This window comes from Emys orbicularis, chromosome 24, assembly GCF_028017835.1.
Source record: "Emys orbicularis isolate rEmyOrb1 chromosome 24, rEmyOrb1.hap1, whole genome shotgun sequence".
Lineage (NCBI taxonomy): Eukaryota > Metazoa > Chordata > Testudines > Emydidae > Emys > Emys orbicularis.
In genome coordinates, this window is record NC_088706.1 from 12,112,366 (window position 1) to 12,253,017 (window position 140,652).

At 52.3% G+C, this 140,652-nt stretch overlaps 3 protein-coding genes across 3 annotated transcripts; 2 read left to right on the plus strand and 1 right to left on the minus strand.

Annotated features, from left to right (window-relative positions):
- The first annotated feature begins 6,513 nt into the window (after positions 1 to 6,513).
- Positions 6,514 to 80,021, plus strand: STK11 (serine/threonine kinase 11). Its single transcript, XM_065422186.1, has 10 exons — positions 6,514 to 7,650; positions 29,900 to 29,983; positions 36,251 to 36,340; positions 38,601 to 38,733; positions 39,528 to 39,664; positions 40,167 to 40,294; positions 52,716 to 52,773; positions 63,703 to 63,896; positions 75,991 to 76,225; positions 79,954 to 80,021. Exons 1-9 carry the CDS (start codon positions 7,361 to 7,363, stop codon positions 76,197 to 76,199), a joined length of 1,323 nt encoding a protein of 440 aa, XP_065278258.1. The 5' UTR covers positions 6,514 to 7,360; the 3' UTR covers positions 76,200 to 76,225; positions 79,954 to 80,021.
- Positions 80,022 to 84,892: 4,871 nt separating this feature from the next.
- On the minus strand, positions 84,893 to 99,652 carry CBARP (CACN subunit beta associated regulatory protein). The gene is made up of 9 exons (XM_065422384.1): positions 99,605 to 99,652; positions 95,001 to 95,146; positions 93,202 to 93,263; positions 92,272 to 92,437; positions 90,294 to 90,468; positions 89,745 to 89,897; positions 88,432 to 88,639; positions 87,594 to 87,777; positions 84,893 to 86,021 (listed from the first exon to the last, which is right to left on the minus strand). The coding sequence occupies exons 1-9, from the start codon at positions 99,650 to 99,652 to the stop codon at positions 84,893 to 84,895; spliced, it is 2,271 nt and encodes a 756-aa protein (XP_065278456.1).
- Positions 99,653 to 124,439: 24,787 nt separating this feature from the next.
- Positions 124,440 to 130,914, plus strand: ATP5F1D (ATP synthase F1 subunit delta). Its single transcript, XM_065422236.1, has 5 exons — positions 124,440 to 124,589; positions 127,594 to 127,747; positions 128,482 to 128,570; positions 129,653 to 129,780; positions 130,793 to 130,914. Exons 1-4 carry the CDS (start codon positions 124,440 to 124,442, stop codon positions 129,773 to 129,775), a joined length of 516 nt encoding a protein of 171 aa, XP_065278308.1. The 3' UTR covers positions 129,776 to 129,780; positions 130,793 to 130,914.
- The last annotated feature ends 9,738 nt before the right edge of the window (positions 130,915 to 140,652 follow it).

A 140,652-nucleotide genomic window follows, 5' to 3' on the forward strand; every position in this document is an offset into this window, starting at 1 on the left:
GAAAAGTAAATGTGATTCTTTAAAATGTCTGTATAAATAAGCGCAGTGTTATTAGTAACATGGCTAATAACTGCGTTTGTCTCCACAAATCCCTTTCACCTACAATGATGGCAGGTTGTCAATTACAACAGAAAGAAGAAAATCCACACATTTGAAGATCCTGCTGAATAAGAGATTTTCTTAGTGAAGCGGCACTCAGTGGGACTCAAAAATATTGGAATAATGGTAGCTGTAAATAATCTTAAAGCAAAATCCATGTATCTTCTACATGATATAACTTCGAATCCATGTCTCGAGATGGTAAGTTAACATCATTTCAGATTCTCTCTGCATTTTGCAGCTGTTAGATGTGTGAAATGTAGTTTCATAGTCATTGTCCAGACTGGACTCCAAAAACATTGATCCACACTGACCCAAATAGAAATAGCTAAGGAGATCCCAACGACATCCGAGCTGATGCCCCTGTATTAAAAGCAGCTAATCAATATCAAAGAGATACTGACAATCCCTTGGAATTTCCCAAGGCAGCCTTCAGATGACAGTAACTTTTGATCACTGCTGTTAGGGCTGGAGTTGAAGTAGTGACTTAGAGGTGAAGTGCTCTGTAGCCTAGTATCCGCATTCTTGAGCCATCCGATCCCCCACCACCAGTCTCTTCTGATTGCTAAATAAGGTCCATCACTTGGCATCAGTCTCTGAGCCAGGGTTAATCCAGATGTTCATTGTTGTGGACATCAGGATAAAGATAAGGAAGTAAGTGCTTTGTTTTCCATATGCAGGGCTTTTGTCTTACATTATTGTGGTAACATGGCCCAAGACCCCAGCGCGCTAGGTGCTGTTCAGGCACAGAACAGAAAGGTGGTCCTTTCCCCAAAGAGCTTACAACCAAAGGTCTTTATAAAGTAGTGGCACTTTAAGCAGTCATCTTGCTCCTGGCCCATCATCCCAGCCCTACAATGATACTGAGGGCTCTAAAGATCACCCAATTCCAGCAGCTAACGGCTTTAAGAAAAACCCCAAAAATTGTGCGATTCATGGTAAAAATCATGCAAGTTGGCTGGCTCTTTGTGCTGCCCCGTGACCCTCAAACTTTCCTAACAAAACTAGCCCACCCACCAGAGCCAGCAGAGGTAACACCATGTGTTGAGATCATTACAGCTCTCCCATGCTGAGAAGGGTCAGGCCAGGACAGTCTGAAGACAGGAGACCTCCACGGATTAAAGAAGGTGCTGTAGGAAGTGGTGTGGGGGATGCAGCCTGGGACGCTCTTCCCGCTGTCTGTGCTGAATCAATGCTACTGTACAGGGCTAGGAGGCGCTTGGTTTTGAATGAAATGTAAAACCAAGGTCCCAAGCATGTGAAGGTAATAAAGATCACCAGAAGATTTTAGGAACTGTAAGGTTATGATTCATGAGCTCTCGTGTCCCGGGGTAGTTTCCAACTTAGGTAACTAACTTCTGCTGACCTAAATCCTTCCCTATTTGCATTTAAAATCAGATACAGAATTCTTCTTCACTTCCTGTTGTGTAGCATCATATGCTGTTAACAAGCTGCTGCCTTCTACCGCAAACGTGGCTGCATTTCAGACGCTGACGAAGTATTCCCTGCGTGCATGCAATCTATGGAGGGCGTTGTGTCGAAAGGTGTTGCGCTGTTGTCATTATTATTATTATACTTTAATTATTTACCATCCAAGATTATCCCGAAGGGGGAAGGGAGACAGTTAGACGCTGTGAAAAGACAGTGCCCTGAGCAAAATACTAGGCTGAGTGAGCTGCAACTGAAGCAGCCACATCAGGAGTATTTGGCAGAGAGTAGAGACAGCAGAGTACAGGGAATGGGCGGAGGTGTGAAGTGAAGCAGGGAGAGACGGAAAAGAGGGATCAAGCTGGTGAAAAGCAGAAAGACGAGGACAGGCCAGGAATTAGAAAGAAGAGGAGGGAAAGTGTATCCTGCTTGAGTGAGCCGCTGTAACCAGATCCCCTGCATGCATTGCTGAGGTTTTACACAGGTTAAATTTAGTACCAAACGTACAGCTCAGCAGAACAGGTTCCTGGGGAAGATGTAGCTGGACTCGAGGGAGTTTGCATCATGCTTAAAACAGGCAGTGCCAAGCCGCTAGCCATTCCTAACAGGGGTGGGGTTGGGGGAGCAGCCTTCTCACCTGCTTTTCCCTTCTAGGGTGTTGGAAGAGCTGGACCCCGCACCCCGGAGGGCAGCTTCCCTGCAGGCGGATGGGCCGAGGACCAACCAGTACAATGCCTCAGGAAGGAAGGGAAGGGAAGTGGGCCAGGCGATACCCCAGCGCTGAGAACTACCAACTGGTGCTGAACAAGGAAACTGCCACATCAGGACACGCTAATGGTCCTTCTAGCTGGGACTCGTGTGGTGTGGCTGATGCCAACTGCTCCTGAACAGAGCCATGCGATGTCTGCCAGGAGAGGGTATTTTTGTGTGCGTAATACTGTCAATGACCACAGGCAAAGAAAAGAGAGGGGCAGGGGTGCCTTGGGGTGGGCAGAGTTAGGATGGTTTTGGCTGTTTGAGTGGGGAGGAGGGAGGTGAGATCCCTCTTCACCAGGGAGGGGGTAAAAGAGGGGTTGGCAAAGGAAAAGGATTAGAGGGGTTTGTCAGTGGGAGAAAGAGTACGGGGAGGGCATTTCAACGTTTTCCTTCTCTCACCCCGATTCTGTACTTACCTGGTCAGATGTTCTTACTTGAATGCCTGGTAGCTAGAGGATGTACTGATGGACTCCATGGAGGCTGGGGTGCTGGTCGCACTATGAAATCTGGAGTCAGAGTCAAATCTGCCCTGTCTGAAGATGATCTTCCTCCGCCCTCCTGCTGCCTGTATAAAACCCTCACCTCAGCATGCCTGTCCCTCACCTGGGAGCACTGGAGGAGCTCTTCCTGCTCCTCAGCAGCCAGCAAGTGATGTTTTCCGAGCAACGCAAAGCACCCTTCCACCCCAGATGACTCAGTACCAGCGCTCTCGCCCTCCCCACCTTCTCCTAGCTCGTGAAGCCAGAGTGCCTGGCTCTCCCTCTTGGCAAGGCATAGACCAATCTACAGGCCACTGAGCCAGGGCACAGCAGTCAGAAGAGCGGAGGTCCCTAGGTTGTCCGTGGAGGGGTTCTGGTCTACAGCGCCAGTCTATTATTTTAATTACATGTGCATCTATAAATCAGGCACATGATAAAGGACAAAAATCCCAGCAGCACCATGCATTTTATTGGCTGAATCCTAAGGGCCTGATTCCCCTGTCATGCCAATGTAATTCTACTGACTTCACTGGAGTTACTCCTAACCTACAGCAGCGTGAGAGCAGAATCAGGCCTTTAGTCCTTACTTAAACAAAGCTCTCCCTGAGCCGAAGGCCACAAGGCTTTCAGCCCTGGCCTGAGAGTACCAACACTGACTGTGCTACTGAAAGACTTGCTGGCTGGCTGGTCGGCCATCCTATTTACACACTATACCTTGATGTCATCGCATTGGTCCCAAAGACATTTTAGGATGTTTATAGGACAACATTTTAAAAATAAAGTACCTTACAAGTGTGTTCCATTGTGCACCTATGTTCATATGCATAATTACCGCAACAGCATATGGGGTGTTTCAGATGGTGAGATCTGCAGAGGAGAAGGCTCTCACGCCAACAGTGGCCAGATTGTTTGGAGGAATAGATGAGTTCAATCTTAGCCAGCCAGCAGGAAAAGGGGAGGAAATATAGAGAGACAACCTTCGTAAGGTTGGCTGGAGCAACTCCGTGGAGGGTTTTAAAAACAAGTAAGGCACTAAGTGCTGCAGTGATCCCAGTAGAGTTGGCTTGAGTTTGGGGATGATGGAATTATTGTTTTTGGTGCATCCAAGAAGGTAAGATGTAGCATCCTGCATAGCCTGGGAAGCTACAACTCAGGGAGACCATAGAGGATGGAGTCACAGGAGAGTAGTCAGGATAAGAAGAGAACGATGTTCATCTATAGCATGGAGGCAATGCACATCCCAGCAGGAAGGGCTATATCTTCAGTATTGCAATCCCAAGTGTTAAAAAATCATCAGCTAGGCCTGAAAAATAGAGATTTTGTAAATTAACAATTGTGGGGTTCTTGTTATTTTTCTTCTGGTGTCGTAGCCTTTAGGGGTCATGTTGTCAGACTTTTTCTGGCTACAAACTTACTTTAAAAAAATGAAAGCTGAGATTCTCATGTAATCATAGGACTCCTGGAGCAGGGGCTTTGAGAAAAGCACCCAAATGCCAAGAGTTGGTAACTCTGTATCTTGTTCTGTGCAGATGCTACATTTCATGCTGGGACCTGTTGTCCCCTCTGTATCAAAGTTGAGGTTGGCTACTGACACATTCTTTATTTAACGGGGATTAAGGTGTGGCTTCCAGACTCCTGCCAAATGGATGTACATATCCAAGTGCCTTACGCAGTCCACAGGAATGCCCTTAGACAGGCTATCTATTCTACATAGGTTCTCATACCACCTTCATCACCATAGTACCTGAGCACTTTTTAGTCATGCATTAAGCGATATGACTAATATCTGACGTGCGAGTTGTTCTTGCTCTTTTCTCAGTGAGACAACTGTGTGTGCAATCCAGGGTTTTGTTTTGGTAGGGGTTTGATTTTTTTTAACATACGCACTGCTCTGGGTTTATGTTCAAGAAGGCAGGTTGGAAAAGTGCACTTTGCCCTTGGAACAGAAGGTGGTGATGTTTGGGATGATTATTAATTCCTGGTGGAATTTGTTCTACAATTTAGTCTTGGATTGGGCCCTGAGAAAGCTTTGTCTCCTGCACAGACGTGCTTTACCCTTATTGTGGAAAGTTCCATTGTGCCACAGGAGCGGAGGTGTTACCATGGTTTTCACTCCAGAGCTTTAGGCCCTTTTAACTACCCTGTGCCCAGACCATGGAGTGCCTTGAAGCTCACTCGATATTCTATAAGAAGCCAGCATAGAAAGCAGAGAACAAGTCTGATATGCTTGCAGTACCCCATGTTGATCAGATGTGCTGCAGTGTTTTGCACTAACCAGCAGTTCCTAAGGGCTTATAGCTTCATGCCAAGTGTTGTATTGCTATAGTCCAGAGCCAGACAGAGGTAGATGGGATACTAAAGGCCTGGTCATCATCCACCAGGCTGGGCCAGACCCTCCGAGCCGACTGAAGATGGTAGAAAGTGTTATGTGCAGATGCTGCTATGCGATAGGACAGCGGGGAATCCAGCAGCGCGCCTCGCCCAGGTGCTGAGTCTCCCAACTGAGGGTGTGCATCTTCAGAAGCCGCAAGTGCTTCCCTCTGCCCGCCAGCATCACCTCGGCCCTGCTTAGGTTCCGTCCCCGCACACAGAGCTGACCAGGCGAGCTGGCTGGATGTGGGGCAGGCCTGTGTGAGGCAGGATGGGGAGAGCCAGCAGCCCAAGGCCAGGGATCTAGCAAAGCCCAGCCCAGAGGCCTACAGGGCAGCTCCCTGGACAAGCGGCCCCCTAGGGAGGGCAGCCCACCTTTCTCTCTAGGTAATACCCAAATCCTTCTCCCCTTTGCCCTCTGACCCTTGCCCTCTGCGCTCTGTTATTTCACCTCCCCCGCCCCACAGGTCCACCACGCGAGCCCCACCCTACGGGTATGACTGAAGGCCTCTCCCAGCCTATTAAAACCCTCCGCTGCAGCCGGAGGCGGAGTGGGGAGCGAACGCTAAATGAAACGATCCAATCGGAAGCAAGGAAACCCGGTCGACCCGCACTGGCCAATCAGAGGAGGAGAGCGCGGAGGCGGGGCTGAGGGCGTAGCCAATGGGCGGGCACGTCGGTCGCTAGGGAGGCGTGAGGCCCTGGAGTGGGGAGGGGAGGCCGCGGGACGGGAGCTAGAGGGGGGGAGGGAGGTAAACAAAATGGCGGCGGCGTGTTAGCTGCGGCGGCTGGAGGAGGCGGGGGCGAGGCGGCCCGGAGCGCTTGGAAGTGAGGCGGGAGTGGGGAGAGCGGGGCCCCTCAACAGGGGAGAGGCGGCTGCGGGGTGCCCCCTGAGGGGGGTCCCCTTGGGCCGTGTAGGGGGATCGGGCCCCCCCGGCAGAGCTCCGGCTTGGGTAGGGGGAGCGGGGCCCCCTGTTCAGGGGAGGCCGTTGTGGGAGAGAACAAGTGACCGCAGCTTCTCTCTGATCTCTGGGTTAGGGTAGGGCCAGCTCCCCCTTTAACTGATCTCCTGCCGGGGGGGACGGTGCACTCCCCCCGACTGATCCCCTGTTAAGGGGGGAGGCTGGGTGCGTTTGGGAGGGGTAAGGGCCAGCTTCCTCTTGGGGTTGGCTGGGGGAGGTCAGCTCCCTTTGACTCCTGTTGGGTTGGGTATACTGGGGGAGTTCATTTTTTGCCCCTTTTTGGGCGTTTGCTGTGTGGTGACAGTGCGGGGGGGGGGGGGGGAGAGAAATTAGCTGGATCAGTTCTTCCTGATTGACACCTGTGGGGAGGCTTGGGGGGTTGTAAATGGGAAGAAAAGCCTCAGCAGCATTAGCATTTCCTGAGTGACCACTCACTAAGGGTGTGTTTCGGGGTCTTGTAAGGGGGAAAGAGCCCGCTCCTCCAATCACACTTTAAGGAGGGGTGGACAGGCTGGGTGAAGTTTTAGTAGGATTTGTGTTGTCTGCCTACCTGACACCTGGACCAGTGGTGGTGACACATCATGTGTCAGGCACAATCCAAGTGGTTGAAGGATGCCCCTGGGAGATATTGATAGGCGCACAAGGCCTCAAACTTTCATAGGGGGGGGAAGAGAAGAAATTAGAATAGGTGTTGAAATCACCTTCCAAGAAACTTCGTTCCAGCTACCCAACGGCTGAGAAAATCATCCGAGCTCATACCTGGGAGGTGAGGGTGGCAGGGGAGAGTAAATGACCCCGCAATTCGCAGTTTGGAATTGGGAACCATGATCTGCTAGTAATGGAAAGTCATGAAAAAGACTTGACCATCTTTTTGTTTATCTGTGGTTCTAAAGTCCTAGAGGATGACCTAGCACTTAAGAACCAATTTGCAGCCCAGTAGAAGGTCAAGCGAGAGCAAGCTGACCTGAAAGAACCCAAGTGGTGGGATCAGGTCAATAGTAAAACAAATCCCAAACTGAGACAGTACCTGGTGAGACTTTTTTTGTTTTTAGTAACGAGACATTGAGTTGTTGGAACCAGGCACTGGAATTTGTAGGACCCTCCTTGGCTGGAAGCAGCTCATAGTGTTTTTTTTTAAATTAACGTTCGTACAATCTTCTGGATAACTTTTATTTCAAGAAGGAGTAAAAGGGAGCGTTGGAAATTAAAGAACCGGATTAAAACCTTGAGCACTTAAGGAAAACAGGTTAAGGAACTTAATCCAGGATGGATGTGCAGGAACCGCAGGAGTTGAGTATGTTTGCAGAGAGTGAACTGATGTCTGTGGGGATGGACACGTTCATCCATCGCATTGACTCCACGGAAGTCATCTACCAGCCACGGCGCAAAAGGGCCAAGCTCATTGGCAAATACCTAATGGGGGACTTACTTGGAGAAGGGTCTTATGGCAAAGTCAAGGAGATGTTGGACTCTGAAACCCTCTGTAGGAGAGCTGTCAAAATCCTGAAGAAGAAGAAACTGCGCAGGATCCCCAATGGGGAGGCAAATGTTAAAAAGTGAGTATGAGATTCCTATAGGTAATAATCAAAAGGTTAACTTTGGTCAGTATTTTCCAGCTGGCATTCTGTATTTTGTACAACACTGTGTATAGTCTTACGTTTTGAAAGAGATTTACGAACTATATACATGCGAGAGTTGCTTCCCCTTAAAATGCAACCAACTCTGGGGTGAAGAGGGCTCTCAAATACCACACAACAGTGGGGAACAGGGAAAGAAAACTTCATCTCAGAGGCATGGTGAAGCAAATGTTTCTACTTGTGTAAAACTTGGCATGTTAGGGGTTCCCTAATGTCACAGAGCAGAAAGAACCTTAGTTTCTAAAGTCTTATACAAAAGAGGCACATGGCTAATTGCATTGTGCTCACTTGATCTAACCAAGGTTGTATAATTAAAACAAACTCTGCATAGTCATGTACATATGCAGTATTATCAGTGTGTGTTGCACTTAATAGCCCGTGCCCTAGGGATTGTGCATTCTAGGTACCTGTTATATAGGTGGCAGCATGATCCAGTGCATTTGCACCCAGTGTGCATCAGGAGACCTGGGGTCTAGTCCTGGATCTGGTATTCATAAGTATGACCTTGGGAAGTCACTTATCTCTCTGTCTCAGTCAGTTTCTCCATCTGTAAAATGGGGATGATACTTGCCCACTTTTTTTTTTTTTTTAAATGTCACTCAAGATTTATGGTTAAAGCACTTTAAGCAAGAGCGAAGTTATGTGTTGATAGATGTTTGTGCACAAACAGCTCAGTCCAGCAAAGTAGTTAAAGTATGTTGTAGGGATAAACCTGTTCTGTTTCATTAGCAAGCATTGTTCATTTTTCTTACCATTTCTTGATGTTACACTTAATGTGCAATGACCCTTCAGAGACCACTGCATTTTCTGCAACAAACTGCTCAGTATAGCCATGCAAGATATGATTGTTTATCTGGAGTGACCAGGACTCTTCTGCTGCCAAAAGCAATTAATTAATTCTAACAGCTTATCTTGAAGCAGGAGGAACACTTGCAAGATGTTTTAGAAGTCTCTTGTGATGTTTCTGGTGTTACGTCTGCAGCGGCTGCATGCTGTGTGTCGAGCCCTGACCTAGTGAACTCTTCATGTTTTGGTTTGGAGGGGTGTGTGTTTTGTGTTGTGTTTTTTAAGATTAGCTGGATGATACTTCATTGTGTATTAGGCCTTCTGTCAATTAGCTCTCCAGGTTTACCTTCTAACCTTGAGAGTACAGAGTGAACCGGCTCAGCTACAGCATAATAATGAAATCAAACAGGGGACTTTGTTGTGCTGGCTCCAGTTCATTATAAAAGTAAACTGCTGGTTAATGTGTAATAAAATGTTTCCTGCAGTGTGTTTCTTGTCCCCCCCCCAAGTTCTTCAGTTACATCAAGAACATCTCCAAAAGACCAGAAAGGCTGCCTTCTCCTTAATTAAAACTTATTTTAAAAGCTCCTCCCTCCAAGTTCATAAGAATTCCTTGAATTAACCTATCCGCTTAATGGGGTGGGGGGGACTGTGGAAGAGGTCTTGTTCTGAAAGGAACTTCGATGTAGAAATCTCTTGTGTTCTGTTTACTGTTTTTAGCTTCTCTGTGGATGTTTTTGTTCAGTTTCATCTAGCTGGTTTAGTTATCAGAGCAGTCTGGCCAGAAGAGATTTTAATTTCTGAGACCAGCGTGGGCTGTCTATTCAGTTGCAGCTGGCTATTACTAGCCATACTTCCAAAGCACTCTATCGGAGTCAGGCTTTCACTTCAGTCTTCTAGCAAGGGTCTATTTTAGCTCTATAACTGTACTAAAATGGCCTGTTTTTATCACCTTTTCTTCCCTCCCCCACTCGTTTATTTCATCGGCTTGTTGCATCTTGTCTTTTAGATCAAACTTTGAGTCAGTGGCATAGCTTTCCATGGGGCCCTGCCCTAGTGGAAGCTCCTAGGCGCTACTGCAATATAAGTGATAAGTCTCCACCAATTTAAACGTTGTGCTCAAGGCTTGTTGTGGCAGCATATAGAGATATGGGATGGTCTGGCTGGGCAGCATGGGTGGGGACCAAATCCCAGTAGTGACTTAACCCCAGATAGCACTGCATCTGAACACTGTTCTAATGTGGCTTGGTCCCAGTCATGCTGTCCAGCCAAACTCCATTAAAACTTCAATCTGCTGCAGTCAGATTTGAGCAGCCTTACTTAAATGTGATTTAAACTCATTACCCCAGTGAGCTGTTCACATGCTATAGAAAGTGGACTACTACCCATTCTGAACTAAAACTAACCTCTGACACGACCTGACAAGATTCCACTTCCTTACTCCAAGATTATCAGAATGAATGAGTCTGCTGTCTATAGTCTGAGTTGTAACTTTAAATATATTGGGGCCTACTCCTAATCCTGCACGGTTTACTTCAGTGGGAACACAATTGGCCCAGTGTTGTTGGCACACTTGCAGTTGTTTGCTCTGCAGACCCTTTGTGATTCAGCCCATAGTTAATAGTCAGGCTTCCCCCTTATTGCTCTGAGTTGAGGAGTAATTGTCCCTTTGGATATGTGCCAACAATGCTTAAAAAGGACTGAATCGCTCTGAGCAGTTAGCCTAGGATACAGAGCCTCTAACATCCTGATTAACAGTTTGCACGTGGTTCAGTTTGGTATGTCCTGAAACTTGCTGCTGCCTGACTGCTGCTCAGTGGCCGATTTGACCTAAGTTTGGTCTTGGCCTAATTCCCATTAGGCAGGCGTCCACATCACAAAAGTCATGTCTGTGACTAGCATTAGCTGATCTCCTTGGCCTCACCAGAGAGGCCCAAGATAGAATGGGCTACAGGGACTGAGCTCCCTTCTCCCTAGAGATATGGCGCCCTCCAGATGAGGTTGAGGCACATAACGGGGGGTGGGGGGGTGGGGAGGGAGGCTTGGAGTGCTCTCTCTTGTACTTTACCAGCTGTGGGGATAAATGTTGATCTCTCACCATTCACCAGCACAACAGTCATTAAAAAGTTAATACTTAAAATTCCTTGCAACTTTTTTTGTAATCAACCGATCCCAGTGGAGAGCACTGCCTCTCTTTGCATAGTGGATCAGATTCCCAAAATGTCAAAGGATATCAGAAATAGTCCTTAAACATCTGTTCTCAAAGGTGGCTGTAGTGTGTGACCCCATAAGATCAAGGAGATTGTGACTTGTTAATCCTGGGGGGGTCTAAAATTAACTTGCCTTGAGATTTCTTTTGTGTTCGTCATAATGAGAGACATGCGCTGTTCATAGAGTGCAGGGATTGTATTTCCAACCTTACCCCTACATCACTGCTTTCTATTTTGGGGAGGAGGGGTCAAAGGGTTGTGAATGGCTCGCAGATTTTATTGCGAATGTACATGGTGAGGTTCCTGATTTGTCTCCTTAACCATAGGGCAGTCTGCTGCTGGGCAAAAGTTTGATCTGGCTGTGACTTTAGTTATCTAACCTTAAAGCAGCCCGGTTGTTAGCTAATGCCATTTGCGAGCAAAATCTCTCTCTTTCTCTGCCATCAGGACCAGACCACCACACACTACTCTCTCCCTTTCCATTCCCCCAGTGGTGCATGCAGACAGGGCTCCTCCAAGCAAGATAAGGGTTGACATAGATGCATTACATTTAGCAGATAATATGGCCCTTTGCAACTGGACTTTCAAATTCAAGCATAGCTGAGTTTGGATGGCAAAGTAATAGCTGAGTGACACAAGCAGTAAGTTGGAGATTTAGAACTGTAGAAACCTTGCATTTGTCCATACATTCTTGTGTTTACTGGAGGTGAAGTGTCAATGAGTGTAGTGCTCCCAGTTGAATCTCTGCTGGGTGTTTGTCCCCAGCACAGAATCACTGCATGATGGCACAGTTATTGGTCTTTGCTCCAGCTAGAACAAGGGCTCTAAATGTATGATGTTGCGAGTGAGGGTGAAAGTGCCTTGGCATGGTGTCTGGGGACCTGGGGATCCTGTACAGAACACTCCTGCAGTACGGTTGACTTGTCAGTGCTAAGAGACCCTCACTTGCTTGAGTCTTAAGGGCCCATCTGTCCTACATATTCTGTCTGGGCACCAAGTTGCAATATAGGCACTGTCCTCACAGTGAAGAGTAAGCTGACCATGCTCCAGCCCTGATTTCTTGCTAGCCATAGCTCTGTCCTCTAATATGATGGGAGCCATGATACTCCTAATCAAACCATGTTATTATAGTTGGGCACAATTATATTGTAACCTGGTGCCCTAGCATGGCTGCAATTGGGGTGAAGTTAGAGCCATTTCTGAAATCCCATCATAAAACAATGATGCAGAGGGACCTGGTTACAACATGTGAGTCCCTGACTGTTAACACACAGTTTAATCCTGTCTACACCCTGTTTTGTTTTGTTTTTGGTTCCTGGCTAATGTCCAAGGCTGTAGCATGGTTAATACATGTTCCTGATTCATTTACGTGGCAAGAATAACTCTTTTTTTAATTTTGTCTCCTACCACAGGAGCTTCATGGGCCCAGAAGTTGTGACCTCAAATGTTGATTTGAGTCTTTTGAGCGATTTGCCCTTCCCCTGCTCTTGTTCATCATTCTGCTCATGGCAAATGATCTTTTAAGGTTCCTATAGATCCTGGTGGGGATCTTGAGGGTCTAAACTCCTCTGTGTGTAATGGTTGTCTCTCTGGGTAATAGTGGGCATCCCATTTTGTGTGGGGAAAGGTTTGGTGTGGCCTCTTCTGCCAGACAGTGTTGTGGTTAGCTGCTACCCCAGCTAATACAAAAGGTGAGCTTAGGAGGGATGCTAAAATAGGTGAAAGAAAACCAGATGCTTACTTGTCTCCAGCAGCACAAGTTTAATAAAACTAAATGTTAATAGTCTCTCACTTAATTAAGTGCTTGGGACTTTCTGTGCATATCCCAGGCGTCCTGTACGGTACTTACCATTCTCAGCAATCACATTCTGGTTTGAATACCTTGCTCGTTACAAACCCCTCGGGGTTTGAAATGGGTAGGTCAGCAAGCGATGTGACCAGTTGCTGCTTTGATTGACAAATCAAGAGCCTGTCAACCCTGTCTTGTGGGCAGCAGCCTATAATGGGGCTGGGCACCTGTTAGCGTCCTGCAGTAGGTCATGCATTTTGCGCTTAGTGGCTGTCTAAAGCTGGCTTGTAATGCACCGACAAATTGCAAGTTTCGTTCTTTAGGTAAGTCAGAAAAGGCTTTGGTGCCTGGCCTGCATGTGTTACTCTGTCAACCTGTGTGAAGCCAGATGCTTGGATTCAGCCGTGAAGTAGTGGGAACCTTTGGCTAGTGTGTCTATAGAAGAACTCATGGGGGTGGTTGCTCCATGAGCATGTGTCTGAAACATCAGACACTCAACACTGACAGAGGGTGTGGGGTGTGTCAGTGCCTGCAGCTAGTAAGGAAAAAGAATCCCACTGTCTTAACCCTTCTCTAGGATTCCTCCCAGAGATGCACACACAAGTTAGAACTGGGAGAAATCTGTCGAGCTCTGAATAGCTGATCTGTTTGTGCAGGCTTATGTGCTAGTGCGTTTCTGGTGCTTTAAACTTCTGGGAAGATGAGAGCTGTCGGGATCAGATCGCTGTGTTTAGCAGTGGCTGTCAGAACACTTCATACCTGTATTTCAGTGTTATCCCCTCAGAGGCCTCCAAATACAGCTCAGTACAGAGGCACAGAAACAGCCTTGGGTATTTCTTGATATCCCAGTTGAGGGTGGAGATGGTGGCAATGGCGCTATACGAACAACATGGCCTGGGCCGCTGGGGGAGAGGGAGCATGCGAGGGACTAAAGCTTGGGAAGAGGATATTGATCGTGCAATACAAAACAGTATCCCCCTATGCTAAATCTGTTCATATGAATAGAGCCTGTCCTATCCCCTCTCTCTCATGAGAACCTGTGTGATCAGGGTTTCCCTCTCCAAAAGGGGGCTAATCAGTCAAACCTATTCAACCAGAGCAAAGTTTTTTAGGTCAGCGGCGTTGTTCCTGAGCTGCCTCTTCTATTCTTTCCTCCTCCCAAAATGAATCCGCAGTTGTGCTGCAGTGTGGCCCGGGGCCTAGAAGGCCGACAGCTGCTTCTGAGGTCTCTGCAGCTTCAAACTGGTCATCGAGCAGGCGCTGATGTGCACTTCCTGAAGGATGAGGGCTTCTGTTTCTGCAGGCCTCTGAGCCCCCACTGTCACAGGCAGTAATATTCCTGCAGTTGTCCCCAAGCTTGGGCTCCTTGTATACTGAACTATCATGCCTTTGGGTCGGTCCTATCCAAATGTTAGAAGCATAAAAAATGGGCAGAAAAACAATAAAGCAAAGGGTGGTGAGCTGCAGTGATGAATTGGGGGGTTGGAAAAGAAGTCTCAAGGCTTCCTGCATTAACCACATCTGCAGCAACCAAAAAGGGGGGCTAATGCCAATCTCTGCAAGGCTTCGCTTTTCTCAGTGGTGAGGCTTTCACTGGGGATAGGTAAAAGCAGTTTGCTGCAGATATACTTTGCTTTGGTTGGAGGGGAAATCCTTCATGGTGTAACCGATTGTGTATGATGGTAACTGGTTTTTAAAAAAACGCTTTTGTGAAGTGACTGATCCTGCTCTGCTGATGGTGTGCAGCCTGGTTAGTCACATTGAATCTTGTCTGGAAGCTCCTGTAACAGGAGGGAAAATGTGTTCTTTTTTGTATTTATGATGTAAACACTTGCCAAATGGCTGTCTAGAAAGCAAACGTCCCAGGTCTCACGAACTATCTCCACAATTGTCATTAATTGTCCCCTCCACTCCTCTTGTTAGCGATTTTTGGGAGAAACCAAGGATTAATGAGTCTGAACTCTCCTCTCATTCACAGGCTCACCTTGAGATTAGGTTGAGGCATGCAGCTGGCAGTGTGAGAAAGTTTGCACTGCCCCCGTCAAGCTGTATTTCTTCCTCGGATAAATGGAGAATTTGAGTTTCTGAGGCTGACCTGTTTTTCTATCACTACGGTCACATGCAAAGCCATTCTAAATCTAGTGGAAATGTGTTCTGACCTGTCTAGATTACAAAAGTTGTATTGCATTCAAAAACATTTATTTCTGATCAAGAGAGAATGCGATGCTGAACATGATTTGTTCTGGTCTAAGCTGACCACTAACTGGATTGTTCACAGTCGTGTTCAAACACGATAAAATTTTTGAATGTAGATAGACCCTCAGTCTACCAAGCTCTACTGTGACCCTTCAGTATTGCTTGACTAAGATCAAGTGAAGTATCTGAATACATACCTTATCAGGATTTTACCTGCATTTTCAGGAATATGGACTTAGAGATCAGAAGTCTCTTGCATCTCTAATATGTATGATCCTCCACTCATCTTCTGCATAAGATTGTTCATGTTTGCTAAAAGTCCATTTCTTACTCAGCTGACAAGAAAAACTTAATAGTAGCCAGAAAAAATATAAAGGTAGATCTGTAAAGGAAAATGGAGACTAGATTAGAAATTTAGTTTTGGTTCTTTACTTGTTTTCATCTTTAATTTAAGAAATTATTCCTATATGTTTACATCTAGACACTTCTGGTTTAGTGCGGTCTGTCTTTTTTCCTGATTCTGAGGATGGTTTTGCAACTTTATGGAGCAATTCACTCTTTATTCCTCTAGGACATGGCAATGCTCAGTAATGCTTATGGGGGCCGATCCAAACTCCATTGACTTCAGTGGACTTTGGCTCAGGTGCCTAGTCTAAACTGTGGCTGCAGGGATGTTTCATATATTTGATTACCGTGTTTTAGCAGGTGTATGTTAATTCCAAGGGTAATACTGAAATAAAACTTCAAAGAGGAGGTCAAAAGAACCTTGAATCGTAACAATTATCAGCTTACGTTAGAATCTTTTCCTGTGCTCGGAAAACTCAATATTGATAGTACATCTATTTGGGAGGGGGAAAATGAAGCTTTGCACATTTGTAAATGTTCCACTCCCGTGTTTGCTGGCTGAAAGCTATAGCACTAGATTAGTGCATGAAAATTGAAAAGTGACTTTTGTTTTTAATCATATTAACACTGACCAGTCTATTATTGTCTCCACTGAGTGAAATGTTAAAATATATAATCTTCTTGTGTCCTTGCAGATAGATTTTAAAACCACAGCAACATCTTTTTTTTTACAAACTGATTTTAGTTAACTTTTGGGTTAGTTGCCAATAAACTTTAGTTTGTTTTGCCAAGAGGAAAAAGAAAAGTTAACTTGTACTTCAAAGCAAAATCTGCTGGGACCTCATTGGCTCACAAAAGCCATGTGGATAAATACCATCTGTAGCTGTGCACTCGTGGAAAAAAACAAATGTATGATTCATCATTCTCCATCAATACTGGCAACCCCTTACAACAAAATCCGAACAAGCTTAAACCTATTTATAAACTAACGGAAAGACCTTGTGGACCAGATAGCGGAAAGGCGTAATTTGCCTCTCTCCTGCTTTCTGTTATATCTGAAGGCAATGCTTGCCTGTAGCTCCAGCTTGATAAGCTAGTGTTAAACTGAGCAGCAGTGGCCTCCCACCTCTCTAGGGGCAAGCAAAAGAAGATAGTTGTCCGCTAGCAGCAGTCAAGTCAGTCTATATGTGGGCTCATTATCGCTTATTATGAATGATGTAGTATTGCAATGTGCTCTGTGTTGGCGTGCCCCTGAAGATCACCTAGAAATTGACCGAGTCAGCAGATAGTGCTAAGTGGTGGAGTACATCACACTGATATGCCACACTCTCTGTGGGCATCCCCATCCAACAGGTCCCTTTCAAGGTCCTGCCCCTTACCTTTAAAACCCTATATTGGGTAGGACCTAGTTATCTGGAAAACAGCACCTGTCCCTGTGTTCAGGGATGCCCAACAGAACTCATTAAGGGCAGGGCATCCTCAGTGGAAGGTCCTCATCTGTGGAATTTCATTACTTGGAGGTTAAGTTAAATTATACCCTAGAAGGTAGCAGGATTTGAATTCAAGACTTTCTGCAAACTTCTTCCTAAGAAGGTGGAATGGCCCTGGTTGCATTGGTAAACATTCCACCTAGATCGGTGTCTGCCTAGGACCTTGTCTATGCTGGGAAAATGTCATGTTTTTAAAGTGTTAAGCATGATTTTTGCTCTTGGTGTGATCAGGGATATTAGGGTTTAAAAACACATTAGCTGCTTGTGATTAACTGTAGAGTGGACCTTAACATCTCATGCTTAAAGGTTTATGCTGTTTACTAGCATGGGGTCAGGAAGGAATTTGCCCTTCCCACCACCTTCTTGCCCCTTCCCCTCCCATCATGTACACTAGACAATTAGCTAGCTGCATTACAGGGTTTTTCCCTTTGTCTGAAGTATCAAATACTTGCTACAGCTGGAAGCAAGATACTGGACAGCTGGGTCAGTGTTCTTATCCATTGGGGCAAGTCTAATAAGTCTGACTGGGGATAGCATAAACCTTCCCTTTAGAAGAGACAGTGTCTTTTCCCTTCCCTGGTTATATTCTGGCATGAACCCATATTCTTGCAGTCTGCCTTGTCATGGTGACAGTAAGCAGAGGTGACCCCCACATGAACTTGCTAGGTATAAGGATATTGCATGTGTAACTTCTTCAAAAACAAAGCAAATTCACAGCTTGAGGGACCTATCTCAAATCTACTGGTTTCAGGAAATCTGACACTAAAGAGGAAATTCTGTGGCATAAACCACTGTTCCCAGGCAGTAGTGATAAATAGGATGCATACAGAAGGGACCTCTGTATTATGATTTGAACAGAGCCCAGCCCCATTGATTGGTGTCCGGGGATGGAGGAAAAGGGGTGTGTAAATTCTTCTTAAGGTGGTCTGGTTATATCCTCATGCCTTTTTTTAAAAAAAAAATATGCCACTGGTTCAATCCAAAAGCAAAAATTCACCCTCTCTCTTCTTCATAAGCCTGGGTCAGATTGGCCTAGTTAGTATCCATAGAGGAGGGGAATCCCTCCCCACATGCACCTACTTCAGATAACATTGGTTATCTGGCCTCAACTTAAAACTTATGTGATGCATTTAAGTTGCATGTTAAAATATTTTTTTAATGGTAGCAAGTGAGGGAGACATGGAGCCAGAGCAACTGAAAGGGAAGCTTGGAAACTTTAAAACTAATGTAAAAGCACAAGGAGATCATAGAGTAGGGAACTCTGCTGCCCTGGCTGAGGGGCAGGACAGAATGAGCTATGCCCATCCTGTCGGTGGGAGTTCCAGGTACAGAGATCTTGCAGTTCCCTAAAGTTCTTTCCCATTGCCATTAACTGTTTCTATGAAGTGTGCAAGCATTGCTAGGATGGATCAAATGCCTTACTGACATTTCTCCCATGTGAAGTTTGGAAACAGAAGTGGATTTGGAGGTGATCAGAGTCTGGCAATTGTCTCTTCTTACTACTTTGGATCACACCACTAGCTAAATTTAAGAATAACTATTCCTCTGGGAAGTGGCCTGTTTGATTGGTCTCCACTCCAGAGGTGGCTGCATTTCAGTACCTTTTAAAGAAAATAGCTGCATAGACATTGCTGCTTGGGCTGGAACATAGGTTCTCAAGTCCACCCCTTCTCTCTCTCCCTCTCCACTTCCCTGCCTGAACCACAATGTCTCCATAGCTATTTTTAGAGCACTAGCTTGAGCCCCTCCAATACAAGTCTGTGGACCCAAGCTAGAAGAGACTCTCCCAGATGCAGTATAGCCATGCCCTTATTGTGCAGTTCATGGAGTGCTTCAGGCTGCAAGGCACTGTAGGAATGTACCATATTTATTAACCTGATCGAGGCAGACTTATTTAATACTTGTAGCAGTACTTGAAAGTATGAGAGAGTGAATCGCATGGGTCAGGCATTTAAGAGCCTCTTCAATATTGATAGTTTTCTCTAACCTTCCCAGCAAGCAGTCTTTTAAATGTGGCTTCACTCCCTCTTCTCCACTTGTTTATTCTAAGCTCTCAACCTGTCTCCCTTCATTATGAAGAAACTTGTTAGACCTACACTAATGCTGACTGCAGTTTCCATGCTAATTTAATCTACTTCAGCCTTTTGGTCATGACTATAATTAGAGCTGCTAAATCACTTTGCAAATCTATCTACATGTAAACTAAACAGACTCTTCTGAGCTTCACCTTATCATCTTGCGGTCATGGGTTAGTTTTTTTTTTTTTTTTTTTTAAAGTAGTGGTGGTAAAAGACAGAGGGCCCAGATGGAATTCCCATAACTGCCCTGAAATTGCAGGAAAATGTCTTGGTTAATTACATGATTTTGAGAAGAAGCACTGCTTAAGCAGAGCTGATTGCACGTCTGATTCTTAGGGTGTTTTGGAAAGATCTGTTAGGGGCAGTTATTGGTGTACCTTAATAGAATCTGAGTCATTAATAGGTCTAAGTGGTTCATTTGCACTGTAGATGGGTCATTGCTATTACTAGCTGGCTAATTGCAAATAAGGAGTGAGAGTGGCTGCCTAAGCTCTTGGTGAGTTATGTATTTTAGTGCAGGTGTAGTATTCAGGCAGAAGCTTATGGCTTTTGAGGTTGGTTGCTTGGGTACCTTACAATGCTGATCCTCAGAATCACGACACTTGAAATATAACCACATTTTTAACAGTTCCAGGTGGCTGGTGATGGGGAGAAACATACAACAGTTTGGTAGAGGCTACAGGAAGGGTACAGAAAGTATTTTGTATAGCTTTTTCCACAACAATCACAAAGTCTTTCCTGCCTTTGAATGACTTCTGTCAGAGGAGATCTGTGCTTTGCAAGCATTAACCAGACACCACCTCCCCGTGAGAAGGAGGAAAATGGGGGAACTGAGGAGAGACTCTGAAAGTTCACTAGGGCCTTGGCTGTTGCTTCTGATTTTTTTTATGTGGAAAATGCTCTCACACTACAGTCCTGGACAGCAGTATAAACCGTAAGATCGAAGCAAAAATGTGAAATCACTGTCGCAAGTAAGGGTGCATCATCACTGGGGACAGGGATGATGGTATGGGGGGTTATTTTTCCTCATGCTAGCTAATGCATGATAACTAACGTGAGGTAAAAACCTAGTGAAGCCAAGTGTAGTTTTAACAAGTCTTACCTTGTGTTTTTTACATCAACCTAAGAACAGACCTTTTCTCCCATTGAAGACGTGCCCTATGATACTTGACCTTGGTTTGCTCTTTGCAGTGCACACAATTTAAAAAAGTAGGTTACTGGATATACTGTTTTAGCAAAGCTAAATCTCAGAGCAACTGGAGTTGGGACGTGGCCTACAGCTCTGATCAACTCAAGCCTGGCCTAGACACTGCCCAGATAACAAAACCAGGGCTCTTTCTCATATCCAACCCCAAAATTTGAAGTGTAAGGCTAGCGTGTTCCCACTTCTTCTCAGCGAGTAGTACTGATGCACCTTTGTGTTCTTCATTGGAGTCTACCTAAGGCTTATACAGGCAAATTCTGACACTGGAAAATGATTAGGAAACCATTGCAACATTTTGATTTTTACAAATTACTCACTTTTCTAGTTTCAACAAAGCTACAGTACACAATGTTGCTCTGAAGATGCCTTTTCTCTGTAGCTGGCTTTGTAGCAAGCAATAGTCTGGTTGTATTGTGTCCCCAAAACAGGGCCCATTTACTGTAACCATGCACAGAAGTTTGGAAGGTGAGAGAGGATAAAATCTTAGGGCTTTTCTGCATGGGGAAATTGACTGATGTCACTGTAGCTGAATAACTATTGCACTGTAATTATTCCAGTATAATTCCCCCCCCTGTGAACACTATTTTGGAATAAAAGTGACTTATTTCAAAATATTCTGTTTGCAAGGTTCCTTGGTGTCTTTTTTTTAAAGACACAAACCACTCTTTAACCTGTGTTGCACGTTAGCCCAAGGTTAATGACTCGTAACTGAGGGGGTCGGTATAGGGGACGAAGTAACTACTGGCTACCAGTGCCCTCGCTTGTCCTTCTTGTGTTCTTGCTTAACACATCACTAGTAATCAACCCGAACGGAATGTGACTCCCAAGGTTTGCACTGCGATTACTTTATCGTGCTGAAGGACATCCAGGACAAGTCTCCTCCATTGTCGCACTGCTTGTCTGCATGGCAGCAGCATGGGCCCCAAGCTATGATCCTCCACTGTGCAGTTGTGCTTTTGGGGGGAGGGTGGGTGAGCCACTGCTAGACTCCTTTCGGGTATTGTGCGGTTGGGGTTTAAATTTGAGCAAAGAAAGTCTGCCCCCCGAGCTGTTGAAACTGCCTTGGCAATATCTCTCTCCATGCCTCTCTGCTGCTTTGTCTGGATCAGCGCAGCCATCTGAAGCAGAGTTCAAGTCTTCAGTGCTATTACCTGTCTTATCTGATGGAAGAAGAATAATTTTTTTCTTATTGGCTTTTGATCTCAGTGAGCAATCCCTAGGTGGCTGGAATGTAAAAAATGCAGCTGGCTCTGACGTTCTGCATTGCTCTCTGCATGCTTGCATCAGTCGGGCATCTTGCAATGTTTACATATTTTCCTGAAAGAGAGAATCTGAGGTCTGCTAGACACTGTGTGCTATAACCCTTTCAAGGTAAAAAACTGTCTTCCCTTTCTTAGCACCTTCCACGTGAGGATCTCCATGCACGTCATGCAACTCCGTTCTTGTGAACCCTTGGGGGAGTTTCAGGATTGTTCTGGGGCATTAGCATTGAGATTTTTATCTCTGGATAGCAGTAGGGAGGGGAAGGGGGTACTTTAGGTTTTCTTTCTAAGGGCTTGTCTACACTGGCACTTTACAGTGCTGCAACTTTCTTGCTCAGGGGTGTGAAAAAACACCCCCCTGAGCGCAGCAAGTCTCAGCGCTGTAAAGCACCAGTGTAGACAGTGCACCAGCGCTGGGAGCCACGCCCCTTGTGGAGGTGGTTTAACGTTGCCAGTATAGACTAGCCCTAAAGCCTGTCAGTTGCAGGTAACATACATTGGATTACTAGATGTTTTTTATGGAATATTAGTAGCTACTAGTCTTAACTTGACTTTAAGCATTAATACATTGACTGATAACCTGATTCTTTATCATCTTTATTATTATGTGGCTGTAGCTTTATATAAGTTAGGCAGTCTTTTGGCCATTGTACAGTATAAAGAAATAAAACTAGATGATAAACATGGCAAGTTAATGGATGCTGTAGAAAATAAAGGTTTGCAATTAACTTGCTAAGTCACTCAAAAGACTAGCTGTGGAGAACTTAATAGGGAGATCCGGAAGGCACTTCGCCCCCTGTTCCTGGAACTGTCCTGTCTGTCTTTTCAGATGCTGAGCCCAGGAAATGAGCAAGATCAGAAACCTACTGTGAACTCTAGAAGGGAGGGAAGCTACATAAATCAGGAAGACTTGTACTAATCTGAACCTGGCTTAAATGCACCCTGACAAAACATTTTGTATTAAACTTGTGTTAGGGGCCTGCGCTGCCAGCTTCCAAAGTTGTGGCAAATGTCATAAGAAGAACATAAGAATGAATAAATAAAAAACAGGTATATCTCCATATATTTATTTATCTCATAGAACTGGAAGGGACCCCGAAAGGTCATCGAGTCCAGCCCCCTGTCTTCACTAGCAGGACCAAGTACTGATTTTTGCCCCAGATTCCCTAAGTGGCCCCCTCAAGGATTGAACTCACAACCCTGGGTTTAGCAGGCCAATGCTCAAACCACTGAGCTATCCCACCCACTAAATGGCCGTACTGGGTCAGACCAAAGGTCCATCCAGCCCAGTATCCTGTCTACCGAGAGTGGCCAATGCCAGGTACCCCAGAGGGAGTGAACCAAACAGGTAATGATCAAGTGATCTCTCTCCTGCCATCCATCTCCACCCTCTGACAAACAGAGGCTAGGGACACCATTCCTTACCCATCCTGGCTAATAGCCATTAATGGATTTAACCTCCATGAATTTATCCAGTTCTCTTTCAAACCCTGTTATAGTCCTAGCCTTCACAACCTCCTCAGGTAAGGAGTTCCACAAGTTGACTGTGCGCTGTGTGAAGAAGAACTTCCTTTTATTTGTTTTAAACCGGCTGCCCATTAATTAAACCTGCTGTCATAGTAACTGTCCTTTAGCCACGTGTTGAATTCTGGGTTGTGCTGTCAATGAAAGAGCTGTGTTACAGCTAGGTTGGTCATGAAAAGGAAAACTTCTGTTCATAATCTTAACTCTATTGCTTTTCTGAAAAGATCCCAAAGCACTATACAGACTGATACAGAAACATAGAATTGCATCCTCTGCTAATGAAATGCAGTCACCGCTGGGGTGGTGGAACCCATTAGCTGTTTGACAGAGCACAGCAATTTAGAACAGGATATAAAGAATACTGTGTCCAAAAATCTCTTGGGGAATTTTAGGCGGGATGTAACTAGAAATGTTGGGATGTACACTGGGACTAATTTCTTTATTCTGTAGTGAGGAAAAGCACTTTATAAGAGCTAGCGGGTGGTGGTGGTGGTATTATTACTTTATTTTAAAAGTGCATTGGTGAGATATTCAGCCCAGAGTTTGCAAATGACTCCACAGAGACAGACCTCTGTACGGTTGCAGATTACAGTGATGGGTGATCAGGATCTGTGTTGTGCCTTATCCAAAAGGAGGTGGTGTTGACAGCGGTGGATTAGCCACTAAGCCAACAAGGCCCGTGCCTGGAGGCCCTGGGAAAATGGGCGACCCCACGCCCCGACCTGCTCCGTCTGCTTGGTGCTCCAGCTGGGGAGCAAGGCTGGGGCGCGGGGGCTTGTCCTGCTCTGCCTGCCTGGCACTCCAGCAAGCCCCTGTGCCCTGATCCCATTTACCCAGCAGGAGTGCTGGGGAGTGGAGGGGGCGGGGGCCCCCACTTGCTCTGGCCCAGGGGCCCCACAAAACCCTAATCCATCCCTGGGTGTTGAGTGCTAGTTACTGTTGAAAATAAGGCCACTTGTTTAGGCTCCCAGATTTTGATTTGGGTGCCTAACTTTGGACATGAGGGCCTGCAGATTTTTGGTTGGCGTATCTCTAAGCAGCATGGAGTCCCTTCCCACCTGTGTGCACACTCCCAGACCACCAGGCCAGGGTACTTCAGTGCTGAGAGTGAGTTGACAGCTATTAAGCACCTCCTGCAAATCCCTGTTTGTTCTTTGTTCTTGTTTATCCTCATCCAAATATTGATCTAGTCTTGCTTCACTTGGGACATTTGGCAGGGTCAAAGCACAGGGTGATTTAGCTGTAGGCCATGTTAATGGACAGATTGGGAATACTAGTATTGGAGTGGGGTGAAAGAGCTTGACTCTTAAATGAGGGAAGGGGGTGGTTGAGTTATAATTTCTAAATCATTGCATGGTGAAGACTTTTTAAATGTCTATTGACTCTACCCAATATCCCCTACAGCAAGTGAAATTAAATGTCCAGAGAAGTCTTAACTTGCTGATTTCCAAACTTTTAATAGGACTAAGGGCGATCTCATTTTACCATTACCATGTATAGACTTGGAAAGGTTAATGCAGACTACTTAAAGAAAATCCCCTGGATTGTCAACTTCTGTCTACAGCTTGAGGGCCATATTGTCTCTGTGACTTAGTTGGAGCTATTCAAGCAACTTGTCTAATGCATGGGAGGATAATGTCATCTTTGTGTCAGTTCCAATTTATTGCAGATTTGCCTTTCTTTTTAGAATTTGTGGCATATTGTGGGCCTTTGTGCAGGTTCATCAGAAATGTTCACTATCACATTGCAGCGGAATATCCAAAAATGGAAAAGCTTATTTTCTTCTAGAGAAGACAAACATCATTTTGCATAATTCTGTCATCCAGTTTGGGTGGAAAAACACAAATCAACTGCCCATGCTGTAGATTATTTGGAGCTTGAATTGTTACATTTAACTCATTGGCTTCATTGGATCACTCCAGAAGAGGCTCATTGACATTAGCTATACAGTTAGATTGGGTGGAACTTGTGGTACTTCTGTTCAGCTGGTAGTTCACCTCAACCATAAGTGGTCAAACTAAAACTTGCCCATTTAAAATAAGAGGCCATGGAAACCTGTGATATGACTATGGAGGTGTGGTCTGCAATGCCATATCCCAGCATGCAGTGCTGCGCTTGGCCAGAGTGGCGTTCCATTCTCTACTCCTCTCAGGCCGCACCTCTTTCCAGGGTGATGGTGGCTGCAAACTGTCACACTGCAGCTTAGATCTGGCTCTCTGCTTCCTAGCAAGTTGCCTGTGGAGCCCTTAGTCCAACTTTGGGTGTCCCCTTTGTAGTCCAGTGAAAACACCAGAAAGAAGTGGGCTGCTCCTCTTCTCAAAGTATTGGGTCTAGTTTAAATGGCATTTCCTGAATGGTACATTTGTGCTGAAAACAGGTTCAGTGTACAAATCCACATTGTGAACTGTAATAGCCCATGCACAGTGGAGACATGGGTGGCTGGCTCCCCCTGCCAGAGAAGATGCTCCATGAACCTGGGGAATGTGGAATAGAATAATAGCTTTAGTTCTACTTGTTAGCAGAACAAATGTTCTTTCCAGACAGAGTCCAGGCTAACCTTGAGGCCCTTTAGATAGGTTTCACTGTTCACTTTATTCCCCTACTTTCCATATGTCTGTTTCGCTTGTAACACCTTTTTTTCTGGGCCTGGGGCTGTTGTACCTTTTCAAAACTCTGTTAAAGCCACAGCTAATCTGCCAGCAGGTGTTGCTACTGAGTGATTGGAGGTTAAACCTTTTGCACAGGCAAGCTGCCTGCACAAAGCCCCCTCCCCCCTTGCTGGTTTTAGGGAGCAAAAGACTAGGGCTAGAAATGGGTGGAGGGGGTCATTGAGGCAGTCTCAGGATTCCATCTCTAAGTAGTATCCACTTGATAAGAGGGCAGGGGGAGGCACCCAAGGTTATTTTGCTGGTGCTACTGCTGTGGAGAGGAGGTGGATTATCTCCCACTTCTAAGAAATGTCTAGCCGTCCTCTGCAGATAGTTATGCAGTTCTGGAGCACCCAAAGCCTGTGGCTGTTGAGCATTTGCTATCTTAGCGTATTGCTTGTAATAAGAACTCTGCACATACTATAACTCTACAGCATAAAAGAAAAGAAACCCAAGGACTTGAAGTTGTATTTGCCTTCCCGGTTATGTTGACGACTTTATTTATTTATTTATTTATTTAAAATTCGTGCTTGGCGTACAAAAGCCCAGCCACATGGATTATGTTCTAACGTGGGGGAAATATTTGAATTGGAAGGGAGTGTCAGATTCTGCCTGAGGCTAAAAGTTCGACTTCCTGTCTAACCCTGTAGCTTGTGAAAACTGAACTTGAATGCAATCTTCTTGCTCCGTGTGTTTTTTAGACTTCTAAAAAAAATTCCCACATATTGACATAAAAAAAAAAAATTGTACATATCTTCTGTTGTGCTTCGCTTGCTGTGGCTACTGAAAATAGGCCAGTCAGATTCACTCTGTTTCTAGTTGGTTTCACTTTTCAGGCCCTCCTGTGTTAACACAATAGTTTCCTTGTGTGGGCTTCAAATGCTACCGGGGGGAGGAATATGTCTGAATGGAAACAAACCTACTTTAAAAAAAAGAACTTAGCCATTTTATGTTTTTGTAACAAATCTTTGTCTTCAGAAACTAAAATTAGGGCTTGAGATACCAGTGTCCTATTAAAATGCAATATTTTTTGCAAACACTTTAAACCCATCTGAATGGTTGCCATTAATTTGGAACGAATCGGAACTTCAGCCGAGGGCACTATGGAGCTGCCCAGATAGTTTTCTGTTGCATAAGAGGAATTTAGATTTTTATTCAGCATGATCCACCTGTACCTAATTCTTGAATCTGCAGTTTTAGTACATAGATAATAACAGGTGAAGGATGTGGTTCCAGTCCAGTGGAGACCTCTGGAACAACCTGAACCCTAAACAACTCTTGCTGGGCTGCTGCAATGATGTTGTGGTTCACCACTCCCCTGGCAGTCTGAGATGTCTGTCTTCCCTTTTATGGCTATGGATCCAATGCGCGGTGTGAGATGTAATGCACTTGGACAGTGACGATGTTGCTCAGTCTCAAGGCACCTTTGATAGCTAACTCTCCTGTGTTAAAGCAAGGGGGGAGATGGGGAATGAATTATGGTAATACAGGAAAACGATAGATTTCCTTCATAGACGCAGCCTTGATTACTTGTGTATCTCCTTGAATAACCACTCCAGGAAGAGCGGTAGCACGTGTAAGCTTTCTCTTTGCATAATTAACCTTCCTTGATTAATTCTCATATGGAATAGTAACCAAGAAAAGCTTGAGTTGAAGTAACAAGTCCTTGTCCCTTCCCCATCCCCATGTATTCCGTGCATGTGGATACCCATTGGCAGTGACTGAGAAGGGTGCTGTGGAGGTGCTGACACCTTGCTCTGAAGTATAGAATGTTTAATTGCAAACCGATTAACCTCATGTTGCACTCTTTACTGTTTAACTGTCTAATGGAGTATTCTTGTTTTGTCAGGACACCTTATGGGACACTCGGTAGTCATCCTTGCATTTTGAAATTTTGTTTTATTTACTATTCCAGTGATCTTAGCTGTTATCTCTCTCTCTCTCTCTCTCTCAGATTAGAGGGGGAAATATCTTACTCCAGTTTGATCTTGTGTTAGATAGGAGGTCAGAGTAGATGATCTAATTGGTCCTTTCTGGCCTTAAATTTTATGAGACTGAATTTCTTTAGTTGATTTTTGGCATCTGCCTGAAATCATGCAGTCAGTTGATTAGTTTCTTGTGTTTTGTGGAAGCCTTGTGTGAATGATGAACAAGGAAAGAGTAGTCTTAAAAGTGACTATAAAACAGCAATTGACCATAGGAATTAAGGTAAGGTGTAGTACTTAGAATTGGTTTTTTAACTCCTTTTGGAAAACACTAGATTTCAAGTTGATGCTCCCTTAAATGAGGAACATAAGAATTGTCCCCCTGAAACAGAATGATGGTCCATCTAGTCTATTATCCTGTTTGTTACAGTGCCTGATGTAGAATGCATCAAAAGGAGTAATGCACCTAATTATGCAATGTTGCCCTATGCTGTGACACAGCACAGTTCTATTTCTTGCTTCTCTTGCTGCTGATAAATGCATTGATAGCCCTAGCAATTTTATCCTAGCTCATGTAACCACAGATGATGGTGTTCATACATTCAGAATCATGAAGTGCAGAGAAAAAAGGTTTATTAGAACTGGGCATCCAAACAGTTTGGTAGATGTTCTGTACAATTCATGGTCCATCTCTAGAGGCTCAGATGCAGAGGCCAGCTGTGAATTCTAGCCTTCTAGCGTCTCTAGCAAGAGTGCTTGATCTGGGAAAAACTCATGAATCTGCTTCCTGCATATTATAAAATTCAGGGTAGTTTTGTGACTTCTACCCTGAACTATTGACTGGAAAGGATGCAGAGTCCATCTGTAGTCACTTGCTGGAGAAAGACATCTCCTGTAAAGGCAAGCAGTCTGCAGGGCATGGATGTCCCTGTGCGCTGTCTTCCTTTGCTAGCGAGCAGTGTTCTATCTGGATGACATGCCAGTGGAACCCTCTGGTCAGCTTCCTCTGTGGGGTGACATAGCATTAGATTGCTCTTCCTGTTATTGAGCTTGCAGTTGCTCAGCTGTTCCTTACTTGACACATGGGGAGGGGACCTCCCCCCCAGTGTTCCTCTATAAAACATTGAGTGAAATAAGCCTAGCCAAACTTGATGGATACCCTGGCTACCAGATGTACCCTGGAAAGAAAATTGCAATGAAAAACAAGCCTTTAGGTTGACAGATGCCGCAGTTCATCCCAACGCTGTGTGCCAGCACAACTGGATCTTGTGAACAATTCCACCGTTTCCTTACTCTCAATTAAACATCCTCTTGCTGTGTTGGGAGCCAAACACAACAGCATTGGACTAATGCATGTGATGCAAGAGAAACTGCCTAGAAACAATGCACGTACTTAGAGTTCTCTGTGTGTAAAACGCCGTCTGTAAATATTAAAGCACTCTATAAAGTATTATCTTTGTTTTTCAGAAGAGGGGCAGGAATAACTGAGGCCCAAACAGGTGGAGTGTCTTGCCCTCAGTCATGGCGATCTCCATCCTTGCGCATGATCCTGCCTAAGCGAGTTAACTTTTTTGCACTTTGCTATAGCTTTACAGCGTGCAGGAGTTACCTAGACCAAATTCTGGACTATGTGTGTGGAAATTGAAAGTTAATACACAACAATAGATGGTGAAAGTAAATGAGATTTAAAAAAAAATCATCTGTTTTAATGAACTCTGGTGTTTAGTAACACAAGCTTATTTTAAACCTAGGATTTATCTTGATAGTGCCCCTCCTCAGGTCAGAATTCCCTCCCTAGAAGCACCTGATTTATCTATTGTAAGATCTAGTAGCAGGGTGAAGTTGCGTGACTAGAGTTTTCTTAGACATCTAGCTTTCTTTGCAGATGTAAATCAGAATTGAATCAATCGTTTGACTTGTAACTGAAAGTTTTGGAATATGTAGGTACTGGGCAGGGTCAGCTCTTCAATGTATTACTTGTGTTGTTTCCCCAGGCTTTGTTTTAATTCCTCTCCAATGTTTGTGGAGGAAGTATGGGACTATGGGTGGTCAGGTGTATGTAATGTGGCTCTTTTTGCATGGGATGGGCGATGTGATGCAACATTTCTGGTGGTGGTGGTGAGTATCTATATTTTGAAAAACAGCCAAAGGTGGGGCTAAAACCTGGATTCCCAGCTTCTAACAAGTGACTGTGCTATCTAAATGTAGAAGAAAGCAGCATATAATCTGCAACTGACTGTTTTTTCTATAGCATTTACAGCTAAACAGGATTCTATTATTGGTGTTTTAATGCCATGCCAGGTCCAGCCACTACACTAGGCTTTGGAGCTTGCACTCATGTGGAGTTTCTGGATTTTGGTGCACCAGGGCAGCTGCAGTTGTTCCTTGGGAATAGTTCTGCCTTTGTGCCCTGGTGAACTAGAATGCCCGTACCAGGAGTATTGAGTGGCCAGGCAGCAGTAACTGAAAAGGACGCCTGCCTTTGATTCTAGTCAACTAACACACACGTTTTAAGGTTCTAACCCTGGGTTAACAAACCCAAAAAACAAGCTCAAAGCTCTCTGTCAAACAGAATTTATCGCTAATCTTGAGTGAAGCAGCTGGGATTAGCGTGGTCTAAAACTACTTTACAATTCAAGCAACTCTAGAAAAATATCATTTTCACTCAATAGTAGGGAAATACACTTATTTATTTTTCTTTCTTCCCCCAGGGAAATTCAGCTCCTGCGACGATTACGACACAAAAATGTCATCCAGCTGGTAGACGTGTTATATAATGAAGAGAAGCAGAAAATATATCCTTTTGATTTTCACTCAGGTGTTGATATGAAGGTTTTAATGCTTGTTACTTAGATTGTGCCGGTTCTAAATCCTCATAGCTTTGATGTTCTGTGTCTCTAAAGGATTCTGCTTTAGTTGGTTAACACCCATTTGAGTATTTCCTGGGCTTGAAATTATTCACTAGTGTTAACAAACATTCTGCAGCTCGGTAGCACTTTCCATCCAAGCACATTTCCTCAAGTTCTCCACATTTCCTGTCAAGTAGAAGTATTGTCTACAGATGGGGTACAAAGACTGGAACTTGTTGACGGTCACAAAGTAAATCAGAGCTGGAAATAGAACCTAGATGTCCTAGTTACCAACCTCCTGCCCTTACTACTAGCTAATAGTGCCTTCCTCTTTGAAAACAGATCCCTCACTGTGTGTGCAGCAAAATGGAGTAATTCCTTTTTGTAATGCTGTTCCCTCATGGCCTCAGGTGTGGTGTTCTTTCCTTTTTTTAAACCATCCAGTTGTTCTCTAGAGTACAGATGCCTGCCAGCACTTCTACCGTCTTTGTGCAGGAGTGTGTACTACTGAATTCTGGAGTCCTTCTCTAGAGGCAGTTTGCTGCTTGTTGTTCTTAACAGGTCAGAACTAGCTTCCAGACTGATTAAAACCACCTTGTATTTTTTGCAGATCCCTTCAACGTTCTTTGACGCTGCTTTAGGCTATGTCTCTGCACTGCACTTTTGTCGGTCAGGAGTGTGGGGGGAAAAAAAACCCCACTGACCAACAAAAGTTTTACCGGCAAAAAGCACCAGTGTGAACATCGCTTTGTCAGCGGGAGGCGCTCTCCCGCCAACAAAGCTACCGCGCCTCGTTGGAGATGGTTTTATTTTGTCGGCAGGACAGCTCTCCCCGACAAAGAGCAGCTACACTGCCTACCTTACAGTGGCACGGCTGGAGCTGCACAGCTGTGCCGCTGTAAGATGCGCAGTGTAGACATGGCTTTAAACAGACTAAACCTGATGATAGACACGAGAGATGGGAAGCGTACCACTCCCACGGAATTTGCAACCTGACTTTTCAAGACCAAACCGTTCTGGTTTTGAAACTGAGCCTTGGGTTGTGATTTCTGAAGAGAAACACCGAGACATCAAAATAATATTTGACACTTCTATGGCTTGCTGCATCCTCAAAGCACTGCACAAACGTTAACTAATTAATTCAATATACTGTTCTTTTACTTTGAAAAGGAGACCAAAACAAAGTGAGCAGCCAGACAGTTCCTAATGAGGCTGCTACACTCCAACAAAGTGCCTTTTGGCTTAAACCAATTTGACCTTATTGAGTCAAACCATTGTTGTCTTCCATGTTAAATGGTTGCTTTTATTTTCAACAATGGCTTCTACGTACGGAGTGCTCCCTTTACAGTACATCAGTGGCCAGCTAATTTAATCCTGCACTTAATTAGATCGAAGCCTTTGCAACCAAGTCATTAGTATTAAAAACTGCATCACAACTTTTGCCCTAATTTTTATCTCTTTGGTCAGTTACTATTGGATAATTCAATTACTGTCCATAGAAAGCTGCCATTTAATTTAATAAGCAGCTGAAATTCCGAATGAGAAGGGAAAAAGAGCCCAAGGGAGACCTCGTGTGTTTGTAAAAGGTGTTGACAGCTCATAGCTGTCATTCAGAAATGCTTGTGTCAATAAGCAAAGGCAGAGAGAGTGATTTTTTCCCCCCTTTGTTTTCCTTTTTCTCTGTACCCTAATAATCTTTGAAAACCTCTCTCCACCAGCACTATGCTCTTGGGTAACACTGGAATTGACTGTTTAATTTCCAAGCTCCAGCTGCCTTATTTTTGTTCAGTCCACTGGATTTGCTTTTCTCCCATTTCTAAATTCCTGTGAGGCTTCTGAGTTTATTCCCATGCCTGCTTACTCTCCATGTGTAGGCAGCTACATTGAGAGACTAAGCAAGGGCAGCCATTGGGCAAAGTTTTATGTTGCAGAAAGGGTCTTTACACTGGAGAAGTTATGTCTCCACTGACAAAGGCATGTGTTTATCACAGGATAATTAACATGGGTTAGCTATCCCACTGTTAAAACAGTGGAGAGAAAGCACTTTCGTTTTACTGGGGCATAAGCTAAGCAAGGTCAGCCATGGCTGGGGGTATAGTGCTAACCCCTCTCCTAGATACCTTGCAGTAAACAGTACATGTGCCTTATCTCTACTTAGGATTTTACTGTGAACTAACCAGATAAGTAGCTGAACTCATTTTAAAACCAGTTAGAAAATTTCCCCAGTGTAGACAGCCTCCAAAGGTCCACGTTATAGCAAGACCTACTAAGGCTCTGTCCACAAGGGAATTAGCATCATGACAGGTATGCTAGATCTGCTTTACAAATGCTGTAGTAGCATAGCTGCACGATACAGTGCAGATGTTTCCTACACTGGTGGGAGGGTTTTTTCTGTTGATGTAGTTAATCCACATCTCCAAGAGACAGTAGCTAGGTCAGTGGAAGAATTCTTTTATTGACTTATGCGTCTACATCGGGGGGTTCGGTTGACCTAACTCACGTGGTCAGAGAGCAAAGTTTTTCACAGTCCTGAGCGACCTAGCTAGGCTGATCTAATTTTTAAGCGTAGACCAGGTCATAGTCACATTTTATCCATGGCTGTTGCCAGCAGGGTTCTAGCATGGCTCTCTGACTGCAGTCAGATGGGGGAATCTCTCAGGTCAAGGAAATTGTTGTTCTAGCACAAACTGTCTGAACGTGGCGGTGGCTAAGCTCATGTGAACAAAGCCTCATCATGGATTTGGAGGTTTTGGGGAACTGGATTGAAGGGAGGGGAATGATTTAAGTTAGATGTGATGCCTACAAACATTATCCATCCGAATCATCCTTTTTAGTTTAGAATTTGAGCAACTCTTGGTGTCTCTTCCCTTCTTCCTCCCTCTCTCCCCCCCCCCCATTATAAAAGACCATCTTTGTCTCTTGAAGCGAAAGCTTTCGCTATTGAAAAGTGAGTTTCCAGAAGAGCAGCAGAGACCTATTTTGAACGTGTGCTCCACCATGGCTTTGCCAGTGTCACCCACCTTTGAGGTCACTAAGGTGGTAGAAGTGAAATGTACGCTTTAGCCATGCTTAAGCTTGGCAATGCACCAAGTTGCTTGGCTGGTCACAGGCTTCATTGATTTTTGGTACCGGGAAAGCTATGATGAATGGATTAAAAAAAGACTTTGGCATTTAACAGGCCATTGAGCAGATCTGCTGTTGATGGGAGGGCAGCACTGGAGATGAATGGAGGGCCTCATTCAAGCAGAAAATAAACCCAATTTAATAAGCAAACTCCTGGCTGGCACCCTCTCCTGATGGCTTCTATTATCAATAAATGCAACTGTGTGTGGGAGGAGAGCCCTACTGAGTGGAAGAAATGAGAGCTTCAGCCTTTTCATGGTTGCCTGTAATAGATATACTCAGTAAAACCTTCCACCTGAATTATGTCTGGGTTCTAATCTAGTTAGTCAGCCAGAGAAGGATCAGCGCCAGGTAAGGGGGAAGGAGGGAAAAGAAGGCACAGTCTGGCAGCTAGTTAAACTGGAAGTAGGTTGTCCTTTCTAAAAAGGAACAATAGCTGGAGTTCACTCTGGGAGACTCCCATGAAGTGAGAGCTAGCTTTGCATTGCTCGTTTGAAGGTGGGAAAGTTGCTGTCTTCCCACTTATTCCCTTCTTTGATGCAACCAGCCCAGTTTCTTCCTCAGTGGTTAGAACAAGAGAGTGAAACTTGAGAGATCTGGTTTCTCTTCCCACTTCTGCCACTGACTTGCTGTGTGGGTCAGTCACATATCTTCTTTACTTCAGTTTCCCTCTCTGGAAAAAAGCCCTGAATGAGATATGTAGTATTGCTGATTTCATAGGCTTGCAAAGTGCTTTGAGATCCTACGATGGAAAGTGCTACAGAAGTGCAACTTCTTCGTAAGGATCCCATTTAAAACAAGCAGTCTCTCCTGTGGCCGTCAGTAGCCCCAGAACAATTGTCATGGCATCTGTGGCGATCAGCAACTTGGTTTTTGGCCTAGGCCAAAAAACATCTGCCAGGAGTGATTAAAATGGGGAAACTAATGCTCTGCACTCCTAGAGCCCCTGTTCCCAGAGTCATGTTGCTTCCTTGTCTGCATCTCAAAGATGCTATGCCCTTGCATAGCCACCCGATGTCTCAGGCTATCTGTGGGTTTAATGCAAGCACCTATAGGGTTTTCTGTTTGCCTCTGAGAGTCCAGTGAGAGGAGAAAAGAAAAGGTGACTGTTGCTTTTGGCAGCCAAATTGCTTCAGTTGTTTATCCTCTAGGTAACTCACAAATGCAAAGCTAGTGCTGGAGAGAGGAACAAATGTCAGTGTCTGTGTGGCAAAAGCCACTTATAATGCCTGATGTTTTAGTATATAGAGGCTCCCAAAGCGGCTTTCTCCCACCCTGGAAATGCTACTACTTTTGTGGTAATAAGCTGCCGCTTTTAAACAGCACATGGCAACACCCTGTAAATTTGGGACAGGAAATGAAGAATACCACTCTTCGTTGCATAGCTGATTTTTATACACTGCTATTTCAAGCGGGAATATTGTCCAGGGCATTGGGAATAACCACTCCTAGACCTGTGAAAGGTGTCCTGGGATCTCTAGCTTCTTCAGCATAGTGAAGTCCACAGTGTTTGCATTGGGACTTCAGCCTGCTGGCAGATTTTTAGACCTGTCATTCACTGCTTTAGGGATACACACCTTCAGGTGAAGACCTGCCAGTTTTGTTCTGCCTCTGCAGCTGCAGACAGGGTGGACAGACCTCTTCACTGCAGAGCACCCGGGTGTTTGGTTCAAAAACTTTTCTAAACCAACACCTACAATGTGAAATTTCTAGTGTATTTTGGGCTTTAATTAGCCTGGATCTTTGACACTCGTTGGCTGGCTTTTGGGGCTGAGCCACTTGAATCTTGGCTTTTTTCCTCATGAGCGCTGCAGTGGCACATGTCCTGCTTGACCCTAACATGGCTAGTAGGCTGGTAGAGAGAACATGCGCATCCTGCAGCTCGTGCTCGAGAGTGAGATCTGCCCAGCACAAGAATAGAAAGCCAAGGCCCCCCTTTCCTGGGCCGGGGAAAGCTGAGCTAGCTGGATAGTGCCCTTCTCCCCGTACGGTGGGGAGCATGTCAAGCAGTGGTGTATGGGCAATTCCTCTCTAAGGCCATCCCCAGCCTTATTTCATTTATCACCCAAAAGCCCCAAACTTTTATTCCCCGTTGAAAGGGGCCGGGACCGTTGCTTCTCTCTGAGGACTTCCTACTAGCCGTTCCTGTCCATCAGGCCTTGGGTATTGGTGGGGTACTAGGTGGTGGAGACTGGTTCTCCCGTGGCAGCCCCTCTCCCTCTTACTAGCTAACCACAGTTCTCATTGATTCCCTGGGATTTGCCATTCTGGGCAGAAATTGCTGAAGAGGAACCCTGGCCCATATTAGCCTTATCTCCCCCAGCCCTGGCCTGTGAGTGCCCGGACCTGGAGATCAAAGGAGCAGTGGGACAAATGAAAGGAAAGATCATCCCACGGAAACCCAGACCTTGACTCTGGAAAAAATTCCTCAGCCCCATTTCTGATATCCCTGTCTCTATTGGGTTTGGACAAAAGCCATAAGGTGAAAGCAAAGCTGCTTGATTTCTTCCTAAAACAATGCCACCCCACCCCACCCCAAATTCCATGTCTCTTAATCTGAGCCCAGCTATCTTTCAGCATGGCCAAAGGTGCTCTAGGAATCATGGGGCCCCATCAAAAGTGCTGGTCTCAAAAGAGAGAGGCAAAAATCAGACATAGCCACCAATATTAGGGTTAGATGATGACACCTCCTCTTCCCTAGGATCAGAACTGGAGGGAGAGGACGAGGGAAATGAAGGAGAGGCCATTTCTTTGGGAATGCCTCAAGACCTAACTAAGGAATGTTACTGCTGCATGGAGCCGCCTCCACTGTGAGCCTTCCCTTTAAACAGGCAAGCAGCAAAAGGAGGAAATACTTTCCCCAGCTTCAAAATTGGACCCTGGCATCCTTTTAAACGCTCTCCTAATAAAGGCAGAATGGGAGGACCCAACAAAACGTGGGCTTTGTGGCACAATGAACTGTGCACGTACCATGCAAGGGTACCACCTGTACTGCTGCTCTCCAATAGCACAGAATCGGAACTGTGGTCGTCACACAGTGCTTGCCTGGGTGAGCATTTAACCTCGGTGCTTCCTTAACTCTGCCTTCACGTATATGGTGATGGAATATTGTGTGTGTGGGATGCAGGAGATGCTTGACAGTGTCCCAGAAAAAAGGTTTCCAGTCTTTCAGGCTCACGGGTAAGTGCAGCTTCAGTTCTTAACCCACGTTGTGTCCATCAATCTCTCCCACCCTTGCTATGGCTCTTGAATTCAAGTGGATGTTCTTCTGCTCTGTCACCTAGGCTGCTGGCTGCACTTTAAAGCAAAACTTGTTATGAGCAAAGAGTACATCAGGTACCATCCATGGAGAAAATTAAAAGCTGATGGGTGGGGCGGAGGGGGGGGGGGGGAGGTTCTGGGAAGCAAAAGCTCTTTTTCTATTGTGGGTTTTTGGTGCCTTAGCAGCCTGAGATGCCTCCTTAATCCCTTTTCTGAAGCTCTGCCTAGCGTGCGCCTTAGCAGCTACAAAGAGACGGTTGAGGCCGTGCTGGGTGCTGTCGAGCTGCACCTAGTGGAAGTCCCTGTTGCATCTCGGTGGCCTGACAGAGGTCGATTCCTTCAGAACACTTTCTGGTGTGATCAAGTTTTTCTCTGAAAATGAGATTCCAGTTTGGAGAAGGGAAATAAAAGTCCCATCGCTAATCAATTGGCACAGAACTAAACATAAAACTTGCTGATAAGTTAGATCCAGATTTTGCAGCAGGTAAAATGTATCCTCCTGCTGTTTCATGGTGATTTTGTTTTATTGGGGGGGCATGTTACGGGAGTATGACAGAAAATGGAGAGCAGCAGCAGTGCGACTCCTAATATCCTGCCCTGCACGACCTGAGTGGGGCATTTGGAACCTAAGCAAAATCCTTTCTTCTCAGGCTGCTCTGCCAAGTATGGAAAGACCTTTGGAGCCATTCAGCCAAGGACGAGGGAAACTGGGGCATTTTACTAATGAGACTTCAGTCTTCTGAACTGAGAAGGGAGATAGAGAGTTAAATACCAGAGAAGAAATTACTGATCTTTGCTGATGCTTAATCTGTCCAGTACCCAGTCTGATCTGCTGTTTTGTGTATTTTGGTAAAGGCACACTAAGGGTACATCTACGCTACCCGCCGGATCGGCGGGTAGCGATCGATCTATTGGGGATCGATTTATCGCGTTAGTGTAGATGCGGATAAATCGATCCCCGATCGCTCTGCCGTCGACTCCAGAACTCCTCCACGGCGAGAGGCGGAAGCGGAGTCGACGGGGGGAGCGGCGGCCGTCGATCCCGCGCCGCGAGGACGCGAAGTAAGTGATTCTAAGTCGATCTAAGATATGTCGACTTCAGCTACGCTATTCTCGTAGCTGAAGTTGCGTATCTTAGATCAACCACCCCCACCCCCCAGTGTAGACCAGGCCTAAGACTCCATGCTCCCTTGAAGCTCACAGCTAAGGAAACCTTAATACTTAATGGGTATTTAGTGCTTGTCTGCAGCTTGCCAGGTGCTGCTGCACCGTTAGCTATGGGGCGAAGTAGGGGTTGAAATGAGGCGCAATTCAGTTGCCCTAAACTCTCCTAAGGGCTCTCTCTTAACAGTCAATCCTATACTTCCCTTTCTTTCTCGTTCTGCTTCTGCCAAACCTTGTAGCTTCCAGCGAGTAATTCTGCCCCGTACCTTGACTTTAAACAAATTAGCGATGTGTTGAGAGAAGCCACCTCAGGTTTGTGCTTAGATGCAGAAGTGGACTGCCTTGGTGCAGCACTTACAGGTCAGAGTTCCTGCAGAGGTTGGATGTGCATTTTCCCCAGTGCACCCCAGCAGCAAAGGTGAATAGGCTCTGTCACTTTATATACTTTAAAGAGAGTTGACATCTGTGGATGTCAAATCAAAGGACACCTGCTTGTGTGCCCTGCTTTGGATAACCCACTGCATGAAAGTGCAAGGAACGCAATTCTGTGTCTCACTTTGAGACCCCATGAGGTGCAACCTGTAATGTCTACAGGGCGCTATTTGCTAAGAGTGATTGTAAGGAAGGTAGGAGTCCAGCACGGCTCGCACCACGTGGAACTCTGCGTGTTTAAACACCTGCTGAGCTGCCTCAAAGCAAAAAAAATTCTTGGCAACTATACTATGCTGCCAATCAGGTGAACTTGCAGCAATATACAGAATGGGAAGAGAGCTTTGCTCTAGAGCAGTGGGGGGGTGCCCTGATGCCTAAGTGCAGCAGGTAGTCACTTCTGTGCTAAACATACAATGGACCTAAATCTCTAGTTTTCCAGCAGCAAAGACTAATGTAGGCCCAACCTATGTGGTCCTGGAGCACTGCTCTTCTTCCTCACTATGCATATTGGCAATAGCGCATATGGAGCTTTAGTCACTTGAATCACTTACAGTATCTTTTTCCCCCCCCTGACTTTTTCTAGGTACTTTTGCCAGCTCATAGATGGCTTAGAATACTTGCACAGCCAAGGGATTGTCCACAAGGATATAAAACCTGGGAACCTCCTGCTAACAACCAATGGGACACTAAAAATATCCGATTTAGGAGTGGCAGAGGTATGTGAGAGTGGCTTGTGAACCCCATTCCTGTCTCCCTCTGTAGCGTACCAGCTGTAGACATACACACTGGAGACTTGGAGGGACACGAGCGTGTGTGTGTCCAAAAAAGGTACATCAAAAGAACTTTATGGTTGCAAAAGTCAAGCACTCAAAAGTTAGGAAATTCCAGAATTGAGGTTGCCTGTGCCACTTTAGTTCAACCCCTTGTGCTATGCATTATTAGTTCACCTATAGTTACAATAGACTTTCATTACATGATTGCATACTACTTTTCCCACATTAGACCAGGTGAAAACTGGGATTTTCAGAGTCTGATAATTGGCCTGAGTTTAGATGACTTTTCACAGGGACAGCAAAAGGCACATCCAAGAATCTAGGTACTAGAGTTTCTCAACAAAAGAGTTGTAAGAACATTTTTAACATGGGCAAAACAATCTCATTCTCTGAAATGGTTGAACTGTTTTACCTGAAACTTAAAAAATCAGACTGGGATAAACACACAGCATAGAAAACTTTGTTCCAAACGGTTAGTCGGGCAAGGTTATAAGCAACTGAAAATGTGCTCTTTAGTCTAGGAAGTGTTAGCCTATCTTAACTATAGGTGACCCTACCAGTTCTGCTTGTAATATATACTACTATTTGTGGTATATTGTAGTCAGACCCACAAGATGGACAAAGACTCGCCTGGAGTCTCACAAGGGTAAAGGTTTTATCGTGGATATAATCCTTGATCTCTGAAGAGTTTGTGATAGTAGCGTGAGAGTCACTAAAATGTCTGTCTCTTGCCACAGGCATTGCATCCGTTTGCAGAGGACGATACGTGCAGAACGAGCCAAGGGTCGCCAGCATTCCAGCCGCCAGAAATTGCCAATGGCCTTGATACCTTTTCAGGCTTTAAAGTGGACATCTGGTCAGCAGGGGTCACGTTGTAAGTACCTGCACAGGAACCCTGGGTGACTTGCTTCGGGCACCATGTTGTTCTGGGACTTGCAGCTGGGGGTGCTGTGTGAGCATTTGGGGCTACCGCTCCCTTTTGAATGGTGGGTAGATCCAGGAGCAAATGCCCAGAGTGCTGGAGAAATTGAGCCAGTCTCTCTGCTTGTAGTTCTATACCAGACATTTCTCAATCCCTGTCTGTCCAGGTGTGTTTGGGGCTCCTGTTGTTGCAGTATCTGAGCACCTCACAAGTATTTGCTTAAAAAAGCCTTTTCCTTTCCAGCTTGTAGGAAAAATAGCTTGGTAAGTTTCTGGTTCACGTGTATCTGTGTGAAGCTACGGAAAGAAAGCTGTCTCAAGAGAGAAGTTAGGAATGCATTCGGGTCAGCATCTGTCATCCAGTTTCTCTTGTTTTCCTGATTTATCTGCTTGTTGAAGAACTAGAACTTGTGTTCCATATATTCATCCTCACGCTGTTCTTTCTGCATTTACAGATACAACATTACAACGGGTCTTTATCCCTTTGAGGGGGATAATATCTATAAGTTATTTGAAAACATCGGGAAAGGGGACTACACGATTCCAGAGGATTGTGGTCCTCCGCTCTCCGACCTACTTAGAGGTGAGCGTCTCTTTCCAATGACCTGAAGGATAAGGGGTAAAACTGTGGATGCCACAAATACCCGGCAGATATCGTACCGATGGAGACGTGCCCCACTCAGAGCATTTGGTGACTGTAGAGAAGTCTGTTTATCAGCCTTTGCCCCTTTCAGAGTGTAAGAGAAGGGTTTGAATGTTCTGCGGCGCTATAGACTAATCCAGTGAAATGAACTGCAAGCATCTCCTTTATAGCAACAAGTCCTATACTATGACTCCAATTTCATGCGCTTTAGAGAGATTTGAAAACCGTGAGCGCAGACCCACCAAAGGGTGGATTTAAAGCAGCATCCGCGCTTTAATGCTAGTCTCTCTGAAGCAAGCTTATTCAGTGAAGATCCTTGCCCAAGCCTTATAGAGCAGGACATAAGCATAATGGTGCCCGTTGAGGACACAGCTTCTGCTCTCGCTTTCTTGTCAGCGTCTGCTCTGAACTTCCTCCCTTGGAGCCTGAGACAGGGTGTTAATGATACTGTCTTTTGTGGCTTGCCATATGAAATGCTTCACTTGGTATTAAGTGTACTAATTCGAAGGAGCTGCCTCCTGCTGTGCTCCTGACAGAGGGAGACTCCTCTAGGGTCTGCGTGGTGCTCAGCGTACAGGCCTGAAGAGTGAGTCTGCTCGTCCTTCTGCAGCTCAGCTTTTTGGAAGAACTTTGTGAGCAGTATAGTCATCAGCTGAGCTTCCCGTGATAGAGAGCACTGTTCAATGTATAGGAGACTTGACTGGGACGTAGGAGACCAGGGTTCCATTCCCAGCTCTGACACTGACCTGCTGGTTGACCTTGAGAAAGATATTTGCCTTCTGTGAGCTTCTGTTTCCCTTCCCACCCTTTGTCATCTGTTTAGACAGTAAGCTTTGTGGTCACAGATGGTCTCTTATTGTGTGTCCAGCGTCTTGCACAATGGGGCCCTGACCTTGTTTGTGGGTTCTGGCACTACTGTAGAACAAATAAAGTAACGGTGGGAATCAACTTTAAACAGTAGTTGTGTGCAGGCTTCAAATCCACTGACTTGTGGGATATTCCTGCTCTTAAAGCACTGCTTCTATGTAAAATAAATTCTGAGATTAATACTTTGACCTTCCGTTGTGGGGAGTATCTGTGCTTTGTGCAAAGCTTTTTCATCTTCTCCCTTCTGCCACTGATTAGCTGTGTGAATGTGAGCAAGTCCCTTTGCCTCTCTGGGCCTGTTTCCCCTTCAGGAAACAGGAGTAATGGTGGGGAAGCTGAGGCAGAACAACATGCCCATACTCACCGCAAATCAGTGGAAGAACTAGGAGCAGAACTCGGGAGTCCTAGTCTCACTGCTCCAACCATTTGATGCAAGAAGGTTGTTCTTCGAGTAGTGCCCCCTATGGGTGCCCCACTTCAGGTGCGCATGTGCCTCTTGAGCCCTTGATCGGAGATTTTCGGTAGCAGTGTCTGTTCGGCCCGCACATGCGCTCTGTGCAAACTAGTGCCACACACCAAGGCTATGTAGAGCTCTTCACTCTCCGCCTTCTTGAATTACCATGTGTTCTTCAAATCCAACAGGTATTAATTAGCTCTGTTAGGATTAATCTGGCTGTGATACTAGCATTTCATCCCCCACTAGAAGGGTTTTCAATATTTGCTCACTCTGTCCTCTAGACTTATTAAGGGTTTAGGGAACCTCCACTTCTGGGACCTCCATTTGAACCTATAGCCACTTGCTCCTTGCTTCATTTATCTGTGAATATGGCCTTTCAAATGCCTATCACGTTGGCTTGCAGGGTAGGGGAGATCGGAGCCTGGATGGCACCCCAATTTGCTGTATTTTTCGAGGACGGGGTCTCCTTACGGCCTCAGCTAAAATTCTTAGCTCAAGTGCTGTCGAATTTTCATCTTAACCAGCCCATTCATCTACCAATATTTATCTCCAAACTGCATCAATCTCAGCGTGAGACCTCCTTTCATACATTAAATGTATCACAGTCATTGGCCTTTTCTGTAGATAGGACTGAGCAATTTTGGAAATTGACTAGACTGTTTGTCTCCATCGTAGAGAGATCCCCGTCGTCCACGATCTCTACTCGGAGACTTCCGAGTTGGAGCTCTGGGTGTATCGTCGCTTGCTATGATGCAGCTGGTGCTCCGCTCCCCCAAAAGGATAATAGCGCTCTACCAGATCACAGGCAGCTGCCACAGCTCTAGTCAAGAACATTCCAGTGTCTGAGATATGCAAAGATACTATGTGGGCCTCTGCATATACTTTTTCTAGACACTATGCCTCAGTCCATGCCATCAGAGCTGATGCAGCACTTGGTGCTGCTGTACTGTCTTCAGTCTTAGACTCCATTCCAAAGCTTCCTCCTTCCGGTGGGGGATATTGCTTGGGAGTCACCTGAAGTGGAGCACCCATAGGGACTCGTAGAACAGGTCAGTAACTGTGGCTCTTTGAGATGTGTCCCCCTCTGGGTGTTCCACTACCTACCCTCCATCCACCCTGCTTTGGACTGTTCTTTGTTGGACATTTGGATAGAGAAGGAACTGAGGGCAGTGTGCCCATGCAGTTCAATAGCCCCTTGACATGTTCCACAAGGTTGTATAGAGCGCATCCGCAGGCCCAACAGACGCTGCTAAGAGAAAATCTCTGATCAAGAGCAGATGTGCACCTGAAATGGGGCACCCATCGGGGGGACATATTTTGAAGAACCACAGTTACTGCACTGTGTAACCTCTTCTTTTGAGGGTTGGGATGATCGTTGATATTTTTGCTCCTGCATAAAATAGGATGCCAACATGGAGAGCAGTTGCATGTTAATATAGCAGCTGAATCAGTGGTGTCTGCTTAGGAGCAGCGTGGCCTGTGCCTAGTGCTGGTCTGGCACTGGGGCTCTGGGTGCTACCACGATACAATGAGCAACGTCTCAGGACACCACTCACTCCATAGGATGGGCTTATTGTCGTCTCTTCTGTCTTACCGTACAAAAGACACTGATAGTAGTCAGTGACGGGAAAGACGCAGAATAACAGTGATCGAACCCCAGACACGACTCTGATCACGCTTGAACATCTGCGCTCCTCTGGCGCAAGCCCCAGAAGTAGCCTAGAAGGAAAGCATGGGTGGGTTAGTGGTTGAGCACTGCAAGCCTGCCCACACTACAAATACAGTACTGGGTTACAACACTGTTCCCCTCTGGCCTGGTTCCAACACTGTTGCAATTTGTAGTTAGATGGACTCTTAGCTGCCTTCTGAAGCACTTCATAATTGTGGTCATCAATGCTACAAATTGTAACCTGTCATGGGCCCCCACTGTGTTATAACCAGTTTCCCAGACTTGGTTGTGTCTGTGGTGTGGATAGGTCGTCTGCTGCAAGCGACAACTACAAAACAAACTTGAATCTCTTACATGATGGAGCATTCACCTTTCACGGGGCCTGAAAGTTCTAGTTCCAAACTCCCAAATAATCTTGTTGACATTTTTAGAGACCTAAGCGTACTGTTCTCAGCTGCATTTCCGTAGTAGTACAGTAGGTGGTGCTATCTGTATAGGTTGTAGCTTTTAATGCATTTTGAGGAGATGATTTTCCCCGTTGTTTCGAACAGCCCCTATTTATCTTCCTTTCTAGGATGTTGCTGACCCCCCCACCATCCAAGTAATCTGGAGACGATTTTAACTTCTCTGGCTCCATACTGATTGTGAAATAAGTTTTATTTCCCTGTATTTTGCAAAGCGTTAATCAGCTGTAATAGCTTCAGAAACAGTTATGTAAGGCATAGCTAGAGATTGCTCTCAGCGCAGCTGGCATCTTGGCTATGCTGCCGAGACTAATGTGGCGACTGTCTAAGGCTTGGAGCTAGTGACTGACGCATGTCTCGTGTCATGCTCACATGTGCTGGTGAGTGATGTCCAGATCTATACGTGGCATTTTGGTCGGCAAATGCCAACTCAGAAAAGCAGCCCCTCTCATAGGAGCATGAAAATTGACCAACTGGAGCAAACTCACTGGCCCATCTAGACTGGTGTCCGGTCTGATACCAGCTGGATCTCCAGTAACTGCTGGATGCTTGTGAGGTAGGCAGTAAGCCTCTCTAGTGCCCTGGGTATTGAACTCCAGTGTGGTGGGTGTGGCATTTTCTTCCTGAGTCCAGGTGCAGTCGCTTGTGCTCTGAAGCATGTGGCTTGAATAACTGCTAAATCTTTGTCCTAGCTTAGTTGCCTTTTCCTTTTAATGATCTGTTCTGTCGTTGCTCTTGGAGATCTCCTGCCTTTCTTTATGCGACTTTTAAACAGCAAAGGCATCTTCATCCCTGAGGTCCCATGACCTCAAAAGATTTTTTAGGTTGGCAGCCTGTTTTCTTTGCTCCCTTTGTCCTAGCTAATGTCTCTCCTGCTGCCTTCTGTTTTCAGTTACTGGCAACTGTACGCTACCTAATGGGCAACTGCTAAAGCAGATAAGCTTTCTGTGCAGGAGATGGCCCTGCCTGTCTGCACCAAGCATTCTTCCTGTGTCCCCTTGATGAAGTCCTGGGGACCTCTTCAATTTTCTTCCACCCCTCCCACTCCACATGCTTACTCCCTGCAGCAATAGGCTCGCTTCAGAGCTGGCTAGAGCCTCTCAACGTTGCTTTTGAGTTACTCTGAGCCCCTTCCATTTCCATAGGGATCAAGGTACCAAATAGATATGAGGTGATTTTCACTCTGTGGTGTCCCTTCCCACTTTTGCTGTGGGGATACCGTGGGCATCACAAACTGCAGTAGTAAGGCATGAAGTGTAACCCAGCTTGCAGGGATCCAAGAGTTCAGCATTGCCACATCCCCTCGTGGGTAGCACTGGTGACAAAGGCAGAGGATTTTTGCCACGGGCCCTTATTTTTCTATGCAGTACATCCCCATTTCCTGGTATGCTCCTGCATCTTCTGCAGCTGGTGAAATTGAACTCAAATGTGCTCTGTTTGCAGGCTTGCCAGTGCATGTCTGATAGCTTTTGGAATGAACAGCAGATACCCATAGCTTAGCGCACTCCCCCTTCCATTGCCTCAAGAGGACTCTTCTAGCACATAGCAGAGCCACGAGCACTCATCCTGCTTTCATCGTAAAGAAGGCTACAGTATGTTGCAAAGTGTTTGTTTCCCCTCTGGCTGGAAGTGCTGCATTGAGCGGGGTGCCAGCTTGGTTGGGAAGCAGATACAAGAAGATGCTTTTTAAAGCTTTGTTTTTCTGTTGACTACTTTTTTGCAGCTGCTCAAGCTGTTGTGTGGTTTTTCCCCTCACCCCTTGAGCTTGTCTTTACCAGCCTTTATCTTTCCAGAGAGAAAGCAAGATTGCTGAAGGCCAGGAGTTTCAGGGGCTTCTAGCCCCTTCACTGGCCTCTTTCAAACTCCTAGCAAGAGTAGTACTGTACTATTTTAGTACAGGTTAGTTGGGATGCTGCTTTTCAAGAGGGGAATGAATCTGTGGTACTTTCACTGATGGAAATTAGAGCGCTAGTAGGCCCCCATTGTCTGTGGGGGTAGCTCGTCAAGGTATAAGCCTCCCCAAGTGACCTTAAGCTCTGACATTACCATTGCATAACTTATGTGTCCCAATAAGATTCATTTCTGGGCAAGAAAAATGAGGTTTTAAAAATCTTCTGTGTGCCAAATCCTCTTTTGAAATATGCTTCTACAGCCAGGCTCCAAAGAAAGGTCGGCCCAATGGTTGGGGAACTGGCCTGGCACTTGGAAGACGTGGGTTCAATTCCTAGGTCAGCCATTGACTGCCTGTGTGATCTTGGGGTGAGTTTCTTTGTGCCTCAGTTCCCCCCTGTAAAAAGGACATGATCTTAACAAGGGTGATGAGAAGCTGAGGTGCTTGAATACTATAGAAATGTGAGCTATAAGAGTCCATAGTTGACCTACTGGTGTCTAGAAACTAGTCCAGTGTCACTTTGTATTAGATCCCTGTGTCTGTCATTTGGGAGACTCTGCTGGCCTCACAGTGTGCGGGAGGGGAGCCCAAGCTTGAGGAGGGGCGATTCTAGAGGTGTTCCCAGGAGGTGGAGGGAGCAGAGCTCTTCTCTTCATGCTCCCTCACAAAAAGGGCCCTTAAGCATTAATGGGTTAATACTTTTGCATGTACTGCAGAGGGCACCCTTTCAACCAGAATTGCATGTGTATTAACCCTTGCAATACCTCTGTGATAGATACTATTGTTCCCATTTTCGAGACGGAGGAATTGATGAGGGCGTTGACTCATCCAGGGTGTGGCACTGAGTCAGTGGCACTCCCAGCTAGAACCTCGGAGTCCTGAATTACAGCTGTTGCCTCCTTTGCCTATTAACATGTACCTGAAGAGGCTCCTGGCTGTCAGAAGTTACTCAACCACATCCTGCTGTGTCTTTGTGCTTGTCCAGGACTATATAAAGGTGCACTGGTGGTTGTCAGTGGCAAGGAAGCAGGACAGATTTAAGGTCTTATGTGCTCTGGTTGTCCTTGGCATTACTGGAAAGGGGATTCATGCTATCTGTAGTTCTGTATTTTGTGCTGGGCATAGGATCAGAGATATCTTGGGTATGGGCACGCTTAACCCATCTGAAATGCTGTGGGAGCGGAGGTCTGAGAGCTGGGCATCCATCCGAAGAATCTCACTGCTCCAGTGTTTCATCTCTCCTCCCAAATAAATGGAAATCTTTACCGTAAATGGTAGAGAATATCTGTGTGGTTATTGTGGGCAGACACTTTTAGATGATTTGACTGGTGAATAGTACATGATGTTTTGCCTTTATGGAGTCTCTCTCCGGTGCTGGGCTTTAGCCACACAACTGCTATATATGAGTACAGATTAATCCATGAGTTTTAATTTCCACTGATTAGATTTTCTTCTTCTAGCATTGCCCAAAATACGGTCCTTTCCCTTTAACTAAAGGCTTTTTGGCTCAAGTTACCTTCATTGCTCCTTTAATTTCTGTACCCTGTCTGAGAACAACGTATTGCACCACAGCTGCTTGTAACGAGTGCTATTAGTCCCCCTTTTTATAACCTATTTTAGACACTTCCTCTTTTGCCTGCCCACATCCTCTCCTGTACCTGTTCCATCTAGTAAAAGCTGTAAATCTCTTGGCAATTTCCAAGCAGTCTTTGAGTTGATGCTTGTGCATTATTCAGATCTGAGCAGGCTGGAATTGAAGATGCTTCCTCCCAAAAGCCACAGCACCCCAGCAAAATTGTCTCAGACCCGTAGCTGCTCTGAAAAAACACCGCAGCTTTGAGACAATCCCGCTGTCTCTGGGATCTTTGATGTGCTGTCCTGTGCAGTTTTGCATGGTTTGGCTTGCAGAAAATTCTGCTGAAATTGATGACAGACAGGTTTCCAGAAATGCCCTCCTGAAATGTGATGTTCTTTTTTTTAAAAAAGTCTCCACGATAGAGAGTCTTACCTGACCGTATCCCCTTCTGACTTAGGGTGACCAGACAGCAAATGCGAAAAATCGGGACGGGAGGTAGGGGGTACGAGGAGCCTATATAAGAGAGAGACCCAAAAATCGGGACTGTCCCTATAAAATCAGGACATCTGGTCACCCTATTCTGACTGCATTAAAAAAATAAGCCAGCCAGTATCAGATTTCAGTGTCTCTGGTCCTCACGTACAATCTCCCTTCATCCCAATCATCTTCTTTTTTTTTTTTTTTAAATAAAACAGCATGGGCAGTTCAGCTGTGAAGTGATCATCTAATAATCTTACTTAGGTGTGGGGTTTTTTAACTGCTTTTCCAATTACTACTTTTGTAAGATGAATAGGGAGGGAGAAAGCTGCTGGGCTGTAACATATGCATGTCTGATTATAGAAGAAAGGGGAAATACCCACCCGAAGAAGCTCCGGTTTGGCAAAAGAGTCCCCTGATCAAGTCTCTATCCAATATTGAGCTGATAACAGGTTTGACGGTAGCTAAGAAGCTGGAATTGTCTTCACATCATGGGGGAGCTGTTCTCTAGGAACAGCAGTGATAAGATGAAACAAGTGACCTGGTGACTTCCTGAGACACTGCTTCTTAAGGCACAGGAAGCCTGTGAATCTCTGGCACTGCCCCACGACAGCTTTAAAATGATCATGGGAAGTGACACAACTTAAAGATGTCAGCCCCAGGATATGGATTTATGGCTTATTACAAAATCTATAACCCACCAACAACACCCCCAGCTGCTTTTCCCCCCCATGACTGGAGGGGTGTTAATGGGCCGCTTCACCTTGAATGGTCCCTTGAAATGTCTGTTAACTACTTGTGCTAAACAATCTGTTCCACCTTGGGTTTAGGTGTGACACTCTGAGGGCTAGTCTACACTAGAATCGCGATAGCGGTGCAGCTGTATCGATGTAGCTGCACCGAGATATCACTTCCTAGTGCAGACACTCTATGCCAACAGGACAGAGCTCTCCCATCAGAATAATTACTCCACCTCCCCGCTGACATAGCGCTGTCCACACCGGCGCTTAAGTCGGTGTAACTTGTGTTGCTCAGGGGGGTGGCTTTTTCACACCCCTGAGCAACTTAAGTTATACCGAAATAAGTGCTAGTGTGTACAAGCCCTCAGTACGTTTCCCAGACCTGAAGAAGAGCTCTGTGGAGCTCGAAAGCTTGTCTCTGTCACCCACAGCAGTCGGTCCGATAATAGATATTACCTCACACTCCCTGTCTCTCTAATAATTTAAACATAGCTGATATCCCAATGGAGAAGGGAGGGGTAGGCATTATTAAGACTCTGGCTCTAATTTGGCAGCTAAGTTAATTGTGTCTGAGCCTAGTCAGACCCTCTAGGCCTGGAGAGGGAGAGCATGAGTGAGAATCACTACGCTAGTGCCCCAAGTGCATGAGCCAAACTCCTCCGTGATTTAGTGCCATTACACAAGGGATGAACCTAACTCAGTGAGGCTAAAAAGCCCATTGGACTGGTTCTGAATGGATTTTTCATCTTTGCCAGTAAAACCTACTTCTTTGCACGTACCACCGAAAGAAGGAATTGGTTAAATTTCCAGGAACTCTTCTGGAGAGAGGCAGAAATAATAGGCTAATGGAGCTTTGAAGGTATCGCCAAATTGAGCAAGGTGAGCCCTTCTCCTCAAAATGCGCTTGGGATTGGGGCGTGGCTTCAGCCTGTTTCTGACGGAAAATACCAGCTCTTAGGCCGGGGGTTCTCAGGACAGATTATTTGGTGGCCTCAGAGTGTGGCCACCAACTCTTGCTGGTGACCGCTCTCTCACTTTTTTCTAAAATACTTAATTACCTTTAGGAAAAACAAATAAATATGCACAACTATACATCCAAATCATTGTAACTTATTTATTGCTAGCTAGTAAGTCTGCTGTGAAAAGTGATATTAACAAACATACAAGTATCACTTTTCACAGCAGACTTACTCAGCCCTAGCAAGTCTGGGGACCAGTTAAGCCCTGATCGGGGGAGGCAGCAGGGGGTTTGTATGGGGAGGCAGTCGGGGGACAGAACCCAAAGCCATGTGGCCAGAGCCTGGGACTGGAGCCCAAAGCCCTGCAGCCAAAGCCTGCCGTCCATGCCACCCCTGGGCTGATGCCCAAAGCCTGAGCCCCACCACCCCTGGGAAGGTGGAACTCACCAGCTGCCTGCTCCTTCAGCATTGTTCCCCAGGTGTCTCCAGAGCGGGGCAGGGCCCAGCTGGAAACCCCAGCAGCCAACACCAAGGCTGTGCATCTAGGAGCACCAGGGAGCGGGATGGGCCACTGCTTTTCCCCCCAGCCCCCCACCCACACACACATCACAGCCCAGGAGGCTGCCACTGCAAGAAAAGCCCCTGGAGGCCACATGTGACCACGGTGGCTGCATTTGAGAAACACTGTCTTAGGCTGACACCTGCCCAGTAGAAACTGATCTGAGGTATCCATTCCAAGGGTGCATGCCCACATGCCGGGGGGCGATTAGCATAGCTTCCCCTCAGCCCTGCTCTGCTAACTGTAGGGGAGCCTACTACTGATCAGTGTTATTGTCTCAGCAGAGCAAATGAAAAATACTCATTCTGCTCCGCCTAGAGCCTTGAACCCTGATGGCATTAGCTGTAATTCATGGTTGTATTTTTTTTGTGGGGGAGGGGAAGTGGAGGAGGTGGCGCATAGGAGCACTTTTAATTATTGGGATCTCCCCCCCCATCTTTTTGGAATAAACTTTATGGCCGGGTGGCTCTGGCACGATGGTCACCCAATGCTACCTTGCAATTTCTGAGGGGAAAGTAAATTTAGGATCTCCCCCGCCCACCCGCTAGCTTGTCCTCTCTGCATAAAGTGCCCTTCTTGCTCAGAGAACCCGTTAGGCCTAGCAAAAACTGTAATGGGATTGGCCACCGTGTATACCTTGTTTAAAAATCTCATTGGCTGTGAAGCAGTGGATTAAGTTTTCATTGCATACTTTGCTAACCTTTCTCAGTGTTTCTAGAGGTAGGTGTTTTGGGGGGGCGGGGGCGGCTCCTGGGGCATTGATTACTTTCAGACTCAGAACAGAGATACCTCTTTCTTCTTTAAAGGCAAGTGCAAATGTGTGTCTCTCATGGCTGGACATTCTGTGGTTTCAAGTGCCTCTTCTAGGTGACCTTTGGTCTGGTTGCTGGAAAAATCTCTCTTCTTGGGTTAAGCCTCGCAAAAAAATGATTCCTACACACAGGACGTGTCTTATTTCTTTAAAAAAGTGTGTGTGTGTGTGTGTGAATCAACTGACATGCAAGTGACGGCTGAAGGCAGTTGTTGTGTCCCTTACTTGATACAAAAGAATATCCCTTGTCTGTTGTTGCCGACAACCAAACCATTCTCCCCGTTATCTAACCTGGCAGTAAAATCTGTCATTCGGGGCCCTCTCATTCTATGCTACATGTACATGCTGTTGCTGAGTCCTGTGTCTTGTCCTCCGTACCTAGTCACAAAAATCCATTCCTTTGTCCACCTGTACCACAGAAACCCATTTTCTAATCTAGGCCCTGGCAACCTCTTCTCTGGACTACAGCAGCCTCTTCTCTGGCTTGCCCAACTCCCCTGTAGTCAGCCCAGCAGTCTACTGCCAAAAGTGCTTTCTCTGCTGTTATTTTGACTATGTCCCTCCACTCTGACTCTCCCTTGCCTTCTGCATCAAGTTTATACCCTTTGTCCTGACCTTGGAGAGAAGACCAGAGCAGAACTTTCAGTCTCCTCTTACCCTTTCTGCTCTGCTTGTCTAACTCCCATCACTTCTTCCACTCTCATTTCAGAGCCTTCTCCCACCCTTTCCTTAATGCTTGAAGTCACTGCCCTCTGCAGTCCTTTCCTCCTTTCGAAATCCCTCCTCCCTGCCCTACTGCTGCAAGGTTCTCGGTGTTAACCCTCTGCTCTTTGAACTGTTACGATTCATTTGAAAACAGAACTGCTTGGAATTCCTCACTCCAAAAAGGCACAGTGCGGCAGCAGCTGCAGCCCCCACCATATGGTGCCTGGAACCCTATTTATCGTTCCCTTGGCTTCTGTTCCTAGACTATCATGTCCCTGTATTGTAATCTATGTACAGCACCAAGCATGTTGTTGGTGTTCAGAGGATTAGTAATTTAGTGGTGGTTTCCATGGGGAATGCCTGTATCTTGCATGCAGCTAATGGAGGTGCGGGGCTCTGGACTGGTTAATGCCTCATTGGCCAGTTTCCGGGGAGTGGTGTGAGAACTTTTTATTTCTCTTCCCCTTGAACTGTGATTCTTTTTAAAGAGTTTGAAGGGCAGAGGTTGCAATAAATGAGTCTCTGGGGATGGGGGGCAACCTGTGTCTGAAGGGAATCTATCCCCCTCTCTGCTGAATGGTTTGGGTGCGAGAGAATATATTGGCCAGCTCCTTTTCCCATGCCCACATCTCCTATAAGTGATAGCAGACTACAGGAGGTCTGGCGAGCAGGGAAGAGCCTTGTTCAAGAGTCCTCAATTAGAGGGGCTTCAGGGAGATCTGTGCCTAGAATGCAGCCTCTGGCTTGCTGCATAGTTGTGTATGCACCACTCCAAAGCCTTTGGCTCCTCTTGGGTAAAGTTTGACCAACGTTGTTGATCTGTAAAATTAGAGACCCTAACCCTTCACTGGCTGGGGATGGGAGAGAGAACTTGACCTCCGTCTTCACACTGCGAAGGAGGGAAGGGTTAGCCCCACTTTGAAGGTGGGGCACAGCCTTGCTCAGATCCGCACGGCAGTGGAGTTGGGGGTTAAACACTGACTTTCCTGACCCTCTCTCTATCCCATGCTGCTGTCTCTCATTTAAAGAGGAAGGCCTCACTCAACTCCCGTGGCCAGGGGGACTGGAAACCATGGGTGCTGTTGTGGGGGGAAAGGGAGGGGTGGGGCTTTGTGCTTCCTTCCTCTAAATTGGCTGAGAGCGCCTGTGAATCACACCTGGATTTTTTTTTTTTCCTCCTTTTCAGGGATGCTTGAATATGACCCAGCCAAGAGATTTTCAATACAGCAGATAAGGCAGCACAAGTGAGTGTTCAGCTTCTTCCTATTAGTCATTCTCTTTCTGCTTCTTATGCTAATGTACCTGTGCTATCGCTGTGAACTTATTTTTTCTTTTGACAGCACACCTGGAAGTCACTAGATATCCTTCCCCCAACTCTGCTGGAGCTCTGGCAACTTACATGTAAATCTAGTTGGCGTTCTTTTTTTCTTTAAGCGTCTTGCTGGAGCATTTCAGTTGTTAACTGGTAAATAATGAAGGTGTTTAAAATGTGTTTCTAGCACAAATAATGAGCTTCACGGGCCAGATAGTAGCAGCGTGGGCAGGGGAGGTGGGCTCGGGGGGATCCTTGAAGCTGAGGATATTGAAGTAGGGATTTGGATTAATGTTTTCTGTCTCTTTACGTCCAGGAGATGGAACAACTGGATTTCAGTGTAGTGGCAGAAGTGACCCTGAGCGGTGGTTGCTCAATATGGAATCCAGAGATTGAGGAAGGATTCCAGGACAGGGAATATTTTGTCTGCCCTTTTTAACAAATTGTTCAAACGTGCTGCCTCTGAGCAGAGATTTCCTGGCTGGATAAAAGTACAAGAACCAAAAGTGCTCTAAGGATGCTTCAGCGAGGAGGCAGTGAGAGCTTGTCTCCTGTTTGACTAGGAAGTGCTCCTGAGGGCTAGGATGCAGCTGCTCAGCAGAGCTCTTGCATATGAGCTTGCCCAAGAACACTTTTGGGAACCCTGTAAAGCCCAGGATCTGATCCTGCAAGGCGCTAGGCGTGGTCTGCTCCTATTGACTGTGGCCAGAAGCATGTGTCCCCTTGTCTTTCCTATGGAAAAGCTAAAGCTGTCGCTCAGATGCTGTCATTCGATCCCCTGGTGAATGTCACGAGGGAGTGTGGAGCAGGGGGCTTGCAGAAACCTTGGCTCAGAACCAGAGAGGGATTTGAACTTGTATTCTGTAGAGCTACATCAACCCAATGCCTAGAAAGAGCAAAAGTCTGAAGAGCAGCTGCCTTAAAGAGACAGCTGCCTGGTCAGTTAAAGGGTCAGTGTGCCTGTTAATTTAATAGCAGGGTAGACCGTCCCCTTTTTGAGACATGTGCATGCTGGTTGTCTGACTGGGCCTGAGATAGGAATGTGCACTTGCAGTGGAGGAGACTCGGGTTAGTCCTGGGCCATAGAGGGGACTGTTTTTGGGGTGACGGGTTTGAACTCTGCATGAGCAGGAAGCATCTGACTTTATGGTACCATGACTCTTGGGTCAGTGGTTCCTGCAAGTCCATGCTAGTTTATTTTTGCTGCACCCTAATATTGCCACCAGCCACTCTTCCCCTTTCCACCATTGACTCCTTCAGTGTCAAATGCTTTTGCTGTTCCCTTCTCAGGACCCCTCCCGTTCTTCTCTCTCGCTAGTTCATCACTGCTGGTGCTAGGCTCCTGCAGTCAGACCAGTGCCTTGTCAATGAGTGCTGCATTGAAGCATGTCTTGGGCTGTCTGTGAAATGGGCTAATAGAGGTTGAAGAGCATTAATGCACTGCTTGCCATTGTCCCTGCTACTTTGTACTGCAGGATTGTGGGGCCCTTCAAACGTGGGGCTGGGCCGCTGACTCCCATGTGTTGCTAGCTGCCAGGTATTTGAGCTGCTTAGCCGACTCTCTGTACACTTGAGTCCCTTGTGGCAAAGAGCTTTTGAGTCTGCCTCGCTAGGCTGCAAGCGAAGAGAGATTTCTCTAGAGACCCTGCAGATAGTCAGAGCAAGCAGGAGAGAGAAGTAAGTAGAGCAAGCTCTGGGCGCAAAGGGCCGTGGCAAACCTCACATGCTCGAATGGCAGTCTTCTCATCTAACTGGGCACAACTGCTGCTCTTGAGGCTTTTAACCCTTCCAGTACAGAGAGGAAGGGTAAAGAGCCTCTCTTCCTGCAAATACAGTAGCTGGTATTTCCAAGGATTAGTCTTAGTTTTCTGTTGGCTTAGCCAGTACCTCTTAACAGGCTTCCCAACACCCCTCTTCCCCCCCCCCATTAGTAAATGCCTCCCTGCTCCTGCTGTGAATCCCAATAATTACAACGGGCACCGCAAACTGACACCCTTGGGCCCAGGGCGGGTCTGTCCGTCGTCCTCTTGCGAATGCTGGCATGGCAGCAAAGAATGTGCTTGGAGAAGAATTCACGCCTCCTGGCTTTGTTTTAACAAATTAAATGGAAGGACTTAGTCCCAACTTCTAAATAAGCTGCAATCAAGTTAAATGCAATTGACCATAGCCAGTGGCGAGTCTGTGGGTGTTCATCCATATATTGATTGGCAGACAGCTTCTCTTCAAGTGCATTCCTAAAATAATCAGCTTTAATTCCCAGGGGCAGGGCTGGCCCTCTGTCTTCTCAGACCTTTAGAATAACACTTCGCCCTCTCCAACACCTTCCGTCACAATCAGTAACAGCTTGATATTTACACCTCCTCTCTCCGGCCCCTGGCCCACGAAGTTGATATTTATCCCCATGTTATATGTGGGAAACTGAGGCATCGAGCAATTGAAGTGACTTCCCGAAAGTCCCACAGCTGAGCTGGGAATAGATCCCAACTCAAGCCTGAGATAGCTGGCATCTCTCCTTATCCCTGGTACGCTGTTTCTAGAAGTTTGATCCTTTGGTTGAGATGCTGAACTGATGTCACTGGTGATTGCCCATGCGGAAGGTAAAGGTCCTTGGGCATTCCAGCAAGACTGCAGGAATAGCCTCTGGCGTCCAGGCCAGTGTTTTCTCCAGCTTGGAATTGGGCGGGTGTGAGCTAGAACAAGGCTCCCATCAGTGCGTGAGAGTGGAGAAGTGTTCCCTGAGTCATCCTTGTCCTCGTTCTGTTCTGTGCTCTGTGGTGCAGGAAGCTGCATGCTGTTAAGGGAACTAGCAATCTGGTTGAAACAGTCTTGGGAGTTGGGAGACCTGGGATCTGTTCCCAGCTCTTCAGCAGATATGCTGTTACTTTGGACAAGCCAATTCTCCTCTCTGGGACTGTTTCCCCAGCTCCAAAATGGCAGTTACTTGCCCCCTGGGTGCGGGCGGAGATGTGAGAACCAACGATGGATCGAATGAAGCACTGTGGAAGTGCCTGGTATTATTCTCTTAACACGGCAGAGCCGATGGAGGTAGAAAGGGCCTGGTAACACTTGGTGCAGACTTATTGTCCACCCTCTCAGCCACTGCCATTCCTCCACACTTTCTTCCCAAGGCTATTGCTTCCCTCCTTAACATGGCAGCTTCCTCGCACCACATGACCTGGAGTGGGTGAGTAGAGGCCTATGACATCTGTGAATGGGAACGGAGCCTGCCGTAGACTCTCTGGTTTCTGCCAGACGCCTTCCTCACCTTCCCCTCGTTCCCCCAAACTTAAATTAATTCTCTTGCATTACATTTGTATTTACAGTGTTGGGGTTTGTTTCGTCTGTAGTTCAACAGGGACATGCTAACCTTTCCCTGCCCTTTCCGCACTCCGGCAGCTCTCTCAAAACTAGCCGCTCTCCGTTGCAGTCTCATGAACCATCAACTGAACTGGAATGAATTAAAATTCTCCTAGCCCACCAGCCAGGGCAAATTATTCAGTCTGAGCTGACAATAGTCGACCCATGAGTAATAACGACAGAGCCTTGGAGCCTGCTGCCTCCAGGGCAGTGCTGGTTGGGGAAAACCAGCCTGGTAGTGCATCTTTATGAAATTTTTTTAAAACAGGCTTTGTTGTAAGCCTCTCAGACAAGTGCTGGTGTAGAAACATGGCCCAGTGCAGACATGCTGCACAGAGCCTCTGGTTCCCTGTGGATCGCTAACCCTCTGCCCTGCGCTGTTACTGAAGGGCTTAATGCTCATAAACTGCATTTGGTAACTTTAATTCAATGACCCTGCAGCAGCACTTACAAAGAAAATCGAAAGTGATGAAGTGGCTGCAGAATCCTACCTCTGCCCCTGGTTTCCAAGGCAACCATCTTGCCTTCTTCCCCAGAAGCGTCACGCTTAATTTGTTCAGCCATAGATATGATTGCAACGGTTCATAGCAAGCGAGAGGGAGCACTTGGCTCTTTATTGGTGGAAGTGGAAGCTGGCCTGTTACGCTAGTGCAGGGGCCTGTGACCTCGCAGAGGCTAGTGGGCCACCTCTTCTCTCACACACCAAAAAGTCCTCAGCAGCAGATGCAAAGGGGGTCTGTGGAAAGGCTTTCCTTGATGCTCGGATGCATGGACTAAAAGCCTAAGGAATCTGTTCTCATATTGCCACAGTACTGCCCTTCAAAGGCTCTGAGCATACTTGATAATGCATGTGCCTATATTCGAGGTATCCAGCGCTCGCTGGGCCATGGGCTTGAGGTCTAATAGGCCTTTCCCATCTGTGGTGGTGTGGGAGGATGCAAACCCCAAATTCTCCCCTGGATGCAAGGTACTGATGGGAAAGCACCTGCTCCTCTTCTCCTGCTCAGCCCTCTGGGTCTCGCTTATTTCTCAGTGTGTGGTGCAGAGGTGGGAATTTTTAATTCTTCTACCCACGCTCTGCAAATGAGTCTCTTAACGCGAGCGTGTTAAAGGCATTAACGCCTCCATCTGTGCTCTGAGCACCGTTCTTCCTCCTGCGCGTCTCTTGTGTTGGAGTCTGAAGTACGACCTCTGCGTCCAGTATCAGCTAGGGAAACGGCTCCCCTCTTCTTTTCTACTTACTTCCAGTGTTCACTGAACTGAGGCTGGAGAAACCAGGGTTTGCCCCCTACATCTTCCGGCTGTTAAGTAGGAGTAGCTAGTGCACCCCCATCAGAATACACATCTGATTAGCTTGCCATTCCTAGCAGAGAACTATTTTATGACTTCCTTCTCCATCCAGCTCCTGCATAATATCTGTGGGATGAAATCAGAATGCTGCTAGTAGCTCTGTGCGATGGTGCTGACCTTCTCGTAACCCAGTTTCTGTTCATGGCCCATATGACTAGAGGGTGGGGAAATGCAAGTAACCTACACTTTTGATAAGGGTTGAATAGCCTGCAGCTAGGCATCTGGTTGTCAGAGTCTCGTGGGTTGTAGCCCACGAAAGCTTATGCTCTAATAAATTTGTTAGTCTCTAAGGTGCCACAAGTACTCCTGTTATTTTTGCGGATACAGACTAACACGGCTGCTACTCTGAAACCTATCATAAATAAGCAAGTTTAAAATATTTGTGACCCAGAAGAAGTGTGTTAGCCAGGAAGCCCTTTCAGAGCTCCAGCCGTGCCTAACAAGTCTGGGTGCAAGCAAAGAGAAAATGTGACTTGAAAGGAGCAGAGAATCATGAGTCGGCTAAGAATGAGGCTTGGTTTAGAACGCCGATTGCAAGCCAGGCGTGCTCATTAAACACCAGTCTGCCTTCAGAGCCTTATTTTTCATTCCAGCCTTGATTCTCTGTCCTCAAGCTTTGCCCTCTTTAGCTCCCTGTAGATTACAGCAGCCCTGCTGAACGTCATTCCACATAACCGGCTTCTTTGTCACTAATGCTCCTCCCCCAGCAGGTTTGTGCTTCATGTATCCCCCCCCGCCCGCAAAATGGCCAGAAAGGGTCTCTTCCCCTTCCCCTTCCTGCTGCTGTACTTGGTTGCAAATTGTTGGAGGTGGGGAAGAGAAGCAACAGGTGAATCTGCCTCTCCCAGAGACTGTGCTTGCTGTGAGCGGTGCTTTTGAGACCTACAAAAGCTTTTCTCCTCCCCACCCGCATAATGGGAAGCAAGAAGGGAGGATGTGACTGTCACTGAAGCATCAATCTCTTAGCACTGAGTGAATTCATGCTTTTGTGTCCTGGTGCAGTCCCCCGACAAAGCAGCAGTAAAATGGTGGTTGGGATTAGGCAGTGAGATAAAGCCTGTTTCTCTTCTCAAAAGCTTTCGAATCCAGTCTCACGCTTCAGGGTGTCAGCTGATCAATGCAGGGTCAGGCAGGGATTTTTACCCCGCCTAGATTAGCACAGAATGAGTGGTTGCCTCGCGACAAAGCCGTGGCCAATAACGTCTCAAGCCAGGCTCAAACTCGATGGAGCAGTAGCCTGACCCGCAATAGAAAACCCTTTGCCCGCTACCAACGTACTGAGATATGCGGAAAACGCAGCGTGACAGGCGGAACCTCGAGCCGTGTCAGAGAATTGTCTCTGCCCAATCTGAAATACTGTCTGTTTCTTCATGTCAAATTACTTGAGGGGCTCTTTCCAACAGGTCTTTGGTTTCCTTTTGTTCTTCATTGAATCTCTCCTCTCACTTTACATTCCGATTAGCATAGATACATATGTAAATGTTTGAATTCATCTCCCAGAGGATGGAATCAGCATGACTACAGTACAGTGATTCAGGTTTCAGTTGTTGTTAAAACCTATTTTTACTCTCCTGGAAAGTAGGACAGGAGGCAGGAAAGAGGCAGAGCTGAAATACAGCAAAACAAACATCACTAGCTGCTAGAAATTTCTAGCCCTTCTTTCAGAATTCCTTCGTCGTTGGCAAACTTGAGCATCTTTCCACTTTCTCACTTCTGCCCCCTGTTCTCCATTCTCCCGAAGTGCCTAGCATTTATATCTTGGTTCCCTCTAGCCCCAATACCCACGGCAAAAATCAATGGCTCTGCAATAGCTCTGCTAGATGACCCTCACATATCAGCCCAGAGTGAAGTTGTATCTGTACAGTCGCTTCCTTGATGAGAGCAGTCTCCCACGGAAAGACAGTCCAGCAACCAAGTCAGTACAGGGTTTTGTGTGCCATGTACGTTGAAGAGACCCCATACCCAGAGCTAGGCATAACTGCTGACTAAAATGCAATTGGGGTGGACCTGCCCACTTCTGCTTTGGTGGCCCAGTACCCCGAAAGTCTCGCTGTTCATTTTAGCGGTGTTACAACCATTTGGCCCACTAAACATAATTGACAAACCAAAGTGGCGTTCGAATCCCTCCTTTTCCACCAAGCCTGCCACTCTTGTTCCACCTAAGGTAGAAATACCTGTAGACCTGCATCAGTACAAAATGAGAACACCTTAATCTTCCAGTCATCCAGGGCAGTTTGTGTCTGTATTGTGTGGCCTCTTCCACTCAGATAGCAAGCTTTGAGGGCAGGAATCCTATACCTTGCGTAGCACCGAGCAAGTCAACGCTCAACAAAAATAAGTCTGCCTGCGACACTTCAGGGAACAGGAAAGAGCCAGTGAATTTAAGTATCTTCTATTATTGGTGATGAGATTCTTCTTTGGGGGAGTGAGAGACTGATCTCAAACCTAAGAGCTCCACGCAGATAATGGGCAATATATTGAAGGAGTGTTTGCATTCCAGCTTCCCATATAACACTGGAAATCTGGAAACAATCTTCCTACTGTGCAAGAGGTCTGAAGGTTCACAAGAAGTGTGGGTTTCCCAGGCCGTTGTGAGATCTTGGAGCCTTTACTTCCGATACATGAGCATCTCTTCCACATTCCTCTCTAGTTTAGTCAGTATGTAGAATTCCAGAATGATGAAACCTGGGCTTTTCCCATCCACGATCGCCAAGAATTCTCCTTCAGCCTCTTTGGCGGCATTTGGTACTCCTATCTCATCTTTCCCACAATGCAGCGGCAGCATAGGCTGCTACTTAACTTTTCCAAGCAGCCAGTGCTGGTCTCCAATCCCCCTCAAGGTGCGGTTGGTTCAGAACTGCATGGAGCCCACACATGAAGCGCTGCTGGGAGGTCATGGAGCTGGTACCTCCTGCAGCGGAGTGCTGCTCACTTCGTTGCCCATCCGTGAAACCCCACATCTGCCATTGCTCCTCTGAGAACCATCTTCAAACTCTTGGCATGAAAAGCTGCCAGTGCGAATTACTTAAAATGCTGAACCAGTGCCCCAGACACTTCAGAGGCAATTTCCACGGTCTCCGATATAACTGCTTGTCTGCCTTGTCCACCCCCGCCCCAAAAAACAGGACTAGGAACTGATTCTACCATTGGATAAGAAGCGGTGGTACATACATATCAAATGTCATCTTCTCAGTTTAAAATGACAGCAGTCTTAGGAGCGAAAAGATCAAACACCTTTTTCATGGGGGGGGGGGGGGGAATCTTTCTAGACCGATCATATTAAAACTTGAATCCATTTCCCCTTCAGGCTGCTTCATAACTTTATTTTCAACCATGCTCACAAAGCTGGGTTTTGAACAAGGTTTGCTCCTCCTTTGAATACTGATTGGTCCGTCCCAGTAGAATGAGAGACGTGTGTGAAAATGTAATTAACTGCTTGTTTTCACTGGACAGGTTTGCTAAAACGTCACATTTTTTAGGCTTACTATCTAACCAGCTTAAGTCTTCAACACAATCATGATTTCATTTGTGTTGTGGAGGAGAGCTATGTCCCAACTTAATTCCAGGTTGGGGGGGCGATTTAAAACAAAACAGGATGGCATACGTTTCCAAGAGCCCATTCTGGAGCTCTCCCGTCCCCTTTGACCAGTTCAAATCTGTCCCAGGTTGGTAGTAGCCAAAACCTGTTTCTAATGTCTACATATGTGACCAAGTAGCTAAGCATTCATATTGCACCTGGTATTACTTGGGGCAGCAGCCAGGGGCGGCTCCAGGCACCAGCGCACCGAGCGCGTGCCAGGGGCGGCTCCAGGCACCAGCGCACCGAGCGCGTGCCAGGGGCGGCTCCAGGCACCAGCGCACCGAGCGCGTGCCAGGGGCGGCTCCAGGCACCAGCGCACCGAGCGCGTGCCAGGGGCGGCAAGCCGCGGGGGGCAGCCTGCCGGTCGCCGTGAGGGCAGCAGTCAGGCTGCCTTCAGTGGCATGCCTGCGGGAGGTCCGCTGGTCCCACGGCAATTCAGCGGCGGGAATGCCGAAGCCGTGGGACCGGCGGACCTCCCGCAGGCATGCCGCCGAATCCGTGTTACCAGCGAACCTCCCGCAGGCGCGCCGCCGAAAGCCGCCTGACTGCCGTGCTTGGGGCGGCAGAAAACATAGAGCCGCCCCTAGCAGCAGCCTCAGCAAAAAGACCAGAGCACTGACTGGGAGATGAAGGCAGAACTCATGGACCTTCCACATCAGGACTGAGGCACGTTGGTGGAAAATGGGGTGTAGCATGGAGGTGGGGGGGCTCGTGCTGCCCATTCTATACCCGTTCTGTGGGTAGAGAACATAGTCTCTGACTTAAAGCAGCACCTTTCATGAGCCCTAAAGTGAAGCTAATAGGCTGGAGGAGAAATCATATAGTTTCGTTAGACCAGATCCGCTTACGATGACAAATTGATTAAAGCGTCCTTTCACAGCAAGTGAGGGGCACCTCCCTGCTATTCTCGGGCAGCCCCTGATAAACAGCACAGTTGTCTTTACCAAGCTAGTGCTGGGAAGGATTGGCTTTCACGGATTAATTACCGTTCAGCCGATGGCACAAAAGCAGGGGTTTAATATTTAATGCTGGGATAGCAGCCCATCAGGGGACCCAGCTGCTGTACATCCGACACTCCTTGGGTGAGAATGCTTTGAACTCCCCTGTCACTTCCTGTGTGTGGGATCACCCTTCTGGGCAAAGCCCACAGAACTGCCTGTTGAAATGGGGAGGACGTGCTGCTCTGCATGCCAGATTTGAAGCCACCCAGCAGCATGATTCACATAGGATGTGGGAAGAAGCAATTGGATGACCAAAGCCTGACCTTCTGAATGTTTAATCCATAGGCATTGATCCTTCAGGCTGGTGGGGTCATCAGGGTGCATGATTGGGGGAACAGGCACTTGTTACAGAGAGCTGAATGTGTGAAGGCTGGGTAAGGCATGTCAGAGAAACCTGCATGCTGAAGACTCCATGAATTGTTATAGGCAAATGGTATTTGGAATGTAGTCGAGAACCCAAGTGCATTGGATTACTCTGTGCTGTAGATTAGGTGTACAGGGACTCCAATGGTACTTCTAGGAAATGTTTTTTTAACTCGGCTGCACAGCCCTGAGAGCTGTACAGGAGTATGTCTATTATAGGGCGGTGAAGAATGGGAAAGGCCACCCATCTGGCTCCTGAGATATTGACGTAATGCAAGACCGTTAGACTCTTGATCTGATTAATAATGGCATTTGGCGCTGAGATTCTTCTCTGGGCAGATGGCAAGTTAGAACAGCACTGTGGGTGATGGATTAAATGGTGGTAGAATTCCAACAAGACACGGGTGAGGTGGAAGGGTAAAATATTAAGTGACTTTGCCATGATCCCACTGAATATTGCCATGAAGGGGGAGATTGGGGTCAAGATCCATAGCCCTTAAACTCATAGGCTGCAAGTTCCCTTTTCTTCCTGTTATGCTGTTTTATGACTCTCTAAAGCTGGGAGAAAGTGCTTGATTCTCAGCACTAAAGACAAAAATCTCCTGTCTGTCCACAGATCAGGTACAGCTCAGAGAGCAGCAGTGAGTGCTGGCTTTCCTCACACTGCTCACTGCCACCCTTGCTGTTGAGGAGCCCCCTGTATATATGCAGTGGCAGTAATTCATTCTCCATGTTCATTCAGGCCAGGTTGGAATCGGTGAGCGAGAGGTGAAAGGCTCCATATCCTATTTCTGGTCCCCTGAGCCATCCTATTGTGGGTATTTGTCATGGTCATGTGTATCTAGCGGTGTATAGCCATTGCTGCAATAACGCAAGAGACGGTTTTGTAGATCCATCCGAGGTTCTCCTTAGCTCAATGGCAGTCAGTGGCCTGGATGCCCTCAGGAGTGGCGCGCTCACCTCGTACTTTATTTCCTGCCGCAGAGCAGCGGAGACAAGAGGCCCCAGGATTCACCTTTTTTTGCCACTGGCCTCCCCAGACTATGCCCTATGGTGAAGCCTACGAGGGGAAAAAAACAGTGCAAGATGTTTTCCATTAATTAAAAAAACCCACATAGCTCTGATATGATTGGTAGGGAGCACCTCAGACTCTTGGGGCTTCCTGTCGAAAGGGAGACCATTGAAACTCTGTGCCTTGGACTCTTTGCAGCTGGTTTCGTAAGAAACATACTCAGGCAGAGGCTCTGGTCCCCATACCTCCTAGCCCAGAGACAAAGGACAGGTGGAGGAGTATGACGGTGGTGCCTTATCTGGAAGATCTCCATGGCTACAATGAGGAAGAGGATGATGACTTGTATGACATTGAAGATGATATCATCTACACTCAGGACTTCACAGTACCAGGTAAGCAAGAGGAAGGTGATGGGATGGGGGAGGGGGAGGTAACGTTTCAGGCCAATTTTAAAACGTTCTGGAGAGAAAACATGGTTTGAATGGCCAAATGCTTTCAGTAGCTGAGAAGCCTGTTGATTATTAAATGATGCACGATCTTTGAGCCAGCCATAGTGATCCGGATGCATCGGTCCTTGATTTCTTAAATAGGATACCCTTTCCAATTTCCTTCATTGCATCCAGTAATAGCCTCTACCCGCTGGATTTTATTGTTCAGCATGCTTCATTCCACAGCCAATTTTACAAGACCATCTCAAAGTTATTCTGAAGCCCGGTATAATGACTCCGTATTCCTAGCAGATGGCGTACTTGTGGGTGGGGGAGGGGACGTTGAGAGAGTTATGCTTAACTTTCAGCTTTGTTGCGGCTTATTTTCCCCTGCCCCCGTCTCTGAAACTGTCTAGTTACAGAATTGCTTTACAGGAAAAAAATCTCAAATTCTAAAAATCGGTAAAGAGCTTGAGATCTTCAGAGCCAGATAGTCAATTTAACCATGCAACTCCCGCTGATCAGTGGGAATTGTGTAGCTGAATACCCCAGTTGGCTTTGAAAATGTCAGTGACTGGGTGCATATAAATCCTGGAACTTGGCTGGAGAGAGAGAAATTAAGGCTATGTTGAGAGCCGGCAGGCCAAGGCAACGGGAGGGCACAGTACAAAGACTTGGCTTGATCACTTTCATTCTTAACACCAGCAGCAATCAAATTAGTTGCTCAACCTCCTTGCTCCTATTTTACCTGCTTAATAGATTACAAACTATGTACCATAAATGTCTGTCAGTTGCCCCCTTGTCTTCATTCTGCTTCATCCAGGTATGGATGGTCTGATAGTCACTTTGCAAGGAGAGGGTACAGGAGATGACTTCTTCTACGACAAGGTGATCCTAAGTGTCTGAGGATAGGTCATCTCTGCTCTTGGGAAGACTTCCAGCTCCTGGGGTGTAGGATTGCCAGACTGAGCCAAATTCTCATGGACTTCAGTAGGGTCAGAGATGACCTGTGCCTGCTGATAGTGGGGGGACAAAGTGAGGGCAGCTGGCTTCAGCAGTGTTACTGAGCATGCTCAGTACAAGCCAAGCAGCAAACCGGGGGGCACATGACCCCACATGCGCCCCCTCCCACGTTGCCTCTGAGTAGGGTATGAATAAAGGTGAGATCGGTGTCCTCAATGCAGAAGCTAGACCTTAGGACAAATTGTGCCTCGGCTCCCTGATCAGATTGTGGGTCCTTCCTGACGGAGTGTGATCCGGGAACTCATCCCTGGGAGCTCAGAGTGCCGTGAAGGCAACCCGGGCAACTTTTAGCTTTGAGTGGCCTATGCATTTAAAGGCGTGGGGTAATAACCCAGCCCTAGGTTGACCTCTCAGGCAGCTACATGCCCAGAATTTTCCTTTGTTTGCTGCTGCCTTGGCAAGTGATCAAAGTGAGCTAAGCCAGCAGTGTCTTAGCTCCTTGTAAAATCCCCCCAGAGGAGTGTCCATGCAAACATCCAGTCAAGTGGACGTGTACTTGGGCAGGGTGGAGCCTGGCTTTCCAAGACTAAGGGAGTTTCATCAGAGTGAAATTTTCCAAGTGCTGGTTCCCCTGTGACAATCGGTCATTCCTAATAACTAGGGTTTCTAATAAGGACTTGTGTACCAGTACCAGCTGGGCAAACCGCAGAGCTCTCAACACCTTGGGAAGTTCTGATTAGTCTGAAGGCTGCATTCTCTCCCATTGTCCTCACGCTCCACCAGTACCATTGACCAATGTTTAGGGTCTAGAAAGGTGACCATTCACTAAGCCAGGGCTTCCTTGGGTATCTTCATGGAGGCTCTTTCAGTTCCATGTAAAAACTCGGTAGGCTCCTGAAACTGCCTCCTCTCTAGAGCCTTTCTAACAGCAGGCGCGGTGCGGAGGAGAGAAGAGAATTTGCCAGAATATTTCCTGTACTGTCTGGGACCTGGAACAGGGATTCTGCTGGCGCCTCCTCTGTTCCTTTGAGGGTCCTTATGAGGCTGCAGTCAGTGCTTTCAAACCTGGAAGCCTAAAGCTGGGTCCCTATAGCCATATTTAGATACCTACATGAGGGACCTGATTTTTTGAGACACACCCAGCAACTCCAACAGGAGCCTCACTTGAGGCAGCCAGGTTTGAAATTCTTGGCCAATATTTTCTTCCCCCTAACTCCTGCCTGTGTCTGATGGGGCCACATGCTCCCGTGGCAGCCCTTGGAGGACTAGAGCAGTGAATGGTGGGAATCGGAGCCCCCACTTTCCCCTCTTCCCACCCAGCTCTCTTCCTCCTCGTCAGAGAAGTTGAATCGTGTGAATTTATTCCCTAAATTAGCGTTTCTTCTCCCTGATGGATCTGTTGTACTTAACACCAGCCGAGCGAAGGGCCCACAGTGTCGAGCTCCTTGTCATCACTGCCCAGGGTCCAGTGTAGAGAATAAGCGTCTCTTTCTAACCACGGTCTGTTGCTTTCCTGTGCATTCCCCAGGTTCAGAGGAGAAAGCTGAGGCAGGGCTTAGAGAGGACAGAGCAGAGCAGATGAGGGATCTTGCCGAGCCAGTTGAAGAGGAAGCTGAGCTGCCAGCGGACGGGAACGTTGAAGAGGAATTCGAAGTTTAGCCTAGTTTTGCTACAGCTACCGGAGAGAACAGATAGTTGCGTTTATGCTTAAACTATAGTGTTGGCTTGGAATCTCCTAACTTCTCTGCGCCCCAGCAGGATCTTTCCCACCACTAACAGGGCACCGTTACTTTAAAAAAGCCACATATCTGTTCCGGGAGGGAGTCTGCTCCTTTTGTTAAACAAAGATTAGCCATAAGGTTCCAGAGTGCAGGTGACCTGAGAGAGAACCAGCATTGAAGGTCCCAATGGCATTTGCTGTGACTACTGCATACCCTAACCAGCCTTGCGCCCTCTTAGTTAGTTCTGTCGATAGGTTGCTACAGTGAAACGCTGCAGTTGTCTATTTTGAGTCTTATTTTTAATACAGAAGCTTTTTTTTTAAACAAAGTTTATCGGGAGTCGAGTACTGAAAGGTTTGTTTAATCCGGGTATCTGTTGCCACCGTGGGAGACCAAGCCCCTCGCTGACTGGCAGCTCCATCTTGTGCTGCTTTGATTGCTTTCTGTACAGCCCCCACGCCGCCCGGGCCCCCTGGCTCACTAATTCTTACTGCCTAACCCTGAAGTATTTCTGGGTCCCCCTCCCTGTTGTCACCCCAGCTGAGATACTGAAGAATTTCTCGTTGATTCTGTGCTGTTACGTTCCTGTACAGTTCAGTGCTGTAAAAGGTACAGCTCTGCGTACGTGTGCGGCGGTAGAGAGCGATCACACGTTAGCATGTTCACAGGGATGGCCCATGCTCCGGTTCCGGTCACGCACAAGTCTGCAGAACCTCCCTGAGCCAGGCTGGAGTGCTGAGTTCCTTTTATGTACAGAGGCAAGAGAGGTCATGGTCCTGTGGTTCCTTCTGTGGCGCACAGCAGGGCATGTAAGGTTGCCTCTGTTCAGTGCAAGTAAAGCCAAGCACTAGGCATAGGCTCTGCACTGAGTGGTGATAAGCCTCAAGCCCCCAAGTCTAGAATATGTCTGAGGAGACGCGGTCTTAAGTGCAGCCCCCTGTTAATGTGCCCCTTAGTTCTGCCGGTCCTCCTAGGCTTCCTACCTGCTGTTAGATAGGAGTTGCTTCGGGTACAACTGCACTGGCGCTGGAGGTGTAATTTCCAGCTCAAGCAGACATACGCGTGCTAGCTATGCTTGAGCTAGTGCACTAAAACTAGAAGTGTAGCCTGTGGCATGAGCAGCATGATGGGCTAGCCACCCAGAGGACAAGCCCTCCCAGGCCCCTAGGAATTTGCACAGGTAGCCCCAGCGTCCGCTTGCGCCACTACGGCTGCACTTCTGGTTTTAGCATGCTAGGTCAATCGGATCTAGGGTGCAGACATCAAGCTGGAGGTGTGCTTTCCATCTCTGGTAGAAGTGTAGATGTACACTTAGTGGCTGCCCAGCAGGGACTCAGGTCTGTGGTCCCCGTGCTCAGCACTCTTTACCTTGCACGTGCAGCACCCTGCGCTGGGCAGGGCTGCGCCTCCATCAGCGCTATCCTGACAGCAGCGTTCATCCGCTCATCTCAGCGGATGTTATGCTCTCGGCAGGCAGGTGCTTTGTAACAAGGGAAGATTGTAGCTGGAGCAGCCATCTCTGCTATTATGTGCTTCTGATGCAAACAGCATTTAAACCCAAATAAGAGCTGTCACTCAGCAAGCTGAGACGCAAATTACTGAAAGATGTTTGGAGTTCTCTTGCATGCTTTGTACCTCTTCAGAGGGATAGAGCGCTCTGGTTAATAGCAGCTGCACAGAGCAGCACTCACTGCAATTACCTGGGTGTGGTAACACATCTTTTGTTGTATTAAGACTTGGGTGTTGATGTTCCTAGAACCTCAGTTACCTAAAGAACAGTTGTACAGGGGTGATCAGATAGCTGGCGCAGGAAAGCGCTGTGTGAGCGACTGCCTGAAACGCCCCATCCCTGACTCTCTCAGCTATTGTAGAGTGCCCTTTATTTCAGCAGAGGCATCAGTTCCTTCCTGATTAATATGTTACAGACCCTTCTCAAGTCAAACAAATGAGCTATGGCTTGGCTCATCCTGTGTGTGTGACCTACAAAGGTTGGAAGGCAAAGTACATACAGACCCCCTCCGTGTGCCTGCCAGAAGCTGGTTTGATCCAAGTTTGGGTACATGACTAAAGAGACCTGCTGCCCACTTTATCCCATGGCTTCTGATCAGTCCCTCCGAGGGATGGTCAGTCCACAGGGCTCCCTAATAGCCATCCCTATTTGAAGGGTCTTAAGGCAATTATAATGGTACCAGTGAACTGGGATACGGTGAAACTGCATGTACAGGGAAGCCGCTTTAAAGGGTTGGATATTTGGTGTACGTTTTTAACAGTGAATAATTAACCATTGGAACAGTTCACCAGGGTCTCCATCACTGAGAATTTTTAAATCAAGATTGGGTGTTTTTTTTTCTAAATGATCTGCCCTAGGACTTATTTGGGGAAGTTCTGTGGCCTTTGTCAGACACAGGAGGTCAGACTAGATGATCACATTGGTCCCTTCCGGCCGTGGCATGTGTGAACTTGTAACATGCAGATTGCAGTTCCGGTGAGTGAAACCTTCCCTAGGAATGGATGTTTGGGGAGCAGGAGGGAGAGGACAAGCTGGACTCTGCTGTGTGTGTGTTCCCGAAATCAAGGGACAGCTTGCAAAGAGAACAGATTATCTTCCCTTCCCAGCCTCGTGAACTCCGCTCTGCTTTGCCAGCCTTCACTTTTTAAGAGTGAAATTCCATTAAAATAGAAAACTTGTAAATGACTCTGATCAATTGAGCTGTGGTTCCATCGGGCAGCAGAGCGAGCGAACAAGTGACTCATAGGCGGGGGTGGGAGCTCTGTTGGGGGAGGAGGGAGGGAGCCTCATTAAACCTTACATTGATCAGAGGAAGAAGGGGCTTTAACAATGTGCTGTATTTTTGAAGGGTTCTTTAAAGATTTATGCTGCTCTGCAGAGAGCCTTAAACATGGTGTCCCTCGCTCAATATCTGTTAAACGTCTCCTCGGAGGAAATTGCTGGAGAGAGTATGTTATGGTGTCTGGCACATCACAAACCATCACTTCCAGAGGTGTCCGCCTTTTTCAACTCCAAGGGCGACATTAAGTGAGGTTAGGGATCCTGCTTGCTGGCTTTGTCTCAAAACTTCAGGTTAAAAGGAATGCGCCCTTGCGTCCTCCATCCCCCATTGTTAACCCTCTTCAGTCTGAACTGCAATCTGTGGTTCATGCAGAGACAAATGGCCGCTGTAGTTATGTATGTTTGTTTTCACTCCCTGACATCCAGGAAGGGGCTGGAAAATGAAGCCGAGACTAGAGTCTAAAAATAAGTGTCAAGTGTTTGCAAAAGTGTATTTCTATCCTTTGTGTGCACGCGCGCAGCCGGTTCAAAAGTACTTTGCGAAAGAGGCGTTTTCATTTGCAACTGCTCTTGTGTCTGTGAGCTGGACCGAATGATTGGCAAGCCCGAAAGGTGGCAAGGACAAACACGCACGCTCTCCGTGGCTGTCATCTCTCTTTTTGTACCGCCGCTTTGCTGATAATGGGAAGGCAGAATAATGCGTGTTCTAACAGCCGCAGCACAGTGGGTCACAGGCTTCCGTGTGGGCGGAAAGATGCCGAACTCCATCAAGTGTTAAATTTTTAGTTTCATTGAGAGCCGCTGACGCTCAATTATTGAGGAAGGAGATAAAATTAGCTTTGGGGGATGTTCGTGTGTGTCCCACCCCCCAAAATCCAGAGACGCTTTCTGGAATCCTCCTTTGGGGGGCAAGGAGCCGTTGCACAAAAGACAGATGAACGAGTCCGATTTTTTTTCCGGTTGGAAGCGTTAATTGATTTGGCTCGAGTTCAGATGAACAGGGAAGAGTGGGAGCTTTAAATGCTCAGCTCTGCTTTGAGCAGGGTTATTTGAGGTGCTGCAGCCACATCATTGGGGTTTGGTGAGAAGTGAGTTAAAATCCTGAATTCTCTCCGTGGGGAGCTGTGGCTGTGATACGCTGTCTGTCAGGGTGGGCCAAGCCTATTTTTTGGGGGTCCCACCGTGACACATTTCTAAAAGGGCCTCATTTGCCAGAGGGGGATGGTGCCCAGCACTTTGTGTTGTGTGTCAGGCTGGGCCTCCCAGAATCACACGCTGCTTTTGGCACAAACCGTGACCTGGGACAGCTGGGTTTCACTGTCTTCCCTGTGTGCTCCTATGCAAGGCGCTTAAACCAATGTGATCCAAAATTGGCCTCTCGGGTTGGGTGCTCACCCTGAACCTCTGGGGGCTTGATTGTCACGGGGTGCTGAGCTGGTAGCTGGAGTCCCAGCGCTGGGCCCCAATGGCTGTCAAGTTGGGCACCCAAAAGTAGTGAATTATCCCTGAAAATGTCAACCTGGGCCTGAAACCGGACTCCCACAGCCAGCCCAGAATCGGAATGCAAAACAAAACCAACTTCCTGGGATGTTCTCCAGCAGGTAAGGCAGGGTATTGGGACAATGGCCTTGGATGTGAAACTGATGCAGGAAGGACCCCTTCAGACAGACAGTGGGCAAATGCTTGTCCAGAAATCACCCCGAGGTTAGGAGATCTCCCCCCACAGCACCAATCTTCAGTCTTAAATGGGCTGCTATAGAGAAGTGGGTCTCAATCTCTTCCAGAGCAGGACACCCGTGGCCCCCAAATCATATGTAGCCAAAATCTAGCCGGGAGCCACCACCCCATTGAACGATATGAGGAAAAGGGAGAGTGGTTGCAACCTCCTGACTGGCCCTGCTCTAGGGTATTTGTCTTGCTAAAAAATCAAGCTAATGAACTGCAGCAGGAGGAAGAGCAAAAACCATTTTGCTCTGAATGGTGTTACCCACTCTGTGCTCCCTCCGCAGAGACAACAAAGGGGCTAGTCCATGCTAGTGTGACTGGGGCCCTCCCTGCTTTACGTCCCTTCTAGAGCCATGGGCCGTGGTTTCCACATCACTCTCTCTGGCAGCTGCTATTGTGGCTCTGATAGCAAGGAGCTAAACCTGCTTCTGACAGCCGTAGATTTATAAGGCCATGATGCTGTTCTAGTCTGATCTCCGGCGAACGGAGCCCGGGGACCTTCACTCGGACATTCCTGCCTCAGGCCCATATCCTGGGGTTGAGCTCAAAGCGTCTCTCTTAGAAAGAAACGTCCAATCTTGATTTAAGGCTTCAAGGGATGGCGAATCCGCCATGTTCCCAGGTCAGATGTTCCAGTGGGTAATACCCCTCACTGTTAACACACACCTAATTTCTAGCCTGAATTTGGCTAGCTTGTGCTTCCAGCTCTTGGATCATGGCATGCTTTTGTATGCTATCACATTCCCTCTCCTGTGTCAGAGCCTCTGCGTGGGTTCTGCTATCCCTTGCCGTGTGGGCGCCCCCCCCCCCCCCCCATGCCGTGCCATGTGAAAGGCAAATGCTGGGGTTGGGGGAAGGCGGGCTGGATGCATTCCCTGCATGGCAGTGAGAGCGATACAGTGCAATGTGCAGGCCAGTGGCCGTTTCACTAGACTAATCTGCATGCACGTTCAAGGGAAAGAAAAGAATTCACTGGAAAAGTGTGTGTGTGTCGGAGCAAAGCGTCCCCTCCCCCGCTTCATGGCTTATTGCTACCAATGAATCCTCTGAGATCATAGAATCATAGAAGACTAGGGCAGGAAGAGACCTCAGGAGGTCATCTAGTCCAACCCCCTGCTCAAAGCAGGACCAACCCCAACTAAATCATCCCAGCCAGGGCTTTGTCAAGCCTGACCTTAAAAACCCCTAAAGATGAAGATTTCACCACCTCCCTAGGGAACCCATTCCAGTGCTTCACCACCCTCCTACTGAAATAGTGTTTCCTAATATCCAACCTAAACCTCCCCCACTGCAACTTGACACTATTGCTCCTTGTTCTTTCATCTACCACCATTGAGAACAGCTGAGCTCCGTCCTCTTTGGAACCCCCCTTCAGGTAGTTGAAGGTTGCTATCAAATCCTCCCTCATTCTTCTCTTCTGGAGACTAAATAACCCCAGTTCCCTCAGCCTCTCCTCACAAGTCATGTGCCCCAGCCTCCTAATCATTTTCGTTGCCCTCCACTGGACTCTCCAATTTATCCACGTCCTTTCTGTAGTGGGGGGCCCAAAACTGGATGCAATACTCCAGATGTGGCCTCACCAGGGGGGAAATCACTTCCCTCGATCTGCTGGCAATGCTCCTACTAATATGCCGTTAGCCTTTTTGGCAACAAGGGCACACTGCTGACTCATATCCAGCTTCTCGTCCACTGTAATCCCCAAGTCCTTTCCTGCAGAACTGCCGATTAGTCAGTCAGTCCCCAGCCTGTAGCAGTGGATGGGATTCTTCCGTCCTAAGTGCAGGACTCTGCACTTGTCCTTGTTGAACCTCATCAGATTTCTTTTAGCCCAATCCTCCAATTGGTTTGGTCACTCTGGACCCTATCCCTACCCTCCAGCGTATCTACCTCTCCCCCCAGTTTAGTGTCATCCGTGAACTTGCTGAGGGTGCAATCCATCCCATCATCCAGATCTTAAATGAGGATGTTGAACAAAACCACCCCCAGGACCGACCCTGGGGCACTCTGCTTGATACCAGCTGCCAACTAGACATCGAGCCGTTGTTCACTGCCTATTGAGCCCGATGATCTAGCCAGCTTTCTATCCACCTTATACGCCATTCATCCAATCCATACTTCTTTAACTTGCTGGCAAGAATATCATGGGAGACCGTATCAAAAACTTTGCTAAAGTCAAGATATATCACATCCACCGCTTTCCCCATATCCACAGAGCCAGTTATCTCATCACAGAAGGCAATCAGGTTGGTCAGGCATGTCTTGCCCTTGGTGAATCCATGTTGACTGTTCCTGATCACTTTCCTCTCCTCCAAGTGCTTCAAAATGGTTTCCTTGAGGACCTGCTTCATGATTTTTCCAGGGCCTGAGGTGAGGCTGACCGGTCTGTAGTTCCCCAGATTCTCCTTCTTCCCTTTTCTAAGGATGGGCGCTATATTTGCCTTTTTCCAATCGCCACGAGTTTTCAAAGATAATGGCCAACGGCTCTACAATCACATCAGCCAACTCCCTCCGCGCCCTCGCATGCATTAGATCCAGCCCCATGGACTTGTGCATGTCCAGCTTTTCTAAATGACTTTTTGCCACCTGCCATGAGGATTTGAAATGCCTAGCACTGGGGTACATGTTAAAGCCTGTGCAGTAATGGGGGGCAGGCAGGGGAGATCAGAGCGAAGCCAAGGGGGAGGGGGGGATTTGCAGACCTGTTGGGGGGGAGAGGCAACCTGCTCAGCAGGCTTATGAGGTAATATGCTGCCCTGTGGGAAATTTGGGGTGGGCACAGGCTGGACACATGCCCGGGTGTGGCAGAATGCACTGTGCTGCCCTTGGGCCAACCCTTTTCTCTGGGGCTTGGACGCTTTGGTGGGTGCCCTATGCCCGGCGTAGTAAAATCCCCGAGCTGTCCAGCCTGCCCCAGTGCGGGGACATGCAGCCTCGGACGGAGCTATAGCCAGGTGAGGACAGGGCCACCCCTTCTGGGAGGCGTGTGCATGCAGTGACCGGCGTTTGTGGTGCAGCGCCCCCTGTTGGAGAGTCGAAGCCATTCCAGATGAACCCCTTGAGATTCTTCCTCTTCCCCCCCCCCCTCCAGGAAACTACAGCTCCCTCCCATGTGTCACTCCCCCCCTACTGGGGGGCTCGGCAGAGGTGGGGTGATGGTTGGCGCAAGCATAGTGCTGACGTGACACGGCCTTGGCGGGGAGAGGATCTGCGCATCCTTTTAAAGAAAATTACACATAATCGCCTCCCAGCCTTCGCTTCCACTCAAACCTCTGAGTCATAACTGAAGGGCCCTGGAGCGTGACGCTCCTGCGAGATGGAAATTACCTTGGATGGGGCTGGTGGCGAGGCAGGGAGGGGGGAGAGACGAGCAATCTGACAACTCCTCTCCTCCCGAGCCCTGCGTCCGACGGGGGTAGCGTGAGCAGCGTGGCAGGCTAAGCCGGCGGGCATTGTACGCGCCTCAGCGCCCTGGGCCCCGCTGAGCTGGGTGGGTGTTTGCCGTTCTCGTTTAATGTCACTCCCCCAGTTCCCCGCCAAACACCCGTTACCTGAGCCGGAATGGGGCCAGGCTGTGAAATTGATTCCACTGGAAACGGTTTCTCTGCAGCGCTGAGTCACTCCTCTGAGCTGCTGCTGGGTCGCTCGGCCCTGGGGGAGGTGATCCACGATCGGGGTTCTGTAAGGCAGCTGGGGTGCAGTTCACGGCCGTGCAGAGGGGCCAGCACAAGCCCCGCCCGCCCTTGGGTCATAAGTGGCACAGAGGCCTCTGCGTGGGGGAGAATTGCAACCTTACTGAAGTAGCTCCTGCTTCGAGTTCGTGCTGCCTCTCCTGCTGCTTGGCTTAAACTGGCTTTCCCCCTGCGATCCTCTCCTGATCTGGGTTGCTCAGCCCCTTTTCCAGATGGGGAGCCAGCAGCTTCCCTCCCCGAGTCCCAGATGTCATGTTAGTGGCGCTCACTTTAGATGAAGGAACCCGCTGCGGGAGCTGTTAGTGCATCAACCCATCTGTCCCCTTCAGCAAGGTAGGGCTGCCTGGTTGTGCCTCGTACGCTTCCGGGATGTGGGGTTCGGCTCCTCTCAGACCCACCAGGGGACACACAGTGAAGGGAGTGTTCTTAGCTCCGAAATGCTGCTTCCAAAGGGAGCCGCTGCAGGATGTGAGGAACGTGTGAAAGCTGGTGAGGGAAGGGCATGGGGGTAACCCAGGTTCAGCGGCCACAGGAGATCACCCTGAGCCATCCAGGCTCAATGAGACCAGACTGCCGGGAACCCCTCCAGCTGGTAACAGCCTGAGCCTTGCTGTACATGCGCATTTCTCTCTTAGGCACCTTGGTTTAGCTTGTGCTGACCTGGAGTTACAAACATTATTCAGGGGAAAGTTTGTCGTGTTCCTGCCCCAAGGGGGCAGTGGGGACCAGGACCGGGCTCAAAGAAATCCCATGTGGTTCACTTGATTACCTGTTCATTCCCTCTGGGGCACCTGGCATTGGTCACTGTCAGAAGACAGGATGCTGGGCTAGATGGACCTTTGGGCTGACCCAGTATGGCTGCTCTTAGGAGGGTTAGAGGCACTGGTTGAGCTCCAGGTGTGTGCAAAAAAAGCCCACCACAATGTGAGTTTTGCAAACATCTGTCTCTTGGGAATCCCTTGCTCTAATGACCCCAGGCTTGGGCCACTACCCCTACCCTATGCCCCTGTGAGGAACAGCAGATGTCGAGAGAATCCCAGGAAGTGTGTGGATCTTAGCGCAACACCCATCCTGAACTAGAGCAGAGCTGGTGTTCAGCTAAGCACGCCACCTCCCCGCCTCTGGCCCCTCTCCCACCTGCCTGACCCTGGTTCCTGCTTCCCTTCCAGGACAGGTGCCTGACGAGGAGGCTGCGCCAAACGGGCAGAACCGCGGCAAAGGGCTGCCCAAGCCGGTGTGCATGAACGGGACGGAGCCGGGACAGCTAAGCACCAAATTGAAAGCGGAGCGGCGGGCGAGCGCCTCGTCCAACCCTTCGCGCAAGGCCTGCTCTGCCAGCAGCAAGATCCGCAAGCTCTCCACCTGCAAGCAGCAGTGAGCCCGACGCGTGCGCGCTCTTCGCAGGTACGCGGCCTGCGCCGCCCGTAGGCAATGGGGGGTGACCGGCAAACTCCCCCGCAGCCTCCCCCTCGTCCTCGGAGGGGAGGGAGGAGCTGTCTGAGTACGGCCAAGCCTGCTGGGGGTTACGAGCAGTGCAGCTCCTGGGGGGAGGAGGGAGCTGGCTGCTTTGCTTCCTCCCCCAATGGTGTGGGGGGGGGGCCCTCCATGCGGGTGTCTCCATCTGCCATGGCCAAGCTCTGAGGGAAGCAGCACCCCGGGCAGGGACACCCCAGCCCTGCCACTGCAGCTGTGTCCCGGCGGCCCAGGGCGCTGGGGGCTCTGCCCTTCGCGGGGCTGGTCGCAGCTGTTGGAAGCTAAAGGGAGGGGCAGCGTCCATTGCCCTTGGGGTGCGGCGGGCAGGGATGGTACCACTCCGCTCTCACTGTCGGCACCCGGGTCCCACAGTGATGGAACCGGGCTGAGAACCTGCCTCCATTTGCACCAGCCTCCCTGTCCTGCTCCCTCCTGCTGGCTCCTGGGCTAGGAGCAAAACACCCTCTCAGGTTCTCGTGACCTGAATCCCATCCACACGCACACCTCCAGCTGCCACCCCCCTTGCTTCCTGAGGAAGTGGCCAGTTCAGCTGCCTGCGGTTAGCAGGCCCAGGGTGAATGGGACTCAACAAGGCAACTGCAGAGCGGCGCTGCCCGAGGTGCACAGGAAACCCTGGGGGACAGTGGAAGGCCCATCGTATTCACCCCTGGAGAACCTCCACTGTCCCCACACCCTGTGTAGCCCTGGCATATGGGCAGTGCCCTCAGGATGCCAGGAGAACGGGCTGAGTCTGCCTGTTGCCTCCAGGACGTTCCCCTTCCAGGAAGGGGTTAAGTCAGTCCCCCTCCCTGTGGCTGGTGTAGCAAGGGGGCCCCGCTGAGTCCTCCTGGCCCAGAGCTCCATCCCCCAGCTGCTCCTCTGCTCAGGCAAGGTGGGTGATGGATCCCCTGCTTTCTGCAGCCCCACCACCTGCTGTAGAAGGGGACAGGGGCAGAATGCCAAAGAGACACGTGGTCCCCAACTCCCCTCGGCTTTCCGTGGGCCTTAAGCACCAAGCTGCCCTCTGGAAACCATGCCAAATGCACACGCCCCCGGCAGCGTCTGGCTGAGCCAAGAGGGGCTGCAGCTGCTGCCCTGTGGCTGTGGGGAGGGAGTGGGTGTTGCCCTGACCCTCAGCCCTCACCCCCATGGCCTTGCCTCTGTTCCGCAGGGCCGCTTCGGCAGAGCTGGTGCGTCAGAAGAAGGCTTGCCCTACTGCTGAGACGCCAGGCCAGAGCCGCTGGCATAAGCACAGAATTTGCCCCATGCCTCCCCCCTGGGCTCAGGTTAAGGTCCCACCATGCTAAACCCCCATCCCCACCCCAGGGCCAGCTCCCATTACCACATGCTCACACCCTAAGCCACAAGTTCCCATGTCGCTTCCTCTCCTGAATAGGATTTGAGGCAGTTCGAAGGGGTCAGGGGCAGAGTGGAGCACGACTTGCTTGAGCAAGGGGAGCTGGTGCTCCCCTGAAACGGCCGGGGCATGATGCCTCCGGGAAAGCGGCTTTAGTACCGGGGTTTGTATCTCTAATCCCAGGCGGTGGGCGCATGGGCCGGCGGCCGTGCCATCCCACTGCCCATCTCAGCCGGCTGACGTACATGGCTCTTGCTTCCTGGCTGTGGTCCTCGCAGAGCTGCGGAGCCCTGGCTGCCCTCCACCCCCTCCGGCAGCTCCAATACACAAGCGCAGGCAGCGCTGATTCATCCCTGGTCCCCGCTCGCTCTCGTCACACGCGCTCCATGGGGCCGGGCTGCTGGTATCTGGCTCCTGACCAGCTTTGGGGGGTGAAAAAAGCCAGGAATAAAAGCCCGTTCCTCCCCCTGCAGCTGGCAGGCCGACGTACCAGGCCCATGTGGCGACTTTAATGTTTAATTCATGGCTGGGAGTGAGTCACCTGGCGGGGAACTAGCACTGTGGAGATCTCGGCTGGCTTTCCTCTCCCTCCTGCCCAGCGCCTTAGTGCTGGAGCCTTTCCCTCCCTCCACCCCCGTGCTGGAGATTGACCCTCCAGCCTGGCTAGCTCCTTGCAGTCAGATCTCAAAGCATAATTCCCCAGGGTTAATCAAAGGGGCTCGGGCAGGTTACAATCACATTGGCTGCCACTGTCCTTCCCCTTCGGTTTACACCTGGAAACATTTAAAAACGAAACAAACCAACTTCATCTGTTCCTTGCCCTTAATGGAGCTTTTTGAACTCGTTTTCCTGCTGCTCATGTTGGAGAAGGAGACTAGAGCAGTGAGTTGGATCAGTGTGATTGGGGAGGGGCCTAGTGCCCCCTCCGAGATGGGGGCTCCTGGCGTGCCAGGCACTGCCCCTTCCCTGCCTATAATCTCCATAGACAAGGCAGCTAATGAGAGGAAGGAAGGTTGATTATCCCCATTGTGCAGCTGAGGCCAGAGAGGTGCCTGTGGTCACAGGGAGAGTTGGTGGCAGAATTGAACCGAGGGCTCCTTAACCACGTGGTTAGGCTCCTACCCTGCCTTGCTCTGGTTCTCCTGCAGGCTGGCGCTGCCAGGGGCAGGTGGAAGAGTGTCTTCTGCTGGTGCTTTGCACAGGGACGTTTCTCAGCACTGGGGGTGTTCGTAGAGTCTTTTTTTAACAAAATCTAATTCTGGGTCATAAATACCCCCCCCCTCCCCCATCTGATTTAACCCCCTAGCTGTGAGGCAGAAAACCCCGCTAGCCCTGTTTTACAGAACAGGCACAGAGCCCGTGCTTACGCCACAGAGTCAGGGTGCCTGGGTGCTAGTCCCGACTCTGCCACTGGCCTGCTGGGTGACCCTGGGCATGTCACTTCCCCTTTCTGTGCCTCAGTGTCCCCAGGGGGGTTATTGAGACTGACCACCTCAAAGCACTGGGAGAGAGTGACGGCTGAAAGGTGTGATGGAAGCACAGGATATTTTATAGGGCTGGGGGCAGGGGCTCCTGCCCTGGCCTGGAGGGGGGACTGCCCTAGCTGTGGTCTCCGGATCACACACACACACACCCCGTCCCTGGGGCTCTGCGTGGGGCTCACCCTCGGCGCTGCAGGGGCGTCTTAGTGAGAGCCGGCCTCTGGAAGGAGTGTCTAGGGGTACCTCTGCACCGCACACCGAATCTGGCTGGGGCTGCAGGGTTAAACCCAGCAGCATAGGCAGTGGGACTCTCAGATCCGGGCCTCTCACCGGCTTTCAGCCCAGACAGCTACACGGCGTGAGCCAGAGACCCAGCGCCGCCGTTTTTTCTTTGCTGTGTCCACGTTCCTTTGAAGGCTCAGTGGTGCCTGTGTGTTAACAGCTGGGCTTTGCCTATGCCAAGACGTGCTGGACAAAGTGGGGGCTGCAGGGGCTGGTGTAGGATGGGAGGCTGCTGCTGTTGGGAATTCCCACCCAAGACCCTTCCTTCCTCTCTCGCCTGGGTGATGGGAGAGCGTTAGGTTGAGGCCCAGGCCTCGGGGTGGCTGCTGACTTAGCCTGGCACTTTACCCCTGTGTGTGTGTAACCCACACCATGCTCCCCGCTGTAGTCAGCCAGAGCCCCCAGTCACCAGCGGTGCCATTCCCCCTGGGCTTGGAACCAGGCCAGAGCCGCTCTGGGGAAAAATCAGACATGTGCCACCAGCCTGCTGCCCATGTACCATCCACCTCTAACATTGTCTCCTCTCCTCTCTTCCCCAGAGCCTGTCTTGGAGCCTGGGCCAGCCTACGCCCCGTCCTCCTCGCCCCAGCTCCGTCTCTCCTGGGAGCGGACTATGCTTGCAATCCAAAAAGAGAAACCCTGGAGGAAAACAGAACCGCCCGCCCCTCCCCCTCCCAAACCCTCTCTCAGCGGCGCCAGGCCCCCGAAGCTGGCAGGAGCCCTCGACCGCCCCATCTCTCTCCCCAGCTACGCCCATGCTGGCCCCTCCTCTGCATCAACTCTTTGCCAATCAAGACACCACCTCTGTTTTAATTTGGGATCTGGAGGGTGAGGTGGGTGGGGGAGGGCCTGGGTGGAGGTCTCCCCCCCACTGGGCGTGGGGGCGACCCCCCGCCCACCCTCGCTGAGTAGAATTGTGTAAAGCCATGGCTGTGCACTTTATGTTTTAGACTACTGTTCTAGATATACATATATATATATTTTCCTCTTTTTTTTTCTTCTTTTTTTTTGTTTATATTTGCGGTATATTTAGAGATTCCTACACATCGTGATGTGTTTAAAATAAACCCGATGAGGAAAAAAAAACAGGTAGTGAGACCATCCAAGAACTGCATGCTGCCCAGGGCTTGGGAGGGGGACTGGACTGCGCTCGGCGGCGTCTTTTCTTTTAAGAAAATAAACCAATCTTGCGAGGTGGCAGCAGACCCAGCTGTCCTGCCTGCATAGGCTGGGGTGGCCACTGCTCGCTGGTCTATCTCCGGGTGGAGGAGTAGTGTCTCCTGAATTCTGTTCCCACGGCTGGGGGCCCGAGGGGCTAGCATAGGGAGAGCTTGGGAGCTCTGGGGTTTCCCAAGGTAGCGAAGGCATTTCTCAATGGCACAAACCCCCCCCGCTCCTGCCTTTGGCGTGAGGGAGTTGTACCGCTGTCTCCCCTTGCAGCCTGGGCTCCCGCTCCCAGGCCCAGCCCATAGTGGTGCCATTCTGGGCTGGGCTCCTTCCCCCACTGCAGCAGCCGCGCCCAGTTTGCTGCCACTAGAGCTGAGCAAGGGGGCCGAGGGGATAGATGGACGGGATTTGAGTGGCATGGGCAGAGTCTCAGGAGGTGGAGCATTGACTTCCCCCTAAGATCTAGCATTGCCCTTGTTTGGTCCCCAAATGCACGTGGTGTCTCCGCCACCACCCCGCTCAGGAGCTCTCTGCTTCCTGCCAGGCCAGGGAGAGTCCAGGCCTGAGCCGGAGTAGAGACGAATCTCTCCTCTCTGGCTTCCTCCTTAGTGGAAAAGCCTGCAGCACAAGGCTAAGGCTGGGTCTGTGCTGGGGTGGCTGTGGCAAGGGGGCCCCCCAGCTCAGCCCAAGCTCCTCAAGCAGAATGCACCCCACTGGACACTTGGAGGCAAAGGGAACACCCTGCGGCTGCTCTTGATGCCAAAGCTGCCCTGAGCCAGCCGTAGGGGGCAGGGGCCAGTGGTGCTGCTAAATCCTTGAGGGCCTAGGGCTGTCCCCATATAAGGGATGGGGTAGCGGGGCAGCTGGTCCCTGAAATCAGCCTTTGCCGCAGCAGCTGGGCCTGGCCTTCCCTGTACGTGCTTTTCGCAGGAATCCTGCTCATCTATCCCGCGCCTTGCCCGCTGGGCCTGCTGCCGGGTCTAGCGCAGCGGTTCTCAAACGGGGGGTCACAACCCCGTTTTCAGGGGGTCGCCAGAGCTGGCCTTTAGACCTACTGGGGCTGATGCCCAAGCTCCACCCCCTGGGGCGTCGTCCCCAGGCTTTGGCATTCGTGCGCCCCCCTGCCCGGGGCAGCCTTTGGCCCTCTCAGCGGGACTTGGGTGGGCTCAGGCTCCGGTCCCCCCGCCTGGGGTCATGCAGTAATTTTTGTTGTAAGAAGGGGGTTGTGGTGCAATGACTTGAGAACCCCTGGTCTAGCACACTGTAAATAGTCATCGTTTGCCCCCCCCCCCCACAATTCTCTGCGGGTTCTGGCTGCCTGTGTCGTCCTCCATCCTCCTGGAGGAGGAGATCTCTCCATGCATTGGATGAATTTAGGCTTCCGGTGCCTTTGCTGAGTCCTGTCCCCACCCTCCAGCTTCCCTCAGCGGCTGCACTGCTAGTGCTGGGCGGGCCCTGCCCATCTATCTCCTCCTGTGGTGCTCACCAGTGGCCAGCTTCTTGGAGAGGGCAGCCCCTTCCCCAGCCCCAGGGAGCTGGGCCCAACCCCTCCTAGGCCCACAGTGGAGGACCCAGCGTTCACCGCCAGCCCTGGAAGGAGCTGTCAGCCCCTGAGCCTCGCTGGGCTCCGTTCCAGCAGTCAGAACGGGCTCTGCTAGGATGGGTCATCCGTAGAAAGGCAGGTTCAGCCCATGCAAAGGCCTTGTGCTCCCGGGCCCCCATTGCAGGAGCGGAAGCTGCCTGCAGGAATGGCTTCCAATGCTGGTGTTTTCTGCTCTGGAAGGGGTCGCAGGGGAGAGGGGACGTGCAAGTCCTAGTTTCTGCGGGCTGGAAGGGCCTGGGGTGCTTATCCAGTCTGAACCCCAGAGCATAGGCCAGGGTCCTGCTTCTGGCCCAGGAATTTGGGGTTGGACTAAAATGGGTCTTTCGGAAGGTGTCCTCCCCTCGGGTTTAGGGCTAGAGTTGCAGTGCCATCATTCACCCCAGGGCACTGGGGCATGGCCAGAGCAGAACAGCGCCCCCCCCCCCCCCCCGGTAGTGGGGTAAATGACAGCAAGAGCAAATGGACCCTCCAGGCTGGAAAGTTCCAGGGGCCCCAGCCCTGGGGAAGTTGCCCCAGGCAAGACTCACCCTCCTTGCTGTCAAAACCTGGCACTTTAGTCCTAGCTAGAATTCCTCTGCCCTCAGCTCCCTGCCCTGGGAGCCTGTCTGGTGCCCCTCGCGCTGCCCGGGAGGTCACTGGAGCATGGGCCATGTCATTTACAATAAACTCTGGAAAAACCAATCCCACCCCTGGCCCAACGAGGGGCTGGCCCTGGCCACGTCTGGGGGGCTGAAGGAAGGCGCTTAGGCAATAACAAAGCGCAGCAAACTCTCGACACTTGGTCTTTCTTTATAGGTTTAAAAAGGCTGAGTTGTGGTTTCATGTTAGTGCTTTGGACAGACTCTGCAGAGGAACGACCCGGCCTCTTTGATCGCATGCAAAGGTCGAAGCGCAGCCGGGAACGGGGGTGACGAGAGCACCAAGGTGGGGGGGATACGTGTGGCTGGCATCTCCTTCCCCCTCCGCCCTGCCCCTACCCCTCCCCTGCGCTGACCGAGTCTTACGGATAATAAAGCTTTTTGCTTCTTATCCTTTGAGACATGAACAAAACCCAATAAAAAGCTGAACTCGCCCCCTGTGGAGCAGCAAATCCATCCAATTCTATAAAAATCAATAAATAATAAATAAAGCCCATCGCTTTGCTCCCTGGGGGAGAACGGGGGGGGGAGCAGTTCAAGGAGGAGCAGGGGGGTTGGCTTTCCAGGTATAAGGTTGTTGGGGGGAGAAGGAGAGTTAGGAGATCTGACTCCCCCTTTGCCCCATCTTGCCACCACTTTCCCATCCCCCCCGCCCCAAGGCATGCTAGATCCAAGCCCCTCTCCCATTTGGGCCCAGTAATTTAGGGAGGGAGAAAGGGGGAGCCGGTTAGTTTTGGGGAGAATGGGGAGCAAGCATTCCCCCCTCCTCCAGGAAGCAGTGACATCTGGGATAGGCTCTAGTTCCTGCCCTCTCCTGCCCCCCCCCATGGCACTGTGTGGGTATCCGGCCCACCCTCAATTTGGCACCTGGAGAACGAGATTTTTCTAGCAGCAGTTGCTGAAGGGCCTGTCCGATTGGAAGCCTCAGCTTCACTCCCCCTTTCCTCCCCTATGGACCATCACCCCCTGGGCCCCTCTCCAGCGGCTCCATGGGCCCCCTTTCCCGTAGGTCCTAGCACCAGAGCATCCAGCTTAGAGCCCACGAGCCCTGCCCTGGCTCGAGGTTTCCCCCAGGGTGGGAGGAGGGAAGTGACTGGCACAAGGGGGGGCAGCAGCTTTCCCAGCCCTCAAACTCCCCCCCCCCCCCCGCTTTGCTGCCCCCAGCGACTCCTCCCTCCAGGAGCAATTTCGGAGCTGCCCTCCCCCTCCTTCAGTGTGGACAAAATCAAAAGGAGGGGGAGGCCGCCAGCTCCGGGGGGGCTTGGCCCATCTCCCCTCCACTCCCAGCACCGCGGATCCCAGCCCCGGTCCCTTCTTTGCGAGGACGATTCCGGATAGAGACGTTATTGCTTGTAAAAAATCAGAGAGAGAGAGAGGAGGGTGGGGGGCGTGGGGTGTGCAGGGGAGGGGGCCATGCCCCAGGATTGGGGGGGGGGCATATGTGCTACACAGCTCTACGGCGTGAGGTAAGAGTTTGGGGGGTTATTAATACAGGTGCCTTAAAAAGAGTCGCCTGCTTTGGCAAACATTCCTCCCCTCCGTAACAACCCCTTCCGGCTGCCAGGCCTGCCTGGGGGTAGGGGCTGCTTCACCGGGGATCCCGCCCTGGACCCCACCCATGGGGCAGGTGGGTCTGGGTGGATCTGTGCCCCCTGGGACCCACCCACATTGCAGGTATGTCTGGGTGGATCTGTGCCCCCCAGGACCCTGGGGTGGGTACATCTGGGTGGATCTGTGCCCCCCTGGACCCCGCCCACGTGGCGGGTACCTCTGTACAGATCTGCGCCCCTCAAAGCCCTTGAATGCAGTGGGTACATCCAAGTGGACCCCCCACTCCAGACTCAAACAGGGCGGGCTGAGCCTGCCCCCCGCCCTGGACCATTCCAAGGTGACGGGAACGTCCGGGCAGAGCCCGATCCCCTCGAACGGGGCACGTCTGTCCAGGCAGATCCGCACCCCCCTGCCGCCCTACGAACGCCCTGAACGTGGTGGCAGTGCCAGCTGTGGAAGGGGTTGAAGCCCTGAAGCCTGACTCAGTGGATGAGTGAGCTCGGTCCACTCCCCCGCCCCCTAGACGGGGCTGTGGTCGGGAGAGGCCACGGCCACCAGACACTCCGGACTCTCTCTCGATTTTCTCAAGTGCCCGTACAGCCTGTCCTCGAGGCCCCCCATGATCTTGTCCATCAGCTCAGCCCCTAGGGGCTGGGGGCCGCAGCCCGGGCCCTGGCCATTGCCAGGGCAGTCTTCGTCGTAGGGATCGGAAGCCAGCTTGGGGTCCCCAGCCAGTTCGGACGGTTCCTCCTCTATCACCTGGATCTTGGCGTCGGCGTCAGCCACGGCAGAGCCGTCCCCGGCCGCGCCCGCCTCCTCTGCGCTGACAATGCGGGGCAGGGTGCCGTGGTAGCGGCTGTCTGGTGGGTAGTTGAGGCTGTCTCCCCGGCGCAGCGGGGTCCGGTGGCGCTCCAGGGCGGGTGGGTAGCGCACGCCGGGGTCGCTGTACTGCTTGGAGCGCTGCCACTGCTTGCGCAGGTGAGTGCGGGAGCGGTGCTTGGCGCGCAGGGGCGAGTCGTCAAACTGCGGGTCGTGACGGACGAAGGCGTTGAAGAGGGCATCCGTCTTCTCGTCGATGCTGTAGTCCCGCCGGGGCAGCGCGTCCCGGGCTGGGAACATCTGCCCATAGGGGGACCAGGCCAGGGGGCTGTGGGGCAGCGGCCCCCCCACCGCCCCCTCTTCCTCCTCCTCTTCCTCGGGCTCGTGCCCCTCGAAGCTCTCGAAGATGGTGCCCTTGCGCCCAGCACTGGTGAAGCAGATGCGCTTCTCTGAGGCCGTCTGGTCCTTGGGGCGCCCGTCCTCACCCGCCCGGCTCGGCGCCTCGATGGAGGCATAGCCGCTGTCCATCTGCAGCAGCTTGCGTGTGCCCGGCTCTGCTTCCGCGCTCTCCTGCCTGGGCCGGGCCCACAGCCGCTCGTCCAGGCCCTCGGCTTCCTCCAGGGAAGAGGGGAAGCCGGGGATGCCGCCCCCGGCCGAGCAGACGCTGTCGCCCCCATCGCTGCGCACGGAGTCCCGGTCGTTGCTCTGCTCGGACGAGGCATACAGCTCCAGGGAGGCCCGCAAGCTCCAGATGTCGTGGTAGATAGTCTGCTGCTCCGTGCTGGGCGCCTCGGGGACGCTGCCCCTGCCCGCCTCTGCTGGCTCTAACCTGGGGGCAGAACCCACCAATGTTATAGCACAGGCAGGGCAGAGGGGCTGCCCTGGGAAGCAGCAGGCAGGCGCTGGACCAGCATTGGGCTGGCACCAGCCTGGCACGTGACAGGGACATTTTCATTTCTTACAATCCAACTGCAAGTCCTTGCAACCAGAAATTCCCACCCCTCTTGGTCCCCACACACCCACTACCAGCCCCCTTCCTCTCTGCCCCTATCCCCATCTCCCCCACCCCGCCTTCCCCCCTCAGCATCCCCTCCCTCTCTGACCCTGCTGCCCCGTCCAGGCCTAGGCAGAGGATAAAGGTTGCCCTGGGTATCTCTCCAGCTGACCCTGGGGTTTAGGTGTAGCAGGAGACAGCCCCAATCCCACGCCTGGGGCAGGACTGACTCTCCGCTACGCAGCTCCATGTGCCAACATTTGCAGCCGGGCAAAGGGAGTGACCATCTCTGCCCTGCATGGTCCTGATGGCTCTAACAGCACCAGGGGGCAGTCACCCCGGAGGGAGGGTGGGTGTCCGGCGCCAGCGTCCCTTTCCTTGCCAAGCCCGTTCCCCTGCCCTGCCCCCAGAATGACACCTCCCAGGCAGCTGCTGCCCCAGAGCTGTTGAGGAAGAATTCCAGGTCTCTCTGGGTGGATTGGGGGCCTCATCCCAGACCTACGGGGGGGGGGCCTGTCATGGGGCCACTCTGGCCCTTGAAGAAATAAGAGGCCAGTGCACCAGGTGGGCCATGCAAAGGGAGAGACCCAGAGGCAGGCATGGGCAGATGGGAGGAGCACAGCAAAGGGGGAGGCGTCCAGCAGAGGGGCTGGCCTGCTGCAGAATCAGAGCCAGGGGGCTGGCAAGGAGTCATGAGATTGGTCACTCTGAGGGTGATGGGCTGCAGGGAGGGGCGGGGGGCTCTGGAACCAGGGCAGAGAGGAACGGCACCGAGCGCTGGGGGACTCCCAGGTGGGGGAACCTGGAAGTGATGGCCCTGGAGAGGGTGTGTGGAAAAGCATAGAATATTAGGGTTGGAAGGGACCTCAGGAGGTATCTAGTCCAACCCCCTGCTCAAAGCAGGACTAATCCCCAGACAGATTTTTACCCCAGTTCCCTAAATGGACCCCTCAAGGATTGAGCTCACAACCCTGGGTTTAGCAGGCCAATGCTCAAACCACTGAGCTTTTTGCAGTACCTTCCTCTGCTTTACTGTGGGAACTGGGAGAGCGGTTTCACAGTGAGCACTCTCCAGACGATTGTACGTGCCTGTCAATAAAATACGCCCAGGGGTGCAACTTTGCATGGGACGTTGAGAGACTGTGTGCTTGGTACGGCTGAAATGAGGGGAAATGGAGGCAGGCGCTCCTGTCATGCCAGAGGATGCCTGAAGTGGGGGGGCAGGAGCGCCCTATGAGAGGGCCCTTCCAAAGGGAAGTGTGAATGGGGGCTGAAATCTCTCTCCGCCTATGACCTGGTTTCCTGGGGGTGGACATTGACATCTGGGAATGAGACCATCCATCCCACCCCCTGGGCTAGTGCCCCCTGCCCCAGTCATCCCTATCCCCTCTATCTACTGAAAAATACCTGCCGAGAGAGGGTGGGGGGCTGGAGGGGGATGGCAGGAAGGGCCCAGCCATGGGGCGGAAGGCTATGTCATCTGTCCGGGCAATGTACTGGATGATGCCCGTCTGATGGGTGTCTCTGTCCTCCTGCTCCATGCTCTCGCTCGCCGCCCGCTGCCTCTGGAACTGACGCCGCTTGGGTGAGCCTGAAAGGCAGGCAAAGGCAAGGGGGGGATGTTAGGGGGGAGCACCAGGAGAGGGGAGGGGCTGGGGGGTGGAGGCAGAAGCAGGAGGGACGTAATTACAAGGCAAAATGGGCTCTGGGTCATTTTTGCTGCGTTCATTGGCCATTTCCAGGGATCACCTCACTGCTCTAATCCTACAGCCCCCACCCCGAGCACCTCCCGTGGCAAATATGGGGTTCGTGCCCTGGGCATGCTGGGTAACGGACCCTGCCCAGGCTAACCACTCTGACCCCTCTGGACAGGGCTGATCTCCTGCGGCTTGTTCACTCGCCTTCAATAATGTGCCAGGGACCCAGCTGGGCTGTGGGATCCACTCCCGACAGCGGAGGTGGCCTTAGACAGAACCACCTGGCAGTGACCGGGAGCCGTTCCCATGGGGTGCCAGGGGATGGGAGCTGGGCAGACGGGCACATGAGGCACAGAAACGAGCACCCCTGACACTGGGACCGCCGGCCCCTGTGGCTGGCAGCCGCCAGGGAGAAGCCAAAGGCTCATCAGGGCCCCTGAGTGGCCACTGAGTTTGGATTCAACTAGGTGGGGGGATGGGTGGCCCCTACCACCGGGGTCCAGGACTGACCCTCACTCCCGCGAGGATTGGGGGGGGGGGGCACCTACCTCTGGTGTCCAGGCTGGATGCCCGCTGGTTGCTCTCAATCTTCCACTTCTTGATCTTGAAGTAGGGGCTGGCGCCCTCGAGGCTGGCGTGACGCCGCAGGCGGGTGAAGAACTGCAGCACGGTGCCCTGGGCAGGGGGTGGTGGGGGCTCCCCGGGTCCGACGCCGCCCGCTCCGGTGCCTTTCGCACTCCTGGCGGCCCCTTCAAACTGGGAGCGGGGGAAGGGGAGGGACAGAGGGAGGGGGGAGGAGTGACTCCTGGGGGTGGGCGCCGCAGAGAGCGATTGGAGGCGACAGGGCGGCAGGGAGCCGTGCACGGCACAGCAGACACGCACAATGCCAGGTCCGCCTGGGCAGCCAGCCGTGAACAATGCCCTCAGAGCTCCCGCCTGTCCCGGCCCGCTCCCGGAGTGCGCTGAGTGCAGGAGTCTCCAACCCCCCACGGGCCTATAAAGGGGAGTGGGAGGCAGAGCCCACTCTGGTCTATTCCCAGCTCCCCTCGGCGCCAGCAAAGGGGTCTTAGCTCACCCTGCTGCAGAGCGAGGGTCCCCCAGTGTGTGTGTGGGGGTCCATACAGGGCCGGCTCCAGGCACCAGCCTGGCAAGCAGGTGCTTGGGGCGGCCACTCTGGAGGGGGGCGACACGTCCAGCTATTCGGCAGCAATTCGGCGGACGGTCCCTCACTCCCTCTCGGAGCGAAGGACCTCCCGCCGAATTGCCGCCGCAGATCACAATCGCGGCTTTTTTTTTTTTTTTTTTTTTTTGGCTGCTTGGGGCGGCCAAAACCCTGGAGCCGGCCCTGGGTCCATACACCGCGATAAAGACTGGGACGGTCCCACAACCTTCAGGTTGCGGGGGGAGGTCGCTACCCCAGCTAAAGCCCCTGCCTCCCAAAGACCATCAAAATGCTTAACTCTGTACATAACTCTAGAAATGCAGCCACCTCTGGGGAGGGAGGGGGCCAGGCAGTGCCCAGCACAACTGGCCAAGGGCTCCCCCTCATGGTTCCAGAGGGGCGTTGGCTTTTCCTGGGCTGATTCCACAGTCGCCCCCTTCCCTGTTCTCCAGCTGGGACAGGGAAGAGCTGCGCCGGCCCTGCCTGGGATCCACAGCCGAGGGGGGCGGCACCCAATGCTTGGCCTGCTAAGCCATCCCTCCAGGGCATGCTGAGTCTGTGTGGGGTGCAAAGGGGCTGAGAGAGTCCCCACCCCCACCACTTCCACCCTCCTGCCCCCACTCCCCCGGCTCCCCCAGCACCCACGGGTGCTGAGATCTCTCTCCCAGTCGGGGGGGGGGGGGAAGAGGGGGCACTCACCGAAGGGCTCTCCCCAGAGGAGGAGGAGATGGATGGGCTGGCTTCGGCGAAGCTGGTGTCCACGGTGGAGTTGTAGGTGTCGCCAGGCAGGGCGGAACTGGGGCACATGGCGTGGGCGGTCAGGACTGTCTGGGGCAGGGTGCCCCCTGGGGGCTATGGGACGGAGACACAGAGAAACCACTGAGGGGTCAGAGGGCAGAAGCTGGGGTGGGATTGGGCTGTCTTTGCCTCCAACGTGCTTCCTACCCCATGCCGGCAGAGGCCATCTCTGCCCCCAGAGCCCCCCTCTCCTGCCCCCACCGGGAGGGGCCCTCACTGCCCCCAGAGCCCCCCTCTCCTGCCCCCCTGGGAGGAGCCCTCACTGCCCCTAGAGCCCCCCTCTCCTGCCCCCCGGGAGGGGCCCTCACTGCCCCCAGAGCCCCCCACTGGAATGGGCCCTCACTGCCCCCAGAGTCCCCTCTCCTGCCCCCCTGGGAGGGGCCCTCACTGCCCCCAGAGCCCCCCTCTCCTGCGCCCCGGGGGCCGGTGCTGGCCCCAGCCCTGGCTCACCTGGAAGATGGCGAGGCCGGGCTTGGGCGGGGGCAGGCGGGGCGACATGGCGAGGCTGTTCTCGCTCGACTCACACTCGTGGATGGTGACGATTCTGAGGGCGGGCGGCGGGACGTGGAGGTGGGTCAGCCGGGCGTTCTTGAGATGGTGGAAATCCCCCTCGGTCAGCGTGTACCTGCCACGGGCACTGGGTGACGGGGAGTCGCCGGAGCCGGCCCCCTGCTCCCAACGCTCCCCTCAGCCCCGGTGCCACACATGCCAGGAAGGGCCCAACCCGAGGCGCTCGCCCAGCCTAGTCCCTTGTTGGCCCAGCTCCTCAGCCTGCCCCTCAGAGCGCGTTGTCCCCACGGAGCCGGGGCACAGGCTGGGCCATCCGGCTGGGCGATAGACTCAACCCCACCTTGCAGGGGGCACTGGCTCAGTGCCCACCTGGGGAACCTGCACTTCCTCCCCTGCCCTGCCCCGTACCTCCCCCACACCCTTCCCTCACCCCACCCCGACCCATAGTCCCCCACCCCCTCACCCCAACCCTGACCATATCCCACCCCTTTCACTCCTCCCCTCCCATCCCCCACATACCCTTCCCTCACCCCAACCCTGACCCATACCCCCACGCCTCCTTACCCCAACCCTGACCATATCCCACCCCTTCCACTCCTCCCCTCCCCATCCCATCCCCCACACTCTTCCCTCACCCCAACCCTGACCCATAGTCCCCCACCCCCTCACCCCAACCCTGACCATATCCCACCCCTTCCACTCCTCCCCTCCCATCCCCCACATACCCTTCCCTCACCCCAACCCTGACCCATAGTCCCCCACTCCCTTACCCCAAACCTCACCCATATCCCTCCCTTCCACTCCACTCCTCCCCTCCCCATCCCCCCACACCCTTCCCTCAGCCCCAAACCTCACCCATATCCCCACACCCCTTCCCTCCAGGCCCATACCCCCACACCCCTTTATCCCAACCCTGACCCATAGTCCTACACCCCTCCTCCCCCAGACCCAGACTCCCCAGCCCCTTGCCCCAAACCTGACCCATATCCCACCCCTTCCACTCCTTCCCCCATGTACCCTTCCCTCACCCCAACCCTGACCCATTCCCCACACCCCTTCCCCCATGCCCATGCCCCCTTACCCCAAACCTCACCCATATCCCATCCCTTCCACTCCTCCCCTCCCATCCCCCACATACCCTTCCCTCATCTCAACCCTGACCCATACCCCCACACCCTTACCCCAAACCTCACCCATATCCCACCCCTTCCACTCCTCCCCTCCCATCCCCCACATACCCTTCCCTCACCCCAACCCTGACCCATAGTCCCCCACTCCCTTACCCCAAACCTCACCCATATCCCACCCTTCCACTCCACTCCTCCCCTCCCCATCCCCCCACACCCTTCCCTCTGCCCCAAACCTGACCCATATCCCCACACCCCTTCCCTCCAGGCCCATACCCCCACACCCCCTTATCCCAACCCTGACCCATAGTCCCACACCCCTCCTCCCCCAGACCCAGACTCCCCAGCCCCTTGCCCCAAACCTGACCCATATCCCACCCCTTCCACTCCTTCCCCCATGTACCCTTCCCTCACCCCAACCCTGACCCATTCCCCACACCCCTTCCCCCATGCCCATACCCCCATGCCCCCTTACCCCAAACCTCACCCATATCCCATCCCTTCCACTCCTCCCCTCCCATCCCCCACATACCCTTCCCTCATCTCAACCCTGACCCATACCCCCACACCCTTACCCCAAACCTCACCCATATCCCACCCCTTCCACTCCTCCCCATCCCATCCCCCACACCCTTCCCTCACCCCAACCCTGACCCATACCCCCACACCCCCTTCCCGCAAACCTGACCCACCCCTTCCACTCCTCCCCTCCCCCCAGCCTTTACTCCCTCCCTCTCCCCGCTGCCCCCCGCTTCCCTCCCCCAGCCTCTCCCCCCCTTCCCTGCCCATACCTCCTCCCCTTCTCTTGGGTCTTCTTGCTCTGCTCGAAGAGCGCGGCCTCGTTGAAGGAGACGCGGCGCCCGGTGGAGGAGCTGGACGAGAGGAAACGCTCTGTCTCCACATCCCGGTAGCTGGAGGCCGACAGGCAGTCTGGATCATCCACTTTGATGGTGATCTCTGTGGAGACAGGGGAGGGGAGGTTCAGACCCCACTCACCGGGCAGGGGGGTGGCGGGGGAACCCCCTCTGGTGGGCACAGGGGCCGGCTGGCTCAGTAGCCTCGGGAGGAGGCCGGGCTGGCGTCCCCACGGCTGAGGAGCAGCGAGATGTGGAGAGAGGAGGGGGTGAAGCAGAAGCAGCACAAGCTAGTGCCAACAGCTGGGAGGCTGGTGTGGGACACGGGCACCTGGGTTGAGATTCGGCAAACTCGCTCCACCCAGGGGAGCTCAAGCAGCCCATGGGCCAGCGCCCTCAGGTCCCAGCCAGCAGCGGGAGAGGGCAGGCTCAGGATCTCCTGCCCCTGGCTATGGAAGCCAGCAGCGCTTGGGCAGGGGGTGTCGGCAGGGGATATATGTGCCTGGGCAGGGGGCACTGCTCCACCACAGCGGGTATTTAGTAATCGCTCTAGGCAGCTGAATGGAGTGAACAGCCCCCGTGGCTTGACCTTGGGGTCTGGGCTGCAGGGGGAGGCACGGAGGGCCCCAGTGACTTTAGGATGGCAGCTCCTGGGACTCCCTACACCCCTGTCCTTCAGTGCCATGGGGGCAGCCAAAGCCTCCTACACACACACACCCCCGCAGTGAACAGCAGGTATATTTGCACGTGATGGGGGTTGAGATGTAGGGAAACGGTTTCCATGACAACACAAAGCCAGCCCTAGCGACCATCTCCTGCTGAGCTCCATGGGCAGGGCTGGGGCTGGCCGGGCTGGGGGGCGCTCACCTTGCGGAGGCTGAGAGTCATCCAGGTACGTGGTATTGGTTTTCTCAGGGTCATCACTGGCTCTGCAAAGGGAGGGGGAGAGACAGACGCATGGGGAGGGACAGAGAGATGGACAGAGGGAGCAGGGCCCAGAGAGGGGAGGGGGCAAAGGATGGACAGAAAGGAGAGGAGATGGGTTATTCATAGTGTCCCCCACCCCACAAGCCAATGGTGCAAGGGGCTGCTCTAGCCATCACTGCCCCCCTCACATGCACACACAGGCAGGGAGCCAGACACCGGGCCACGGGCCCCATTGGCAGGGGAGTCAGTGCGGTGCACCACTCGGGCTGGTTTTGCACATTCACAGACTGGTGCACTCAGTACAGCTCCCACGCCAGTCTCTAGGGCACATCCATGCTCCCACACCCATGCCAGTCCATACAGCACACACCCCAACACCTCTGCTAGTCCATACCACGTGCAAAAACACCACCAGTCTGCACGGTGCACACATACCCCACTGCCAGTCTGCACAGCACCCCCAAACTGGTCCACACCAGGCCGTACAGTGTGCTGGTCCGTACATTGCACACACATTCCGGTCTGTATGGCACACCCCCCCACACCAGCCCATATGGCACACACATGCACACCATGCTCCGGTCTATACAGTACACACACATTATGTACACATCTCCATGCACAGGGTCTTAGGACTGGATTCTGGAGTCCAGCTGTCCCTGGGAGGGGAGGGAGAAGCTATTCTGGGGCATCTCACTTTGGCAGCCCTGGGGGTCTCTCATCCCAGGAGCCAGTGGGAGATTTCGGGCCTTTGCTCAGGGATTTAATCTGTATTAGGAAAACCCGCTTGTCTCTGGGATGGCTGTGGTCCATGGGACCCGGGCTGGCACAGGGCTCAGTGCAGAGCTGCGGGCAGGGACTGGGACACGAGGCTCAGGTTGGATGTAGGGAACTGGGGTACTGGGCTGGGTACAGGGTGCATGCCTGGGGTGCTGGGTCAGGTACAGAGCAGGTTGGGGTGCAGAGCAGAAACGCTGGGGCACCTGGGTTGGGGACTGGATGCAGTGCAGGGGCACGGGTCCGGGATGCTAGGCTGGGTGGATGCAGTGCGTCCGGGACGCTAGGCTGGGCGGATGCAGTGCAGGGGCACGGGTCCCGGACGCTAGGCTGGGCGGATGCAGTGCAGGGGCACGGGTCCCGGACGCTAGGCTGGGCGGATGCAGTGCAGGGGCACGGGTCCCGGATGCTAGGCTGGGCGGATGCAGTGCAGGGGCACGGGTCCCGGATGCTAGGCTGGGTGTAGGGGATGAGGGTTGGGGTCAGTGCAGGGGCACAAGGGTGCCAGCTTGGGTGCAGGGATAGGCCCCGGGCTCAATGGACGGCTCAGCATGGGGCTTGGCTTCAAGCCGTTGGCAGCTGGGAGAGGTGCTTTCCCCATCTCTCCAGCTCAGAGGCCAGGGCTGTTTGTCACTGGGCGAAACGGAGCTGCTAATCAAGGGAATTAAATTCTTCTGCTCCACTGGCGTCTCCGCAGCCCTGATGGATCCTGATCAGAAGCCCCTTCGTTCGCACTGTTTTATGGTAATGCTGTTGCTGAACTCAGATGTTTGGTGCTGGACCAGTCCCTATAGAGAAAATGGGACCCCAGCTACCGAGCTCCCAGCTACGCCAGTCCCAGCCTCTCCCACCAGGGGGCACTGTAGGGACCGAGGCAGAAGCTCTGGCCACTCCGACCCAAGCAGACGGGCTCCGGGGGTTGTGGGTGGTGCAGTGCATAGCAGAGCCCCCCCCCCTCTTACCTGGAGTGCCTGCGGTCCGTCTGGCAGCACCGGCGGCAGATAATCAGGATCCCGGACAGCAGGACCAGGGTCCCTCCAATGAAGATGGAGAGCAGCACGAGGAGCAGCACATACCCATCTTGCGTGTTCACCTCGCCGGGCACTGTCTGTGGGCAGAGCAGACTCAGCACGGGGCCGGCGCACTCCCACCGGCGGTGCAGGGGCTTTCCCTTGGGCTCAGGCAGGCGCCTCCCCAGTGGCTGCATGGTAAAGGCATTCACGGGCCTGGGGCACGCGAGGGTAGCAGGGCCCATGCTCTGACAGCTCCTCGCCCCCCTCCCCCAGCTGGGCAGCAGTGGGTCCTCGTGACACATGCCTGTGACACGAGCAGATGGCAGTGTGCAAGTGTGTGTGGAAGAGGCTCATGGGGGCAGCTGGGAAGGCAGAGCAGAGGCCCATCTCTGACAGCGTCCAGTCCTTGCTGGCCGTGCATGGGCCATTCTGCATTGAGCTGCTCACTGGAGGCGTCTCTTCTTCCCCCAGGGGCTTAGAGGTTTATCCCCCCCCCCCCCACTCGGAAAGCTGATGCTCCTGCATTGGGAGAACCCCAGTTTGCTCCACCACCTTCCCCCCCAGAACCTGGCATGTTTGCTCCATAGAGCGATGGCTGCTATTTCCCAGGGGGCTCATCCACTGATCCCTGCTCCCAGGTGCCAGTGTCTCCCCGACCCCCAACCACTGGGCTGCAGCCAGGACACTCCTAGGAAACAGTGACTCCTCCCTGGCCGAAGTCTCACCCCAGCCACGATCCTGGGAACAGTCACTTGACCTGACTTCACCCCAATGATCCCTACTGACCTCCCTTCACCCCTTGGTCCCCATGTGCCCTCCTGGGAACAGAGTCTGGCTAGACCTCACCAGGGATGAGATTCACTCCCATATCCTCTGAGCCCTAGCCAAGGACATGCATGCACTGAGGGCAGGCAGCATGCAGTGGGGTGGGGAGGGGCACGGTGGGCGGAAAGGGTAGAACTCAGCTGTCCCGACTCCCAGCCCCCTGCTGTAACCACTAGATCACACTCTCCCCGCAGAGCCAGAGTGGGGAATAGAACCCAGGAGTCCTGCATCCCAGACCGAGGCCATTAACCCTTAATCCAAACCCAGGGGGCAGGGGGACACTGGGGCTTCCCCCTTTGGACTTCCCCCAGTTTAGCCCATCCCTGCTGCGTGGATCAGTTGGGGCTTCTCTCACCGGACGGAAGTGACAGCTGAGGTGCGGGGGGGTGGGAAAAGGGGGAGCGCTGGGGCTGTCAGGGGAGGTGAGGCCGAGGGGGCGGGGGAGAGGAACGTAACATTAAATTGGTCAGGTGACAGGGGAGCCTTTGCCATGGCAACGCATCATGATGTCAGGAGGAAACCAAAGTCACGTGACTATTTTTTAATTCAGCTGGAAAATGGGATGATAACCAGCCACAGAGAGAGCCCGAACCGCATGCCCCCGGGAGCCACTCCTCTGGGCCGAGGGCAGCTGGTGGCAGCAGCGAGGGGAGGCCGGGGAGGACCGGTAACTGAATCCCAGTGCTCTCAGCCACAGACGCCAGCGCAGCTAAGGGTGACCCTGGCTAGTCCTGTTCTGTTTCCTACCCTGACATTTGAGGGTTTCGCTGCTGCCCGGGGGGACTCTGAGCAAGCTGGGCCAGGCGTAGCTTGAAATCAGCTGCCCTGGTGCAAGGGAGAATCTTGGGGGTACCAGGAATCACACATGATATGGGGGAGGGGACCCCGGCCTCCTGCCCAGCCAGTCTGATGCTCCAGCCCCTGCCCTGGCAGAGATGGAGAAAGGCATGATGGGATATTCATCCCATCTATCCATCCACCCCACCCTTCCCTCACACACCCATCTGTGTATCCATGCGCCACTCCCTCCTGCCACACACCCATCGATCCATCCATCCATCCCCACACATACCCACCCCTCCCTCCCTCTGTCCGTTCCTCCCCCCCCACATACCCATTCCTCCTTCCCTCGGTCCATCCCTCCCCCCACATACCCATCTGTGTATCCATCCACCCCTCCCTTCCCCAATACACCCATCTGTATATCCATCCCTCTACCCCCACATACCCATCTGTGTATCCATCCACCCCTCCCTTCCCCAACACACCCATCTGTATATCCATCCCTCTACCCCCACACACACTCATCTGTGTATCCATCCATCTCCCCACATACCCACCCCTCCCTCCCTCGGTCCGTCCCTCCCCCCACATACCCACCCACCCACCCGTCGTGATACACACGCATCTATCTAGCTAAGCTCTAGGAACCCATCTGGGCCCAGCCCTCCTCCGTGGTTCCTGCAGAGTCATCTCCCCAGGGCCCAGCATGAAGGTGGATGACTCACGGACTTTGCTTGTGAGCTCTTAAACTCCCTACTGCAGTCACTGAGCAGATGTCCACTGCTGAGTGGGTGGCTGCTGCTGCGGCTCCCCTTGTGTCTTACGGCCTCCGGCTCCCTCTCCCACTCGCCTGGCCCTGGGTATCTTCACCCCCATCATCTCTCTCTCCTCTGCCTTGGCTCCACTGTCTTTCACTCCTCCCCCTGAGTCTCTCTGTCACTGGCAGAGTCTGGCCTCTCCTCCCTCTCTCCCAGGACAGCCAGTGACCCCAGTACCACGCGCCACCCGCCTCCCAATCTGGCTATACGAATTCTTCCTGCCCTGGAAATACCCGCTTGCAGGTGGCACTCTGTGCTGGGCGGGAGTTGCTGTGTGACATGACACAGGCAGCCAACTGGCTTTCTCGGGCTTGCTCTGATGTCATGGCAGGGGAGTGCCCAATACCCTGGGGGGTGGGCTAGCCCTGGGGAGGGAGGGGTGGAAAAACCCCAGGGGCTCCGGCTGGATACAGAACATTGAAGCCCCCTCATCTGGAGACCCCTGGCTGCTCCCTCAACTAACACTCATGTAAGACAGGCTCTGCTCTCAGCTACGTCAGGGTGAATCCGGAGTGACCCCACTAAAATCATTGGATCCAATCTGGATTTACTCTGGTCAAAGACCAGGATCTGGTCCCCGTGAGCACAGACCGATTATTAGCAGCAGAGCAGGTGTAGAACGCCCAATGTGGGGTGTTTCCATTCGCGGCGTGACTTTGTAACCCAGCAGAGCTGACAAAACCATGCACAGAATCAATCCCCCCTTGATCCCAGCCTCAGGGGTCTGTAAAACATCGGGGTGGCATGCCCGGTCCTTCATCAGAGCGATGACCGACGTAGCCCAGGATGGAAGGTAGAAGGCCCAGCCCTGCAGACCTTGCACCAGCAATGTCCATTGATTGTGGGATGTACCTGGGTGAGGTACTGCGGGGTAGGGGTGGGGGGCTTTAAGCTTATTTTCCTCTTTACCTAAGCACCAGGTCATGGTGCAAGTGAGACTAACAGCAGGTACCAGAAGCAGGTATAGATTGCTCCAGCTTGGTGCCATCCTCATACAGGGTAGGAGGGATGGTGTCCCTAGCCTCTGTTTGTCAGAAGCTGGGAATGAGCGACAGGGGATGGATCACTTGGTGATTGCCTGGTCTGTTCATTCCCTCTGGGAGACCCGGCATCGGCCACTGACAGAAGACAGGATACTGGGCTAGATGGACCTTTGGTCTGATCCAATATGGCCATTCTTATGAGGCCAAATCAGAACCTTGGTATAGTTGGGGGGAGTTCTGCTATTAGGTTCTATGGATAGAGGGACATGGGAACTGCACCTGGCTAGCCAGACGGACAGAATCCCACCTCTTGGCCACTTCCATCTGGTAGGACAGTACCCAGGGCATCACAGAAAGGCCCTCACTTCCCATAATGCACTAGGCCTATTGTGACAGTGTTGCATGTGGAGGGGTTAAAGGGATTCCTGACCCCTGTGGTCAAATGCCCATCCAAGGCCCTGGAGCATGAACTTTGATCGTCATTCGGTGGCTTAGCTGCTGATGTTCTTATCGATCACCAAGTGACCTGCCGGAGTGTGTGACTCACTGACCACCAGAGGAAGGGGTGTGTCTATCACGGATGTGGGAGCTTTGTTAAATGACCTGTCCCTTTCCCCCCACCCCACCCCCAAAGAATAATATCGACAGGTACCAAAGCTCCCAGCCTGCTGCTTCCTCTGGCCTTTTCTCTCCCACTGTTCTCAGACCCACACCCTGAGCAGCCGGCCCCACTTCCCGCCAGCCAGAACAGCAAGGGAGTGATTTCTGAGCAGCAGGTGCGGCTCATTGGAGACAGGTGCTGCGGGATAATCTGCTGGGATGCCCACGGGAAGATCTGTCTCCCCCCTACTCCCGAGAACAAGGGGAAGATCCCCTCCAGCTTCCTGAGCAGAACATCTTCCCAGGAGGTGCCGGGGAGGGGAAGACTTAGCTAAGCCAGGGGCTCTGGTTGTCCTGCCCACCACGTATTGCATGGGTCTCAAACAGCCTCAAACCTGTATCTCCTGCCTGGGAAGGAGGCAGGTGTAAAGACTCACATGGGGAGCCCAGTGCAAGGGGGGGGGCAGAGGGCCCGAGGGCAAGGGGCCAGGAGTGATGGGGGGGAATCCAACTCCCACCCACCCCACCCCCTTGGGGCACGTACCGTTGTGCTCTCGGTCGTGTTGTCCCAGGCAGTCAAGTCATTGCTCATGGTCTGTCCCAGCTGGAAAGTCCTCCTGGGAGTCGGGAAGAGCAAGAGGCAAAAATGACACCCCGGGAACAAAAGAATGAAAATCCCGCACGTGGAGGCGAGAAGTGAAGGGGACGGGCTGGGCTGGGTAGGTCCGTCCCCGCCTCGCTCCGGATCTGATCCCGGTTCACCGCCCCCCGTTCACACGGGCTGGGGCGGCAGCACCAATCGCGGGTGGGCTCGGATGCTGCCTGTGTCCAGCCCCCGCCCCATCGCACACACCGTCTCCTCCCTTCCCTGCACTTCCTCTCGGCTAATGCTTGCCCAGGTAAATCGAATTAGAAAAGGGAGGAAGAATCGGATCCAAGGCGAATCGTCCGGAGGCTGGTAGGAGTCAGGGGGCTCCTAACACTGGGGTGTGATGGGGTCGGTTCCCCCCCCCGTCCCCTTTCTCGCTCTGGTTCCCTGCCCCCCAGTTCCTCTTGCCTGCTCCAGTCCGCCGGGGGCTTCGCTCATCCTCTGCCCGGCAGGGAAGCCGCCAGCCCCTGTGCTCTGCGGGCTGCTGCGGCGCAGACACCGGCTCCCCCTCGCCGTCCCCTCCCCACGCGGCTCCATGAGCTCACCCGCCCACCCAGCCGCTGCAAGCCGAGAGCCCTGACTCGAGCCCACGCGTGAAAGTGACTCGGGGCGGCGGGTGCTCCCAGCTCAGATCGCTGGCCAGGGCGTGTGGCACCCTCCCCGGGGCTTGTGGGGAGGGGTTAACCCGGGCCCTAGAGCAAGGCCGGGGGGCTGGGCTGGAGGGTGGCGGGGCACGGTGCTGGGTTAGAGAGGGGGAGGGTCTGGGCTGGGGGGAGGCTACAGAGACAGCTTGATGGGGTCAAGCCAGAGAGAGATGGGGAGGGAGGGAGGGAGGAATGGATGGTGTATATATGGGGATGGATAGATAGGGGTGAATGGATGGGGATGAGTGGGTGGGGGACATATGGGGATGAATGGATCTGGGGAAAGCTGCCCCCACTGGCCCATTCACTGCCTTCCACTCTGCCCTGGCTCCTCCCAGGGAGCATTCCGCCCTGTGGAGGGAGAGGAGATGCAACATCTCAGGGGTGAGTCCCCAGTACACCTCAGCAGTTCCTTTAGCCAGTCTCACTCACTGGTCCTGGGGCCACCTTTTCCCTTTTGGGATGGGAGCTAGACGTGCCATGGATAGCAGGTGGGTGGGGCCACACGCCCCTCCCAGGTCTGGAGTAGAACCCAGGAGTCCTGACACAGCCCCCCGCGCTAACCACTAGACCACATGGCCTCCTCTCCTTTGTACGGGGCATACCAAGTTTCCCAGTTCTCTTTCACGTTCCATCCCCACATTGTCCCTGCTCCACACACACAAACAGCAGCCTCCACAGCCCAGGCATGGATGATCAAAGGTTAAGATGAGTCACATGGTGAGGTCACCTCCTTATGCACACACAGCAACACACACAAACACAAACTCCCTCTCCGACCTTGTCCGCACTTGGCTTTTTGCTCCCCAATCAGCCTCCATTCCAGTTGTGACGGCACCAACCTCGGGAGGAGCCGTCCAGTAGACAAGGTGCCAGCATTTGAAACACCCCGGCCTGGTGCATGAAGCCCCACCAGCTGCCCCCAGAGCCCTCTCTTCAGTAGGGGTCCCCCCAGTGCTACCACGAGCAAAGCTGAAACTGTGGGTGATTGTAGAACCACTCCGGCCATCGTCAGCGGCTCAGAAAGGAAAGAAATGGATGGCTCAGGGTATCGGTGATGGTCCATGGAGATTTCATTCTCAGGCGTCCTGGTTTACAGCCATCCCGGCTCAGCAAGGGTGGCAGTGTAAGGGAAAGGCATTCAGGGGGCCCAGCTAGGAGAGGAAAACTGTCCATGTGCTTCAGGTGCTGGCTTTGAACTTAGGCGGGACTGGGTTTGATTCCCACTGGTTCTGCGTGACCATGGGAGAGTCACTGAATCTCTCTGGGCCTTAGCTGCCCCCCTGTAAAACGAGCCCTTTGTCTAGACGCTATGTGTGTGTACAGCACCTAACACAATAGGGTCTCTAGGAATACTAACAAATTAACATCTCCAAAGCCCCCACTGCAAGGAGCAGTAAGTGGAGAACAGCTGTGGCAGCTGGACTCCACCTTCTGGGTCACAGCTGGGACAGTGGGGCAGCGGTATTGGCTGTCACCCTCCAGTGCAGCTAGCCAGGCTCCTCTGGCTTGCATTGCAACTGGTTAAACTGAAGCACTGGCGCCTTGCTTTCACTGCCCTAGCTGTCACCGCGGTGAGGTTCACAGGCAGTGTTTTAGCCACCACCCCACGGGCCTCTCCCGAGCCTGCATCCAACGTTAAGGAAGAACATTGCAGCTAATTGCTGGGGGGTGACTTCTGAAGAGAACCAGTCAACATTTCAGAAGGGAGAGGGGCACAGTAGCTTTCACAGCTGCCACCTGACTGTGATCTTGTCAGTTCTCATAAGCTAAGTAGAATCAGGCCTGTTCAGATCTGGAAGAGGAGACCTGTAGAGGAGAAACGCAGTAGCCTCTTCTCCTGCTGTAGCTTGTAATTGTCAGTGGATGTTGCTTGTATCCTAGAGCGGAGCAGAGGAAGGGAGTGGTGGGAGTGACTCAGTACCAATAAGCGGTCAATGGGATATTGGTGCCCTCTTTAGGATCAGATTGGAAACTAAGATGTCCTGATTGCTCAGGGTCATGAAAGACTTGCTGGTGCTTTCCACAAGCACAGGGGTGAGAGAACCTGGTTCAGTGGTTGCAATTACATTCTGCTTCCTTAGTTCCTTGAAAGCGGATGTATAGTGTTGCTGTGTGCTGTTAACGTTCTACCCCAGAGTGGGCTGCATTTCAGTGCACGAGCAGAGCCTGGCCCTGTTAAACTCCTGAGCATGCTGCAAAGTTAATTTTATCTCTGGGATATTTGGCAGGTATGGTGGGGGTGGGACTTGAGGGGGGTATTTAGATGCCTGATGGGAGGCAGGGATTGAATTGGATTTGGGGTGTTAAAATACAGAAGTCTGTACCTGAGCCTTCCTCCCTAGAGAGAACTGTCTTCTAACAATCAGCGCAGGCTTGGAACTCCCTCTCCCTGGGGCCATGGGTCTGTTTCGTCAGCCACGTGGCCTGTTGCCAGGCACAGGAGTTTTCAAACCGCGGGGCGTTCTCCCCCCATCTCTGCTCTCCTCTGGTGATGGTTGGGGCTATTTGAAAATCCATTTGAAATCAGATCAGGAATAAAATATTCATCGAGCAGGTGGTACTGTTTCCCCTCACATCTTTCGTGTGTCCTATGTGTCCTGTCTCTCTCTGAATGTCTGTGAAGCACCTGGGACAACAGGGTCCCCATCTTGGGTGGGTCTCCATGTGCTACTGTCATACAAATAGTAACAGTTAAAGAGGCAGATCTCTGATTTCAGGTAGAGCCGGATTGGGATTCTCAGCCACAGAGGCCTTTACCTCCCCTAGGACGACTCCATCATTGTACAGATCTTTAGGAACCGCTGGGCCAGCTAGGCTGTGGTGATGTCCCACGGACAATCCTGGATATTTCAGAAGGAGTTATGCACCTATTTGTGTACCACTATGAGCAACAGGGGAGGAAAGGCCTCCCCAACCCAATGTCAGTATCTGTCTCTGCTACTTATCTGGTCTTTGTTACTATCACACCTGTGCATTTTCCCCATCTCTAATGTACCTTCCCAACTCCTCACGAGGTAGGGCGGTGTTATTATCCTAATTGTACAGATGGGGAAACTGAGGCAAAAAGAGGCTATGAGACTTGTCCAGGGTCACGCACGGCGTCTGTGGCAGAGCCAAGAATTGAACTGGGCTTCCCACTGCTCTAGCCACTGGACCAACCTTTCTTCCACTAGCTGCTCACGGGGTGGGGTGAGAGAAGGGGCTGGGTCTTTCCCATCTGCCTCCCTCCCCCCATGCGTGGATGAGAGCACTCACCCTGGAAGGGGGAGCATGCAGGAGGGGTGCCCATAAAGGTGGCAGCAGCGTAGCGAGTTAAACAGCACCACTCTCTTAGCCAAGTGGTGCCACCAGCCAGGCACTGACTAGCCAGCGATGGGCCATCCTGGGGGGTGGCTGCTGTGCACCAAGCTCTGGCCTCTGACCCCCCCCCAGTGGCTGCCTGGAGATGCACCCTGAGCCTAGCCCAGCAAGTTCCTCCCCTGCCCCCAGGAGGGAGATCCCAGCTGCCTCCCACTCCCAGCTCTGAAAGCTGCTTGGAACTGCCCGGATCATCATCCTGGTCAGTGCCAGGAGCTTCCAAGGGCCGGGTGGAGGGCTTGTGCCAGTGGGAGCATCCGCTCACTGTGCCCCTTTGGCCATACTCCCTTGGGGCCCCCAGCACAGGGCTCTAGATTCTTGGGGGAGGGGCTGGCTGCCCGCCCATCCAACCTGGGCTCCAGTCAACTTAGTATTGAGCGGGGTCGGAGAGATTTGAGCTTTCAGGCTGTGCTGGAGAATAAGATTCCCACCCACCTCCTGACTCCCCAAAACCCTGGGGTCCCCAGCGAAAGGGGAAAGAGAAGGGGCTGGAAAGAAAGGAAGAGACCAGAATGGAGGGAGAGGGCAGGCTGAGGCGGAGACAGCAAAGCCAGCCCTGTGGAGCATGCTAGGACTGGACCTCCATGCCTCAACTGGCCTGAGGTCACCCATGCCCAGGGCATCTTGAGCTGGTGCCAAACTCCCACCCCAATCCTAGTGGCAGCTGGGTCTGGGCTGGCCTGCCCCCCGCTCCTCCTTGCAAGGGGACAGCTGGGGAAGGGCCTGGGGGCTGTGGTGACCAGGGAGCTGAAGGCAGATGGGAAGAATGTCGGGCCTGTTTCCCCCCATCATGGAGGAATTTCGTCTCCATGGTGACAGAAAGGGGGAACAAGGCCGCCATTGTCTTGGCCCGGGCGCTGTAAGGAGACAGGTTCCTGGGCTGGCGCCGCCCGGGAGATGTTTGGCCCCAGATGAAAGGGGCCCGGGTGGGGGGCGTGGCAAAAGACCGTTTCACACTTGGTGGAAATCCAGGCCTCAGTCGACGCCGCCTGCTGCAGGGGCCAGGGGGGAGAAAGGAAGAGCTGGTGGGGCAAGAAGGGAGGAGCCTGGGGCTGGGCTGGGCCCACCATGCCTTAGTGAGCGAATGGCTGCTGACCCCCTACAAGCTGGGCTCTGGGGAACCCAAGGTGGGCGGGGATCCGCAGAGACACTCCAGCGTGCGGTATGGCTGGACCCCAGTGCCATGTGGATGATACATAAAACAGGCTCTGGCCATCTCCTTCTCACTGTAGGTGTTTAACAAGCACATCACCAGGGTATTGGGGCATCAAAGCGTCTTTCTCCCCCCCCGCCCCCAACACACAGATTGCTGCGGCTGCATGGGCAGCCCTCAGCCTGAAGCAGGGCAGGCTGCCAAGACTGGCTGCAAGGTGGGGCAGGGGATACGTTGCCTGTCTGGAAGCCCTGGGGCTGAGCAAACCCCAAGTCCCTCCAGCATATCCCATCTCCGTGCGGAGGCTAGATGGAGCTGTAGGAATGTGAGGAGGAGGCGGGGGTAGGAGGAATGAAGGAGTCTGGCAATGATCAGCAAGGAGCCCTGGTGCTTACTGACTGGAAGGGTTCTTGGTTTCCTGTGGCTGGCAAGGTTGGGGTATATTTGGCGCCAGGCTCTCTCTGCAAACTGCCATCAGCTCTGAGCTGCCATGAAGACAGCACCAGTGGCCAGCACCCCTCTTTCAAAGGGGACCTCGCCCCAAGGCTCTGGCCACTCGTGGTAACTAAATATCCCTCCCCATGCTTCTTGGGTGTTAACGACAGCACCCTGCTTAAATCCTACTCCTCTCAGTCCCGCTCTGGGCAGACCCAGTATCCTTCGGATAGAGGATCTTCCAGTTCCTGACCCAAACTGCTGTGGAGTCATGTTGGCCATTAATGCCCAGCCTGAATCGGGGGGTCTAGAATTCCAGCCAAGGACCCAGTAGCTCTTATCTGGCAGTGGCTCTCAAAGCGCTTTACGAAGGAGGTCAGTATCGCTACCCCCATTTTACAGGTGGGGAAACTGAGGCACGGAGCGGGCCCGTGACTTGCCCAAGGTTACCCAACTGGCCAGTGGCAGAGCCCATGACTCTCTGAGGCCAGCTGGTGAGAGATGGGGCGGATTGAGCACGGAGAGAAAGCTGTGGCTCCGGTGCTGGACTAAGACTCTGGAGATGTGGGTTCAGTTCCTACCCTGTACACTTGTGGGAAAGTCACTTACTGGCTCCATGCCACAGTTTCCCCACCTATGAAATGGGAATAATTCTGTCTAGTCTATTGAGCTTGTCAGTTCTTAAGGGCAGGGACTGTCTCAAAACATTGTCTGTACAGCACCTAGCCACAGTTAGAGGCTACCATCGTGCAGATGATAATAATCCCACGCTAGGGCCTTCATACACACCCACCATCTCTCTCCAAGGCCAGCCCAGGTTTTGATAAACAGAAGTAAACATGCCATGGTGGGCTGCATCTGCCGTGGGAGCATCCTGCCAGCCAGGCAGGCGGCGCTGTTTGAATCCCTACAATCCGCCCCTGCCAGCACCTTGGATGACTTCCTCTGCCGGCCTACAAAAACCCGTTACGTGCACAAAGAGCCGTGTATGCAGCAAGCCAGCTGCCAGCTCAGTTGGGCTCTCTGGGGACTGCATGGCATCTGGGGTCTGGTTTCCAAGAGGCCATGGGTGGCACAAACCGAACTCCCCATTATCTTCAGGGGAGCATCAGTGCTACGTGTATGAGACTGGTCTCCAGACCCAGGCCAATCCCCAGCAATGGGGCTTCAGAGGAGAGATGCAAGGCCAGTGAGTTTGGGGTCTGCCTGTCATGGGTGGATCTATCCACCTACCTACTCCTGTAGCCTGGACAGCTCAGTGCTCATGCACCCCGTACCTCCATTGTAATGGCATTAAAAGGGGACACAACTCATATCCCAAAGCTCCCCATGTCTGGCAGCAGGGGGGGCACTTCATAGCCTGCCCTCCTTCAGTAATGGGGCCAGAAGGGAGGCCTGTACCAGTCTCAGAGAACTAACACCCCCTATGAGGTGGGTGTGGTGAGCCAGAGGCTGGTTCACCTGTCCAGTCTGCCTCTGAGACTGTGCTGGTGAGGGTGGAAGATTCCTCACTTCCTGTCCAGAGGCATCACACGCTCGCAGGGGTGTGAAATAACCCCAACCATGGACAGATCAAAGGGAGGAGCAAAGTCACAGACATGCAAATGCGCACACACTCATACCCACGCACACGCCTTCGTGCCAGGAGGCTGATCCTGCCAGCTCTGAGCCATTATGTGCCACCAGCCATGTTGCAACCGGGGTTGCTTGGTCTGGTAGGAGAGCTGTGTGCAAGGGGTTCCCAGCAGAGCAGTTCAGGGCTTAAGAGGAGCAAAATTCCTTCCTGAGAACTTGAGCATGGATGTAGGCAGAGGATGGGTGTGTAAAGGAGGACTGTGTGTGCGCATGTGGTCACGTGTGTGTGGTGTGAGTGACAGGTAGTAAAGGGACATAACATGCATGCGTGTCTGTGTGTAAGCATGTGTATGGTGTGTCTAGAATATGCATGCATACTAAGTGTAATACGCAGGCAGATCTGTGTGTGTCCCTCTGAGTGTATTGTGTTAATGTGTGTAACATGAATACGGAATTGTGTCTGTGGCCTTCAGCGCGTACGGTGAGATTGTGTGTGTGATACGCATACAGATCTGTGTGTGTGTGTGTAGTGACTCTGCGAATCGTGTGTGATACGCATGCAGATCTGTGTGTGTGTGTGTAGTGACTCTGCGAATCATGTGTGATACACATGCAGATCTGTGTGCATATGTCCCTCTGTGTCTGCACCTGAGTATGTATTCCTCTGTGTGCGGGTTTCTCTGTGTGTTAGCAAATGAATCCAACACATACAAATCTGTATTAGTATTTTTTTTAACATTCTGATTCCTGATAGGTTTTTACTTGACATTTCGTTTTTCTCTCCAGCTGGGAGAGAAAGAATCGAGGTCAGCTGACAGGGTGAATATAGGCGAAGACGTATTTGCCGTTTTTTTTGGTTTTGTTTTAACCAGACCAAAATAACCGCTTACGCTAATAAGGAAAGGGGTGGACAGACTCCGGTCACAGACCATTACAAATAATAAGCTGCTATTAGCGTCATGGCCAAAAAAGAAAGCGATCTCTCCTCCCTGGGGAGAGGGTTCAGAAATAGCATCTCGCTCAGAGCGGGGAAGGGGGGATAAGCAATAGCTCAGGGTGAGGGGGGCTGAGAGCCATTGAACCAAACTGAAAACCCTGGATAGGATGGAAACCACGTCAAGCCGGGGGGGGGGGGCGGCAGCCCCCCTAGTTCCAGCACCTACGTTCAGCCGACTCCCTGCTCCGCGGCTTCCTCTGTACTCATGATTTCAGCAGATAGTTAAACATCCTCTCACCAGATGTCAAAAATCAACCGCGAAATGCTGGGGCGGGTGGGCTGAGTCTCCTTTCAAAGAGGTCATTTTTGAAAGCCAGGCAGCTTCCCACCCCCACCCCTCCCGGCTCGCCCCAGCCCCAGCCGGACCCCTGGAGGTTTTTTCTCTCCCCCCCCCCCCCCCCCATGCACAAAAGCGATCGACTCCCATCTCTCTCTCTCACCCACACACACGGAAGTGACTGCATCACCCACGCAGAGGACCAGTAGTAATACAATCAGCTGATCAGAATCTTAATCCATTAATTCTGCCAGCCAGGCTCTATCTTTTCACTGGGGCTTGGAGGGTTTTTTTTCTTTTCTTTTAATGTATTAGTATAAGGGATGTCTCGCCAGCTGCCTGAAAGGATGATGAAGATGATGATGATGGCGGGTCGGTCGTGGTTTCACTAAACACTTCTGCACCTGGGTCTGGTCCCTCGGGCCGAGGGGTGAAAACCCCCAGAGCGAACTCGCCCTGCAGTGTGCAGGACAAACAAACACAGCCAGGGTCTCCGCTGCAACCGACACACTCCCGCTGCACCTTCGCCCCCGGCTGCTCTTTCTCGCCCCCTCTTTAAGCTGTCACAAGCCGAGTTGCTCCCTGTCCACCCCGGCTCCCTCGGGATCTTTTCCCATCGCGGTCACCCGGGATCTTCCCAAAGGTGCCTTTCTGCTCTGTCTGGCGGTGGGCGAGAAAGCCCGGCCTGAGCATTGTGGGTCAGTTTCACCTGCTCGCGTTCCCTAGTGTGCACGGAAATCGGGTTCATGCGTTGAGTACTCTCAGCATCGCTCGGACGGGGGCGAGCCAGCCGCCCCCTCCCCCTTTTAGGGTCACCCTCGAGTCCAATCAAGCTTTTAAAAACAACGCGATCGCCAGAAGGAATGGCATGCAGCACCCCCCCCCCCTCCCACACACACACACACACACCCTCTGTAAACAACATTTCTGTCTGGTTACTCCCCCCACCCCCAGCACAAGAAGGCATGCAATTCCTCAGCCAGACACCTGATCCGTGCAAGAGAGGATCCTGCTGCCTTTCCATTTTTTTAAACTCTGTTTCGTCCACGGAAAGCGCCCGATGGTTGAAAGAGAGAGAGAAAAAATCACAGTCTTGAGGCATCGCTGTTTGCAAAGAGGCAACGACCACCTCAGCTTTGACCGCGGGTCGGAATCACGGCTGGGGGACGGGGTAGGGAGGCACTCACCTAATTGCAATTCATGGGCTCCATATACGGGGAAAACCAATGAGCTCCCAACGATCCCCAGCACCTTAATTTTGATTTAAAAGCCAGAGGATTTATGAATGAAACGGGTTCCACCCACCTCTGAGCAGGGGAGGGGGGGGGAGTCACGTGATGGAACGCTCATACAACAGCAGCGGGAGGGTGAAGGAGGGGGGATGCTGAAAGCATTGCACATCATGGGGGGGAGGAGAAAATTATATAAAAGACACCCCCCCCCAATATGTAGCGCAACCGTTTTGCAAAAGAACCTGCCTAGAATAATGGATGTTCTGCATCTCCCCTCACAATCCAGGCTGCCCAGCTGTATAAACCATGGTCCTCCTCTCTCCCTCACCCCAGCATGACTCCGCTCCAAGGGAGGCCCAGGGTACATCTACACTACAAAAAACCACCCCATGATAGCGAGTCTCAGAGCATCTGGGCATCTGACTCTGGCTTGTGGGGTTGGGGATTCCCACTGGAGTCCCCCTTCCCCACCCCCATGCTGGGTTTTAGAGCCCGGAGTGCAAGCAGGACCATCTACACCGCTATTCTTAGTCCTGTCGTGCCAGCCGGAGTCAGGAGACCCGGCTCGGAGACTCCCTCAGCCCCCGTGGGCCCTGTTCTCGGCTGCATGCCATTCTGTCAGCATCAAGAGGCCTTGCGGGTGGAAAGGGCCTCTGAGGCCCATTCTGCCCATGCGGGCATCCCCAGCTGGTGCAAAGGCTCTGCTCTGGGCCTGTGCCCAGCCCCTGGTGTAGGGTGTGTGACCAGAGTGCATTGCACTGGGATAGTTCTCTGCATCCCAGTGCCCACAGGGAGCCAGGGGAAGCCAAGCATAAGCTAGAGCAGCCCCGAGGCAGCTCTGATTTACACCATAAGCCATGAGGGGCTCTGCATGGCCCCTGAATATAGAGAGTGGCTTCAAGGCACTCCCTCACCCCTGTGCCGAGTGCGGGATGCGGTAACCGAGAATCAGGCTCCATGTTCCCAGCACGACGTAACCCTTTAGGCGAGATGTGCTTTGAGTTTTCTTTCAGCGCTGGCTAGGCTGGGGCCATAGGCCACCAGGGTTTCATTGGAATCTTTGCTGACTCTGGTTCCTCTATTGCAAAATAAGCAGCGACAAGTTGCTGATGCTGGGCTGGGGCTGCCAGCTGCCAGGGCTCTTCCTGGACGTCAGCAGCAGCCAATGCTTTTATCTCCTCAGCCGCAAGAGAGCACGGGTGGCCGCTTGCAAAAATAGAATCACCCTTGCGAGGGGACGTGACGGATGGTGTGACTCGCCGGCAGCGTGTGTCACGTCCCTAGTGGCTGGGTGCCAGCAGCTCATGGCTTTATCCCCGTACGGGCCACCACTTGTAACACTAGTAGCAAGGATGGAACATGGGCCCTCTGGATCTAAGTGCGTGAGCCTTTGCTGTCTGAGCGAAAAGCGCCATCTCTGTGGGCCAAGGCGGTAGCAGGCTTGTCAGCCTCTATACGCATCCCAGCCACCACTAGAGATGCCGCACTGAGTGGGTGTGGCGGGCTACACAGAGGATAACAGCCTTCTACTGCTGCTGGGTCCTGGAGTTTGGCCTTTAACTCAAGTGATGGAGCCTTGCGCTACGGTGTTGAAGATTGCAGGTACCCAATAAATAAAAGGCAACGGCAGCGCTGGGGTGGTTGCTGCACTAGCTAGCGGGGGTGAAAATGCAACAGGGGCAAGGCAGTTGGGAAGCTGTTTCCCCTTGATTGCAAACTTCCTTGCCCAGACCATATCTCACCGGTTAGATGTCTATAACCTGCAGGGATCCCCTGAGCAATGGGCTGAAGAAGACCCTCTCAGTAGGGCGACAATATTCTATAAGCACCTGTCACCCAGAAGGATCCCAAAGTGCTTCCTAATCTAGATGGATCTCCAGCACCAGGGAAATGCAGCTGTCTCTAGGGAGGAGTGCAGCAGCCAACAGGCACACAGCATGTGCAGGGAGAGGACAGCAGGGCAAACCCTTACAGCGATCATTAATAACCATGGATACAGACATGAAGTGGGGTTTTGGGGGCTGCAGTAAGGGAGGAGCGCTGGAACATTGTAGTATAAACTCTCACTATGGAGACAGGAATTGCTTTTCAAGTGCTGTAGTAAATCCACCCCCTCGACGGAGGAATTCTTCAGTCACCCCAGTGGGGTCTATACCAGGGCTTAGGTCAGCTTAACGATGGCTCTTACAGGTGTGAATTTTCACCCCCCTGAGCAACATTGCTACGTTGACCTACGTTTTAGGTGTAGACCAGGCCTGAAGTCACAAAGGGAACAGAGAGAGAGAGAGAGCTGGGAATGGGAAGTATAGAAACTGTTAAATTTTTAAGCTATCACTTTAAGGGTCAGGGAGTTTCCTGGTCCTGCTGACAAGCTAGGGGCTCTGTAGGGAAGTGGGAGATCTGGGTCTCAACTAGCAGCAGTCAGTCTATAGACAGACAGCCTAGTGTAAGGTGGGGGTGCGTTGTGCCTCTCTGTTTTCGGGAGCAGCCTGTTTTCTCTCTCTCTCTGTTTTTAGGTTCTTCTGTATTATCATTCTGGATTCTACGAAATAAAGTTGTGTTACATCACAACCTTCCAGCAAGAGGATTGTAGGGTTTTATTTAATTCTTCTATGTGGGTGCTGGAAATATAATGGCATGGGTTGCACATGTCTGGCTCCAGGAGGCACTGAGCCAACCCTCCCCTGGGACGCAGATCCTGGGATTGCTCGGGCATCAAGGAGAGTGAATGACATTGGCACAAACCTAGGTACAGCTCTGGCAACATATCACAGCCTGGAATTGTGTAACGTGAACTGGCTGCTTTTCCCTTTGCCCCATCCCAGGGGTTAAGTTCCAGCACAGGGACATTTGATTCCATTCCCAGGGGAGGTGTGTTGGCTGCTGGAAAACCCCAGGGCTTGTCGAGACTAGGAGAACTGGCTTTGGTGTGACCACGTCACTGTGCCTTCCCTACTACACCCCTCACATAGGCCCACTGTGTTGGTGCAAGCCCCATGTCACACCTGTGCAGCCCCATGTCACACCCGTGCAGCCCCATCTCACACCTGTGCAAGCTTGTCTATGCTGGGAGTTGGCACTGGGTGTCGCTACTTCAGTGCACAAAACACCCAGTGTAGACAGGGGCTCAGCTGAAGCAAAATCTCTTACCTTAGCTCAAGGTCTGGGAGGCCTGGGCTTTCAGGTCCAACAGCCCTCAGTTCTAGCCCCACTGGCAATCCCGGGCAGTCTGGACATGGCAATTACGGGCTGAACTGAGAGGAGCCCAGCCCGGGAGGAAGAGAATGACTCCCAGGGTGCCGTGCCCCAAGGTCGCATTTCCTCCTACAAGTAACCGAACAGCCTGGAGAGGGGGCAGGGCTCCAGCATCCCCCTCAATGAATGCATCATCCTCATCCACCCAGGCTCCCCTCCCTTTGCCAACTGGAAGCCCTGTGGCTAAATCCAATCACACGGATTGCATCACCTCCCTTCCCCAGGGAGCCTGGTGCAGCCCAAGCCACTGGCTGCAGCTCTGCTCCCCAGCATGCCGCAAGGCTGCCAATCCTGCCCCAGAGGGAGTGCGAGACAGTGGGCAGGAAGCTGCTAGCAAGGCCCCTGCCCTGGGGAGGAAGAGACCCGCTTGGCCAGGGGCTTGCAGGAGCCATGCTTCAGGGAAGCACTATGCACTGCCAGCCAGCTGGAGCGGGAGCAGCCTTCCAGTCCCTGGGAGCCCCTTCCCCGCCCACCCTCAGCGTTCGGTGATGAGGGGCTCAGAAGGAAGGGGAGCCCATGGGAGCCGAGCCCTGGCACTCAGCAGGGAACGCCTGCCCCCAGCACAGGGGCTGTGGAGCACCATTTAAAGTGGGGAGCCATAGATTTGGGCTCCCCCCCCCCACCTGACCGTCCTCTGCCTTTCACCGGTGCCCTCCACTAGCAGTCTCACCCCTATACCCGCCCCTTCCAAATCGGAGTGAGTGAGATTGTTACCTGGCGCCCAGGGTCACAGTGCCATGCAGGCTTACCCCAGCCAAAAAGTGGTCCGGCCACTGACCGGGTGCTCCCGCCACAGCCTGTGTCCCACATCAAATAAATCAGCCCTGCTCAGAGCAGCAACAGCACCACCTGCTCCTCCTCCATTTGTTCCAGCCGGCTGGCCAGGGTGTGGGGCCTGGCTTGAGAGATAACAAGGGCTGGGCTGGATGGGAAAGTGATGCACAGCGCTGGTTAAAGTGGCCCAGGTCACCCCTCCCACTGAGCCCCCCTGTCCCCATGGGAGCTGGGACGAGAGCCCTTGACCTGCAGTTCCGAACTCAGGCGTCAGCTCCTTGAGCGAAGGGAGCTCTCCCTGCACTGGCAGTCGTAGTAGGTCCTTTATCGTCTCTGTGAGCTTGACCACTAGGTGGCGACATGCTCCTGAACGAAAGCAGCAGGTTCGAAGAGTGCTGGAGGGAGCATATAACTCAGCCATTGGAGCTGTCCCGCTGGGCCATGCCCCCTTCCCCGGTACAGGGCTCCCAGCCCCCAGTGCAGAGTGCATGTGTGCGTGGGTGGGTGTGGGGGAGACAATCAACCCGCCCCCCCCCCGCGCCCTTTGGTAACAAACCAGGAGCCTGGCGGAGCAGGCTGAGTGTTTGTGCCCCCAAGTGGGGCTGGAGAGGGAAGGGGGGCCTTTGGCTTCCTGGCTCAATGAAAAGGGGAGAGGAGGGGGGGGGACGGGGAGAAGCAGAGGGAGGCGAGCCGGGGGAGAGAGGGAAGGAGGTTTAATGGGAGAGCCAAGGGGCGAGGGGAGAAGAGGAGGTTAATGGAGAGAGGAGGGGGTGGCAGGGGATTAATGGCAGGGGGAGGGGCTCGCTGGAAGGAGAGGATTAATGAGAGGGGGTGGGCAGGCCTGGCAGCCTGGCTCCCGCTCCCCCCGGCTCCCGCTGACGTGCGGTGCCCACGCAGTGATGCCGACACCTCCAGATGCCTTTGGTGGAGGAGCTGGCGCTGAGGAGAATGTTAAGAGGCTGCCAGAGGCTGGCTTCAGCAGGGGGCCCAGGCAGGAGGCAAAGCACTGCCTGGGGGGGGGAATAAACTCCTCCTTGGGCTGAGCCGCCCCCTTCCCCAGGCCCCCTGGGGAGCCTGCTCAGGCCCCAGCCTCCCGCCCGCCCCTGAGTGCAGTCTCTGGCAAAACTCTCATTGGCTTCAATGGATTTAGCCTCTGCCCTTAGAGTCCTCCTTCCCTCTAGCCTGCTGCCCTGGGAGGAATCAGCCAGGACTCGAGGGGTGGGGCAGAGCTGGCAGAAAGGGGGCAGAGACCCTCTCCCAGCAGACTCCGGGGTATCTTCTTTCCTTTCCCTTCACTCAGCTCCATCTTCTTGCCCCTGCAGAGAGGCCCAGGCTACCACAGACCTAGAGGCCAGATACCCCGGTGATGGGCACCTCTAGGAATACCCTGCAATGAACAGGATGGGGCCTGGGAGACAGATCTGGGCTCTTGCCCGCTGGAGGCAGCGGTGGCAGGACAGGGCAGAGGCAGACACCAGCTGGGTGTCACTGGTGTAGCACCCAGCTGGTTCTAGGGACAACCCTGGAGGTTCTAGGGCTGGGATAGAAGTTGGTTCCCCCCACCCCATACACTCAGTTACATGTAGGGGGGTGGGTAATCAAGTGGTTTATTCCTCCGGATTGTAACTGGGTTAGGAATCCTCTACCTGGCACATGGGTCAGTCCTGCAAGGGGCTCAGCGCCGAGAACTCCCATCAGTTACTGGGAGTCGAGGGCACTCAGCACTTTGCAGGATCGGGCCCTGACAGGCCAGTCCTGTTCAGACACCCTGAGGTCTCACTGCATGTTTGGCTGAGTCCCCTCTGATGCCCCAATTCCCCCCATCCCCAGCATGGTCTAAACACTTAACCCCCTGCAACCTTTACTCCTGTTGGTTCTGTTTGTCCCTCATGATCCTCCTGTGTCCAACCCATGTCCTGGTACCACCCCAATGACTCCAACGGAGTCTCACCAAAGACTGGGATCTGGGTTTGGACTGCCCTGATGCCTGGGGGCGCCAGCGGCTGGCGCTAGGGACTGGCTCTGTCCGTGTGGAAGAGTCAGGGAGTAGTGGGCTGGGGCCCAGGCAGGTTTCTCTGAATCTGGAGTTTGGGGATTACCTTTAAACATCCAGGGCCTGAGTCACTGTTACTCTAAGGCACCTTTACAGCATAGAATATCCAGAACCAGCCCTCTTGGGCAGGGGCCTCTCCAGCCAGTGTGGAATGGCCACAAGTGTTTTTCACTGTCCCTGCTCCCAGGCCCTGGCGTGGGGTGCATGTAGGGTGTGTGGCCAGAGCGCACTGCATTACAGCTGTTCTCTGCTTCCCAGGGACAAATGGAAGCAGAGTACAAGTTAGAGCAGCCCCGAGGCTGCTCTAACTTCCGCTGGGGGCTGGGCAGGGCCTCAGAATGCAACAGAGCACCCCAAGTGCAGGATAGGAGTAACAGAGACTCAGGCCCACAGAATGCAACAGCAGGGGAAGAAAACTGTGAATCAGGCTAGGAAAACAGCTCTGCATTCGGATGCCACCGCAAGCCACTGGGGCTTTGGTTTATTGCCATGGTGTCAGCTAAACTCCCTTGATGGATCTGTAGCGCTCTCTATCTCTTCTCTGACTGGAAACACTGGGTCTATTTTCTTTGTATCTAACAAATACCAATAGAAACCCATGCATTGACAGGTGCAGAGGGAGGGTGCTAAGGAGCTGGAGGGAGCTGGGTCTGAGGTTGGGAGCGGATGACAATTGATGAAGGCGTGGATGGGGTTTTCTGGGGTCAAGGATGGAGGGGCAGGAGGGAGCATGGGGGCCAGTTCTGAGGCTATGCCACATATCTGAAATTCATATGAAATTCTCAAATCTAATTTGTACTCATACAAATCTGACCCAATGGCTGGGACTGTCCTCATCCCATCTAATCTGATCCATCTGCCTGTCCTTGCAGCTAGCAAGGGATGTGAAGGGTAACAAGAAGGGTTTCTACAGGTATGTTAGCAACAAAAAGAAGGTCAGGGAAAGTGTGGGAGGCAACCTAGTGACAGATGATGTGGAAAAAGGTGAAGTATTCAAAGCTTTCTTTGCCTTGGTCTTCACAGACAAGGTCAGCTCCCAGACTGCTGCACTGGGCAGCACAGTATGGGGAGGAGGTGAGCAGCCCTCTGTGCTGAAAAAACATGTTAAGGACTATTTAGAAAAGCTGGACATGCAATGCATCCGAGGGTGCTGAGGGAGTTGGCGGATGTGATTGCAGAGCCATTGGCCAGGATCTTTGAAAACTCATGGCAATCGAGGGAGGTCCTGGACGATTGGAAAAGGCAAATATAGCGCCCATCTTTAAAAAAGGAAAGAAGGAGAATCTGGAGAACTACAGACCGGTCAGCATCACCTCAGTCCCCGGAAAACTCATGGAGCAGGTCCTCAAGGAATCCATTTTGAAGCATTTGGAGGAGGGGAAAGTGATCAGAAACAGTCAACATGGACTCACCAAGGGCAAGTCATGCCTGACCAACCTGATTGCCTTCTGTGATGAGATAAGTGTCTCTGTGGATATGGGGAAAGTGGTGGACATGATATACCTTGACTTTAGCAAAGCTTTTGATACGGTCTCCCACAGTATTCTTGCCAGCAAGTTAAAGAAGTATGGGCTGGATGAATGGACTGTAAGGTGGATAGAAAGCTGGCTAGATCGTCGGGCTCAGCGGGTAGTGATCAGCGGCTTGATGTCTAGTTGGCAGCTGGTATCAAGCGGAGTGCCTCATGGTCAGTCCTGGGGCCGGTTTTGTTCAACATCTTCATTAAAGACCTGGATGATGGGATGCAGGGCTGGCTTTAGGCCGATTCTGCCGATTCCCGCGCCTAAGAGGGGCGTCAGTACGCCGTACCGGGGCGGCCCGGCTTCCCCAGGGGCCAATTTAAAGGGCCTGGGGCTCCCAGCAGGGGCTGGAGCCCCAGGCCCTTTAAATAGCCCCCAGAGCCCTGGGGTAGCGGGGGGCTCCAGGGGCTATTTAAAGGCCCCTTGACTCCAGCTGCCTCTGCCCCCCTGGTCCTTGAAATAGCCGCCGGAGCCCCAGGCTGCTGCTGCTGCCGCCACTGCCCCGGAGGGGGCACTTACCGTACAGGGTGGGGCCGGGGCTGGGGCTGGGGCCGGCTCTGACCCCCTCAGCCAGGGGTGAGCTGGAGCCGGTTCGCACGAACCGGTTGTTAAATTTTGAAGCGGTTTTAGAACCGCTTGTTAACCGGCTTCCCTGCGAGGGGGCTGCGGCTTTGATGGGCTCCGGCCGGGAAGTGTGTAATTCCTCCTCCGGCCGCCGGGGGCGCTGCGCTGCGGGAGCCACGTGGGCCGCCTCCTGGCCCTGTTGCTGCTGCTGCTCCTCCGACCTCTGGCCCTGGGGCTCCCGCTGCTGCCTGGTGGGTCCCCGGCTGCGTCCTGCTGCTCGGGCTGCTCCAAGGCGCCCTCCCGGGGAGTACCCGCCACCCTGCCCCTGTCTCCGGCCCCTGCCGCACCCCCGCCCTGCTTCCAGCCCCGCACCTCCTGCTGCACCCACAGCCAGCCCCTGTCTGCACCCCCTGCCCTGCCCACAGCCAGCCCCTGTCTGCACCCCCTGCCCTGCCCACAGCCAGCCCCTGTCTGCACCCCCTGCCCTGCTTCCAACCCCGCACCTCCTGCTGCACCCACAGCCAGCCCCTGTCTCCAGCCCCTGCTGCACCCCCTGCCCTGCTTCCAACCCCGCACCTCCTGCTGCACCTCCAGCCAGCCCCTGTCTGCACCCCCTGCCCTGCCCACAGCCCCGCACCCCCTGCCCTGCCTCCAGCCCCGCACCCCCTGCTGCACCTCCAGCCAGCCCCTGTCTGCACCCCCTGCCCTGCCTCCAGCCCCGCACCCCCTGCCCACAGCCAGCCCCTGTCTGCAGCCAGCCCCGCACCCCCTGCCCTGCCTCCAGCCCCGCACCCCCTGCTGCACCCCCTGCCCTGCCTCCAGCCCCGCACCCCCTGCCCTGCCTCCAGCCCCGCACCCCCTGCTGCACCCCCTGCCCACAGCCCCGCACCCCCTGCTGCACCCCCTGCCCTGCCCACAGCCAGCCCTTGTCTGCACCCCCAGCCCCGCACCCCCTGCCCTGCCTCCAGCCCCGCACCCCCTGCCCTGCCTCCAGCCCCGCACCCCCTGCTGCACCCCCTGCTGCACCCCCTGCCCTGCCCACAGCCAGCCCTTGTCTGCACCCCCAGCCCCGCACCCCCTGCCCTGCCTCCAGCCCCGCACCCCCTGCCCTGCCTCCAGCCCCGCACCCCCTGCTGCACCCCCTGCCCTGCCTCCAGCCCCGCACCCCCTGCTGCACCCCCTGCCCACAGCCCCGCACCCCCTGCTGCACCCCCTGCCCTTCCCACAGCCAGCCCTTGTCTGCACCCCCAGCCCTGCACCCCCTGCCCTGCCTCCAGCCCCGCACCCCCTGTCTCCATCCAGCCCCTGCTGCACCCCCTGCCCTGCCCGCAGCCAGCCCCTGTCTCCAGCCAGCCCCGCACCCCCTGCTGCACCCCCTGCCCTGCCTCCAGCCCCGCACCCCCTGTCTCCAGCCAGCCCCTGCTGCACCCCCTGCCCTGCCTCCAGCCCCGCACCCCCTGCTGCACCTCCAGCCCCTGTCTCCAGCCAGCCCCTGCTGCACCCCCTGCCCTGCCTGCAGCCAGACCCTGTCTCCGGCCCCTGCCCGCACCCCCTGCCCAGCCCGCAGTCAGCCCCGCACCCAGCCAGCCCCGCACCCCCTGCCCTGCCTGCAGCCAGCCAACTATCAAAACATAAATTATTTTCCTAATATGAAAGTGAAAATCTATAATTAATATTCTTTTAGAATGTGGTGACGTCTATCAATATGGGTAAGAGATCAAGAGACATTGGTAGAAAGTACCCATGTGGGATTAAGAAAAGAGCCATATCCAAGGCAAAGGCAGTTGAAAGACAGAAGCAAAAGGGTGCTTTAAGCAAGTATTTTAGCAGACCTGATTCTACTGTTGAGCCAGAAGAGCTCCGTGAAGATGCAGATATGGTTGAAAATTCTCCAGTAGAACATACGACACAGACAGAGAATGACAGCAATGACGAAGAATTTGAAGAGCCAAATCAGTCTGAAGAAGACAGTCAAGGTGAAGAGAAGACTACAAAAAGGGTTGTAACTGATGCTGAAGGTACTGAGGGTCAAGAATGCTTTTCTGATAAGAAAGATGCAAGTGGTTTAGATCCAGAACAGAAAGGCAACTTCAACTCTGCTGACCAAATAGAAATATCTGATGATCCTGCAACTTGGCCAGAATACATTAGCCAGCATATCAGGGAGTATTTAGTCAAACAAGGGCCGCCTAAAATTATTGTAGAAGATTTCCCTAAAAATAAGATTGGGCAACACTTTTCAAAGTTTCACTGCAAAAGGAAATTTTCAAATGGTGAAATTGTACCTCGTCCATGGGTGATATACTCAGTGTCAGCCGACAAGATCTTTTGTTATTACTGTAAGATTTTTTGCAATAATGTGACAAGTTCATTAGCATCTAATGGTTTTAATGACTGGTCTAATATTCATACAATATTGGCCGAGCACGAAAACTCAAAAGGACATTTACAAGCTGCGCTTAGTTGCTGCGACTTTCAGCAAAGGTTATCTGCTGGAAAAACCATTGACGCAATACAACAAAAACTTATTGACCAAGAAGCAAAATGCTGGCATCAAGTTTTTGAGAGATTAGTTGCTGTCGTTCAGTTGCTAGCAGAACGAAACTTATCATTTCATGGATCTGATGAACGGTTGGGAACATCATATAATGGAAATTTTCTTGGAGTTATTGAATTATTGGGAAAGTTTGACCCAGTGATGCAGGAACATTTACAAAGAATCAAGAACAAAGAAATACATGACCATTATTTAGGAAAAAACATTCAAAACGAACTTATTAGTATTGAAGGGAATGCTGTTAAACATGAAATAATAGCTCGAATTAAGGCTGCTAAGTATTTTGCTATTATACTCGACTGCACTTCTGACATTAGTCACCAAGAACAAATGTCATTGACAATTAGGTATGTGGCTGATGGTGTATCACCAAATATTCCGGCAGGAGTATATGAACATTTCATTAAATTCATAGTAGTAGAAAGCAGCACAGGTGAATATTTGTACAATATCCTTTTAAGTGAACTCGAAGACCTGGGATTGGACGTTGCAAATATCCGTGGGCAGGGCTATGACAACGGCGCAAATATGAAGGGAAACATATCAGGTGTACAAGCACGACTTTTGAAAACAAACCCAAGAGCTTTTTTTACACCGTGTCATGCATGTCACAACTATAATCTCATTTTGGGAGACGTGGCCAAAACATGTCCAGATGTGATGAGTTTCTTTGGAGCCTTGCAGCGTATTTACGTCCTTTTTTCTGCATCTACTAAAAGATGGACTATTTTTAGAAACCATGTTACTGGCTTTTCTGTAAAGCCTCTTTGCGAAACACGATGGGAATGTAGAATGCAAAGCATTAAAGCTCTGCGGAACCAAGCAGGGGAGTTTTATGATGCACTCGTAGAGGTAGCAGAGACAACTACTGATGCTCAAGCAAAAAGTGAAGCTGAATTGCTGGCTATTCAAATGAAGAATTATAAGTTTTTGGTTTCACTAGTTTTCTGGCATGATTTACTTTTTCAAGTGAATTTTGTGAGCAAAGAGCTACAGAGTGATACAATGGATATTTCTGCAGGAATTTCTTCATTCAAAAGAAGATCCAAAAGAAGCTTACAGAGTGCAATGCTTCAGTCAAGTCTTAGACAAAGCTTTACAGTCACTTGAACCAAGGTTTGAACAGTTACAAAAGCATGAGAGTTTATTTGGATTTTTATGCGAATTCAAAAATCTTCCCAAGGACACTATACGAAAATCTGCTGCAGATCTGGAACTCGCATTGACAGAGGTGAAACTAGTGCAGGAAAACGAAGAAGTTTCAACTATAAAATCAGTTGACATAAATGGCTACATGCTTTGTGAAGAACTGGAAGCATTAAAGCCAATTCTTCCGTCTGATTGTAGAAACCCCCTAAAAATGCTTCAATTTCTTGCATATAATAACCGATCAACAGCATTCCCAAATTTATTTATAGCAATTCGAATCTTCCTGACTATTCCAGTAACTGTAGCCTCAGGAGAGAGGAGCTTCTCAACGTTAAATCTAATTAAAACATATCTGCGATCAACAATGCAGGAAGACCGATTAAACAGTTTGGCAATCATGTCAATTGAATGCGAAGTAATGAAGAGCTTACAGTTAGGCAATATACTGAAAGATTTTGCTGAACAAAAAGCAAGGAAGATAAAGTTTTAAAAACATATAGGTGAGGTGTACAATAAAGTTCCTCTTAACCAACTTGATATTTATAATATATGACGCAATGTATGTAATATATAATGTTGTTGATATTGATATAGTTATGGAAAGTAAATAATACATGGAAGAAATGAAAGGGGTTTTTTTACGTGGTTTTTTTTTAGTCATCCCTGCCGGGGCCCCACTGAAAATGTTTGAATTGGGCCCCACACTTCCTAAAGCCGGCCCTGAATGGATTGCACTTTCAGAAAGTTCACGGATGACACTAAACTGGGGGGAGAGGTAGATATGCTGGAAGGTAGGGATAGGGTCCAGAGTGACCAAACCAATTGGAGGATTGGGCTAAAAGAAATCTGATGAGGTTCAACAAGGACAGGTGCAGAGTCCTGCACTTAGGACAGAAGAATCCCATCCACTTCTACAGGCTGCGAACCGACTGACGAAGCAGCAGTTCTGCAGGAAAGGACCTGGGGATTACAGTGGACGAGACGCTGGATATGAGTCAGCAGTGTGCCCTTGTTGCCAAGAAGGCCAACAGCATACTGGGTTGCATTAGTAGGAGCATTGCCAGCAGATTGAGGGAAGTGATTATTCCCCTCTATTCGGCACTGGTGAGGCCACATCTGGAGTATTGCATCCAGTTTTGGGGTCCCCACTACAGAAAGGATGTGGACAAATTAGAGTCCAGCGGAGGGCAACAAAAATTATTAGGGGGCCGGGGCACATGACTTATGAGGAGAGGCTGAGGGAACTGGGCTTGTTTAGTCTGCAGACGAGAAGGAGGGGGGATTTGATAGCAGCCTTCAACTACCTGAAGGGGGGTTCCAAAGAGGATGGAGCTCGGCTGTTTTCAGTGGTGGCAGATGACAGAACAAGGAGCAATGGTGTCGAGTTGCAGTGGGGGAGGTCTAGGTTGGATATTAGGAAAACCTATTTCACCAGGAGGGTGGTGAAGCACTGGAATGGGTTCCCTAGGGAGATGGTGGAATCTCCACCCTTAGAGATTTTTAAGGCCCAGCTTGACAAAGCCCTGGCTGGGATGATTTAGTTGGGGTTGGTCCTGTTTTGAGCAGGCGGTTGGACTAGATGACCTCCTGAGGTCTCTTCCAACCCTAATCTTCTATGATTCCTTCATACCTAGAGACATGCACTCAAACACTCCCACCAGTCAGTCATGCATGGGCAAACTGTGGGTTTCCTTTTAAAGATGGAGCTTTTCCTGTTGATGTTTCCTTGTGGTGTATGAAAATGCCTGGCACTGGGCAAGAAGATTGAATGGATTGTATCTCCATGCATGGAGTGCCCTCTTCTGGTGCCATAGGGTGGTTGTGTATACACTGCAAGGTAACTCTCTCTCTCTCTCTCTCTCTCTCTCCTTGTGAGGCCCTCTTCACATTCCCCTCCGTTCATTCTATCATGATTCAGAATTGTGCATAAAGACTGCTATTTCTCAGGCCTCCATGCTCAGAGCTGATAACATGCACAGAGCACAGTCCCTCCGTGTGACCGTTTCTGAACAGGTAGATGGCAGCTGCTGAGTCTCAAGGCACTGTTAGTGGCATGGTGGCTCCAGAGAATATTGGACCAATAGCGAAGGAATTGGTGGAGTTTAAACTAAACTGATTTTTTTCCCCTGTTGCACTTTTTTGGTTATGGGGGGCTGCGTTTCAAGGCTGTTGAGATGTAAGAGACAGAAACAGTGAGATTTAAATATGCCGGAGAGATGTTGTGTCCTACAGACACACACACACGGGCTACAGGGAAAAGAAAATTAAAAAGCTTTCCTCACAAGAGGGAGATACTTTTCTTTGGGCAAGTCATTCTCTCCCTGTGCCTTGGTTTCCCCATCCATAACATGGGGATAGTGATAGTGACTTCCTCTGTAAAGGGCTTTGAGAGCTAAAGATGAAAAGCACTGGACATGAGCTAAGTATATTTATTAATTAATTACATTAATATTATTAACACTGCCTAAAAATGAATGCAAAACAATGGCACAGGGACTCTCCCTCCCGAGAGTTGGCAGGGTAAGCCGGCTGAGTCCTGTTACATGGCTGTAAGTCACAGAATTTCTTTATACATAACTCCAATACCTGCTTTTATTAATAAAATGGGCTCTGCTCTGCATGCATCTGTCCCCGTGCATGCAGCTACCTGCTGGGTGATGAGGGGTGCTGGGACAAGGAGCACTGGTTATAAATACTATGGAGTGGTTTTGTGGGGAGATAGGAGAAAAAAATGACCCTACAATAAACAAACAGGTGGGAAGTAAATAGTGGGGTGCAGGAGAAAAAACTACAACTCCCACGAGTCCTAGAGGCAGTGGAGGCCTGCCCCAGTGCATTGTGGGCTTTATAGCCTCAGTTTTATTTTGATGAGTACTTCAATTCCCACGAGCCCTCGCGGCAGCAGGCCCCCCCCTGGTGCATCATGGGATTTGTAGTTTGTGGTGCTCTCAGGACTACAATTCCCATGAGCCCTCGCGGCGACAGGCCCCCCCCCCTCCAGCTTGCCCTGGTGCCTTATGGGATTTGTGGTCTCTAGCGCTATCAGGCCTGCGATTCCCACGAGCTCTTGCGGCCTACCGCGCGGTGCACTGTGGGAGTTGCAGTCCGTTCGTCTCCCAGGGTGCCCCGCGCTGGCCCCGTTGCCCTTGGTGGCCTGCCCGCTCCGCGCCCGCCCCGGCCCCGCCATGCTGCCCGCTCGCCGCCTCCTGGTCCTCGGGCCCCGCGCCCTGCGCCTGCCCGGCCTCCGGGCCCCGGCCCGCTCCTACGCCGAGGCGGCCGCCGAGGCGGCCGCCGGCCCGGCCCAGATGTCCTTCACCTTCGCCTCGCCCACGCAGGTGCGGGGGGGGCACCAGGGGTGTGTGTGTGTGGGGGGGGTCCTAGGCCGGGCCTGGGGGGCAGCAGGGGTGTGTGTGTGTGTGTGGGGGGGGTCTTAGGCCGGCCTGGGGTGGCACCAGGGGTGTGTGTGGGGGGGATTCCTAGGCCATGCCTGGATGGGGTACGAAGGGTGTGTGTGTGTGGGGGGGTCTTAGGCTGGGCCTGGGGGGCAGCAGGGGTGTGTGTGTGGGGGGGGTCCTAGGCCGGGCCTGGAGTGCACCAGGGGTGTGTGTGGGGGGGGGGGTCCTAGGCCGGGCCTGGGGGGCACCAGGGGTGTGTGGGTGGGGGGGTCCTAGTCCGGGCCTGGGGGGCAGCAGGGGTGTGTGGGGGGGGGTCCTAGGCCGGGCCTGGGGGGCAGCAGGGGTGTGTGTGGGGGGGGTCCTAGGCCGGGCCTGGGGGGCAGCAGGGGTGTGTGTGGGGGGGTCCTAGGCCGGGCCTGGGGGGCAGCAGGGGTGTGTGTGGGGGGGGTCCTAGGCCGGGCCTGGGGGGCAGCAGGGGTGTGTGTGGGGGGGTCCTAGGCTGGGCCTGGGGGGCACCAGGGGTGTGTGTGTGTGGGGGTCCTAGGCCGGGCCTGGGGGGCACCAGGGGTGTGTGTGTGTGTGTGTGTGTGTGTGTGTGGAGGGTCCTAGGCCGGGGTCGGGGGGGTCTTCGGCCGGCAGGACGCGAGGGGTGGGGGGGTCCTAGGCCGGCCTGAGGGGCAGCAGGGGTGTGTGGGGGGGTCCTAGGCAGTGCCTGGGGTGGCACTAGGGGTGTGTGTGGGGGGGTCCTAGGCCGTGCCTGGGCGGGGTACGAAGGGTGTGCGTGGGGGGTCTTAGGCTGGGCCTACACCGGCAGTGTTAGAGCTGGTGATGTGCGTCCCCAACCAGGCAGGTCTCTTCTCCTTCGAGGCTGGGCTGTTTGTTTTCCTGTCTCCTCTCTGAGCTTCCCCTTGGAGCCTGCCCTGCGGCTGGCACAGGGGTGTTCTTTGCAGGGTGCTGGTATGGGCCAGTTAGATCTGTGCCTGAACATGCAGCCCCATCCTAGAGCGTGTGGGGGTTGTGCCATGTGGGGATGGCAAGGAAGAGTCCCCAGATGTGGAATTCCGACACACACACACAATCAGGAGCCTGGGTGTAGTGACCTTCAGAGCATGGTGCAGGGCACCTCTCCTTGGCCCAGTGTCTGTCTGACTGTACAGCTCATTCCACGGCAGGCAGGGGGCTGCTAGAACCATTAAATGCAGGTGGTTTCATGAATGTTATATCCTGGTGTTGTGTGATGGCAACTTTTTTTGTGTCTGGTCCCTCTGAAGCTTGATGCGGGTGCCAGCCCTGTGAGAGCAAGGGGCTCTCACAGGGCTGGGGGCGGGGAATATCCCGAGGCTCTGGTGGGAGCCATGAAATGCCATTTATGCATCTAACCTCTGTTTGTGGATTGTTACATAGCGATAACAGACCCTGAAAAGAGTGTCCAACTGGTAGAGAAATGTTGTCCACAGCCTGTTTCAATGCAGCACAAGCTCTCTGCTAAAGGGGGAGAAATGCCTGAGTAGGTGCTCGGCAGACTATCTGCCCCGGCTGCCCAATGCAAGCAGGGGGGAAGGCAGGGATCAGGCCCTACAAGAGCAGTCATTGAGGATGGAAGGGATTTAGAAATGTTTTTATGTTAAGAGACGGACACAGTAGTTCAGGCACAATACACTGGATTATCAGATTATGGCCTAATCTTCCAGGCTGCTTTGCTAGTGCTCTTCAGTCCTGAACCTGAACCCGTAGCCTGGTCCTGGGGCCCCCATGCAGCTCAGCCGGTGCACCTTAACCTGACCCTTCAGCACCCAGTTCTGAAGCTCCCCAGCTCTGTTGGTTGTTTGTGCTGCAGTAGCACTGGGGACCCCAGGCATACGTCAGGGCCCCAGTATTTTGGGCACCGCACACACACAATGAAAAGGTGAGCTCCTCCCGGAGGATCTTACAGCCGAAGTACCTTCTCGCCCCTGCAGCACCCCCTGCTGTGTCAGCTCTGCCCCCACACTTCTCCGCTCTGCCCCACCCCTTACCTTCAGCATTCCTGACGCTCCCGTCCTGCCTTTGCGGAGCTGCTGTGACTGCTGTTTTCCCTGTACCTGTGTGGTCAGGGTTGGCTCACAAGCGAGATGTTTGGTCTGTCTGATTCCTAATGGTGCATGTGTTGGCATGGCGTGCGTCTCCTGCTACGGAGGTGCCCAGGGTTAGCATGGGGCCTCAGGACTGGGCTAACTACGGTGCTGTTGGTTGGGATTGAGGTGCACTGGCAGAGTTGTGAGAGGCGTGTCCTGGAGCTGGGCTAGCAAGGGGTGCTGCAGGTTAGGATTGAGGTGCATGGGTGGAGCGGGGTGGGAGCCCGAGTGTTGAGCCAGCAGGGGGTGCTGCAGTTCAGGTCTGAGGTTGCATGGGCAGAGCGCTGGGGGGGAATCCGCAGGGCTGGAACAGAGCACTAGCACTGCAAGGCAGGACTTGTGCTGCATTGGCAGAGTTGCGTGGGAAGCTTGCGAGGAGCCTGCCTCGCTATCTCTCTCCTATCAGCCTCCTCGGCCAAGGTTCACTTTAAGGGCTCCCTACGCTCTTCCCAAGCTTCTCCAAACCGCTCCCTTTGTCTCTCTCACCCACTCCCGACTCCATGACTCCTCACGCCGCCCCCCTGCGCTTGGAGCGCTTTCCCAGTCAGCGTTTGCCAGGCCCACTCCCTCCCCACCTCCCGAGTCCCACCCTTCTGAAGCATTCTGGCTGTACGCTTACACTGAACCCGCTCGCCCCTTCAGCTGGGAGGGCAGGGTAGGGATTCTGTTAACTCAGCAGGTCGTGCCCATGTTGTGAGAGCAGATTCCCTGGGTCCCTTCTGGCCTTGCTCAGCCAATGAGCTGCAGGATATGGGGAGGGACCTTTGCCTGGTACTGCCTCCTGCTGTCGGGGTAGAGAACTGCTTCCAACTGTCCTTCCCCTCTCTCAGGTGTTGTACAACGGCGCCACCGTGAAGCAGGTGGATGTCCCCACGCTGAGCGGCTCCTTCGGCATCTTGGCGGCTCACGTTCCCACCCTGCAGGTCCTTAAACCCGGAGTTGTGACGGTCTTTGCCGAGGACGGCACAGCGACCAAGTACTTTGGTGTGTGAAACTGGGTGGGACCCTGAAAGTGTGAGAGGAGGCAGCAGGGAGGAATTGTTGTCTGGAAAGGACTCCCCTTCAGGGTTACCGTGGGGGAGAATCTTTGCTTCACCATTGATCCTGGGAGCCTGGACTCCTGGGTTCTGTCTGTGGGTCTGGGAGGGGGCTGTTGTCCAGTGGATGGAGGATTGGGAATCTGGACTCCTGAGTCCTATTTATGGCTCTAGCACTGTGTGAGTCTGGGCAAGCCACATCATCTCTCTGCCTCAGCCCTCCTGTCAGTAAAATGGGGCTAATCTCTCCTTCCTGGAGCTGGGGAGGGAGTCTAGCAGGCTTACGAAACCTCCGCGAAGTGCGTTGAGGTGTTCAGCTGGAGGGTGCTGTAGGAGTCCTACGACTGGGTGAGTGGCAAGTGAAGATTCACCACTGGAGCGTGCGCCAGTCCCCTGGCAGGTCCAGGTAGTCTGTCCTGGTGACTAGAGCGCCTGACACCTGGGGCAGTGAGAGCTGACAACAGACCTGACCTCGCAGTGCTGCTGCGGGGGAGGGCTAAGAATGTGTAAGCTCCACTAGGTACAGACGGGGGTACCAGCCATTGTGACTCCTTCCCGCCACCGTTATCCTGTGACCTGGCCCCACAAACCAGGCTTAGCTCACAGCCCTGCCCTGTACCTGGGGCCCGTGGGCCGCCCGCCGCACCCGCTGACTCAGTCCCCCTGCTGTTGTGTTTGCAGTGAGCAGTGGCTCCATCACAGTCAATGCTGACTCCTCGGTGCAGCTGCTGGCAGAAGAGGTGGCCACTTTGGACATGCTGGATCTCGCTGTGAGTACCCTGCAGTCACCTGCCTGCGCTGGGTGGCGGGGAACAGGCTGGGCTGGGCCCCGCTTGCTAGCAGGGCAAAGAATCTGGCTATAAGCTGAGGTCTGCTGTGGGAGATTCACTCCTTATTCCTCCTGCGTGGGCTGCCTGTCTCAGGAGCTTCCTGTGGCCGAGGAAGGTTTTCGCAGATCAAGGTCTGTTTCCTCACCCTGAGCTCTCCACCCACTGCCCAGGATCATAGAGTTAAACCTTCCTTTAAAGGATACAGGGGGAAGAAGCTGAGTTAAGCCCTCCCTGCAAGCTGCATCCCTTTGTCCTGGAGTGTTTAGTGATCTTTAGCAACACCACACCAGCTTCTTTTAATCATGGGGCCCTTTAATAGGCTGTCCAAATGCCCAGGCTGGCCTCAGACCCACGGACCAGGCCTCTCTACACACTCTGCATATGGATGAGTGCCGGTGTGCAGGACTGGCCTACGCTGCAAAGGCTGCACAAATGGACTGCTGGGGTTTGCTCCAGCTTCCAAGGACAAGCCTCTCTGGTGCCCTCCCACGAAGGTTTTTAGTGCTGCTGGCTCAGCAGTTGCCTGTTGTGGCGTTGCTGAGTACGCCCTTACCCTTAGTTACTGCAGCTCTACTGACTCTTTTAAAGTGCCAGCTGCCCTGGGGAAAGGGGCCTGGCTGACTGACCTGGGGCAGCAGGTCCTGTCTAACCACTGCCCTGGGACACCCCAGACAATGCCCCAACTGAGAAGGTCACTTGGTCTGTCTCCATGGCCTGGGCTGAGACAAATTTGTTCTTGTAGGTACTGTGGGCTTGAAAAGGGGCTTGACTTGAATGAGCAGCGTGTGGCATAGAGGTGTCCCTGAGCACCCCACCCTGGGCACCCAGTGCCGGTGGGGGGCCCAGCTCGTTAAGTCCAGCCCCTGTAGTAACAGCCACCTGCTCAGCTCAGTGATGCACTTCAGGGTGTAGCTGTTCCAGCCCCAGAATCCCCGGCGGTGCCGGAGGCAGCTGTGCTCTGACGTACTTTCCTGCTCCTAATCCCCCGGTGACCGCTCTCCCCCTTGCTTGTGTGTTTACAGACTGCTAAATCGAATCTGGATAAGGCCTTATCCCAGCTGGCTGCAGCACCTGACGAAACGGCTAAAGTAGAAGCCCAGATTAACGTGGAAGCCAGTGAGGCCCTTCTGAAAGCCCTGGAGTAATTAGGGTAAAGCGTCTTCTGTAACATGGCCTGGTGGGGAGCTCCCGATCTTTGTTGTTAGCCCAGTCCTCTTTGAAGCCCAATCTAGAAGGACTGAGGCTGCGCAGGGCTACTCAGCCCGATGGGAGATTGGTGTCTCCACAGCCAAGCTTCCCTGACTACCCTGATGGAGGAGGGAACCCACTTGCAACCAGAGGCAGACACTAAAGCAGTTGGGGGTATGCCCCTGTCATAGCGGGCCTCTGCCATTAGATGGCAGCCTGGGCCAGGTCAGTCTCTGATCAGGGCTGCAGGGCAGGAGAAGGTGCCTGGTTAGCAAATTACTAGAAGGTAGCTAATGCCTGGACACGGTCGGTTCCTGACCCAAGCTGGAGTCTCCCCATTTATAGTGGCACTCTGGTTAATATGTCACTGCTATTAACAGACTTCGCTGTGGGGTCTGAAGGCTTCTAGATATAGCCTCAGACCCGGCAGGGCAAATTCGGGGCTGGGACGGTACTGGGAGTCTGACTTACAGGTGAGGGGTATGGCAGGCTGCACCATCCTAAGCTAAATAGCTACACATGCCTTCTTCTCTCCTCCTCTTCCCCCCCCCCCCCTTTTGACACTGATCTCCTCAGTGAGAACGGATTGCTCCTGTCTCTGGTGCTGCCCAGTGCCCCCTGAGCTCAGTGCCCGATCCTCCCAGCATATGGCATGCTGGGTCTTAGCGCTTGGCTGAGTGCCTGCTGGGTTTGAAAGGGGCTGCACTGACAGCCCCAGAGACCACCTGAGTGGGTATAAGAGGGCAGGCTGCCCAGCTGTTAGCCCCTGGTCATCTTCATGGATGAGAGGAGAGCTTGCCCTGTATGGCCAGTTTGCTCCTTGTCCGCTCTCCTGGGGCTGTCAAGGGTGCTCGTGGTCCTCAGTGCCTTGTTTCACATAGGCCCCAAAATGCCCGTCGGTCATGAACAACTTCCAAGCCTTCCTCATTGCTCCCTGAGCCTGGATCAAACCTTTCCACTTGTCTGTATTGCAGGGTGTCGATGTGCAGAAGCCATGGACTGGGGCTGGGCCTGGCTCCCCTCCCCCCACCACCCGTTTGTACAGATGGCATGAGACAGATTCGCTTTGATCAATTAAAGAAAACAAAAGCCCCAACTTGCTGAGTGTGACCTTCTTCTGAGGCAGGTTCAGCCTGTGGAGCGGAGCCCATGGTTTGCACAGTGCTCCTCTGCAGGTGACGTGCCAATTGTGGGGATGTTCCTGCCCCAGCTGTGGTCTGGCCGGGTGAAGCTGGGAGAGGTCGCCCCAGACGTGTGTAGGGTTGTAAGGGGTCCCCTTAGGCGGTTGCATTTCCATGGAGAACCATGCTGAAGGTTTCTTCTAAGTCACATTCTTCACCCCCTGGCACCAGCGTGTGGAACAATCCGTCTGAATGGAAGGATTAGTGCTGTGCAAACCTAGGTGCCAACGGCACAGTGGGGCAGCCTTAGGGCTTGGCTACACTAGGCAGCTTTTACCGACAAGGCTGTATCGACACTTTTGCCGACAAAATACTTTCAGCCCCGTGTCAGCAAAACTTTTGTCTTTCGCGGGGGGGGGGGCTTTTTAAAGTACCCACGAAAGACAAACGTTTTGGCAACAACTGCGCAGTGTAGACGTACCCTCGGATCTTATCTCCGTCTGCGTAGTAATGGCTTGCAGGGAGTTAGAACCAAAACACTGCTCCTCACCTGCCCTGATCACCAACCTCAGCTCTCCCTGTGAACTGGTCTGCTGCATACGCCTGCAGGGATTCCTGTCCGTGCTCCTGCTACTGTCTGCATTTCTGGGAGGAGCGTGCCGCTGCCCAGAAAGTGTCTGACCCCCTCCCTGGAGCTTGCTGCTCCATTTTCCCCGGACACCAGGCATCCTGCGAGTGAGACGAGATCTTCCCAATCCTCCCAACATGGGAGCTCTGAGCTGGCTTCATTCCCAGATTGGGAGAAGGAGAGAGATCCTTCCTGAATGGCCTGGGAGTACACAATATATTTACATGTATTGGGGTGGCCGTTGGCTGTGGCCCATCCCTGGGATTTTTGTCCCCAATATTGGTGAAGGCTCCTTAGCTTGGGCCAGTGTCTGAGGCTGGGTTGGGGTTGTGCTCAGCCTTCCAGCTGGGAGTAGGAGTGAGCTGCTTAGTGTCTGTCTTCTTCCCCCCCCCCCCCCCCCGAGCTAGCTAATCCCCACCTGCCGCCTCAAATGGCAGAGAAGATGAGCATCACCTAGGGGGAGGAGTGGGCTGGAACAGAGGGGAAAATCTGGTTCTCCTCCTTCCTGTCCCAGAGCCTGTGCTAGGAAGCCCGTCTCACAAATGGCACCATCTGCCTCCAGGGTCTTAATCTGATACTGACCTCCTAGCTCTTTTGGGGGAAGGATCGCAAAGCCCTCTCTCGGTGGGGCCTCGCAGCCTCCTGGGTGGTCACGGAGTATCCTGAAGCCCACTTGAGGCACAGAGAGGGGAGTGACTTGGCCAAGGACGCCCACACAGTCGGCCCTCCCTCTTCCTGTGCTCTCATCACCTTTTCTCAGTCTTTTGCCACCCACTGGAGACCATCCAACTCATGTCGCTGGTGATCTCCATTGGCTGCGACTCTAGGAAAGGTCAGTGGGCGGCAGAGTTAATGGCTCACTCCCCTCCTTGCAGTGTGCCCCCCACTGTCACTCTGTGCAGTAATGCCGCCTGAGTGTAACATGGTTATTTTCAGCACTGCCGCCTCTTCTCCCCCCCCCCTCCTTCCCCCCCCCCATCAGAAATAGTGCCGATGGTGGTAAATTCCTCACTGTCGTTTATTAAAAGCCTCTAAACTTCCCTGTGCTGCTACAGTGCGTTTTCCCTTCCCTTTCGCTGCTCCTTTTAAAGGTCAGGCATTGCGCTGTGCATAAGCAAAGCCTCAAAGTCAGAACGAGTGCTAATTAAAATGTCTTGGGAGTAACTGGGGCTGGAAACGCTTTGATTCCTCTTCCGCGCTCTCTCCCCTGCTTCTATTTGTGGCTCGCGTGTGCCTGGCTTGACGCATGCCTGCATCTCTCCTTCCAGCGGAAGGTGGCTTTTTTTTTTCTTTTCTTTCCGTCTAATGGAAGAGCGTTGGCGAGGCCGGGAAGCTGTGGAAACGGCCAGCTGCTATTTTTAGGACTGGAAAAGTGTCTCCATCAGCAACCCCTCTAGCTATTCAGAGTGTCTCTTGCCAGCTCCGGCTAGCAATGGCCAAGGTGCAGAGTGATGGTGGGCGCAGGGGCTGTCTGAGATAGAGACGCAGGGAGGTGTGTGCCTCTCTATATGGCAGAGGATGATCAGCGTCCACTTCTGCGCTTGCCCTTCTCTTGCGTAAAACGGTGGATGCTGGGAATTGTAGTCTCCGCAGATTGCACTTCTGGGCAGCTGCGGTTTGCTTCATTTGTCTTATCAGGCAAGCAACGCCCTCCCAGGAACCTGCCCAGCCAGGCCCCAGATCCCTCTGCGATGGCTGACAATGGAGAGGGGGAGCTGAGAACTTCCGTGCTGGTCCAAGCTCCTTGCTCCGGGTGTGTGGTCATTAGGATTTTAGCGCACCATGATCGGGCTGCCCTGGTAAACATTGGCCTGGGCTACATGGGGGCTGGAAGGCTCTCAGCCATTAGAGCAGTACTAGATCTGTGTGCTCTCTTGATTGTCCAGAAATACTTCCGGCCACATGGTGTGTACATCCCACCTTGCTCACTACTGCCCCCTGCGGGCAGTGCTGGAAGCTGTCTTCCCATAAGCTGGTCACCTTGCATCTTGCAAAAGTGTCCCCCAATCCCTCTGTCCCCTGGGAGTAATTGCCACCCCTCTGCCCCTTCCCCCATAGCCCGCTGCCCCCCTCGCCCAGGCTCTGCTAACCTGTCTCTCCTTCCCCATCAGCACTGATTGCCAGGATTGTTATGTATATAGCAATGTTATCCTGTCCCCCAGCTTATTCTGAGCTGAGCCTTCTGCCCACGTAGGAAGCCAGCATCTGTCCCATCCTTTTGCTGCCACGGGCTCTGGCTGCTGCTTGCCCGGAAGCCACGGCTGATTTCCTCTGCTCAACGATCTCGCTTGTATCTTACCCAAACTAAAATAACCTGCCCTAGTGCTTTGGAGTCTAAACTGATCGGGGGCATAGCAGGGAATTTAAAATCTCCTTCCGTGTACATGCTTGGATCATGGGACAGAGAGGTGGGGGCAAAAGGCCCTTTGTGGTGGGCCCAGCATGTTCATGGTTCTCTTAATTTCCTGCTGCTGACTTGCATTAAAGGGTAACTCCTTCCCCATGGAGACAAGTGCCAGGGTGCCCATAAGACAACTTGGCTGGGACGATGTGATCCATGCTAAGGAAAAGCTGGGGAGTCCCTGTTAGAAGTGGTGACACCTTGCTTTGAAGGCGGCGGCTGCTGCTGGGGGTGGGGACATGGGACTCCTTTGTTTCTAGGAAGGCAGGAGGTAGCTCAGGCAAGGTGCTTATGATAGCTGTAACTCCAGCAAAATATGGCTCAGCTTCTCCTGGGATGGGCATGAGGACAAGGGGAAGGGATCAGAGGCTGGTCCAAGGGAGAAAAGGGGCACCCCTTGCTGTCAGCCAGCGTGGCCCAAGGGCTAGGGCACTGAACTGGGACTTGGGAGACCTGCGTTTTAGTCCTGCCTCTGGCCAGCTGTGTGACTTTGTTCAAGTCACGGCCCTGCTCTGCCTCAGTTTCCCCATCTGTAAAAGATTGTAGAGCATTGTGGGGTGGATAGATGAAAAGCATCGTTATGGGGCGGGTTGGAATTTCTTTGCCTTGGGGGCTTTACGTGGCCCTGGGTGGGCATGAAAGGGGAATGTTAATGAGGAATGAAGCCTGAGCAGCGGTGGGGGTGGGGCGGCTGGGGAGGAATTTATTGCACGCTGGAGCAGCGGGGAGAGCATGTCATTTATTTCCATTAGGGGCTTTCGGTCATGACTTGCATATCTCAGCCAGATGGATGACTGCTGCGCAGGGATGGGGGAGCCAGCGGAGAGGGAACGGTTGGAAACTGAAACATCAGCGTCTCTTAAGGGCCTGGTGGCAGCCGATTTGGCGTCTCTTCTTGCAGGGAATAATTTACAACAGGGGGTGGATCCTGCTAGGGAATGTTTCCAAAGCACCCGATTTCCCCACCCCTGTAGTTGGGAGCGACGGTGAAGGGGGAAGATATTTCCCTGGTTCTACCCAGATTTCCAATGCAGGGAAAAGGCTGAACAGGCAGAGCCGTTGCTCTGTGGCTGCGGGGGTTTGAGCAGAACTCTCCGGTTGCTGTTGGATTGACTCCTCTACGTTCTCCCCGCACCCACCATGCTCTCCGTGCTAGCCCTGAATGCTGCCGCGTCCTGTCATTCTTGTACATTTCAGAAGGGGACACCCTCTCTGACCCAGTCGCCCCATTGCAAAAATATATTTTAGAACTGGAAAAAGTACAGAGAAGGGCAGCAAAAATGAATAGGGATATGGAACAGCTTCCATATGGGGAGAGATTAAAAAAACTGGGACTGTTCGGCTTAGAAAAGAGATGACTGAGGGGGGATATGGCAGAGGTCTCTAAAATCACGAGTGGTTTGGTGAAAGTGAATAAGGATGTGTTATTTACCCCTTCCGGTAACACAAGAACCAGGGATCACCCAATAACATTAATAGGCAGCAGGTTTAAAACAAACATAAGGCAGTACTTTGTGCAACGCAGTCCACCTGCAGAACTCATTGCCAGGGGATGTTGTGAAGGTTCAAAAAAGAACTAGATAAGTTCCTGGAGGATAGGCCCATCAATGGCTATTAGCTAAGATGGCCAGGGATGCAAGCCCATGTACTGGGTGTCCCTAAACCTCTGACTGCCAGAAGCTGGGACTGGACAAAGGGGATGCATCACTCAACAATTGCCCTCTTCTGTTTATTCCCTCTGAAGCATTGGGCACAGGCCAGCGTTGGAAGATAGGATACTAGGTTAGATGGACCATTGGTCTGACCCAGTCTGGCCATTCTTATGTAGTACTCCTACTCCAGTGTCTATGCACCGACCCTGGGAGCGCCGTCTGCATATCTTGTGTGGGACAGGAGCAGTTCAATGATGATCGCAGCCTCCCCGAGGGGAGTTCCTGTTATGCACCCCCCCCCCCAATCTATTGCTCCCCTGTGCAGCTGAGTCCGATGTTGGCTGACTGGCGCTCCTCTCCCGTAATGAGGTGTGGAGCAGGGAGGGCCGGGAGGCGGTCTGGGAATGCTGTTCTCAGGACCTGCTCTGCCTTGAAAACTTCCTCCCCAGTGGCAGCCCTTCCACCCTTGCGTGGCTGAGGCTTTTCATAGTAACTCCACAGGGCAAATTCCTAGTTCATCCACCGGCCAGCACAGCCCTGCTCCAAAAGGCCCAAGCAACGGGGCCTCTGCGTTCTCGGGGGTAGCAAAACATGGTGCCGGCTGGTGTGTTTGGGAAGGCCAGGTGTGCAGTGTGGTGGAACAGCAAGGCCAGGTTAGGGTGTTAACCAGTATCTGTGTCCCCAGGCACCTTTGGGTAGCTCTGAAGGAGTTTTCTGGCACTTCCTCCTCCAAAGGGAATGCTGGGCTCTGCTATTCCATGGGCCATTGGCTTCTTTAATGATTAACCTCCGCTTCGTTAATTGTTCCATCCACGTAGCCTTGCTGCCTTGTTTCCAGCCCTGGAAAATACTGCCTCCCCCCTTTCCACCCACACACCCCACCCTGTCCACACAGCAGGGGACAGAGATAAACCTTCACAGAAGGCCTCTGTTCCTGGGAACCGGCGCTGGGGTGGTGGAGTGGAGCCCAGTGGAAAATCCCGGGTGGTGTTTGAAAGGCCTTGCAAAGCAGGGACGGAGAGGGAAGCTCGTCACCTGGACACACTGCGTGTGTGTCTGCCTGCGATGGTTTTAATACGAGGCTCTGAACGCCATGCTCTCGGTTTTCCATTCCCATGGATTCTCGGTTCTGGTCACTGGATTTCCCTTGGTGTTGGTTTTTCTCCATGCCTGTAGGTGGCGCTGGAGCTGTAGTGTTTCAAGGCTGCAGGCTGGTAGCCTGTCAGCAGTTTAGCTGCTAAAGTGAGGAGATTGTGGGTTTTTTCCTTCTTTTCCCCACCCTTCCTCCTGGATTTTGTCGGTGGCAAGTGTGTGGGTGGGTGGGGGGGAGGCGCCATTGCCAAAGCGACTGGCACTTGCAGAATGGCTTTTGGCCAATGATCTCAACACCTTGGAAACCCTCTGGGTTGGCAAAAAGCACAGGAGTACTTGTGGCACCTTAGAGACTAACAAATTTATTAGAGCATAAGCTTTCGTGGGCTACAACCCACTTCTTCGGATGGGGTGATTATCCAGTTGGGGAAACTGAGGCAGAGATTGGTGATGGGACATGTCCAAGGCCACATGCTGAGGCAGAGGTGGGGATAGAACCCAGGAGTCCTGGCTTCCCTGCTGTAATCACCATGCCTCTCCTGGGCACTGGGGCTCTCCCACTAGGGGATGGTGCAGGTCAAGATTGAGGGGCATCACCCCGTTTCTGATGCATGGGCTTTAGGATGCATCCATGCCAAAGCAGGAGGTTGCCATGCAAGGAGCTGGCGATATCGAATTGGGGTTTGGAGGTGTCCTGCCAGCTGTTACTTTGGGGGTGCTGGACAGATGCATGAACATCTGGATCAGGGGTGGGTGCAGCTCTGGAGCGGCAGGAGGCGCTGTAGGGCAGGACTGAGGTGCACCAGAAGAGCAGAGGCGCTGCAGGGATGCCCGGGGTAGCACCAGACAGAAGATCTGAATTGCCAGAGTTGTGTAGCGAGGGGGTGCGGGGAAAGCCTGCGAGAGCCGGGCTGGTTGTGGATCAGGGTTAAGGAGCCTTTTGCAGTAGCTCATGATCTCATTGCCTGGAATTTGGAGCAAGCCACAGGGGAAGGGGGCTCGGCTGGGTCCCGGAGCAGAAGCGCGGGAGTTTTCTGGAGCAGTGCTGCGGGGCGTTAGTAGAGGTGCAAAGCAAGCTAGGCATGGACTGGTAGAGGGATGCCGTTGGCCAGGACTGAGAGGTAGCAGCAGAGGACAGGAGCCCAGGGCTAGAATAGCTGCAGGGGGTTACGGGTCAGGATTGAGGGGAATCAGCAGAGCTGTAAGTGGGAGCCCAGGGGTGCTTGGCCCACGGTGGCGGTGCCCTGGCTGGGCACGTCAGGAGTGTGCTGTGAGGAGCGGGTGAGGCGCTGGTAGCGGTTGGCTGCTCCATGCCTTGCTGGCATGGGAGCAAGGGAGTGGGAACCAACAAACACCCAGAGATTATCCCTCCTCAGAAGAGGGAGAGGTGGCAGGACCGAGAGACGCTGCATGGCCTGTGTCCGCAGGGGCCCAGCGGCCTGCCCGGGGCCGGAGGGAGGGACGCGAGGAGGAAATGGCTGCCGGCCGGGCTTGACTGCCTGCCACAAAGCCCGAGCGGAATGAGATGGCAGCCGGCCAGGTTCCCACGGAGGCCCCGGTTAAAAAAACACACGCAGAGCTGACGGCGGTTGCCATGGTAACTGGCCGGCTGCCACGCCACGGGGGAGCTGGTCGGCCCCAGGTGCGCCCAGCGCCAGGTTTCACCAGCGTGGATTTCACAAAGTGGGGGGTGGGCGGGAGGGGGGACAGACTGAGCGCTGGGGAGCTGCACCCCACTGGTGAGGCTGCATGTGCCCATTTGCCCGCTGGGGTGCTGGTGTCTCTGATCTGTGGCTCCACTCCCGTTGGGGAAGGTCAAATAGTGAAGTGAGCAGGAAGGGCGCAGCTTCCACCTGGAGCAAAGAATCTCCAGGAGGCGGCTGCTCCAGCGCCGCCCCCCGCTCTGATCTCCAGGTGTGTCGCCCTTGGTAAAGCTGGGAGGTTCCCAGGCAGTTACTGGGAGGGGAAACTGAGACACCAAGCCCTTTAAAGCTAGGAGTCGGAACCAGGAATAGAACCCAGGAGTCCTGGCACCCGGCCCCCCAGCTCAACGGCTTCATCCTCTCTAATGCTCTCCTCCCCTCCTCATGCCCTCCCTGCAGCATCCCCTGCTCCCCCCATCCCTGCTCGGTCCTGCCCTGCAGGGTCCCTGCCTTCTCCCCCCAGAGCAGGGCAGCCGGCCAGGTGTGTCTGGGCAGGTTCTGCGCTCTCTCCTGGGCGGTGGAGCGGGGGAAGCGGCAGTTGTTTCGTGGGTGGTGGCTGGGCTGTTGGCTGCCGGTGCTGTGTGAAAGCTGACGCCAGGCTGGGGTGCCGGGCGGGGGGGAGCCCTGCCCTCAGGAATGCCCCCGAAATAAGCACCGGGAGAGGAGCCGCACGGCTCTTTCTTCCTGGCTTCCTAAAAGCCCTTGCGCAGAGTAACAGTTTCCTGTGGGCTGGGTATAAGTAGAGGGCTGGAGGCCTGGGGCAGTGCTGAGATCGCACACGCTTGTGCCTGCTCTCTGTCCTCACCCCCGGGCCCTTCCTTGCCCCCCTTCCCCTTGTGGGGACCTGAATGAGGTAATTGGGTGGGCCGGGGCCTGAGCGGCTGGGAGCTGCCAGAGTCGAGGCCAGCAGCAGGCAGCGCTAAGACCCACAGAAGCCTTGAATGGCACCTGGGGTCGCCTGCCAAGCTGAGCTGTGGGGAGGGGAGCGGCTTGACCCCACTGTGGGGAGGGTGTTGGAGGGGGGTGCCATTCCCTGGCCAGGTATCTCATAGGATGTGATATGGGGGGCTCTGCCCTGTGGGAAGGGGTCAGACAGGTCATGGCAATGAGAAGAGAGGGTCTCTTCTATGGGGCTTGGCACATATTGTGGGGCATTGTGCTGTTGTAACCCACATGCCCTTTGCTGTACTTCTGGAGAGGGGTGGCCCCTGGGGGGGGGTAGCTCCCACCAGCTGCCCCCTAGAGCTGGCAAGGCTGCCTCTCCTGGCGCCGGGGGTGAAATTGCTCCCTGCTGCCATCTTACCTCTCTTCTTCTTCTTCTCCCTCCCCCCCCATTAGCTTCCTCAGTGCCCGTGTTGGTCTGCCCCAGCTCTGCCGCTCCCTCCCTTCCCCGGGCAGAGTGGAGCAGCTGCTCTGGGGTGTTCTGGCTAATGACAGGGTGTGCCTGCTTCGGGGGTGGAGCGGATAAACTCACGCTGCTGCCACCCAGCGAGACAGAGCCGGAGCGGCAGCTGGGGCTGGGTTCTACACCGCAGCCTCGCTGACCACACCTGCGCGGGCTGGGGCAGGGTGACGCGCCAGCTCCAGCACCCCGGGCCCAGCTCCAGCTCCTGTCCCATTGACAGCCAGGCTCCCACCGCTCAGATGCTCCCACCGCTCAGATACCCACCCCCAGCCAGGCAGCTGCATGGAAAGGGCTTCCTGTGCTCTCCTGCCAGGGGGGCATGAAGCTGGGCAGGGAGTCCCCTGTGCTGGACCTGGCCGTCGGGGGAGGAACTGGATTTGTGTGTGCAGCACCTGGCGGGGTTGTGGGCATCCAGGCCGTATGCACCTGGTGTGTCGGGTGAGGGGTGCCCCTTGCCCCAGGCGGGGGCTCCAGAAGCCCCCGTGTGGCCGGGAACCTGCCTGTGTTCTGGAACCAGTGTCTAGAGAAGGCGGCTTGGTTGGTTTGGGGGCCCAGGGGGAGCTGTAGTGACCAGGCCTGATGGGCTCTGGACTGGACCTGGTTCCGGGAAGGGAGGGGGCGGTTTCTGGGTGTGCCGGGATTAGTTTGTTCTGTGCTCTCTGCAAGATGCCCTACCTATTCCCCTCCCCCACCCCTGTGGCTTCCCCCCCTTGTCTCCCCCTTCCATCTCTGATTCATAGAGGCACAAGAGGGGCTGTGGCCCCGAGCCCCCAGGTGAACCCTGGCTGGCTGCTAGCAAAGGCACTGATGACTCACACGGGTTCCTGATGAA

Excerpts from the sequence above, each read along its gene's own strand:
- STK11 (XM_065422186.1), top strand. The coding sequence starts at position 7,361 with ATGGATGTGCAGGAACCGCAGGAGTTGAGTATGTTTGCAGAGAGTGAA. Across the intron at positions 39,665-40,166 it reads TGGTCAGCAGGGGTCACGTT|ATACAACATTACAACGGGTC; the intron begins GTAAGTACCTGC and ends CTGCATTTACAG. Across the intron at positions 63,897-75,990 it reads TCAGGACTTCACAGTACCAG|GACAGGTGCCTGACGAGGAG; the intron begins GTAAGCAAGAGG and ends CTTCCCTTCCAG.
- CBARP (XM_065422384.1), bottom strand. The coding sequence starts at position 99,652 with ATGAGCAATGACTTGACTGCCTGGGACAACACGACCGAGAGCACAACG. Across the intron at positions 92,438-93,201 it reads TGACTCTCAGCCTCCGCAAG|AGATCACCATCAAAGTGGAT; the intron begins GTGAGCGCCCCC and ends CTGTCTCCACAG. Across the intron at positions 88,640-89,744 it reads CCTCTGGGGAGAGCCCTTCG|TTTGAAGGGGCCGCCAGGAG; the intron begins GTGAGTGCCCCC and ends CCCCGCTCCCAG.
- ATP5F1D (XM_065422236.1), top strand. The coding sequence starts at position 124,440 with ATGCTGCCCGCTCGCCGCCTCCTGGTCCTCGGGCCCCGCGCCCTGCGC. Across the intron at positions 127,748-128,481 it reads CACAGCGACCAAGTACTTTG|TGAGCAGTGGCTCCATCACA; the intron begins GTGTGTGAAACT and ends TTGTGTTTGCAG. Across the intron at positions 128,571-129,652 it reads TGGACATGCTGGATCTCGCT|ACTGCTAAATCGAATCTGGA; the intron begins GTGAGTACCCTG and ends GTGTGTTTACAG.